The sequence below is a fragment of the Dipodomys merriami genome, unplaced genomic scaffold (assembly GCF_024711535.1).
Source record: "Dipodomys merriami isolate MVZ:Mamm:240054 unplaced genomic scaffold, mDipMer1.0.p SCAF_14, whole genome shotgun sequence".
NCBI classification, from domain to species: domain Eukaryota; kingdom Metazoa; phylum Chordata; class Mammalia; order Rodentia; family Heteromyidae; genus Dipodomys; species Dipodomys merriami.
The window spans coordinates 13,856,150-13,997,054 of NW_027202715.1; the positions used below are offsets into that span (position 1 = coordinate 13,856,150).

The 140,905-nt window shown below is 48.3% G+C and overlaps 7 protein-coding genes across 9 annotated transcripts in view; 1 reads left to right on the forward strand and 6 right to left on the reverse strand.

The window, feature by feature from the left end:
• Window positions 1–480: 480 nt before the first annotated feature.
• On the reverse strand, window positions 481–23,196 carry Antxrl (ANTXR like). Its single transcript, XM_070020384.1, has 17 exons — window positions 22,748–23,196; window positions 20,926–20,997; window positions 19,917–19,988; window positions 17,818–17,899; window positions 17,684–17,717; window positions 16,825–16,901; window positions 16,679–16,747; window positions 16,248–16,328; window positions 16,084–16,144; window positions 12,696–12,791; window positions 10,756–10,825; window positions 10,183–10,261; window positions 8,643–8,741; window positions 7,456–7,503; window positions 6,362–6,469; window positions 3,712–3,786; window positions 481–1,153 (listed from the first exon to the last, which is right to left on the reverse strand). Exons 1-17 carry the CDS (start codon window positions 22,960–22,962, stop codon window positions 743–745), a joined length of 1,749 nt encoding a protein of 582 aa, XP_069876485.1. The 5' UTR covers window positions 22,963–23,196; the 3' UTR covers window positions 481–742.
• A 5,864-nt stretch (window positions 23,197–29,060) lies between these two features.
• On the reverse strand, window positions 29,061–56,820 carry LOC138825712 (anthrax toxin receptor-like). 3 transcript variants are annotated; one of them, XM_070020386.1, is made up of 17 exons: window positions 56,354–56,820; window positions 49,239–49,307; window positions 48,437–48,508; window positions 46,477–46,558; window positions 46,355–46,388; window positions 45,343–45,422; window positions 45,188–45,256; window positions 44,833–44,874; window positions 44,687–44,738; window positions 41,930–42,025; window positions 37,494–37,563; window positions 36,889–36,967; window positions 35,254–35,712; window positions 34,162–34,197; window positions 32,827–32,943; window positions 31,328–31,405; window positions 29,061–29,345 (listed from the first exon to the last, which is right to left on the reverse strand). In XM_070020386.1, the coding sequence occupies exons 1-17, from the start codon at window positions 56,629–56,631 to the stop codon at window positions 29,121–29,123; spliced, it is 1,938 nt and encodes a 645-aa protein (XP_069876487.1). In that variant the 5' UTR covers window positions 56,632–56,820; the 3' UTR covers window positions 29,061–29,120. The 3 variants fall into 3 exon arrangements, with proteins under 3 accessions (XP_069876487.1, XP_069876486.1, XP_069876488.1); XM_070020385.1 differs by having other exon boundaries at window positions 44,833–44,913; XM_070020387.1 differs by lacking the exon at window positions 48,437–48,508 and having other exon boundaries at window positions 44,833–44,913.
• Window positions 56,821–61,706: 4,886 nt separating this feature from the next.
• LOC138825713 (anthrax toxin receptor-like) lies at window positions 61,707–81,526 on the reverse strand. Its single transcript, XM_070020388.1, has 17 exons — window positions 81,065–81,526; window positions 78,902–78,976; window positions 77,362–77,433; window positions 75,163–75,244; window positions 75,046–75,079; window positions 74,192–74,271; window positions 74,044–74,112; window positions 73,706–73,786; window positions 73,556–73,616; window positions 71,866–71,964; window positions 69,579–69,648; window positions 68,984–69,062; window positions 67,063–67,449; window positions 65,937–65,978; window positions 64,600–64,716; window positions 63,127–63,204; window positions 61,707–61,990 (listed from the first exon to the last, which is right to left on the reverse strand). Exons 1-17 carry the CDS (start codon window positions 81,367–81,369, stop codon window positions 61,766–61,768), a joined length of 1,956 nt encoding a protein of 651 aa, XP_069876489.1. The 5' UTR covers window positions 81,370–81,526; the 3' UTR covers window positions 61,707–61,765.
• A 12,531-nt stretch (window positions 81,527–94,057) lies between these two features.
• Znf488 (zinc finger protein 488) lies at window positions 94,058–95,691 on the forward strand. Its single transcript, XM_070020488.1, has 3 exons — window positions 94,058–94,071; window positions 94,202–94,253; window positions 94,454–95,691. The coding sequence occupies exons 1-3, from the start codon at window positions 94,058–94,060 to the stop codon at window positions 95,471–95,473; spliced, it is 1,086 nt and encodes a 361-aa protein (XP_069876589.1). The 3' UTR covers window positions 95,474–95,691.
• Window positions 95,692–102,343: 6,652 nt separating this feature from the next.
• Rbp3 (retinol binding protein 3) lies at window positions 102,344–111,659 on the reverse strand. Its single transcript, XM_070020389.1, has 4 exons — window positions 108,612–111,659; window positions 106,256–106,446; window positions 104,299–104,441; window positions 102,344–102,666 (listed from the first exon to the last, which is right to left on the reverse strand). Exons 1-4 carry the CDS (start codon window positions 111,657–111,659, stop codon window positions 102,344–102,346), a joined length of 3,705 nt encoding a protein of 1,234 aa, XP_069876490.1.
• Window positions 111,660–120,175: 8,516 nt separating this feature from the next.
• Gdf2 (growth differentiation factor 2) lies at window positions 120,176–127,244 on the reverse strand. Its single transcript, XM_070020390.1, has 2 exons — window positions 126,827–127,244; window positions 120,176–123,052 (listed from the first exon to the last, which is right to left on the reverse strand). The coding sequence occupies exons 1-2, from the start codon at window positions 127,167–127,169 to the stop codon at window positions 122,103–122,105; spliced, it is 1,293 nt and encodes a 430-aa protein (XP_069876491.1). The 5' UTR covers window positions 127,170–127,244; the 3' UTR covers window positions 120,176–122,102.
• Window positions 127,245–133,616: 6,372 nt separating this feature from the next.
• Gdf10 (growth differentiation factor 10) overlaps window positions 133,617–140,905 on the reverse strand; it is a 13,403-nt gene continuing 6,114 nt past the window's right edge. Inside the window, exons 2-3 of the mRNA XM_070020391.1 lie at window positions 136,922–137,850; window positions 133,617–134,534 (exon numbers count right to left, since the gene is read on the reverse strand). Coding sequence (XP_069876492.1) covers window positions 134,343–134,534; window positions 136,922–137,850 — 1,121 coding nt within the window. The 3' untranslated portion in view covers window positions 133,617–134,342. The remainder of the gene's footprint in view (window positions 134,535–136,921; window positions 137,851–140,905) is intronic.

Here is a 140,905-nt window from a genome sequence, read left to right on the forward strand (position 1 = left end):
GTGTGTGCTGTTCCTGTTACCTCTGACCGTGGAGCAGGAAGAGAGTTGTGATACACTTCAGCCTCTCATCTTTTCCTTGGTCCCCCTGGGGCACCCACAATGGCTTTCCCCATTCATCCTGTTTTGATCTGTGCAGGACATTACCTGGACATGACAGATGTGCCTTTCCCAGCATTCTATTTTTCTCATTAACTAGTCATGTTACATGTGTAATTGAATGCACTTTTTTCTAACTGCCTTTTCCATGATTAACTGCTCTTGTATTACCTCATGCCCCTTCTCTCCTTTTGCTTGGCTTTATTTATCTGTTCAAGTCTGATGGTCTACCAATTAGGTCACTTCCATTTCTGCCTTTTTGGAAATTGGAGATAAAAGTCTCATAGACTTTTCTGCACAGGCTGACTTTGAATCATGATCTTTAGATTGCAGATGCCTGAGTAGTGAAGATTATAGGTATGAGCCACCTGTATCTGGCCTGTATCATTTTTAAAAAATTATTTTATTGTTATTATCAAGGTGATGTACAGAGGGATTACAATTACACGAGTCATGTAATGAGTACATTTCCTTTCATACAGTGCCTTCCCTTCCCTCACTCTGTATCATTTTTTTTTGGAACATTCTACACATACTTATTTCAATGGCCCTTGTAGATCTTTCTATTCTCTCTACTTTGGGGGCTCTGAAACCCTTCAGATTCAGTACATATGTCCAATTTAGCAAACAAAAAAATCTGTTAATTTTAGGTTTTTGATCCGTCAGAAGTTGAACGATAAGGGTAGGGGCAATAAGGAAACTCTCCAGATTTACGGGCCTGGGGAGAGAGCAGTGGCAGCATCTTGGAGGGAGTTCTGGTATACTTGGCTTGGTAGTTTCTTAAGGGAGGGCATTGCCGGGGTTGTGCGCACACCCTTGGGGGGCAAACTGTCTGTGCTACAGGAAAACACTCCCTGCTTAATTGACAGCAGTTCCTTGCAGAGCAGACTGCCTTTGGAATGGAGACACAGTCCCTGTTTGATTGAAGACAGATCCTTGGGGCGCAGGTCGCCTGTGGGATGGTGCAGCATTCCTGACTGGGTCGGAGGCAGATCCGTGTAGGGCAGGGGACCTGTGTGCAGCTGGGGTTCATGACAGCAAAGCTGGTGCCTCTGCCCTGTGGAGTGAAGAGAGAGAAGTTCACTGAGATACCATGGAATTGAGGCAGAGGCTGCCATTGCCTGGCTGAGGGTCATCAGGACCCAGCGAGGCTGACAAAGGTGGCTTTGCTGAGGCTGCATGTGAATCAAATCAAATCATAATCAAAACAGAATCACTGGAGTCAAGTGCAAATAAAAATACAAATGAAAACATATGAAGGTGAGAGTTTATGAGGGAAGTGGTCTTATACATGTGCACCTCAAAAAAACTCTCAAAAAGCCCAATGACGTCCAACTTTGGACACTACAAAGGTTTCCAAAACAAATATAGACACTTCAGAACACTGACTCAGACTCCAAAAGATATATCCATGTTCTAGTCTCTTACATTAAAAACACTTCTGTAAGAACTCCAATCCTTTAATTAGTTAATTTGGGAATGATTTTACCTGTATTTTATCACTGATCCTTGGATACCTTTTTATGAATCTTTGTGCTCAAGGGTCATTATTTCAAAAATAAATTATGTGATTCTTTGTGTGTGTGTGTGTGTGTGTGTGTGTGTGTGTGTGTGTGCGACCACGCGCGCGCGCGCGTGTGTGCAATGGTTGGCAGTATTTGGTTTCCTGCTTTCTGCTTCTCCACATTCACGTTGCCCCAGGACATTTTTATGAGCTATTTTCTCTGCTTAGAAAGAAGTCCTCCAATTTTCACTCCACTCCTGGGCTTGAACTCTGGGCCTTAGGTGTTCCTTAGCTTTTTTTGCTTATGACTAGTGCTCTACCACGTGAACCACAGCTCCACTTCTGGCTTTTTTGGTGCCTAATTGAAGATAAGAGTTTCACAGGCTTTCCTGCCCAGGCTGGCCTCAAATCCCAATCTTCAGATCTCAACCTCTTGAGAAGTTAAGATTACAGCCATGAGCCACTTATGCCTAGCATTCATTGACTTCTTTTTACCAATTTGTTTTCAGCTTAAATATCAGAGAGTCTTTTCTGGCCAACCAGATGTCTGCTGGTATATTAGTAACTTTATTTTCTAGGTATAGTTTGGCACTCCATGGCAGTCCTCAATGTTCTCCAGTTTCTTTTGTTTTTCAAAAAACCCTGAAATCTTAGCTACTCAAAGGCTGAGATCTGAGGATGGTGGTTCAAAGCCATTCCAGACAGGAAAGTCCATTTGACTCGTATATCCATTTAATTACTAAAAAGTCAGAAGTGGAGCTGTGGCTCAAGTGGTAGAGTGCTAGCCTTGAGCCAAAAACCTCAGGGACAGTGTTTAGGCCCTGAGTTGAAGCTCCATGACCAGTATACACACACACACACACACACACACACACACACACACGAGTTGATATTGTTATTGTGGTTGAGGCTTTTATATTTTCAAATATTTACTTAAAGCAACAAGTAAAGTTTTGTGATTTCTTTTCATGGTAGGTGAGTCTTACTTTTGTTGGCATTCAGATTTTGCTGCTGTTATGGATAGAATAGCGTGCCTTATGTTTATCTATAGCTTACCTTTCTTGACTATTTAAATTGCTTGGGAGGGTATTGGGCTTTATTGCAGGAGTGGGAGAACAGGGCTGGGGAGGGGTCTGCAGAAAGAGAGGCTTCTAGCTGGCTGCAGAGACCTGGAGTCTGAGGTCTCCAGGTAAAGAGGTGTGTATGTGGGGTGCCGGAAGGCTGCCCCTATTCACTGAAGGCAGCTATTGAAACTAGCTGACAGTTGGCTGTTTCTCACAGTGGCCCAAGCTTTCCACAATAAAGTGACAGTACCCCAGACGAGTGACAACTATTTGATCTTTAGCCTGTCCTGATAGAGCTTTGGAGTTCTGGCTCTACTTCTGGGTTTCCTGATCTCATGGAGATTTGTATGTGGCAGGGCAGGGTGGCAAAGAGTTAGAGAAAACTCTATCACCACCCCAGTCCCAAAGTTAGGATCTGAGATTTTCCCAGGCAAATCCTGTTGCCTTTCTACTTCTTGCCATACCCACAAGAGGGCCTGGCTGAGCCCTGCCTGAGAACTACTTCAGGAAAAGGGATGTGCAGTGGATGGTAGTGGAAGATGGATAGCTGACATCTGTCATGGGCAAGACAAATGACTGACAGGGAACAAGTTACTCAGCTTCTCTGGGCTTCAGCTGCCTCTGGGTAAACGAGAGGGAGGATAAGACCCACTGTACAGTTGCTGGGGGAATTAAAACAGGATATAGTTAGTGCTTGGGCTCTTAGCTGGCCCACAAGTGGCCTCACTAAATACCTGCTACCCGTATTGGCGCCCCAGCAATGACAGTCCTAAGAATGTGGTTTCTTCTCATATTCACTAAACAGTGGCACAGAGGGGACTTTCATTACCTGTTAAATTGGTGAGGGTTGTCCAACGAATACCTTCAACCATGTCCCCTCCTGGCCCCCATGATGTGCCATGGGACAAACTCCTGAGCACAGGGGTCCACGTCATGGGCATCATTTATCAGCTCACAAAGGCTATACCCTGAGCTCCAGCCCCACAGGGTTGGAGGTCAAAGCAATGGCCTTTCTGTCCATCAAGAATATCCTTGTGTCCTGCTCACCTGGATCCTGGGTGAACAACATGGAAATGTCTGGTGGCAGGCTGAAGGAATGTAGCAGCAGGGAGCCACAGTGCCCTAAAAACCAGAGAGGATATAAGGAAGCGGCCTGCCAGGGCCACAGCCTCTACAGAAGGCAAGGCCACCCAAGTCATCCACGTCTCCCCAGGGATCTGTGACCTGTGACCTCCAGAGGAGAGCCTGGTAGGCTAGTGTCCAGGACACAAAGAAATTAGGAATCTAGAATGACACAGTGTTTTGGGGAAGAGGAAAAGCTTGGAGGCCTGCTTTGGAGAATTCAAAAGGCTGAGGTCCCCTGTGGCAGCAGATGGAGGCCTGAGGTGAGCACAAGTTCTGAGTAGGGATCCAGAATTGGGGGGCTGGACTTGGAGGGAGGGGACACTAAGAGAAGGAGATGAGAGGCCTCACATCTTACTTGGACAGGTGTCTGAGACAAGGGCAGAGAGAAGAGGAAGGAGAGAGGAAGCAGAGAGGCCCTCGCCTGGTCAGGCTGTACTTTTGCTGCAGCCCTACAGCTATGGACCTGTCAGGTGTCACCCAGAAGGGATGGGAAAAGATCATAAACCAGGATATAGCAAAGCCATCAGCACAACCACATTCATTGCAGTACCTTAGCCAAGGAATGGAATCAGCTCAGGTGCCCCTCAGTGGATGAATGGATCAAGAAAATATGGTATAAATTACAGAATGGAATTGAACTCATCCATTAGAAGGAATGGAAAGCCTTGGGAAAAACTATGTTAAGTAAGTTGGGCCCAGAGAGACAAAGGATCCATGTTTTCCCTTATCTGTGGAAGCTAGATTTAGCTTACAAACTCCTAAGTAAATATGTTGGGTGGTATGCAAGTGTATATTGATTCAAGGAGCTCTTAATTAGTATAATTCTTAGAAAGCCAAAGTGAAAGCAAAATAAAACACCAGGAAGCAAGTACTTGAAAGGTGTAGAGTGGGGTCAAGGGGAAGGGAGTAGATGAAAAAGAGGGAAAGGGGGGATGCAGACAACTCAATATATATCCTACAAGGGGGGGAGGTGGTAGGTTAGGGAGGGATGGGTGATAATGTTAAAAAGGATGACATTGATCAAGATATATTGTATTTATAGACTGCTTGGTTAAATGGGAAATCCATCATAAAATGACTTAAAGATAATAATTTCAAAAAGAAACCTTAAAAAAACAAGAGGGGTGGGGTTGAAAAGAGGTAGTGAGTGGTCAGAGTAGGCCAGAAGCAATGGTCTCTTCTCTCTCTGGAGTTTGGGCTTTGGCTCACTGGCTATGGCCTACAGTGAGGGAAGGGCCAAGGCTGTGCCCCCAGAAGGACTAGACTAGAAGCTCCCAGGAGGAAGTGCTGGGTCTGCCACAGACAAAGCCATGAGCCAAAGAGGAGGACAGCACCAGGAAGGGCCTTTCTTTCTTAATCCTGGCCTCCTGGGGTCAGTCCATCGCTGATTGGCCAGCTTCTCCTTCATAAGATAGACCTAGAAGAAGGGAAGGGACCTTGGGCTGAATTTCTCTTGTGTCCCTTCCAGGATCAACTTCTGCACAGGGTCTCTCCCTTTCCATAGCTCCTTTTGTCTTATCTCCACAGGCAAACAGGACCACTGGGCCAGCCCAGTGCCTCATTGGTCATGAAGAGCCGGGGACTGGGACCTGCCATGCCACCTGATTTTTAAATTTTATTTTAATGATGCTGCCACCAATGCCTAAAGACTAGTCCTTTTTCTTTCTTTCCCTTTCTTTCTTTTTTTCTCTCTTTATTTTTTCCTGCCCTTTTCTTTTTCTTTCTTTTAATTTTTTCCTTTCTGCTTGCTTACTTGCCTGCCTACCTGCCTTCCCTCCCTCCCTCCCTCCCTCCCTCCCACCTTCCTCCCTCCCTCCCTCCCTCCCACCTTCCTTCCTTCCTTCCTTCCTTCCTTCCTTCCTTCCTTCCTTCCTTCCTTCCTTCCTTCCTTCCTTCCTTCCTCCTTTCCTTCCTTGTTGGTACTGGAACTTGAACTCAAGTTTGTACTTTCCCTTTGCTTTTTCACTCAAGACTGGTGTTCTACCACTTGAGCCATCCCACTATTTCTGGCATATTGCTGGTAGTTGGAGATAAGAGTCTCACAGAATTTCTCACTTGGGTTGGCTTCATACTCAAATCTCAGCCTCCCGAGTGGCTAGGATTATAGGTATGAACCATCAGCACCTGGCTAGTCATTTTTTATTACTCCTAAACTTGTTTTTTAAAAATTATTTTTGCCAGTCAATGTGTCTTGGCTCATCAACCTACAGGCTAGAGGACATCAAAGACACTGCTAGGGCTGAGGTCAGTGACTCTGTAGACTAGGGAGAGACTGGTAAGAAGTCATTCAGAAACCTTGATTCTGTCTAAACAAGGCAGGTGCTAGGACAGGTTAGGTGGGTAGTAGAAGTCCCAATTCATGCTGCCCTCCCTTGAGGGCCTAGAGAGGTGTCAGCTAGACACAGATACCATGCAGTCCATATCTGGTCCCCTAGAGACACATTATCAGAGCCCCCACATCAGGGCCGCATCAGAGGCCCCAGGCTCAGGCCTCTTGGGTGAGAACTGGTTTATGCTTTTCTTCCTCTGCCCAGCAGAGGTCACAGCATGCACACCACAGGGCCCTTGTCACCTGCATTGGTCTGCTTGCGCATCCACAGCAAGAAATGACCAGGGTTGGGTAGGCATTCACAGACTGACATGGCGCTGCAGGTGGCGTAGGGCACTCATCTTCTATCTCCTAGAAGGAAAGAACACCAGTTGCCTTGTCTGAAGCACATGGGAGGATGCATGCTGTGTCCACTTGCAGCCCTGCATGCAGTTAATGCTGCAGGGTAAATGGAGTAAGGAATGAGTAGCAACCCTCTCTCATGGGTGAGGGTCTTCCTTGAGAAGAACAGCCACTTCTTCTGGCTTACAGATGATGTGCAACCTCCCGAACTGTCCCCAGTGTATTTCTGTGCCCTTGGCTTTTCTGGACAGCCTGAGCTGGCAGAAGCTAGCCTGGAGGCTAGGCAGTGATCTGGGATTGGCAGGTGATTTCCCCTTCTATCTGGCTTTGGCCTCATAGGCATAGTCTTCCCAGGATATTTCACAGCCTGTACTGGTCCCAGCCTGGGTAAGGAGCCAAGGTCTTCTTACTCCCCAAGCCCAGACACTCCCTCTTACAGCCATTCACTGTCTCTTCTGGTTTACCCTGGGTGAACCATAGCTGCTCACATAACTTGGTTCCTGAGCTCACCCTGGAAGACAGACATCACAGTTCAAGCCAGCCAAGATGCCTACCTCTCCTCAGACCTGTGGTCCCTACGGCTGACCTCAGCTGTGCTCTGGGCCTAACTAGAACCAAGGGATCAAGACAAATCAAAGAAACAAACTAGACAGATACCCAGAGATGGAGCTGGAGGTGGAGACTTAGACCAGAAATAGGAGGCTCCTTTTTCAGGAACCTGGCTTCATCCTAGGCATCCCCTAAGAGGCTTACTGAACCAGAAAGAGTCCACTGGTACAGTAATGATGGCTCTACATGGGGAAGTGGGTCCCATGGCATCATGCCTCTAGTCATGGGGAGCTGCTGGGAGGCTGGACAGGGGCACTGGGTAGACAAAATCACTGCTAGGGTTTCTCCTTCCAGTCCTAAGCTGACCCTCCAACCTCTTTTCATCTGTCCCTTTTCATGGTTACTCCTCAGACTAGGATGATGTCAAAACTCATAGCAGGACTCACTTCCTTTGCTGCTTCTGGTGGTGGTGGAGGAGGAGGCTTCTTGACTCGCTAGAATGAGAAATAGACACAAGACAGGTTTGGGATGATGGGGTGCGCTGTGCCTCAGCCCCAAAGGAGGCAGCCCTGTTCTGACCATGGGGACAGAACACAGCCTGGGCCTGTCTGTATGGACACACTGCACTTGTAGAGATGGTTCCAGGAAGCTCTATCTGACTGGAGGGAGCCCTGAGCTGGGAGATGAGCCCCACATTGAAGGCCCAGTGACTGCAGGGCTGTTCTTCTGCCCACCCCACCCACAGCAGGGTCCTCTCCTGCCTCCCTTTCTGTGTGAGCTCCGGGGCCCTTCCTCCCTACCCTTACAATGTCCTCCTCAGCTTCTCTGTTATCTATTCCTCTGGGCAGAAATGGGCCCTGCCTGCTTGATGCTGGTTGTTCTGTCTTTCCCACATCTGCCCTTTCTTTTTCCTTCCTACAATTCTCTGGAATGTTCCTTCCAACTTCAGTTCACCAGCACCCTACTGTCTCTAATGCCCCAGTTGCCAATCTCATTCTTTGTCCCTGCCCTATTTACCCAGGGCCCTGACTGTGTATCATGCGAGTCAGCACTTCACCTCCCTGCTTCAAGCAGAGGGTGCCTGACGATGAGCTCCCTGGGGGAAAGAACTTGCCACTTCTGGGTGTGTGCCTCTCAAGTCCAAGTCTGTGTTCACAGTGAGGCTCAGTAGTGAAAGGTGAAGGAATGATAGAAGGTGCTAGAATCATGCAGAGACCTGGGTTGATGTGAATGTCATGGCTGCCCCAGAGGGCATTCAGCCTCCCTGGCTGGTGCCATTGCATGTGGGGCCACTGGCCTTTATGGGGAAATCCTGTCCTCTTCTTGCCCCTACAGTTGCTGCACCTGGATTCTTGTCCATCTGAGGTTTGCAGAGGACTAGCCCCAGTGTCTGGATTCTACTCTCTACAGTGGCCTTTTACCTGCTTAAGCTAGCCTTGGCCTTATCTGGTCATGCTCTGGGGGCCCAGGCTGGGTCTATGGTGTGGCTCTGTGATGGTAGAGGTTATGGGTTGACTGGGTCAGACTTGATGGGCAACTGCCCCCAGGTGGGATCCTGGGCTGCCCTCTGTGTCTCTGGGCAGGAGGTCATGTGCCTAAACCCTGGGTGTGGGCAGGTCGTGGGGGCTCTCACCTTCTTGCAGCACAACTTCCAGCAACACCACAGCAGCAGGGGAAGTAGTAGAAGGGCCGGCAGGAAAGCAAGTAATTTCAGGTTTGAGTCATCGTTTCCCTGTGACAGAGAGTATGTGGCAGATAGTACAGTGGCAGAGGCCTGGGGAGAGGTGTGGGGACTCCAATCCGAGTGACCAGCCCTTTCTTTCCATCATTTTATCCTCCTCCAGAGGTTTCCCAGATAGAGGGATTGTCTTGGGAGGTAGGGGGATTAAGGAGTAGGGCTGGTTCCCAGACAGCTCAGATCCCACCTCTAGCCCTTCTCTGCCCAGGAAGGCCCAGAATGGCTCAGAATGCTCAGGGATCTGAGGAACCTAGCTCCCTTGCCCAATTGGCCTCTATTAATAGTACAGTGTTTTTTGTTTTTTGTTTTGGTTGTTGTTGTTATTGTTGTTGTTCTGGTACTACAGCTTAAACTCAGGGCCTAGGTCCTGCCCCTTAGCTTTTTACTCAAGGCTGATGCTCTACCACCTGAGCCACAGCTCTACTGCCAGCATTTTGCTAGTTAACTGGAAATAAGTGTTTCATGGACTGTCTTTCCCAAGCTGGCTTTGAACCATGCCCCCCCCCCCCCATTCCGGTCCCCAGATATCAGCTTTCTGAGTAGCTAGGATTACAGGTGTAAACCACCAGCTCCTGGCTTGATACAGGGTTTTGTGAAGACAACCAAAAAGATACGGTGCCTAGATTGGGGAGGGGGAGGCTTGGGGTCCCAGAAACCTGCAGGCCCAAGAAAGAGTCAGACCAGGTGACAGGGTCAGCCTCCCTGACTTTATTCCTACTTTGGCTCTGTATCCTTGGCCTCCCCCCTCCCCCACTCACTTCACTGAACCTGAGCTACACATGTCCCCAAGGGCAGGGGTAGCCATCCCACATTTGCATATGGGCGTTCAGAATTTAGAGGAATGGGGACAGCTCTCTTGTTCTCACTACCAGTCTGAAAGCTCAGGTGCCATGTGGCAGGCAGCCTGCCCAGCCTTCCTCAGTCAGTCCTGGGTGCAGAGATGGCCTGAAGCTGGTCCCTGGGGACCAGCATCCTCCTCCCCAGGGAGCAGAGCCAGCCACACACCTGACAGCTGCAGGTGTAAGGGGCCTAGGAGCACTAGGGAGGGAGAGAAGAAGGAGGGGAAAGAGGGGGGCCTGAGGACCATGCCAATGGCAGGCTTGGGGATGGGTCCAGAGTGAAGATTGAGACCGCTTGTCTCACGTGTGGCTGGGGCATTGAGTCACTGGCACACACCCTGACTGCCGTTGGGGGAGCCCTCTTATCTCTGTGCCTGACACACCCGTGTGGAGGAGCTGGTGTCCAGGACATCCTGGACTGTCCCCTGCCACACAGCCCCACTGTGCCACATGGACCCAGAAGGGATTGGGATGGGTTTTCCAGATCCCAGCTACACTTGGGCCTGGGACCCTTCACCTTTTTGGTCTTTCCCGGAAAAGTTTATCAGTACAGGTGTTCCAACAGCCAGGGGCCACACCCCCAAATGGATACTCACACATCTGATGTTGGAATAGCTGATCTGGTTCCCAAGGAAGGTAATGCCATTGTTCAGGCTGATTTGGACAATGACCGTCCTAATGTACAGAGGGGGAACATGGTGAGAAAAGCTGAAGAAAACATGGGGTAGGCCTTTGGCAAAATGGAGAATAAATTGGAAATGGCACTTGGTACTCCCAGAGAGTGAACAGCAGGTCGTGAGACCTCATCCCCAAACAGTAGGGGGTGAGCTTCTGCAATAATGGTCAATGGTCTGACTGTGAGGAAGCTCCTAGTTTACTATGTCATGGGGGCCAATCAGGGGATCTGCATGATGGCTCCATTATAACATTTATTATAGAGTTTTAGCTCTTAAAGGCAACCTCGAGCAAAGGGACCCACCATTGGGCTCATAGAGCCTGGACATTGTGCATCCCTGGATGCTATGGTGAGGGCAGGTGGAACAGTGTTCTCTTCCCTCCTCTGCAGATACGTACTGCCTGACAGAGGGCCATCCTGTATTCTGCACATATACTACCTGCAAACACTGACCCCTGCTCTCCTCCCTCCCACCTCCAAAATGGGCACTTACTGTCCAGCTTTATCCAATACTGGTCCAGGACAAACTATGGTCTTCTCTGTCATACTGATGGCTTTTTCATCTAATAAAAGTGACAGGATATTGTTCATGGTCACAACCATCCACCCCTGTCACTCTCTGTGCTAGCAGAGTAGACACTGTCAGAGAACCAGCTTCTCCTGAGTTTCTACTTAAGAACACCTATTCAGACTCAACTTTCAGCTTTGCCAGCCCAAGCAAAGTCCTGGTGTCAACAGGTTGGGAAAGCAAGAGCCCTGGACTCAGATGCTCACCTGCCAGGGACTGACAGGGGTAGAGGACAGAGTAGAACACAGAGGGAAGCCCAAATAGTAACATACAAGTTATCAGGATGGCTACCTAGTTGTGAGTGTGTGGTTCTTTGGAGAGATACAAGTTCTTATGGACTCTACACATGTGGAAGCTGATGGAAAGGCTCTGTGGTGGGTATCAGACAACCACACAGTGTGGGTTGGGTATGCAAGTGGGTAACAGGTATGATTATAGCATGTAGTATGATGTGCACGATGTCATTAGAAGCTAAACAAAAGGGAATAATAAATCTCCAACGTCCAAAAGTGACTCAGAGCAGGCTCTCATCTCAGGGAGGTTGGCTTGGTGTTGGCTTGTCCTCACAGCAGCTTTTACCCTACTCCATCCTCCCTCCTTCCCTGACAGCTGAGGCTGAGGAGCTGAGATTTGAACTGAGACCAAGGCAATGACCAGCCAGGGAGTGATCTGAGGGAAGCGTGTTCTGGGCAGTGGGAATTGTATGTGCTCAGGTCCTAAAGCAGGAACTATTCAGCTTATTGAGGAGGTGAAGAAGCAAGCCAAGAGAAGAAAAACCGAGAAAACTTTTGAGTTAGTCCAAGTGAGATTGATCCATTGTGGATGGCACATACCCCAGATACACACACTTTGGACCTAGAGTCCACAGGTACATTGTGAAGAATCATGGATAACATCAGGATTTTTGACTAGATGATCTGGGTGAATGGTGGTGCTGTTTACTAAGAAAAGCCTCCCTCCCTCTCCTTCCTCTTTCCTTTCCTCTCTCATTTTCTCTTCTCCTCCCTCCTGATTCTCCTTCCTTCCTTCCTTCTTCTCCTTCTCCCTCCCTCCCTCCTTCCTTCCCTCCCTCCTTCCTTCCCTCCCTCCTTCCTTCCTTCCCTCCCTCCTTCCTTCCCTCCCTCCTTCCTTCCCTCCCTCCCTCCGCCCCTCCCTCCCTCCCTCCGTCCCTTCCTTCCTTCCTTCCTTCCTTCCTTCCTTCCTTCCTTCCTTCCTTCCTTCCTTCCTTCCTTCCTTCCCTTGGAAGGCTCAAATCATCATCATTCTTGATATTGAATTCTTTCCATCTTGCCTATCACATAAAGAAAAGAGTCGAGAGCCAAGCTGAATCATTGCTGGTTGAGCTGCTTGCTCTCTATAGCTGGCTTCAACTTCCCAGGTCCCTGGCTTCCCTTCTATAGCCTGAAATCAATCTCTTTCTGGGAAGGTTCTCTGTGCACAAGACCAACTCAATGCCCCGAGACAGGCATCCTCAAAGACAACTATGACTCACATGACCCCAGCAGTGAAGTTGCCTCCTTCTTTTCCTGAGAGCTACTCCCCTGACCCACCAGCAGACTGGAGGTCTGCAGCCTCAGCTGTCAGGGAGGAAGGGAGGACGGAATAGGGTAAAAGCCGCTGTGAGGACAAGCCAACATCAAGCCAGCCTCACTGAGATGAAAGACTGCTCTGAGTTACTTTTGGATGTTGGAGATTTATTGTTCCCTTCTGTTTAGCTGAGGGGCAGCCTAGCCCAGTCTCTCTTTCCACAGATCCAAGTTCCTGCCAACCCAAAGTGCTACAAATTGTTGGCAAGGTCTGGAGGGCTTGGCTGGTGGAGGAGAAGGAAAATGCATGACTTGGAGGCACAGAGGTGGACAACTTACCCAAGATGTTGTTGTTGAACTTGAATCGACAAACAATCAGGGATGGGTGTTTTGCGTTCTGAAAACCATGTCCAGAAACGATCACTTCATAGGGTTCTGCAAGGACAGCTCTGAGTGAGAAAGGGCTGTGTTCCATCTGGTCTCATTGTTCACGGCAGCCAGTGACCCAGATGGAGTTCCCAAGGGACCCACATGAATCAGGCCGCTGTGAGCCAACACCTGTGAGTTCTGCAGGCTATATCCTCATACGAAGTTACTAGGTATCCATGCTAATACACTGCCTCGAGGACATCTGGACATTTCTCTACTGTCCCTGATACAATATGTCCATGAAAAGCATCAAGCTTGCAGGAAACAGCACAGCCAGGGTTGATGTTGATGTCACAGGTCTGAGAAGGGGAAAGATGAAGGGGAGAGGAGGTCCCTGCCCACAGGGGCGCCTCACAGGAGACATCCCAACTCAACTGTGGGTCCAGAGACCAACTCACCTTCTTCACCCCATCTATTCCTCAGCCACCAATGACCTCACACCAGTGTGACACCTCCAAGCCTCCTGAGGCCAGCAATGTACAAGGGGCCAGAGAGAGAGAGCAGTTGGTGTCAGTACCACAGGTCTTCTGGCTTCAAATCCAAGCTCATTTGCCTGTACATTTGCCCCTAGTCCAGGCCTGGCTCTTTCCCATCCCACATGGCACTTGAGAAGCCCAGGTCAGTTGATGGATGAGTGTCTCCTGTGCACCTGGCTTTTATCATTGGTTCTCTGTCATCCTGGTTGATGCAGTGCCTTAGGCTTCCCACTAATGACTGTCACCCTGTGTGTGGCAGCTTTGTATAAGATGGGCAATGGTTTAACAGGTCACTGGCTGAGCTGTGTGGAGGCACCTGTCACCTTGGTTCAGCACCAGTGAGGAAAAGGTGACAAATCACATCTTCACCTGGGGTTTGTCACAGCTACCCAGATACTAAGGCCTATGTGTGCAGGATCATAATCCCAGAGGCAGAAGAGATCTTCTGTGGGAAGTGGTCCTCCAGCCCCCTTGACTTCTGGCACAGCAGTCTCTGATTCTTGTGCAGCCTGGGAGGGGGTGGGACAATCCAGAGCCAAAGATTAGGGTGGGCATATCAGGACCAGCTTCCAGAGGTTCTGCTGGGGACCGCAGCACATTGATATCTATGTCTCCCAGTAATCCTGATCTGCTATTTCTGTCCATTGGAGGCCACACTACAGGACCCAGATCTGTGGTCCTGACCCCAGACTAGATACAATGCAGAACAGAACATATTTCTCTCTGCCAGTGGGACCACCCATGGAGGATGCAAGGCCAGGACCCACCTACCCAGGCTGGTGTTGTCTGAAGCATCAGGAAAAGGGAAGTTGATGGCTCTCTGACTGTCTTCCCCAGGGTACAGGTAGCAGCCATGTGAGGTCATACCTGCATGGGCACTACTACTGACAGGGAGGTGGCCATCCCTGACCACTATGGTATGTCCTTACCACACTGATGGAGGACCCCTGGGATGGAAAGAGGACACCTTTTTTCAATTCCAGACCATGGGGACAGGTGTGTCCTTTTCCCTAATGGAGGAATGTCAGTTGTAGCTGTGTTTATGTCTGCCTTTCTCAGGAGGGGTTTCTTCCATCCCTAGTAGGATGGTGGATGTTGGACTGTGCCTCATTTTTCTTCATTGATGAGCATATTTGCCCAGTTTCTCGTCCCACTTGGTGGCTGTGTTAAGTTCCAGTGATTGGCATCTACAGTCCTGTTCCGCTTGGCCCTGTGGCTGCGCTCCTACTGCACCATGTGTTTGTCTGTTTGCATACTGCTCCATTCCATTTGCTGGGGCTTCCTTGATTTTTAAATATATTTTCTCCCTCACATTACCACTGCATGTTTAATTGTGATAAATGAGCAGTATTTAAATCCAAGCTGTCCTCACAGAATAAACGCTCATGTACATTACCTGATACCTGGTGGATGGTCATGGAGACTCCATGCCCACATTCACTACCTCACACACTCATCCACACATGCACTACACATTTCAGATCCACACAACACCCACAATGGCACACAGAGTCCTCCTCAGACCTGGTACATCATATGCACACCCACTACACTGTAGGCAAATACTCTACAACCAACTTTCATTCACATGCCACCACATACTTGGCATCTAAATACTATACCCCTAACACACATACCACAAGCCACATACCCCATAGAAATACAACACACACGTCACAAACACTCCATAATTTACTACCTTAACTATGCCATAAGAATGCATGCCATTCATGTACTATGTACACACAGCCACACTCCAACACACTCTGACACACACCACACATACCAAGAATAGCACATCAGCTGGATGCTGGTGGCTTATGCCCGTAATCCTAACTACGAAGAAAGCTAAGATCTGAGGATCGTGGTTCAAAGCCAGCCTGGGCAGGAAAATCTATGAGACTCTAATCTCTAACTAACCACCAGAAAATCAGAAGTGGTATTGTAGCTCAAAGTGGTAGAGTGCTAGCCTTGAGTGAAAAAAGCTCAGGAATAGTGCCCAGGCCCTGAGTTCAAGTCTCATGATTGACAAAAAATGACTAATGTATCACATGCCTCAAAACACTACATGTTAAGGCATACTGTTATGCACACAAATGCCATATTCCCTGTAACACACAAGTCACACATCAAAACCACACAGATCATATAAGCCATATATACATTCCAAATCTTGTACTGCATGCACACCTCACCAAAGCAGCAGTACCCACCTGAACACCACACACATAATCCACATGTAGACATCGACTACACAACACCTCTCCCACATGCAAAGACATCCTTGAACCCCACCCACACATCCCACCACACACAAACTCAGAGACACGTCATATAAAGATATCACACCCACTTACTTCTCCCACAATGCCTCACAACACAGAAACACACCCACATGCTCACCCCACCAGCACACACCACACAACATACATGTACACCATATATGACACACATGTTACAAGCAACATAAACATCATAGCTTCTATACAACAGACGCAGGTAAGTGACATTCCCCACACTACACATCACTTCCATACTTCACATGCATTTACTTAAGCCACATAACAAAGACTACCATCCATACCCCCCCTGTAACATGCATTACACATTACACGGACAGTACATTACCTATTTTTGTCACACAAACGTGCTCACCTCATACACACCCACATGCATACTGCATACCCATGCCATGAGTATGTCACGTGTACACACACCACACACAATGGCATGTACAATACAACAAAATGACATCTGTTCCCACACATACAAATACCCACAGGTGAGTTAAGCTATGGGTGCACATCAGTGCTGGCCCTTACCTCCTGCACAAAGGGTTGTCAGCTCCACTGACCGAGCTTCAACACAGGCCCTAGCAGAGAGCTGAAAGAGAGAGCAGCAAGGGTCGGGGCAGATGGGATGAGCCTTAGGGTCCAGAGACATGCCCGCTGCCTCTGCTCACCTCCTCTCTGTATGCCCTACTTACGGAGTCAACGATGCTTTGCAAACCTTTGAACCCATTTTGCACCCCAAACATGTGCTCTGGCGTATCGGCAATTGCAAGCAGCTAGAAGGGAAAAGAGGTGACTTGAGCCCCTTGTCCCCAAACTAGAAGATGCAATAGGGACCCAAACCTGGGAGATGGTGTCTTTCCCTCAGACTATGGGATCCCATGGAATAGCAGGTGCTGAGTGCCAGGCACTGGCTCCTACCTCAGTTCAAGCCTAGAGAATGGGAGCTGTCCCACCCTGTGTGTGAATGTGTGTGTGTGTGGGGCGGGCTACTTAAGACACCTTTGTCACCTTCTGTAAATCTCCAGTGACAGATGAGATTACCCCCTGGTTGGTGTGGGGATCTCTCTTTGAGATCTGTCCCATAGAGTCTGCAAAGAGCATTGGGTCCCCCGATGGAAAGTACCTGGTCTCTGTTGTACTCCAGCACACCCACAGTATAAATGATAGACCCCAGTTTCCGAGCCTTGTGAGCCTAAGAGAAAGGAAATGCTAAGAAGAAATCCCCAAATATCTTGGGCTAAACTACTGCTATACATTGAAGGCCCTCACCTCCTCTTTGGTCGCCTCAAATGCATCTGGCAACAGTGTTCCATCCGTTAGAGCTATGATCACACTGGAAACATTGCCTGCAGAAGAGATAAGAGGGTGAGCCCAGTGGTCAAGGCTCCAAAAGGGGCCTGCAGAGGCTTCAGGATGAATTCAGGCTGTTAGAGCCAGGCATTGCGCAAACTTCAAAGACAGGCACCCACCAACATATGACTTCTACAACAGGGCCCCACCTAAAAGGCAGACTGTCCCACAAGCCTATCCTGGCCACAGGGCAGAGAGGAGCAGCCAGAACCACTGCAGAGGAGGCTGAGTGAAGCTGGTGGAAGCTGGACCCTGCTCAGATTATAGCCACCAGGTGGTCCTGCTTGCTACTGGGAGTCTAGCAGCTCAGGGCTGCTGGTCAGAGGGCACTAGGCAAGGGGACCCTGTGCACCCTCAGCATCGATCCTCACTAGGCCCCCAGCTACTACTCAGACAGGCATTCGGGACCCAAAGTCCAGAAGAACATGGGTTCTGGGTATGCACAGCTGTTTGAACTACCTGACCAGGGGCCCAGGAGGCAGGTGAGGTGAAAGGCAGCCAGGGGGAAGTGAGTCTTTGATCAGTTCAGCCCACTGCCATTTCCTCCTTTATGTACATGAGGCCCATCTGTAGGTCAAGGACCCACACATGTGTCTACCCAGGGCCTCCTGTCCTCAGAACCATCCTGGGGGCGGGGTGCTTTGCTCACAGCAATGAGGTCAGCACCTGGCTCCAAGAGCAGAGTAAGAAAGGGACTTAGGGATACCAGTGCCCAGCCCTTTCCAGGGAGCCATGGCTCTGGGTCTGCTCCAACTCAATTCAAGCACAGGTCACTTACCTAACGATTTGGCGTTTTCTATCTGATGAATTGCCTGCAAAGATATGAATCAATATTGGGGGAGATGGTGAGATGACCCCAGTGACACTCTAAACCGTGAGCCAGCTCCCATACGAAGCCCTCCTCATCTCCACCTTTTTAAATCCTTCTTGCATATATGTGTGTCCCACGGGCACCACTTGCTGAAGTTTGTTAAGACCTTGACGAATTTCTTGTCTGCAAAAGAAGAGAAGGCAAGTTGAGATGAAGAAGGTTGATTGTGACAAACAGCACCCAAGCTGCACAGTCCTGTCCACTGTGCAGATGGCCTGGGCGGGAAGGAGCACCAGGCAGGTAGCTCTGTCACTCCCATCCTGCACTGGGTCTAATACACAGGGTTTGGCATCCTTCTATGTCCCTGACCCACTCCATGAGCACTGTGGCAAGTCAGGAGGGGAAGGGGAACTGCTGAGCAAGTCCCTTGGGAAGATCTGGTTTCGTCTCAGTCTAGTCCTGTCTCAGGGCACTCAGGCCTCCCTTGAAAACCCTTCCCCATGCCCTGCCTGGACCCTCTCTGGTGAGTGTGATGGCATCTTAAGATGGACATCTGTGAGTCAAGGACTCTCAGTGATGCTGGCATTCCTAATCCTAACCCTACTACAGAAGCCACCCTTGTTTGAAGCCCTTCAATGGATAGAGCTGAGTTTGGACAATGTCATCCTTCAAAAAGTCCCTGCCCAATTCCCACCCCTCCCCTACTACCACTGTCCCCTGGGGGCCTGACTCCCTTCCTGCTAAACAGAGCTCTGTTTAAACAGAGCCAGTCTCCAGGCCTTTGTGTGTTTCTGCTCCAAAGTTCCCGAGCTGGGACAAATGCCCGCCATGAGGCAGGGCCATGGCCTGTCAGGTGCTGTTAAAGCCCACAGGATGGATTGGAAAAGACAGAGCCCGCTCTAGTGGCAGTGCTATGACAGGACGGGGGGGAGGGCCAGTGGCTAGGTTCTGGCTAATCCAAACTGACAAGCCTGAAGTAGCCCAGCGTCATGCCCTAGAGTGAACCCCGAGGTGGCCTCCTGGTGGGGGCAGAGAGAGATCCCGCCATGGGCTGAGCTCTGAGGGCTGCAAACCAGCCCTGCCTGAGTCTGCCTAGTGGTGCCCAGCACCCCAGTGGTGGGGGCCAGACCAGAGTCTGCTCAGCTGGGCTCCTCCATCTCTGAGCAGCCCAGCTCCCTTCTCACTTCCCAGCCTTGCTCCTTTCTCTCTGCCCAAACCAGACCAATCCAACTCTTTCTCTCGGCCCAGCCCCTTCTGTGTCTCTGGGCCTTGCCACAGTTCCTCTTGGATGGACTTCCACTTTTCCCCTCATACCCATTCAATCCTCTCTCAAACCCAGGCCAAAGGACACAACCTACAGGGTTGTTTCCGGACCACAGAGGCAGTCCCACGCCACTGCTTAAAGCTGGACCTGAGGCACCTTCTTTACAGGCCCCAAGTCCTCTGCTCTGTGCCCTGAGGAGGACTGGCTTCCTCTGCTTCATTCCCTGCTCCTGGCTTCTCTCTAGGGCCAGGACAGAGGCTGAGGAAATCTGGCAGACACCTCTGAGCCCCAATGTCCCCATCTTTCTTGATGTGCCTTCTTTACTCTGTAGGAACCCAAGCATTGTAGGCAAAGTCACCCCTTCCCAGCCAGTGGAAGCTGCCCAGATCCTGGCCTGGGGACTCTGGTCACACAGTTGGGTCACCTCTGCTTCATGATTGCTGCTAGTTAAGCCTCCCCACAACATGCAGCCCAGCCAGCGACTCAACACTACCCGAGTCTCCTCTGCCTGGCTGCTATTGGGAAAGCCAGCTGTCTCCATAAAGCATGCAGCAGTTCTGGTTCCCAGCTATCTCTGTCCTGCTCTCCCAGGGGAGACAGTGACATGCTCACAGCAGGCCCAACATAGGCACATAGCTGCTCCCTTTGCTCCCCTCAATCTGTGATGCTGTCACAGTCTGCTTCCCAGAGGGAATTCAGGAGTGAGGAATGACAGGATAGAGTGTGGAGAACTTCTGGAGATGCTGGCTCTGTGGGTTCCCAGGAAGCAGCTATCCAGAGTGGGTGGAGCTTGGGCTGGAGGTCAGTATAGTTACTGCAGAGTGTCACAAAGCCACTATGTGCAATGATAGGAAGTCTCCCAACTGTTTTCACAAAGCCTGCAGCTTTCTGGAGCTCCTATGGCCTGGGCCATGCTGGGTTCAAAGTGACCCCTACCTGTCCGAGGTGAGTGGCATGAGTACGTTGGCATCTGTTGAGTACACAATGAAGGATATCCGAACCCTTGAGCTGGGAAGGAAGCACAGCTGGTGAGAAGTGGATGCAATTGGTCAGTGGGACTCAGGAGCAGCCATGGGCCTCAGTCTGGCTCCCCTTCTCTTCCCTCCCTTCTGGCTCTGGCCTCCTGGTCTGTTCCTGGCTTTGACACCACACACACACACACACACACACACACACACACACACACACACACACCCCTGACATGCTCACACATGTGTACACTCACACATGTGCATACCATCCACCTACACTAACATGCATGCACACACACTCTCACTCAACCCATACATACATACTCGCACTCATACACACAGATCCACACTCCTGCTCCATGTCAAACAGGCAAAGTGTCTTTCCTGCTTCTCCATGAAGACTTCTAGCTTTTCCTTGCTGCCATGTTCTTGAAATCTCCAGCTGTCTTTACTCATTCACTTCCCTTCTTCTCTCTTCCTCACTCTTGCTCTTCATAGCCACTCACAGGGAAGCTCTTACCCTGCCTTCTGGCTCAGGACCTTCAGACCCATTAGGACATTGCTGTCTACTGCCTTAGCTGAACTTCCCGTTGTCCTTGCCTTTGATCTTGACTCAGTTCACCTACAGTTATCAGGCTTTTCTTCTTGGAGAATAACCTGGATCTTGTCTGCTCACCCCTAGTCCAAGAACCTTCTATGGCTTCCAACAGGAAATCTAACCCCCTCGGCCTGATATAATAAATCCCTATAACCCTGATCTCTAGCTGACCTGATGTTCCCAGCCCTCACCTGAATCATACTCACTCTACAGCCTGATCAGACCACCCTAGAGGCCCTGGGCCTCTAGGCCAGCCATGGGCTGGTGCCACCAGGATCTGTGTACCCATGCCCACAAATCTAATGGGTGTGCCCTCTGCCTCCCAGGGGGACTGTTCCTCGAAGCACATTGCCTGTGTGGCAGGGAGAAGCCGTACTTTTGGAATTTCTTCACTAAATTTTCCACGAATGAATAAATTTCAAACCAGTTGTTGTCTACGCTGCCCGACCTGAAAACAAAGGAGACAGGAGTCAGGGTTTGGTGATCTTAGCTACTCAAGAGGCTGAGATCTGAGGATTGTGGTTCAAAACCAGCCCAGAAAGCAAAGTCTATGAGACTTATCTCCACTTAATCACCAAAAGGCTGGAAGTGGTATAAGACTGGCCTTGAACAACAAAGCTCAGGGGCAGTTCCCAGGCCCTGAGTTCAAATCCTAGGACTGGCACTCTCTCTCCCCCCCCACCCCAACACACATCAAAGAAATAGTTGCTGGGGACAAGGAGTAAGGATGCCAAGTTTGTGGATCCAGCAGACATTTCTCTGGGCCTTTATAATCCCATCATTTCACTCACACCACGGGAAGAAGTAATTCTTTCATCCATATAACATTTTACTGCAAACTAACTTTGACTGACCACATATAAAAGCCTCAGTCACTTGGAGACTCACTGTCAAACTGAAGTGGGGAGCTAGCTCCTACCCCCTCAAGCTGTTGGGAAGCCTGCAGCATTCACATTAATGACAAGCACACATTAATAATATTTCACCTTAGTAATACCCTTCTATTCTAGGGCTTGGCTTGGCTCCTACTGGGCTTTGTAGCAAGACTTTAGAGTGAGAAGGACATGTGCACCAGAGCAGAAGTAGATAGATGCTTATGGACCACAGACACATTCTGTAAGACTATCCATTCCTATGGGCCATACATCCTCATCTGAATGCCTGTACACCCAGACTCTGCCAGGATCAAAGGGCCAAGACCTGCTCAGAGTATCTCAGAAGTCAGACTGAAGAGAGAAGAAGGACTTACTTAGTTTTGTTTTGGATCTGGGAACTAATGAACTGAAGCCCATGTTCCTCCAACAGTAAATGTTCAAATAGAAAGAGATGGTGGACAGAGCCCAGCCAAAGGACAGGACTATTCATCATCAGCTGTTAGGAAACCTTGCCAACTTTGGAGTCCACTGCCCTCTGGGACACCAGACAGAAACCTCTTTGATTCTCTGCAACCCAGGATGTTTGGAAGTCTCCCTCCATGCTGTGCAAAGAAGGAAAGGGGAACTAGCAGGGGAGCTCCCAACTTCTGAGCACTGCACTCTAGCTCTGTGTGAATGAGTATTATGTCATCCCCAGCCTAACTGAGAGATGAGAAAGGAGCCCAAGCCATTGCTCCAGACCCAAGTTTACCCCATCTTCCCTTTCTTCCCAGCCAGGAGGTGCCTAATGGACAGCTCAGCTTACCAAGGACCACATGGATGCTCCTAGAGTTCAGAGACTATCCTGTGTCCCTCTACATCAATACCCCTTAGGTATTGGTTCTTAGCAAAGCAAAGGACACTTGGAGCAGTGATGCTGGAAGAGTGGTCAGCAGAAGTAACCAGGCCTCCTCCCCAGGGCTCCTGCAATAAGCGTCTCATCTGGCTGAGAAGGCAGCTCCTAGTGTTCAGTTGGCCGAGGGCCACCAGGGACCAGACCCAGAGCAAGGTATCAGAGAGGCAGAACCTCTTTCAGGAAACAAGTCAAACAAGGCCTGGGCACATTGGGTCATCTCTCAAACCTGGTTCTGCCGGCAGGACTGGGAAACCAATCACTGTTCCCCCAGGGTATTGGGGATATGAATACAACAGGGGGAAACTCACTTGTCTAGGATAAGGTAGAGATCGAAGACGCCCCCACATGAATGAACATTAGATTCCTGGGAAACCAACCACTGTTTCCCCAGGGTATTGGGGATACAGATACAACAAGGGGCAACTCACTTGTCTAAGATAAAGTAGAGGTCGAAGATGCCCCGACATGAATGCACATTAGATTGCAGGCTGGTGTTGGAGCTTCTGCCTAGACCCAGGCGATGGAGTATTTTCCAGCCAGGTCCTTTGTACTTGAGGCCATCTGCTCTACCACGCGGTAGAAGTTGCAGGATTAGCAACAGGAAGAGTGCAGAGCAGGGAACCTGGAGATTGTGGCTCCCCATTTTCCTGGCTGTCCCTGTGACTTTGCCAGCACTTAAGAGTGCTGTGCAGTCACAGGTAGACTGAATACTGGCCTCTAGCCTCTGGCCTTGTTACCTTTGCTTAACCCACAAGGGGTTAAGGCCCTTTGTGCCCTATGGCCAAATGTGGCCCTCCATCACACTCCTGCTCAGAGCACAGGGACTGGGGGAAGCAGTTGACTCTGGGGTATCCTGCCTCCCCCCTACTTGAGTAACCCTTCCCCCACTCCAGGGCAAAATACACTGGAGTTATGATGGACAGGAGGGTTGACATGGTGACTTTGTGACCTGCAGCCCTGCTCAATGCCCTGTGTATTAACAGTGCTAAGTGGCCATCATAGAATCTTTAGAAGTGTCATGAGGCTGCCTTGTCCCTTATCACAGCCCCTCAGAGTATTCTGCAGTGGGTTTTGAGGGGTCAGCCCAAAGAAGCTAGGCATTTTGTTAATTGAGAGAGGGCGGTGAAGGGGGCTGAGGATCCAGGAGATGGAGGCCATTCATGGCCCCAAAGTCCTCTGTGATGAGGCATAGTGAAGTTTTCTATGTCTGGGTTACAAGCCAGCCATCCTTCTTTGGTGACATGAAACAAAGACTATTTTATTGTACTAATGGGTATGTGGTGAGGGAGGGTGTATGTGGGGGGGAGGGATGCCATGTTGGGGAGAAACCTGAGCAGTGGAGTGGGACCTGTGTGAGGGGGACTGGAAGTCTCTGGAGGCTTCCTTCCTAGGGCCTAGGGTGGGGGAGGAAGGGGCCTCTGCTGGACTCTTCATAGAAACCCTGCATGTGGTCTGTCTATGAGTCTCTGCATGTAGTTTCTTCACAGTCTGGTGGCCTTGGGTTGAGTGGATTTTTTCATGGTGGCTCAGAGCTCCAGGGGGGAGGATCTGCACTGGGCCAGGCAGCAGCTCTGTGGCCCTTTATGACATCACCTCCCAAGTCACATAGTGTCCCTTCTGTCTCCAACCCATCGGGGCTCCAGAGGAAGGGATGAAGACCCTGGCTACCATAGTGAGAGGTAGGAATGGGCTCTCTCTGGAGCCTGACTACCGCAGAACATAGGAAAGGGATGTGATGAAGATGCTAAAATGTGGAGGATCAAATTCAAAGGAGATTTAGAAATGTAAGACTCTGAGGGGACATCATGGTGACAATACTTGGATCAATGTGACTTGTCTTTTGTTTTATGTGAATACAATTAATTTTTGTCTGGAAATGGCTAACATAAAAATTATAACTGATACACGACACTGAATGTGTGGGAATTTTTTGAACTATGCTTAAATTAAGGTACTGTCTTGAATAATGGTATTTAAACATTTATTAAATCTAGTATATTTTCCCCAGCAACACAGTGGCTCCCTTTGGTCACACCCTTCATGCATTTCTTCTTGTCATAGTTTTATAGCTTTCTTATTGGTTAGATGTTGAGCTGCAGCCTTAATTTGCCCTTTAGTAATTCCTTATGGGATTGGTTATCTGTTCTCATGACTTAACCTCTGTGTTCCTTCCTTTGTGAAGGGGATGTTCATATGTACATGCTATTTCTTTCATGTGGTGTTCCTTTTTCTCATATTGGTCTCATATTGGTCTACTAATATTATGTATTATCAATTATCCTTTAGCAATTATTGCAGCTTTTCCAGTATACAGCTTATTTTTACACTGTAATTCATTAGCTATTTATGTGCCAGCCCTGAAATTTGAACTCAGGACCTAGGCCTGAGCTTCTTTTGCTCAAGGCTAGTGTTCTATCACTTGAGCCACACTCCATTTCTGGTTTCTTTTTGGGAGGGGGCGTAGTTTATTAGAGATGAGTGTGTCTCATGGACTTTCCTGCCTACCAGGCTGGCTTTGAACCTCGATCCTCAGATCTCAGCCTGAATAGCTGAATAGCTGGGATTACAAGCATGAGCCACTGGCACCTAGTTATATTTTATATTCTAAAAACAAAATGTGCATCCTTAATTTTGATGCACACCATTGCTGTGGTTAGTTGAGTCACCACGTGGCCCTTTTGAAAGTTGGTGGGACTTAAGAAGGAGGGTCCTAATAGAAAGTCTTCCGGTCTAACACTGTGTGTTAGGCCCTGCCAGAAAACCACACATACATCCAGGCACAAAGAACAAAGAAAGGTTTATTGCCAGCAAAGGACCAGCAAGGCCCCTTCTCATAAATGAGAAGTGATGATCAGTGTCTGAGGTGACTCTTATAAGGGCTGGGAGGTGGGGACTTTGGTGTGGATTTGTGAGCCAGGGACTTCAACATGGCAGGCTAGGTTTTATGTCAGCTGCCCACCTAGTAGACAAGGGACTGCATCTGCCCAGACTGAAGTCACCTCATATGGTTGTAACTGCCCCAATGGAGTGCCATCTCAAGGTAAAGTGGAGAGGAGGCCTGTTATTTGCTGCCTGTACCAAAGGAGCCCTCTGGGAAAGTGCCTGCTAGATCCTGGAAAAGGAGAATAAGCTATGGGAATGAAACCTATTGAACTAACCCTTTTCCACTTTTCTTGAATGTGGATAGAAGTCACCCTTCTAGATACTGGCATGATATACTGCTCTTTCCAGAGTTCCAAAGATATGGGGGGGCCACATGATTTTGGGTGGGAACTTGCAAATTGTGAATCAAAATAGATCTTTTCTCCTTTAAGTTAGTTCATGTTTGGTGATAGAATGAGGAACCTTTATTTTTCCTGTCAAAGGACATTTGGACATTTATGACATTGGCTGGCCATACAGAATTATCAATACAGGCAGATGGCCAAGGGCAACTGACAAGAAGCATATGTGTCTGTCCTGTCATGTACAAAATGATTTCGAGGGCCTTATACAGCCTGCAGGCCAGACATTCCCCAACCAAGGAGAAACTGACAGACGCACAGCTGAATTGTCATTTCCCACAGGCAGCCTATCCCGTCCTATGTGGACAGTTCTGCTCTGACACCCTTTGGATCTCAGTGGTCGCAGAACTTACTTTAATCTGGCACAATGCTGCAGTCCCACAGTTGGCTGTTGGCAGGAGTGAGGGGGGTGTCTGGAAAGGTGGAAAGGCAGCTGGATCACTCCAGAAAAAACTCACAGACTTTCTGTGCCCTGCAAAGACAGCTCCACTGCTGATTGGTTAAATCTGCCCAAGCAGACTCTACAGCTGCTCTTGTCCTAGGGCTTGCAGACAGGCAGAAGCTAGAGGCACAGAATGGACCACTAAAGCCTGCTTTGCCCTTCTTGCCTCTAATAGCCAAGAACTAAAAAGAAGGCCTGTAGTAGCTGCATTTTTCAAGATGCTAATTACTAGCCAGTTGACTTTGTAGACACAAGTTAAGCTGATTTTGCAGTTTATTGTGATCTTTCAGGCAATTTGTCTGAGACATCATGTCTTGCTTCAGCCTGAGCTGGCTGGATGGCAGAAGCCCCAAAGTTACCCCCTAAATCACAGAGATCAGACTTGACATTGAAAGTCTGGTTGCTTGGCTTCCAGCTGTCTCTGCCTGGCTTCACCCGACTCTCAGTTCCAGTAAAGGCAGCAAATCCTCTGCAGAGGCTCCACCTCTGGAAGTAGGAGGAGCCTCCCAGAGAGCTCCTGGGTCAAGATCAGGGCCGGGAGCTTCCCATTGCCCACTGCACTGTTCTCTCCTACACAAGAGGCCTACTAGAATCCAAGTAAGATGTCCCCTGCTGTTGTGTTACAACTCAGAATGTGAGTGGATCAATCCATCTCACTTCTTCCACTTTGTTTTCTCTTTTCCCTTTTCCTTCTTTTTCTGCACACATAATTCTATTTTTGTTTTCTTTCCGCCCAAGTTGGATTTATGAACTACCATCCATCCATCCAATCCCATCTACCCACCAGTCTGTCTGTCTATCCATCATCCATGCATCTTTCTATTCATGATGAACACTCCCATATTCATAGGCATTTACTGATTGGGTTATAGAGACCCCTGATGCAACCACAGTGAGAGGTTTCTGATGTTTTTCCTCACTGTCATTCCAAGGTTCAGATTTAGTGTGGTAGCCTTGAGCGTTTGCCTGGTCCACCTATGCCTCAGTTTCCTCATCAGTGGAAACACTACTGGAATCTGCCTTATAGATTTCTTAGGAGAGATGAGTGAGGGAGATATTAAATGAGTTGTACTCAGAGGACTGTCTCCCACAGTAAGGTCATGTGAGTGCCATCATTATGCAGCCAGTTTAACCAGGTGCATGCAAGGATGGCTGATCACACCTGCTTTTCCCAGGGCCATCTGTCCTCTGAGTCAGTTTTCCTCCTGAGATGCCCCTGCCCACCTACATGGACTAGAGAACTTGGGAAGGAAGGTTCAAGTTCAAGTTCATTCTGACTCAGCAGGGGCTACCTCTCATGATCCTGTGTCCTGTTTAGTAAATGGGTGTCTCTGTGATTTTGAAAGAATTGCCTTGTCTACTTTGGTTTGGGGGAGCTCTGATGCAAAATTGTTTTCTGAAAAATCCTGTCTGTCCCAAGTCCTCAGGGGATTCAGGTGGTGGAACAAATTGCTGGTATGTTTGAGGGCTCCTCCCATTTTTCTTTTCCTTAGGGCAATTTCCCCCCAATGAATGTCAAACCTAAGTTACCATTAAGCTATAATAGAAGAGGCTGGGGGTGTCTTTTTTCCTGCCATCCCTGTTATAAATGCTTACTATAGATAGCCTGGTGAGGAGCTCTGTGAGTGGCCAAGGTAGGGAGAGGGGTCCTTCCCTCACACCACCATGTCCTCCTCCATTAGAACCCTAACTAAAATGCAAAGGCAGTCATATTCATAACCAGATGTGTGGACTTGCTAAGTGCCAGCAAGTTCTTTATTAAAGCACATGTATCGCTTCCTACAGAGTCCCAAGGTCTCAAGAGAGAGGTAAGTACCATCTAACATTCATCTCTGCCTATAAATGACAGACATTTAGGGCCAACTTCAGAGGAAGTAGGCTAAGGGTTCCAGGAGCAGAGTTGTCATCTGTTAGAACCATTCCTGAATACTTCTAAGAGAGAGAGATGCAGTGTCTCTTACACTAGCAGATGTGTGTGTGTGTGTATGTGTGTGTGTGTGTGTGTGTGTGTGTGTGTGTGTGTGTGTGTGTATGCACTAGTACTGAGGTTTGAACTCTGGGTGTCTTGCTCTCTCTGGCTTTTTCCACTGAAGGCTGGTACTCTATCACTGGAGCCACACCTCCACTTTTTCTAATTAATGGGAGGTAAGAGTCTCATGGACTTTTTTACTTGGGTTGTCTTTGAGCCACAATCCTCAGACCGCAGCCTCCTGAGTAGCTAAAATTACAGATGTGAGTCAATAATGCTCAGCTACTAGCTAACTTGCTGTTTGCCTACCCCTTTCCTAGCATCATGAGTGCCATGATTAAAATGAGAAGGAGGTCATCATAGTTATAATCAAGTACATTGATTTCCATTTTTCGGTCTTCAGAAATTCAAGATCAAGGTCCCACCCCTCAAAAGGACAAATGCTAGGAAGTGATAGGGGATGTTTTTCTCTGAAACACTCCCATTTGTTCAGGGGAATAAGTCTGAAAATGAGGCCAAAGAGAACCATGGAGTTCCTTCTCCTGGCTTGTAAGAACCCAGGTACAGGGCTCATAGTATGGCTACCCAGGTGAGTGCCATGTCAAGATAGACAAGAAATAGCACTTTCTGGAATGAATTCTTTGAGGGTCAAAATGATATGCCTAACCGATATATGTAGTACAAACTATTCTAGCAAACTATTTTCCCTGTGGACATCTGGGGGATAATATGGTTATCACTATAGATTCTATTCAATCAATACTGATCTGGAACCAAAATCTGGTCTAACCTGTACATGCTTTAGAGAAATTCAGCATCAATGTAGCTGTTTCAGATGGATTAAGGGATCTTGGTGTAGGATTATGTGTCACAGCCCTTACTGACAGTGATAAGGGCATGGGACGTGGGCCTTCACATCTAGCACTCATATAGCACCAGGAGATTTGTCTTGGCAGGGATAAAAAGAGTGGATCATCCTCCTGGGTGACAAACTCTTACCAATCAGCAATAGATTCTCTCTTTATTATAATCTAAGACTTGGCACATGTGTTCAATTGGGTGGCACAACTGTCTAAGTCATGGCTTCGTGTGGTCTGAGAGGCCTGTTACATGGGTGGGAGGGACAGCTGAGGTCTGTGGGCCCACCAGTCAGAGTGAGAGATCAAGGACAGCACCCTAGATGGAGGCCAAGAGCACTGGCCTGGGAAGTGGTGGCACTGAGGGCAGTAGGTGACAGGGACGCACTCCTGGCTGGGCGGAAGATGGAGCTGTGAGGTGTAGGGCAGCTGCCCACAGATGGCCGGCATGAGGCTGAAGTTGGAGCACCTCCCCTGTGGGGAGGAGAAGACACAAGGTCACAGAGATGCTACTGAAATTGGGATCAAAGGGCTGCAGTTGTCTGGCTCAGGGAGTGAGGCTGGGAGTATCTGAGCCATGGGACAGGCTTGGGTGAAGAATCTTCTCTGCCTTGGGTGCTCTACTACACCATTCAGATCTGGTGTGGTATGCTGGACATATCTACCTGGTCTGGGGAGGAGGGTAGAGCAATGTCTCTGAAAGCCTTTTGGGTCCTTATTCTTGGAATCTTAGCTGCCAGAAAGGATTTCCAGTTATGATTAAGGGTTTGGGCCTGGGGAGCTGAGCTGGAAGCTGGGTGGACCACATCATGTGGTACGGAGGGTCCACATAAGAGTGGTACAGGGAGATGAGGCCAGGAGGCAGGCAGGGGCCACTGGAAGGCTCTGTGCTGCCAGCTGTGCAGATGCAGGAGGGGAAGGCTGCAGCTGCAGCTCTAGTAGACCCTAAGGACAAGGACATGCAGCTCCCAGAGCCAGGGATGCAACCTGAGGGACATCTTGATTTCTTCCCAGTGGATACATTCCCATTCCAGATTTCTAGATGCTGAGGCCCATAATGGGACAGGATGAGGAACTGTGTGTATTCTGGATCAGGAACTGGGAATGTGGAGCTGTGTGCTAGCTAGGTTGAAAATGGAAGCACAGCCAAACTAAGGGAAAGGGGAGTTGGAGTTGCTCCAAATCTTGAAGGGCTCATAGCACTGAGGCAAAGCTTGGTGGCTGGAATCATTGGGGGTACTACAAGTCTTGGCAATAATCATTTCATTTCTTCGATTTCATGATTCTCTGAATGGCTCAGATCTAAAAGTGGACAGCACTCTCTTTCCTTCCATGTCATTTCTGTCTCTAGTCTACAGCATTAAGTGCCTCTTGTCCATGTCCTGTACTTGCATCGTTCCTCAGTCTAGCAGAACTTTCTGATCTCTGATTTTTGCAAGGCCAAGTTTACTCACATTCCTGAACCTCAACTACTATTTCTAACTTTCTGTCCTCAAGCCAGGATTGGAGGGAGACTCTGATTCCAAAGCTTAGAGCATTTGGGTAGAACTTCTTTGTGCAATGTTCTCTCTCTCTCTCTCTCTCTCTCTCTCTCTCTCTGTGCCTCACACATATATTTATATAACACACACACATACACTCAGCACATGGGCCCAATTTACCTTCAACACTCTGCCTTCCCTGTTATAGATCTTATATCCAGTTCAGATCTTTTGTCCCGGTCTCTTAACAGACACCAAAATGCCCATGGCCTTGACCCAAAGTAAGCAATGACAGCCTTCTCTCTACTTCTTCTCCAGATTCAGGACAGCTTGAGCAGGTGCTATACCTAGCCATGGCATGCTATCACAAGCTGACTAACACATTACAGGACACAGCATTAAGCAAGGCCCAGGGCATAGACCCATCCTCACTGGAGCCATTAGTCAGGGTTTCCCAAACTTCCTCTTTCTACCTTATGAACAGTACTCAACCCATTCCTGAGGACCTGGGCATGAAGGATCTTCCCTGCTAGCCAGTGCTCTCTTCTGTGCTACACTGGCCTGGTTCAGAGAATGTGGTCAGTGTCGTCCTTACACAGACCTGGAGACCTTGCACTATGACTGATCATGTCTATTCAGAGCTTAGAGCATGAGTTGTCCAGGTAGATGAACCCAGGCCAGCCAGGAGGGAGACCTTAGGAGCCCTGAGGGCTTGAGCAAGGCTGTCTTCCAGTGTGATCACAGGTTGAAGCTATAAAGAGGAAGGCAATGGGAAAGGGGAGAGCTAGGCTTTCTTTGAATTCCAGGCTTTGTGACATGGGACAAATGATTCAGTCTCTCTGGGCTTGAGCCACTCTGGGTAAAGGGGAGCATTCTCCCTTGGTTCATGTCAAGATGCATCAGCAAACCATATCTTTGCGGGCACCCAGCATGGACAAAAGGAATGATTATTCTGTTAGGGGTGTCCCTACTCACCCCGATCCTGGACGAATACCACGTCAATGGCAGTGGTTGACAGAGTGGGGCCTCTAGGCCATATATAGTCCTGTTGCCCTGAAAAGCAGAAGAGGCCATGAGGAAGCAGTTCCGCATGGCCGGGTGAGACCAGAGCTGAGAAAAGATTAGGAGAGAGGAGGCCGAAGAGTCCCTGACCTAGGGAGGTTGTATCATGGCTACAGCCTGTCAGTTCAGATGCCTCACGGGCCCTGTCCAATGCCACACATTGGATATAGATCAGAAGAGATTGTGAGTGTCCAGAACAGGACACCCTCTCTGGAGGCGGGAATTGGGCTCTCTGTGGCCTACAATGATGGGAGAGACAAGACTGATTAGAGGTTCCCAGAAGAGTTGGGTCCCCCACAGACAAATCCATGACCAAGGAGAGGGATGACAGCACCAGGCAAGAACTGGAAGTACTTCCTTTCCTTCTTTCCTCCTTTTCACTGGCTGCGTGGGGCAGGGGGTCCATCCCTGCGACAGGACCATGGCTGCTGCTTGGTCAGCTTGACTTTCACCAAGATGGAGTTTCTATTTGTGTGTGTGTGTGTGTGTGTGTGTGTGTGTGTGTGTGTGTGTGTGTATGTGTTTAAGAGAAAGAGAGGCAGACAGACACAGAAACAGAGACATACAGAGAGAGTGTGTGTTTGTGTACTGGGCTTGATCTCAGGGACTTATGCTTTCTTTTGGCTTTTGTGCTTAAGTCTTGTCCTGTTTTGGCGTTCTGCTGGTAAATCAAAGATAAGAGCCTCATGGACTTTTCTGCCTAGGCTAGCTTCAAACTGTGATCCTCAAATCTCCTCAAAGCCTCCTGAGTAGCTAGGATTATAGTCATAAGCCATTAGTACTCAGCTACGATAGACCTTCTTATGAAGGAAGGACAGGGTCCTTGGGCTCAATTGCTTTATCTCTTCCAGGCCTAACCTGAGACTGTTATACCCTATATGAGTCTCCATCTTGGTCTCTTTGTGTAGCTTTTTTCACCTCATCTCCACAGGAAGCAGGCCCTTTGCTTTCACTCTGGATGAAGAGCTAGCCTACTGGAGCTTCTTATTTTCATGGTTGCAGAGACTGGTCCTTATTGCTTTTATAGTCTCTGACCTCACAAACAAATTTGTGGTCTAGCATGATTTCCCTCATTCACATTCAGGTGTAGTTTGACATCTAAACCTCTCCATGGGCTGAGGAGAATGAGTCTGAGGACTTGAGATTGGCTGGACAGGGCAGCTAGCAGCTACATACAGGATACTGGGAAGTAAAAAAGGTGTCCACAGTGCTAAGACTGGCTAGCCAAGATGGGGTGACTCCTTATGCTTGCTGTTGTCTGTTGACCTTCACGAAAGGATGGATATATGATTGCCTCACAAAACAAGTGGTCCAGGTCAGTCAGAGCCACATCTCCTCCCATTCCCAGGCCTCTGTGTTTGGATCCAACTCCCCTGTCCTCCTGAGCCCAACCAGGGGTCACAGCTCCTCACCGGTAGGCATCTGTTCACACACATGCCACGGCATGAACAGCAGCAGACGATCATAGTGGGACACACATTCAAGGTCGGTGGTGGGGGTGGGGGTGGAGGACGTTTTTTCTTTTTGATCTAGGAGAAAACAAAGCACCAGGCTGGGTCCTGGATGCAGTCTAGCACCCAGGAGCAGGGGCATGAGGTCCCTTCATTTCTCTGGCACTTGTTCACAATATTAATTGTGAAAGGAAGCGCTGTGAACAGCTCTCTTACACTCCTCCAAAAGAAGACTAGCCAAATCTCCAGTGACAGAGATGTGGTGCATTGCCAAACTGACTCCAACATGTTGTTGTACCCTAGCTTTTCCCAGGCAGCTCGTGCTGGCAGAGGCTGGGCTACTGGGCAGGTGAGTGTCCTCTCCACTTGGCTGTGACCTCTCAGGCACAATCTCACCAGGCTATTCTGTAGCCTGTACAGAGGCTGTTTACTACCCCCTTCCTGGCTAGGTTCTGTATGCCTTCCTCTTCATGTCTCCACCCTAGGTGAGTCATGGTTGCACCTGCATCTTGGTCCCTGTGTTCACCTGGTACAGCTCTTAGGAGCTCAGGGCCAGCTGTGACTCTGACCCATTCCTCAGGCTTGTGGTCCCTAAGGCTGACCTTTGGCAAATATCTCAGCATTGCTAGAACCCAAGGGTCAAGATCAAAGAAACCAGACAGACCTACCAGAATCTGGAGATGAGGACCAGGACTTAGAGTTCCATTTTCAGAAACCAATGAAAACCTAGATCATTGGTTCTATAGGGAAGGCCACAATTACAGAAACAGATCTTGGAGGTGGTAGGTGGGAGACAGCCAGGATGAAATCACTGCATGATGCCTATCCTTTGCACACATTCTCTCTCTCTCTCCTCCCTTCCTCCTTCTTTCCTTCTCTCCCTCCTTCTGTCTCTGTCTCTGTCTCTCTTCAGTTGTAGGGTTTAAACTCAGGGCCTAGGCACTGTTCCTGAGCTCTTTCACTCAAGACTTCAAAGCTAGTGCTCCACCACATTGAGCCACAACTCTGTTCCAGTTTTTGTTTTTGTTTTTGTTTTTGTGGTTAATCGGAGATAAAGAGTCTCAGGGACTTTTCCTGCTCCAGGCTGGCTTTGAACCAATATCCTCAGATCTCATCCTCCTGAATACCTAGGATTTACAGGCAGGAGCCACTGGTGCCAGGTTCCACACCCATCCATAATCCTCTTTCTCCCTCCTTTTTCCTCCAGATAGGTGGGAACTTTTGGACATGGGATGTGAGAGTCAGGGCCCTCCTGAGACCTATGGTGGTAACTTCAGCATGCACGGTAGGACTTACCTTCACCGGGGGTGGTGGTGGAGGAGGCTTTTTGACCTAGAATGAGATATAAGCACAAGATGAGTTGAGGCTGTGGGGTGGACTGTTCCTCAGCCTTGCCAAAGGTGGCCCTGGTCTGGCCATGGGGACAGGATGCAGCCCAGCACTGTCTGGACACCCTGTGCTATGGGACTGGCCGTCCACCTGGCTCTGGGGAGCCCTGTGCCTCTCAGTGGGGGCTGGGTGATGGGAGGGCCCTGGGGAGGCCCTGCTGTGGCAGTACCCTCTCCTGCCTCCCCTCCTCTGTGAGAACCTGCAGTCTCTTCCTCCTCATCCCTTGCTTTCTCTGCTTTCTAGTCCCCCAGGCAGAGATCAGCCCTACCTACTCTGTGCTAGGTGTTTTCGTCTTTCCCACACCTGCTCTTTCTTCCTCTTGCAAGCTCTCTGGAATGTTCCTTTCAATCCCACTCACCAGCACTTCTGCCTTCCCTCCTACTCCAGGTGCCAATCTCATCCTTTACCCCTGCCCCATTTAGGTGACCATCTCATTCTTTCTTCTTGCCCTGTTTACCCAGGAGCATGAATGTTCAGAGGGTTGGCATTTCACCCTTTTGCTGATGAGTTCCCTGGGAGCAGAAATGTGCTTCTTCCTCTGTGCACTTCCCAAGCCCAGTCTTCACAAGTAAAGCAACAGTGGGAGGAGCTAGAAATGCGCAGATACCTCTGTGCGTCTCTGTGTGGCTGCCCCAAAGGGGCACCCAGAGGGCACCTTTCTAGTTAGCATCACTCTGCATTTGGGGGCCATGGTGTTCACAGGGAACCCTGTTCTCATGCCACACAGAGGCCCCTCTTGGTCTACCCAAGACCCAGAGAGGTCCAGCTTCAGGGTCTTGTTTCTTATCTCATGGGGCTTTGGGAATCTCCTTCTGCTGGCTTTAGTAGGATGCCCTGGGGATCCCAAGTCTAGATCTGGGATCTGGGATTATCATGGTGGGATCTGGGATTATCATGGTAGGATCTGGATGTCTCTGGGCCAGAACAGATGAGAAACTTCCCAGTGTTCTTATAGGGCTCTTATGTAGCTAGATCTCTGGGTAGGAAGAGGCTATTTACCTTCCTGCAGCACAGCCACCAAGCCCACCATAGCAGCACAGGGATCAGCATTATGCCCAGGACTATGGTGAAGAATATCTCTATATCAGTTGGCCCAAAGTAAAAGGTCGCTGTGCTCTGGGGCACAGCAGGAATCGGGGGTGGTGGAACGGGCAAGGGTGGGAATATAGGTATTTCTGGGGGTGGTACAGGCTCTGGGGGTGGAACTATCTCCGGGGTGGGGGTTGTTGTCGTCTCTGGGGTTAGAGGAGTCTCTGTAGTTTCCATAGTCTCTGGTTCTTCTGGAAGCATTATGGGTGGAACTTCGGGTAAAGGCGGAAGTGGGGGTGTCGTGGTGGTGGTTGTCGTAGTTGTTGTAGTTGTTGTAGTTGTAGGTGTAGTGGTCTGTGTCGGTGTAGTAGTTGTTACAGTTACAGTTGTCAGTGGTTGGCTGGTGGTGGTATTCAACGGGACCAAGTCCTGTGTGTGAGAGGAAGAGTGAGATTACCATATAATTTTATCTTGCAGACAGTCTTTATGGCCAATGTCTGGGAGGACAAAGGCACTGTGAGGATCACGAAAAGACAGCTGCCCAGATAAAAGAGGGTAGGAGCTGGGGCCCAAAGAAACTTGCAGGCCCAAGAGGAGCAGGGCCAGGAAACTTGGGTCCTGGCTACCTCCCTGTCTATCCACATTGGCTCTGCAAGCTTGGGCTCACCACTCACTTCTCTGAGCTTGAACTACCCATTGCCCAATCCTAGGTGCAGTCCTCCTGCATGGACACATGGAAGTTTGAAGCTTAGAGATCTTCCTAGATCAGGCTCTGACCACTTGGGGCATAAGAAATGAGGACAGCTCTCCAGTTGTCCCTTCCACTCAGGGAGCTCAGGGGTACTGTGGCAGGCAGCCTGACCAGCCCATTCTTGAGTCAGGCCTTGCTTCGAGAAGAGGCTGCAGAGGGACAGAGGGGAAGCCGCTTGGCTGAAAGGAGGGCAATATGGAGGATGCCAGTGTGGTCTCGGTCTGGGTTGGTGTCCTGCTCTGTGTGCTTTCTGGGGTGGATCCCAATGAGCACACATGTGAGTGGGACCTACTGATTGCTGCATGGCTGGGTATGAAAGGATGAGCCAGACAGACCCAGAGTGTGCTGCTGCCACTTCTGTAGAGTCCTTATGTGCTGAGAGACCCAAAGAGTGATGACAAGAGGACACAGACCTCCCTCTCCCAGGCATACCCTCCAGCCATGTTGCATTGGGCTAGGGTGCAGAGATGGCGTGAAGCTGGGGAAGTGGTCCTTGGGGACCAGCAGAGCCAGCCACAAGAGTCCCCGACAAAGTCCCCTGACAGCAGGAGGGGGGGCTGCAGGTGAGAAGGGCCTAGGGGCACTAGGGAGGGAGGGAGAAAGGAGGAGAGAGAGGAGAGACTGAGGACAAGGCAAATGGCAGAGGTGTCATCAATAGGTTAGAGGTTGAGGTCTAAAGTAGGTTTAGGGCCCTTGCAGTAGCTGGGGCACTCATGTAGGGCACATGCTCTGACTGCATCTGGGAGTGCCCTCCGATTCGTGTGCTTAGGGTCCCCATATAGTGAGGCTGGTGCCCATGTTATTCTGCACAGAGACTCTGCACTCAGAGCCATGATCCCAACCCTGGTACTCACACAGATAGTTGAATTTGCATTGACAGGTCTGACTAAGTAGATGGTTCCATTGTTCAAGCTGATTTCAATTTTGATAATTCTAATGCACACAAAGAACAGGTACATATATATATATATATGGTCTTCAGGTCTCCTTATGACACCCTGGTATTCTGGACCCTCAATACATGGGTGAGAGTTCATGCCTAAAAGCATGAGCCCCACCCTCTGAAATGATGGCCAAATGATATGGCTCAGGCAGAGTTGCTCTCATGGCATCTGATTGCCCTAGTGGCCTTGGCCCATAAGTGATTATGGGAGGGCTAATTCATGACTCATACACTTACAAAGTTTCTTGTCTCTGACCTCAAAGATGAGCTGGACCCAAGGGACAAAACCTAGATCATATTACTTTTTGTGTTATCCTCAGGGGAACTCAAGCCATTGTGAATGCCTGGACCCCATGGGGTCCATCAACAAAGGCAGGCATTGAAGAGTCCTCTGCCCTCCTTGTACTGACACATGCTCCCTGGCAGAGGGATATTCCACATCCTATATACTTAATGCTGGTAAACACTGATGGCATTGTCTCCTGACTCTTAGTACTGATAATTATGGGTACTTACAGTCCTGGATGGTCTACTTTTGGTATAGGACAAGTTACAGAATTTTTTGTCCTATTGACTGCCTCCTCTTCTAAAAGAAAACAGCACAAGAAGAGTATCAATAGAAGCTGATTGCCGGTTGCTCACACCTGTGATCCTAACTACTCAGGAGGCTAAAATCTTAGGATTGCAGTTTGAAGCTGACCCTGGGCAGGAAAGTCCCAGAGACTCTTACCTCTGATTAACCACCAGAAAACTGAAATTAGAGCTATGGCTCAAAGTAGTAGAGCACCAGCCTTGAGGGGAAAAGCTCAGGAACAACTCCCAGGCCCTGAGTTTAAGCCCCAGGACCAAAACCAACAAAGAATGGTCATATCCATACACTTCTGTCTCCCTTTGCTGTCATGGAAAAGCAAAGCTGATATCTTAGCCCTTTGATAATTTCTGAAAGTAGGTAATGGGTCCTTAAAGTTCATGTATAATGATTGTTTGTTGCACGCTTGGACTGTACCCATTGAAAATCAATTGAAGAGGAAGCAGGGAATGATCTGAGAAGAGGGGTGTGGTAGGCCTTGGGGATGAAATGTGACAAGGCCCTTGGCAGGAACTATTGTGCTTGTTGAGTCAGCCAGGAGAGGTGTATGTGTGGAGGGGCTAAGAAGGGCTCTGAATATTATTTCAAATTCAGTAGATCTTCAAGGACTATACAGACTCTAGTCATACTTTGGACATAGAGACAAGATTTGCTAGGGATGGGAAGGGGAAACAAAAGAGGAGGCTACAATGCTTGATAAGAAATGTACTCATTATCTTGCCCATGTAATTGTAACCCCTCTGTACAGTATTTTCACAATAAAAATAAAAAAAAAGATTTGCTGCTGTGAGTAAAGGGCTGAGATGATTCAAAATGGAACTGGGATTTTTTTCTCCTTCAATTAAGCACCAAAATAAGCTGGAAGTGGAGCTGTGGGTCAAGTAGTACAACGCTAGCCTTGAACAAAAAGGCTCAGGGACAGCACCCAGGACCTGAGTTTAAGACTCGAGCTCAGAACATACACATACACACAAAAATATGACTTGTTAAATTTGGACTTTATTGTCACTCTAAACTAAAACTTTAGGGTTTTTTCCCCTCAAATTTTCATAATCCAATAGTTTACCTCTTGCTAAAAAAGCCATATATGATCTGAGTTTTGTAAAGATTTTTAAAATTGCCTTTGTAAAGGTGATGTACAGAGGGCTTATAGTTACATAAGTCAAGGAAAGAGTATATTTCTTTTTGGACTATGTCACCCCTGTTAGCCCAATGAGCTCCCTTCCCATAGCTTAGCATGCTCCTCCCCCCTTCCACAGTTTGGCATGCTCCCTTCCTAGGCAACACTAGTCCTGTTTAGTAAAGGCAGTAAATAATCAGCCTCCAACCCCACCTTTACCTTGGGATGGTACTCCTCTGGGGCAGCTACCACCATATAAGGCAGCAAGAGCTCCATAGAGTGACCTTCAGGTCTGGGCAGCTACAGAGCCCCTTATCTACTACTTTGAGAGCAGCCATAAATCCTGGTCCACCACAGTGAGGTCCCTGGTCCTCAGGTCTATTCCAGAGTCTCCACCTCCTAGCCCCTTCTAGTTCCCACTAAACCTCTTAGGTTATATAGGTCACCTAGACAATAGCCAGAGCTGCTTCTCACTTCTCCCTTGTGGGAAGGGATCTTGCTGGCCCCTTTCCCAACAATAAACCTTTCTTTGTTCTCGGTACCTATATGTCTGTGTGGTTTTCTGGCAAAAGTCTAATAATCTAACACCTTTCCCTTCTCTCTCAGTTCTTCCCTCCTGTCCCCTCACCAAGTTGTATAGTTCATTTTCAGCATAGATACTGGGATTTTTGACCACAGGGTCTGAGTGGATGCTAGTGCCTTTTACTGAGATAAGGAAATTTGTGGAGAGGATACATATACCTTCCTTCCTTCCTTCTCCCTCCACATACCTTCCTCCCTCCCTTCAACTCTCCCTTATTTTCTCCAGCCTGCCTACCTGCCTGCCTGCTTGCCTTCCTCCCTGAGCTTGGGAGTCTCAGAAGAGTTCCATAGCCTGTAGTCAGGAAACTGTCTCAGTCCTAAACCCAATTCTCTTTATGCCATTTGCTCATATTGATATAGCTAGGCTGTATCCTGTCTGGTCTGGCTGTCAGCTCTCCACCTGTCTAGCTCCAGCTCCACAGTGCTAACTTCTCCTCTGCAGACTGTAATGAATGGCCTCACAGGGCCTCATTGGTCCTGCCACATTGTACTTCTGGGAGGGTTGTCCCTTTCCTATCATGACTCAGCTTCCTGAGGTCAGAGGAGCTGGGCTTTCCTTTCCCAGAGGCCTGAGACACAGCTGGGCACCTGCTGAGCCATGGGCACAGATAAGGCCAGAGCGGATACCTCCCTGACCTCTGCATGAAATGGGTGTGAGCAAAGGAGGCTGATCAGCCATCTCCAATGGGCTTCCATGTCCAGTGGAGGTACTAGTGCCACTGGGACATCTTCCTCAGAAGAACTAGGCTTTTTAGCTTATTCTTTTTGTAAAAGCAGACTTGTTGTTTATTTAGAGATATTTCTGCCACTTTTATAGTACAGGATATTATGTCTGTATGAGATCCACAGGTCAAAACTCAAAAGAGGAAAATCAGCCTCACTCCTGAACCTTTTGGGGGTTTCTCTGGGGTCTTGTTTACCTTGGGCCATTGCTGGGCACCAATGTGTCCTGTGAGGAACAATTCTGTGACTATCAACAGTTTTACATCAACATCAGCTTCGAACTTGGGGTTGGGAGAGCTGGGGGTGGGGGAATGATAAGAGGGTGACCTTAATCAAGCTGCATTGTACCCCTAAACTGACATGTTGAATTGAAACCCTTTTATACAACTATTTAAAGATAATAATAATAATATTCAAGTAAAGTGAACCTTATGGATTTGAGAGTTCTAACAGTTTATTAATCTTTGAGTTTGGAGTTAGGAGTGATATTTTAATCCTTTATGTGTTTCTATTTGTCTATTTTCTAGTGTGCATCCTTTTTATTAGAAAAAACATAATAATGTTAAAAGTCACAAACATTATAATTTAAAGCATAAAATAAAAAAAGTAACAAACTGAAAATTAAATAAATTTAAAAAATTTAAAAATCTTAAATACACAATAGTATTTCCCCCTCTTTCTCACTTCAGTCATGGCTGCTATTTCTATTGATGATTTGTTTTTTTATTGATGATTTATTAGCATGGGGACCAGCTGGTTCAGCCTACATCATAGGTTATATCATCTAGAAATTTCTGAACCTTGATACCCTCATTGTGCTAATCAGAAACCCAAGTCAGGAAATGGGCTCAAGGTAAGGACTTGCTTCTGCAGGTAGGTGGTTGGGACTAAGCTTGGGAAAGAAGTCCTCACAAAGGTGAGCACTGACCCTTCAATGGGGGTTTTGTGTAGCACAGGAAATTGGAATGGAGCAGCTAATCTTGACCCATTGAAGCATCTACTGTGAAGCACGGTGGACTGCGTGCCAAGTACAGCTTGCCCCCTGGGAATGGAGTCTTCAAGGAAGACTCCATTATTGGATGGAGATAAACACTAAACACTGGTTGTCATAGTAAGGTATCTCTCTGTGTGTGTGTGTGTGTGTGTGTGTGTGTGTGTGTGTGTGTGTGTGTGTGTGTTTGTGCCAGTCCTGGGGCTTGAACTCAGGGCCTGGGTGCTATCCCTAAACTTTTTTCACTCAAGGCTAGTGCTTTACCAACCTTGAGCCACGGCTCTACTTTCAGCTTTTTTGGTAGTTAATTAGAGATAAGAGTCTCAGGCATTATGTTGGAAATGAACTTTACAACTTTGGGGGTGAAGAGAAGCAGGGAGGTAGAGGAGGGATGGGATAGTAGGAGAAAAACAAAGGAGGGGGATAACAATGCTCAGCAAGAAATGTACTCATCACCTTACTCATGTAACTGTAATCCCTCTGTACAGCATCTTTACAATAAAATAAAATTTTAATAAAAATTCCAGGAGATCAGACTATCTCGTCTGGTGATATCTTCTTAGGAACATGACAAGAATTCTGGGCAGCTTCCAGACCTAGAGCTCCAGGCCTCCTGCCCTGTCCTATCAGCAGACCAAAGATGGTGTCTTTGGCTCTGAAGGAAGGAAAGGAGAACGGGATAGAGCAAATGCTCCAGTGAGCACAGCTCAACACCAAACCAGCCTCACTGAGTGGAGACCTGTTTTAACTTATTAGTTATTTGGGAATTGATTGTGCTGTGTTTAGATGGGGTGGATTGTTAACATCCCAGCCAGATCTATGTTCCTACAGCCCTAAGACATCCATCGAGAATGATCAGCAAGGGCTGGAATGTGGGGAGAGGTCTTGACAGGTGGAAGGGAAGGATGTGGCATGGCAAATGTGTGACTCAGACAGGGTCTACTTACCGAAGGTTTTGTCACCAATTGTTAACCTGCAGATAAGTTGGTCCCGATTTTTTCCATTATGAAAACCATATCCTTTTACAACAACTTCCTTGTCTCCTGTAAGGACAACATATAAGCATCAGGGAGACTAGAAGGATCTGGTCTTATTGTTCATAGTAACCTGTACCCCAGGGGGGCCAAACGAGTCAGGCAGCTGTGAGTGAGCCAACACCTGTGGATCCTGCAGGCTATATCCTCATACGAAGTTACTAGGTATCCATGCTAATACACTGCCTCGAGGACATCTGGACATTTCTCTACTGTCCCTGATACAATACGCCCATGAAAAGCATCAAGCTTGCAGGAAACAGCACAGCCAGGGTTGATGTTGATGTCATAGGTCTGAGAAGGGGAAAGATGAAGGGGAGAGGAGGTCCCTGCCCACAGGGGCGCCTCACAGGAGACATCCCAACTCAACTGTGGGTCCAGAGACCAACACACCTTCTTCACCCCATCTATTCCTCAGCCACCAATGACCTCACACCAGTGTGACACCTCCAAGCCTCCTGAGGCCAGCAATGTACAAGGGGCCAGAGAGAGGGCAGTTGGTGTCAGTACCACAGGTCTTCTGGCTTCAAATCCAAGCTCATTTGCCTGTACATTTGCCCCTAGTCCAGGCCTGGCTCTTTCCCATCCCACATGGCACTTGAGAAGCCCAGGTCAGTTGATGGATGAGTGTCTCCTGTGCACCTGGCTTTTATCATTGGTTCTCTGTCATCCTGGTTGATGCAGTGCCTTAGGCTTCCCACTAATGACTGTCACCCTGTGTGTGGCAGCTTTGTATAAGATGGGCAATGGTTTAACAGGTCACTGGCTGAGCTGTGTGGAGGCACCTGTCACCTTGGTTCAGCACCAGTGAGGAAAAGGTGACAAATCACATCTTTGCTGGGGCTGGAGACACCAGAGCCTGTGTATACAGACATAATGTCTTCAGCCCAGAGGCAAAAGAGATGCTCTATGGTGAAGTCTTTCACCTTCCTTGACCTCTCAGCACAGCAGTCTGTGACTCTTGTTCAGTCTGGGGAGAGGTGGGACAGCCCAGAGCCAAGGACCAGAATGGACCTATCAGGATCAACTTCCAGATGCACCATTAAATACGTTTCTACATCTCCCAACAGTCCTGCTATTTCAGTTGGAGGCAACACTGCAATCTCCATCTATGTGGTCCAGGCAGGGCACTATGGGTAGTGGAGCTGAGGTGATCTTAGTTCCATCTTCTCACCACCTCCCATGGAAGATGGAAGGCCACAGGCCCAGCCTCCCTGGCCGGTGATATCTGAAGCAGCTGAGCTATCCCCAGCAGAAAAGGGAAGCTGACAGCTTTACTTCATTCTCTCCAGGGGACAGGTGTCATTCCTGTGGGGTCAAGTTTGTATGCACAGCACACCTGACAGAGAGGTGGCCAACCCCAACCACAATAGTGTATCTATACCACACCAGAGCAGGGCCCTTGCATTTGAAAGAGGAGACCTTCTCTAGAGACAGGTGTGGTCATCCAATTGTGCCTAGGTCTTCTTCATCCATTAACGTAACTGCCTTATTTTTGTCCCCAATTTTTGGGTGTATGAAGTCCACCTACATTTCAAAGCCTGTCTCTGCCTGGCTTTTGTGTCCTACACCCCAGGTCTTCTTGCTTTACAGGTTGAACATCCTGTATTTGAACAGGGGAAATATAAATTGGTCCAAAATACTTTTTTTCCTCCAGTGCTTGAGTTTGAGCTCAGTGCCTTGAATTTCTTGTCTAACCACTTGAACCATGCTCTCAAGTCAAGCTCTCATGCTCTGTGTGTGTGTGTGTGTGTGTGTGTGTGTGTGCGCGCGCGCGCGCGCGAGCGCGCACATGCACCCGCCAGTCCTTGGATGTGAACTTTGGGCTAGGGCACTGTCCTTGAGCTTCTTTTGCTCAAGGCTAGCTCTCTACCACTTGATACAAAGATCCACTTCTGGAGTATCCAAACATTTCTACCCAAAACATTAGGGATAAGGCATTCTTAACTTCTACAGCTGCTTTGTATGTTGCTGCATCTCATTTGCTAGAGCATCTTGACATTTAAAAAATACTGTATATATATATATTTTTTTAATATATGATTTTGCTATTACATTTTCTGTTATTAGTTCTAAAACCAAGAAGCAGGAATAGCACCACACATACTCAGAGGTCCCACTCTCACACAATACCTGACACCCAGTGCAGTTATGGACACTACATCCCATATCCAACACCCAGCACATCTACCTGTGAACACATCCCCTGTGTACTCCAGATACAATGCACCAAACATGTCACCAATTGCACATTCACATTCATTAGGCCCACTGACTATATCCATCTACAAAGCCATAAATGGCACCACACCATGCTCCTCACACAGTAGAGAGATGGCGCATAGAGTTTATACACTTTGAAAACACACATCCATCATAGTTTGCTCACAAGATGACAGCACACAGCATTCACATCAATGCTTGTACACAAATACCATGGACACCCACACACACCACTTGTGACACACTGCAAGCAAGGACACCCGATCACACACATGTGGATCACAAACACACAGGTGTCACGTGCACACCACACACATCACACACCCACACTACACACACACACACATACATCTCACAGTACTGAACACACATGCCACATATCCTACACACTGGGGCACACACACACATGCGCTGTGCTGACCATGGCGGCTGTTCCTCAGCTCTCACCTACACATAGACGTTCTGCAAATTTGACCATGGGGCAGGCCATTGTTGCAATCTGAGACAGAGAAAGGGAAGGAAAGAGACAGAGTGTAACCCTTGAGGGCCCATGAGTCCCCTCCCATCCTTCCTCAATCTCTAGTCTCACTCACCATGTCCACCTCATGATGTAGAAGATTGGGTTCACCAGCTACCTGAAACACATGATCCTCATCATCTGCGATCATAACTAACTACAACAGAGAGAAAGTAGCTTGAGACCTCCCAATCAGGGCTCAGAGGATGCTACATGACCCAAATCCAGGATGTGATCTTTTTCCCTCACACGAGGGAGGGCAGTGGGATGGTATATGCTTAGGGCCAGACACTGGGAAGCTCTCTGAGAGGGCACTGACTCAAACACCTTGGCAGCAGGTGCTTCCCACATCTTCTGGTGTCAGTGAGGCCTGACCTTGAGACTTTACCTCTATAGGCTATAAAGGGCTGCAGGTCCCTTGCATTGAGTACCTGTGTCCTTATAGCACTGTTTAAACCAATGATGAAAACGTATGATCCCAGTTGCCGAGCCATGTCAGCCTAAGGAAATAAAAATGAAGTGTTAAGTTAGATCATCTAATTGCTTGAGAGGTAAATAAATGCCCGTGAGGTTGATCTGGATTTACCTCCTTCTTAGCGTCCTCCAACACTGCAGGTTCCATTACTCCAGTGATCATGATCAAGATTATATTAAACACCTTGATGCCTGTTGAAAAAGCAAAGAGAGTGCTGATTAGTAGGGCTTCAGGCCTGCCATAGGCTACCAGGGCCTGGCATTGCTCATTGCAAGTGGACTGGATTCACACCCTTCACTTTGGGCTCCTGAGAAAGATCCCCAAACCCAGCACCCAATTCTCAGGGTAAGAAGGGTACCTCACCTCTGACTTATTCAACAGATAAAAAAGAAAGGGTCCCATTTAACAAGCAGCCTAGATTCTTATAAACCTCAGACTATGCAATCTTTGACACAAGGCAGTCCAGCCACTAACCCCATAAGCCCAGCCTGGTCATAGGGTAGAGGGGAATAGCCAGAACCTCTGCCAAGGAGAACAAATGAGGTAGATTAAAACCAGGGCATGCTCAGATGATAGCTTGCAGGCACGGGGGTCCTCCTCATCTAGGATTGCTGGTTAGAGATTACTGAGCAGGAGACTCCTTGTCCCCTAAGCATCCTAGTTGGGCTCTATAGACCTACTTATTTCAGACAGGCACTGGGGACACAAAGTCTAGACGGGTATGGATTCTGGGTATGCACAGCTGTTTGTACAACCTGCCTGATGCATACGCCCACAAGGTAGGTAAGGCAAAAGTAGACAAGGAAAATCTGGCAGCCAGGGGGAAACTGAGCTGTGGTTTCCACACATTGAGTCCTTGGTCTGCTCAGTCCCCTGCCATTTCATCTTTTCTATTCACAAGGTCCATCTGTAGGTCAAGGACCCACACATATATCCACCCAGGACCTTCTGTCCTTCTCAGAATTATCCTGGGGGCAGGGGTGCTTTACCCAGTGCAACAAGATCAGCACCTGGCTCCAAAAGCATGGTGGAGAAGGAACCCAGGGGCATCTGTACCCAGCCCTCTCCAGGAAGCCAAGGCTCTGGGTCTGCCCCTAGGCTAATGAAGGCACAGGCCACTTACCTTTTGAGTTGGTCTTTATGATCTGCTCATTTGCCTGAAAGAAATGAAGACACATTGGGGAGATGATTGGTAGCACTTTGAACTAGAAAGCAGCTCTCGTGGAAGGCACTCACTATCCTTACCTTTTTAAGGGCTAGGTTCAAATTTAGTTTTCCTGTTAATGTAACAGTATTCATTTCAATAAGCTTTGCACTGATTACCTCTCTGCAAAAGAATAAAATAAAATAAAAATCAAGTTGAGGTGAGGAAGGTAGATAGTGAATAACAGCACCCAAGCTGTCCCACAGCTCTATCTACTGTGCAGAGGGCCTGGATGAGAGGGAGCACCAGGCAGGTAGCCCTGTCACCCCCATCCTGCACTGGTTATGGAAGGAGGGTTTGACTCTTTTTCTGTTCCTGATCCCATGAGCACCGTGGCAGGCCAAGAGGGGAAGGGAATTGCTTAGTTCCTCCTTGAGAAACTCCTTCCTGGATCATCCCTGGTGAGAGTGGTGGTATCCTAGGATGTCTATCCGTGAGTCAGGGATTCTCAGTGACACCGGCATTCCTACTCCTAACCCTCATTTGGAGCCCTTCAATGGGTAGAGCTGAATTTGGAGAAGATCATCCTTCTGAGCCCATACCAAGCTCCTACCCCTCTCCCACTGCCATCACTCTCTGGCCTGACTCCCTCCCACTACCCTACTAAAGGAAACAGCCAATCTGCTTAAACAGACACAAGCCCCAGGACCTTGTATATGTCTGAGCAAAAGGCCCCACGCTGGGAGAAGTGCTGGCCAAGAGGCAGGGACATGGCCTTTCAGGTGGTGTCAAAGCCCACAGGATGCATTAGGACAGCAGGGCTGGCTCTGGTGGCAGTATTAAGATAGAAGTGGCAGGGAGGGCTGGTGTCTAGGTTCTGACTAGTCTAAAGTGATGGGGCTGAAGTGCCCTAGCAAAGTGGTCCAGAGTGGACCCTGAGGTGGCTTGCTGGTGGGGGCAGAGAGATTCTGCTATGGGCTGAGATCTGAGTGCTACCTACCCAACCCTGCTTGATTCTGCCCAGCACCCCACTTCCAGCACCCCAATGGGTGCAGACCAGGGTCTTCACAGTCCAACTTAGTCTTTTCTCTTGGAGCAGCTCAGATCCTGAAGTTTCTCTGGAACCTGGGGTGTACTTCTCATGGCTTCTCCTCTTCTTCCTTTATACCTACCCAGTTCCCTATTGCACCCTAGCTACAGGACAAACCCCACCAGGTTACCTTGGGCCATAGGTCCAGCTTTTCCCAGCATCTTATCCTCAGACTCCTGAGGCTGCTCAGACTGCTGAGGCTTCACTACCACTTCTGGCTTCTCTCTAGGCCTCTGGCTGAGGCTGAGGGAAACCTGAAGATGCTCTAGTCCTCCATATCCCTGCCTCTGATCTTCTCTCATTCAGCATAGGGTCCACATTGCAGGCCAGGCTCTCCCTTCCTCTCAGACAGCCTGAAGTTCCCTTTACCCACCCCTACCCACAAAGCTCCCAGCCCTTCCCCCTGGTTCCTGGCTGCCTCTTTGTCTCACTCTTCCAGTACAGAGAGCCACCTGTCACAGCCAACTCTCTAAAATTCAGGAGTAATGCATTAGATACTGGAGGCTCATGTCTGTGACCCTAGCTACTTAGGAGGCAGAGATCTGAGGATCACAGTTTGAAGCCAGCCTGGGCAGGAAACTCTTTAAGATTCTCTAATTAATCAGCCAAAAGCATGAAATAGAGTTTTGGCTCCATTGTTACAGGTTACAGCATTAGCCTTGATCAAAGGGACAGCATCCAGGCCCCGAATACAAGCTCAAGTATTGATCCCACTTCCCCCCCCCCCCACCACCCCAAAAAGAATGATGGAATGAATGCAAGGGACAGAGTGGAGAAAGGCCTATGGGCCCAGTAAAACAGGGGTTCATGGAGACAGGACTGCAGTGATTGGAGGTCAGTGTGGTTACTGAGGGATGTCACAACAGCCACCATGAGCAACAACAGCTATTTCAGCAAAGCCTGCAAGGAAGGCCTGGAGCTTCAGTGGCCTGGGCCTTAAGGACACTTTGGGGGTTCAAAGGGACCCCTACCTGTTCCCACTGAGTGCCAAGGCCACCCGAGCATTTGTGTCATAGAAAATGAAGGACATGCGCTGGTTTGGGCTGGGGAAGAAGAAGAATTGGTGAGAAGCATTAGTTCTTCAGTGGTCAGAGGAACTCAGGAGCAGCCGAGGGAGTGGTGTGGGCCACAGCCTGGCTCCTCTCCCCTCTCACTTCCGAGATGGGCCACTGAGATGAGTTTAGTTCAGGTTGCTGAAGCCCAGGAGATTGGAGTCCTGGAGGAGAGAACCTGCCAGGACAGCTCCCGGGTCCTTTTCTGCTGCCACATACACAAAGGGACATGTATACTCACGTGTGCACACACACAGATTCACACATGCATATTTACATGGTCACACATATTCACATCGATACACAACAACACACATCTACACATCTATACATACATACCTATGGTGAAATAATCATACATATGCACAGACAGACAGACAGACACACACACACACACACACACACAAGGTATGTGACATCTAATGCTTCTCTATGAGGGCCTCCCTCCCACCTAGCTTTTCTTCTACTGTCAAATTCTTTGCATCTTCATCTCCCCTAGACACCTTCTTTTCCTCCCAGGTTTAGACAGAAGCAGCAGATGCTGTTGAGATTCCCATGATACTGGGGGTTCTGTCCTGCCTAGCATGCCACCCTGGGCTCTGTGCTCCTCATCCTGGGAACTTCTATGTCTGCCAACTGTAATGGATGTCCTCTGCCAGCCAGGTAGCCACTCCCCTCCTCCCGCATGCACAAGGGGGTCTGTAACATAAAGAGGTCATACTCCACATGCTTCTCCACAAAATCTTCAAATGACGTGTACAGAGCACCCCAGCTAGTTGTGGTTTCCGATCTGAAAAGGAAAGAGATATGAGTCAGGCAGGTAAGGTGCATTCATGGCCAGGAAGCAATAGTTCCTGCAGCCTTCCAGTGGATTCTTTACAAAGCTTCCACCCTAATCTTCTAACTACATGGGATCATCTTAGAAGTATCAGACCTGCTCCTCAGGCTGTAGATCCTTCTGAAGCCTGCTCTGTTCTGAGCTTGGCCTCATGCCCCAATCTCACTCACTCCCCCGCATTTCCCAGCATCCACAGAAGCAGATGCAAGACAGGTACTCCAGGGGCCTGGGCCTCAGCCAGGGATGACAAGGGAACATGCTATTGAGTAGATCAGATTTTCAATCAGCCTTCAGAACCCAGCCATGAAGACAAAATCAGATCCAGTCAGGACTGTGCTAGCATCATCTTCTCTAACCACTAAGATGAACAACAGACCCAACCTGTCCCACAGTCCAATTCCTTCTCATAACCTTCCTCTTTAAGGGAGATAGTCCCATCTACCTAACTTCTCTTGGGCCAAATTCTTTGGAATCTCTCCACAGCTCTGAAGGGGAGATAAGAACCATTCTAGGAATGGAGCATATATCTAGGTAAAGGTCAAGGGCTGTCATGTTTGTCCTAATCTTGAAGACGGTATGAGAAACTGAAGTGGACTTGACCCCTGGACCTGAGTCTGTTCATGTGTTTTACATGTTGTATAAATCAGATACCCAGCAGCAGGAACCACTTCTCCTTGTCATCAAGATGACTCACCTGAAGGTCATGTTTACATGTAAACATTACCAGATACCAGCAGCAACCTCCTCTCTACCACCTACTGCCCTGCGATCCTGCCTCTAAAGCTGCACAGAGATGACAAGCAAGTTCAGTAGTATGTGATGCTAACAGCATCAAGATGACGACTATTCACGGAGCAGATGGATACCAGGAGCGCTACTTGTGTGCTTTCCTTCCAGCTCAACCCCATGATACCAGCTCAGTCACATTCCTGAGGAAATCTGAGGCTCTGAAAGATTAGCCCATTGTCTAAATACAATATTCATATGCACACGGATCTGAACTCAGATCTTTCTTCAAATCCCATGCTTTTGCCACTACATTTGACATATCTATGTGTCGTGATAATATCCAATAATTGCCAGTAACTAAGCACTGGACTGGAAACTGATCCCAGAGAAGGAAATTTACCTTGGGCAGCTTCCAGACTCAAGTGCAAGACAGCTCCTTTCCTAGCTCATGGTGACATTTTCCTGTCATTATCCTTCTGCTTCCCCCTGCGTGAAAGCCGACTTCCCATGATGGCTCATGCACAAGCAGACTGTTCCATTCACTCATATGCTCTGGAGTGGGATTCAGTTTGAGAAGGGAGTGAACACTTGCAGGAAGAGGAATGGTATACTAGAAAAACCAATTTCCAGGGAGAAGATGGTATGGCTGAACTCTGAGCATGCAGCTCTATTCATGTGTCAGTGCCCACCCACAGAAAAGAACTGTGACTACCAGGCATGTGAGGCCACCTCTAGGATTAAAAGCTGAGACTCCAACATCACAGTGATGTCACCGCACCAGAGGAATGGGAGTAAAGATATGGAGTAGAAACACAGGAGTAGAAGTTTAGAAAGTAAAAAAAAAATCTCTTTGCCCTTTGATAGTGTGTAAACCCTCAAACAGAGTCAGTTCAAGCATGGTATCAAAAATAAGCATATAGCTGGGTATGGTGGCTGATGTCTATAATTCTAACTACTCAGGAGGCTGAGCTCTGAGAATCATGGTTCCCTCCAAAGCTCACTAGCTTTGAACAACAAAAGCTCAAAGATAGCATCCAAGTTCCCAGTTCAAGCCGCAGGACCAGCACATATCCATGTGTGTGTACACATGTGTGTACGCACACACACACATACACGCGACAAAGTACATGATATCAGAAGAAAGAATAAAACTAAAGGATTTGCAAGGAGCTGCTTGGAAGAGTTGGGGTGGTTGGGAAGGCAGTCTTTTTCCATGTCTGACATAATTAAGTTTAAACAGAAAATGGATAGAAGAGCTAAAGAACAAAATTATTGCTAAAATGGTCAATTTATCAAAATAAGAAAGCAATCATATGCATCAAAAATCAGAACAATCTTTTTATAACACTGAAAGAATTGATCAGAGAAATTGATCTATACTGCAAAGTCTTCTATATTTTACTTTCAGTCATGGATAAAAGCTGGGCATCAGTGTTCATGTCCATAATCCTAGCTACTCAGATCCATAATACTAGCTACTGAGATCTAAGGATTGTGATTTGAAACCAGCCTGGAAAGTCTGTGAAAATCTTATCTTCAATTAACCACCCAAAATGCTGGAAGTAGAGCTGTGGTTCACATGGTAGAGTACCAGCCTTGAGTGAAAAAGCTAAGAGAGAGTGCTGAAGCCCTAAGTTCAAGCCCCAGTAGCTGCACAAGAGAGAGAGAGAGAGAGAGAGAGAGAGAGAGAGAGAGAGAGAGAGAGAGAGAGAGAGAGAGAGAGAGAGAGAGAGAGAGAGAGAGAGAGAGAGAGGAGAGAATAGCAAACTATATATTTTTTTTCTCAAGTGCATATGGAATATCTCTCAGGATAGATTATATGTTGGTATAATGCAAACTAGAAAGTATCAATCATACCAAACATCTTGTTCAATCACAATGGATATGTCAAAATTTAAGAAAACAATCTTAAATAATAGGCTAACGAAGAAATTACAAGAAATAGTAGAAAACACCTTGAGACAAATGAAAATGAAAACACAATGGTGAGAAATATAGGGTACACAGACAGTAGTACTGAGAGAAAACCATAGATCATGGATTGAAAGAGGGGGCCCTCCAGTCTACAAGCAGTCTTCACACTGCAGGGATCCAGGAAAAAGAAGGAGAAAAACAAATGCAAGTCCACCACAAGAAGTAAATACAAATGATCATAGCAGAGATAAAGAAAGACCAGAAAACTGAGTGAGCATACACTCTATAAAACCAAATGTTATTTCTTTGAAAAGTATAGCGCAATTGACGAGGATTACCCTGAATTATCTGGAATATCTTAGAAGGAAAGAAGCATGACTCAAATCATTGTCAGGAGAAAATGAAAGTGGAAATATGACTTCAAACTCAACAGAAATGAAAGCTTAATTATGAACCTAGATAAAATGGAACAAATCCTAGGAACACCTGTAGCCTACTCAAACTGAATGATCTAGAAATCATAAACGAAAACCATTAATAAAATCTTAACCAAAATCTCCCAACAGAGTAAAGCCCAGAACTAGCTGGTGAATTCTAGCCAATATTCCACCAGGAGTTAATACCAGTGTCTTCCAAACTCTTCCAAAATTGAAGAGGAGGAAAACTCCCAAACTCATTCTATAAGACAGCATCCATTACCCTAACAATGATGCCAGACAAGGGCCCTGTCAGAAAAGAGTACTACAAACTACTGTCCATGAAAGGCACAGTATGAGGAAACAGAATTCAGCAACATTTGATGGTCTATACACTGGCCAAGTGGAACCTACTTCTACAGCACAAAGATGGTTCTGAATAGAAAACAGGCTGGAGAAAACAAAGTACATGACAGTTTTAACTGATGCAGAAAAAGCATTTGAGAGAATCCAACAACCTTTCCTGATAAAAACACTCACATTAGGACTCAAGAAAAGGTTTAGAATATAAAAGGCCATATATGAGAGGTACACAGTGAATACATCCAATGGTGAAAGATGAAAACTTTACCTTCTAAGATCTAGACGAATATCATAGTTTTTAGAACAACACTTTTAGTCAACTTAGTAATCACCAGACATATCCAAATTAGAAATGTACAAGTAAACTTATTGTTATTTGCAGATGGCTCTTGTCATGTGTGGGAAAAAAACCCTGCAAGCTATCATAGAAAATCTATTCAAGCTAACATGAATTCAGCCAAGTACCTGATTGTAAAGTTAATAGGCAAAGCCAGTTGTATTCCTGAACAATGACAATAAGCAATCTAAATTAAATTAAGAAAACAATTCTATTTATAATAGCATCAGAGTAAAATCTTTAGGAATAAGTTAAACCAAAGAATCAAAATAAAAAATTTTTTTTTGGGTCCGGTCGTGGGGCCTGAACTCTGGGCCTGGGCGCTGTCCCTCAGCTCTTCAGCTCAAGGCTAGCGCTCTACCACTTGAGCCATAGCGCCACTTCCGGCTTTTTTCATTTTGCTTATGTGGTGCTGAGGAATCGAACCCAGGGCCTCAGGCATGCAAGGCAAGCGCTCTACCACTGAGCCACCTTCCCAGCCCCTCAAAATAAAAATTCTTAAAACTAAAATATTACTAGCTGGTCACCAGTGGTTTATACCTGTAATCCTAGCTGAGGTCTAAGATCACAGTTTGAAGCCAGCCTGGGCAGGAAAATCTGTGAGACTCCAATTAACTACCTAACAGCTGTAAGTTGAGCTATGGCTCAGCGTTAGAGCAATAGCCCCGAGAAAAATGCTCAGGGATAGCTCCTCAGCCTTGAGTTGAAGCCCCAGGACCAGTACAGAAAAACATGCCCAGCACTGGCAGGTGGCTCATGCCTGTAATCCTAGCCATTCAGAAGGCTGAGATTGAGGATCAAGATTTGAAGCTAGCCTGGGCAAGAAAATCTGTGAGACAATTTTCTCCAATTAACTTCATTTTAAAAAATGCCAGAAGTGGAGCTGTGATTCAAGTGTTAGAGCACTAGCCTTGAATAGAAGAATATCTAGGGACAGCACCTATGTCCTGAGTTCAAGCACCAGGACTGGCACAAAAACAAAAACATTACTAAAGAAATTTAGACACAAATAAATACAAAGATATCTCACAGTTATGAAATTATAACTAAGCTTGTAAGCATTATGCCCACCTTTGGTCCTCAACTCTACCCAGACCTGAGCTCCTCCCAGCTCTGAAGTTCCTGCCATACAGCTGGCCCCCCTCTCTCTCTTCCCAGACTTACCTGAGCTTCTGCCTAACTCGCTTCCTGCCTCCAGTCCCTCCTGCTACCTGTGCTCCTTCTCCGGGGGGGAAATATGGCTCCTCTAATAAACCTTGTAATAATCTTTCTCCTGTGCCTGCCTGCCTCTGTGTGGTCCCTGGGGATGGATGTGATGGACACTTTCAAAGATGATAATACTTGCCAGTGTACTCAGCGATTTAATTTGGTCTGTGTCAAAATTCCTACATTTGTGTGGTGTGTGTGTGTGTGTGTGTGTGTGTGTATGTGTGTGTATGTGTGTGTGTGTGTGTGTGTATGTGTAAGCAGAACATTTTGTAGTAGTTTTGTAGTAGTTCATTTTGAAATCCATATGGAATATCAAGGGATCACAACAAAACTTGGGAAAGAAGAATATAGAAGACTTGATTTTAAAACTGATTACAAATCTGTAAATAAAACAGTGTGGTTTAGCCTGAGGACAGACGACAGACTATCTACTGCTATCCTTTGGGTCTTCAGTGTCCCTTCCGCTAAAGGCATGGCCCTCAGCATTTGGTACTGTTGAGAGGTAATGGGTATATCTCTCAAGGGTCCTAAGGAGGAGTAAGAAGAGAAATATGAACACAGGTGGATGATCTGAACTGCATGCTGGTGAGAGGTCTTTCTGGTCTAGATTCCTCTTCTTTCCCATCCCCTTCTGAAGCCCCCTCAGCAACAGAGTTGCCTGGCCCATACCAAGGCTGCCTGTAGGAACAGATATGGATCTAGCCGAAGGTGAAACAGCCCTGAGGTCTCCTTTAAGCTCCAAAGTTTCCATAGGCCTATGAGGCTGTTTGGGCCAAGGGGAAGCCCTACTTACTCCCACCCATTTCCTTATCATAGGTCTGGCAGTAAAGCACTCCTTGATGGATGTCCTGTGCACTGACTCATCCTTAGCTAACATTCAGGAATGGTCTGTTTTTTGGCTCTGCCTTAACTTCGAGCACATTCTCTAGGTAAAGTGTGCAAGGAGAGAATGTCTCCTTGGGGGACATCCAGGGAACTCCCTGCCTTTCCCAGCAATATCTCAGGAAATCAAGGACACTGAGCTAAGGACAACCCTTTCCACACAGCCTAGCGACCAGCTCTGATCAGCCTCTGTCAAAGCCTTCAAAGGCTGCTGGTTAAAGGATGCAGAATTGGGGTGGCTGGCCTGGGACCATGTGGCATGAAATGTTAAAGGCTGCAGCTTCCTTACATAAGCTGGGAAATGGTGATAAAGGGCACATCCCAGGTGCCAATTTGGAGATATAGAGGAAAGCAGATTATGCTTCCTTTCTTTCTCTCCCAGGAAGAGCTAAGACATGTTGTAGATCAGACAAGTTCTATTCTAAGGCTAAGAAAGAACACTGCTTCTGCAATACTGCAGACATCTCTCCTAACAAAAGCTTCCCTGACTCAATGCTGAGTACAGACCACACAGTAAGAGGGGAGAGCAGACAGATGGTAAACCTGAGTGATTCTGAAGCCCTACCTTTTACACTTGATCATAACACCCAAGGAACCTAGACCCTCACAGAGCCAGGCCAGTGGCTCATCTCTCCTGGGTGGCTGGCAGAGTCCACATTACAGGCCTGCCCTGTGCATGGTGCCTGACCCTGGCAGACAGCAGAGGATAGAGAACACAGACTCCAGATAAAGATCAACATGCTAACACACACTGCCCTCCAGGTTTGGGGGATCTCAGCTCTTTCTCTTCCTTTTCAAGATACAGCATGTAGCAGATGCACCTGCTTCTCATTTAGGCTCTCAGAGAATATACCCACTAGGGAGGAGAGATAAAACTTTCTCGTTTAGTTCCAGGATTCAATGAGCCTGGGTTTGCTTTTTCAAGGAGCTACTACAATCACCCTGCCTGGCGAGGGAAGCCAAGAGAAGCAGGGCGCAGAGCGGGCCCAGATCCAGCCATCATAGTGGCTAATCCCTCTCCCCAACTCCAGTGCATCAGATCTGTACTGCTTGTTGCTTGGGTTCTTGGAGTAGATGGCCATCCTGTGGGCCCGGGGGACCAACAATCCTGGGAGCCACTTGAAGCCAGGGCAAGAAGAACTACTCACTTGGCCAAAAGGTAGTAGACATCAAAGATACCATCGCAGTACTCTATAACCTTTGGTAGAACTTCTTCTGGCTCAAAAGTAAAATCTAGTTCAACCTTCTGATCATGACCATGATCCTGATCCCTCCCCTCTGGGACTTCAGGTTCTTGGAAAATATCAGGGTCCACAGGCTCAGAGTAGTCATATCTCCACTCAGAGTATGAACGCAGGATGCCCTGAGACAGCACCAGTAAAAATAAAAACCCAGAGCAAGGGACCTGGAGACAGCAACCCCCCATTTTTCTTCGCTAGCCTTGTGATCTTGGGATTCTATGGCAGAGCTGAGTTAGACAGTGTGCCGGCCATCTCTAGCTTCCTTCTCTATCGTCTCTGCCTGCGCCCAGAGGCCCAGGGCCCTTGTGCCCATCACCAGTGATCACTGCTGTCTTCGATCAGGCTCCCACTCAGAGCAAAGGGACTAGGGAAAGTTACTGGTTCTAAGCTGTCCTGCTTTCAGATACCTGAAAAGCCCTTCTCCTACTTCAGGGCAAAATATACTGGAGTTATGATGGACAGGAGGGTTGACATGGTGACTTTGTGACCTGCAGCCCTGCTCAATGCCCTGTGTATTAACAGTACCAAGTGGCTGTCACGAGGCCACCTTTCCCTCATCACAACTCCTCAGGTATTCTGCAGTGGTGAGTGAGGGACCAGCCCAAAGAACCCAGGCATTTTGTTAACTGAGCGAGGACTGTAGAGGAGGCTGAAGTCAATTATCACTGCAAGGAGATACAGGCACGGGAGGCCAACGTGTCAGAAATGGAGAAGCCATCAGCTTGGGCATTTGCAGACAGACAGGAATGGTAGGATCTAGAAGGAGATGGAGGCCATTCATGGCCCTGAAGTCCTCTGTGAATGAGGCAAATAAAGTTTTCCATGTCTGGGTTATAAGCCATCCTCCCTTGGTGACATGAATCAAGAAGTATTTTATTGTGCTCATGGATTCTGTGGGCCGGGTCCTCATGGAAGGTGTTGAGGGGGGAGGAGGGGTATACCAGGTTGGGGTGGCCCAGTGGGGTGGGACCTGTGTGAGGGGGACTGGAAGTCTCTGGAGGCTTCCTCCCTGTGGCCCAGTGGGGAGGGGAGCCTTCAAGCTGGGCTCTGCTGGGCTCTTCATGGAGACCCTGCATGTGGTCTGCCTGTGAGTCTCTGCATGTGGCTTCCTCACAGCCTGGTGGCCTTGGGGTGAGTGAACTTTCTCATGGTGGCTCAGAGCTCCAGGGTGGAGGATTTGCAGTGGGCCAGGCAACAGCTGTGTGACCCTTTATGACGTCACCTCCCAAGTCACATAGTGTCCCTTCTACTGTCTCCAGCCCATCAGAGGTCCAAAGGGAGGGATGAAGACCCTAACTGTCAGGGTCATGGTCACTGTCTGTGCTGTTGGTATGTTAGCCTTTCTGAACTGCAGCTCTTGGAATGGTAGAAGGGGACAGGATGCAGACAAGGCTGTAGTGATTCTGCTCTAACGAGAAACTTTTGTACTCTTGGAAAGTTCCACAAGACATTATACTCAGAGTCTTCTAGTCCAGGTGTCCCAGGCCAGAGTATGGTAGCTTCCAGAGATTCCCAGTCCCCTTCCTGCTGGTCTTGCTCTGAGGCTTAGATTTCTTTTGGACTTTGAGAGAGAGCAATTGTTTTTTTTTTTAATTTAATTTTATTTTATTTGAGAACATACTGTACAGAGGGGCTACAATTACATGGGCAGGATAATGCAATTGTAAAAGTACCTGTATTCATTTTGTTTTGCATGTCTAGGAGTGATAGGTGCTTAAAATTTTAATACATGTAGATATTTAAGTACATAAAACATAAAAGTGACAGCTGGCATACAGCATTAGAGTGGAGGGGATTTTGTTTTAGCTTGTTTGGGGTGGTATTTGAAATAGAACACCTTAAAAATTATTTTGATTCAACATGTCAGCTTATGAGTTCAATGGCTCTTGATCAATGTCACCCCTCCCATTGCTCTCCCACATCTTTCCCAGCTGCATCTACATCCTGCCCACATGTGGTTCCATTTTCACATATATATATATTGAATATAATGATTGTATTTGCCCACCCTTTCCTCTCTCCAGTCATCTGTCCCACCCTGAAATAGAATACCTTGATTTACAGGTGGTATTTTGGAATTGATGAAATCTAGTATACATCTTCCCATCAGTACATTAGAATTGTCCTGCTTCACAATTTTTAGTGATGAAAGGAAGCAAAGTTAAAGCATGTTGGAGACTTCAAGCTCAGAGTCCTCCAGTCCAGGTCTTCCAAGCCACAGTGATGTAGCTTCTAGAGATTTCCAGTCCCTTGCCTACTGGTACTGCCCTAATGCTAAGATTTCTATCCATCATGGTGGCCCTCTCCACCCTACTCTCCATGATGGTTTTTCTTTTTGAACTGGTAAGTACAATAAAATGATCAAGATTTTTATATTACTAAGGTTAAGTGCCTTGTAACCCAGAAATAGTTATCTGTACTATCCCTCATTCACACAGAATTTGACCAGTCTGCAGGCTCTCAGTGTTCCAGATCCTGCTATCATCTGGCTGGCTTCGATGTGCATTAGAATGTCCTCTCTGTTTACAACTGTCTGGACTTCCAGTTCATAGATGATATCATAGACAATATACACTGACATGTAACCTCAGCTACTTGCCAGCACCCTCTCTCAGTTAAAAGGAAAGCAAACAAACAAACCAGATTCCTTAGCTAGATCTGAGAGGGTCTGGGATGAGGGACAAGGAAGTCTCATGACATGTGTAAAGTTTCTCTGAGTGGCACTGGACACTGTCCATATGCAGGAAAATATACAGGGTTCTTGTTGCTCAAGTCTGGACTCTTCTGCTGTTGTCATTGCTGCCTCTGTACAGCACTGGGAGCCTCCAGCACCCAGCGCTCACAGGGGAGACTCTTCGGAACTTAGGCTAGAGCTCTAGATGTTTTTACAACATTTCAGGGCAGGGCCAAACTGACACTGGCGGAATGTGAAGTTGTTCAGTGAGTGGATAATTGAGCAGAGAGTGTTCAGAAAGCAGTGAGCCTTCATTCACTGTAGGCAGGATCAGCCCTAAGGAATTCTGCTTTGCAGATTGTGTGCAGTGTGCAGGCCAAGTGTGCTCAAGTTCCAGGCTCTGGCCTCACCCTTATTTCCTCAAGGAGGGAAAGCCGCCATAGGGATCTTGATGGCTCTATCTCTCCACTATGTTGGCTTGGGTTTGGTCTTGGGTGGCCCTCAGTCAGCTAAGGACTAGGAGCTACCTTCTCAGTCATTTGAGATGCTCACTGCAAGGAAGCCCTGGGCAGGAGGCTGGCTGCCTCTGCTGCCCACTCTCCCAGCATCACTGCTCAGAATGTCCTTTTGCTCTGCTGCCCCTAAGGGTGTTGTTTCTTCCATCATATGGATTGCCATAGATCATCCTTGTACTCTAGGAGCAGCTGACTTGTGTCAGTGTCACCCTGGGTAAACGGAACTGTCAATTAGGCTCATGCTGGCTGGGAAGGAAGAGAAGGAATGGTGACTGTGGGTCTTGGAGCAATGGCCTGGGCTACCTTCTCAGCTCTCAGCTTGGCTGGGGTGCAATGGACAGAGGGCTGGAGACAGAGGTGCAGGTCTCCCTGCCCTTCCTTCCCTGGAAGGAAGGAGTCCTCCAAATGTCCTGGGTAGCAGAGAAGCCAAAGAGTTTCTGTTTGGCAATCTGTAGGTTGTAGGCTCCTAGGTTTGAGTATGTCCAGAGAGCTGGTGGTAACACAACCTAGGCTTCCTTGCTTGGCTTCTCGGCTTTCTTCCTCTCCTTGGACATTTACTATTGTGGGAACATGAGCCCCAGCTTCATATCTCATAAGCAATTCAGCTACTGAGGAGGTCAGCTGCCCAGTGGAAATGAATTTCCCTTTTCTCCCCAGTCCAGAACTTCTGAGATGTCCTGAGCAGGTATTGGCCCTTTGTTCCTGGCACAGTCTGAGGTGTGTGACTCTACCTTAGGTATCAGGATGGGGCAGGGTAGGGGCATGAGCCCATCTGTGGCAAAACAACAATTGACCAAGATAGGCCTCACATTCCAAGCCTAATGTTAGGCAATGGAGTGGGACCACATGATCTAAAATATTGGCCAGCTCAAGCCAGGTGCTGGTGGCTCACAACTGTAATCCTAGCTACTCAGGAAGCTGAGATCTGAGGATCATGGTCGCCAGCCCGGGCAGCAAAGTCGGTGAGACTTTTTGTTGTTGTTGTTGGTCATAGGGCTTGAACTCTGGGCTTGGGCGCTGTCCCTGCACTCTTCAGCTCAAGGCGAGCACTCTGCTGCTTAAGCTACAGCGCCGCTTCCGGTTTTCTAGTGGTTTTTTGGAGATAAGAATCTCACGGACTTTCCTGCCTAGGCAGGCTTTGAACCGTGATCCTCAGATCTCAGCCTCCTGAGTAGCTAGGATTACAGGCATGAGCCACCGGCTCCCGGCTTCGATGAGACTCTTATCTCCAATAAAGCACCAGAAAACTGCAAGTGGCACTGTGGCTCAAGTAGTAGCACACTAGCCTTGAGCTGAAGAGATGAGGGACAGTGCCCAGACCCAGAGTTCAAACCCTACGACCGATTAAAAAAAATTTTTTTTGGTCTGCTCCTCTGGAAATGCTGAGACTCCAAAGAAGGTCAAATCAAACCATTGTGTCCATCACCAAGGAATGAAACACCAGGTGAAGGACCCACAGAGCAGCAGCTGAAACTGGGATCAGCATCTCATGCCAGTGTATCTAACATGGAGTGGCCATATGGACACATAGGCCCTGTCGTGGGGTTAGACTATGCAAATCTCAGCTCTGCAGAGCCATGGTTTTTCTCAGGTGACAAAGAACACAGAAGGAAGGAACCATTGGCCTCCTCCAGCTAAGTACTGAAGATTCAGTTCCCTGGGTATGGGGAGGGCTAGAGAAAAAGGGAAAGGACACATTCAGGAATGGAATATCCCATACAATGGAGACCAAGGATAGGCCATCCAATAGACAAGAAAATACAGAACTTTTCTTGACAAACATTAAGGGACAAAGACTAGGATGTTACAATTTCAAACACTAGGACAGTTCCATCTCTCCCCACAAAACATTGCACAAGACCCATCTGGCCCAGCTTCTGGGTGACAGATGGAGTCAGAGTTGGTAGGAGGAGGCCAGATCCACACTTAGCACCCATGTGATGCCAGGAGTTCCATCCTGGAAGTGGCAGCATTAATACCAAGAGACAGCAGAGTATCTTCCCAGGTGACAAACTCCCCAACTGGCAACAGGTTCTAAATCTTTTTATTAGAAACAAAAACTTGGCACATGCATTCAACTGTGTGGCACAGCTGTCCAATCTCCTGGATTTGTGTGGTCTGAGAGACCTGTTACATGGGTGGGAGGGACAGCAGAGGCCTGCGGGCTCCGAATTCCGAGGGAGGGATCAAGGACAGCACCCTGGAGGGAGGCCAGGAACACCGGCCTGGGAAGTTGTAGCACTGAGGGCAGTAGGTGACAGGGACGCACTCCTGGCTGGGCGGAAGACTGATCGGTGCGTTGTAGGGCAGCTGCCCACAGATGGCCGGCATGAGGCTGAAGTTGGAGCAGGTCCCCTGTGGGGAGAAGACACAAGGTCACAAATGCCACTGAAATTGGGCTCAGAGGGCTGCAGCTGTATGGCTCAGAGAGTCAGGTTGGAAACATCTGTGCCACAGGACAGGCCTGGGTATAGAACCCCCTCCGCCCTGGGTGCCACCCACACTGCTTCCTCGTTCCTTCCAGCTCCTAGTCCTCATCTTTGGAATCTGTGGGTGTGCCTTACCCAGAAGAAAGAATTTGCATTTATGATGAAGGATTTGGGTCTGAGGAAACGAGCTGGGAAGTTAGGTGGACAGCATCTGGTTCTGAGTGATGCATGGAAGAGGTCAAGAGGCAGGCGGAGGTCCCTGGAAGGCCTTTTGCTGCTAGCTGGGCAGATGCAGGAGGGGAAGGCTATGGCTGCAGCTCTAGGAGCCACAAGGAAAAGGACATGCAGCTCCCAGAGCCTGGGCAGGATTGTGGCCCTCGGAACACACATTCACAGGAGGTTCAATCTATGCTCAGGATGTTGATCTCTCTGACCTGGGCCACAGAGTGGTAAAAACACCAGATCAGTAAGGAAGTAGGCCAGATCTCATATTAGAAAGGAAGGGACTGGTTTCTCTCTACCTTTTCTCCTGACTCCAGACAGGTTGGGCAGCCCTTACACTCAGCAAAGCCATGCTGATAACAAGCTGATTCAGACACAGCCCCAGACCCATCAGAAGATGGACCAAGCCACAGCCCAGGTCTTACAGGAGAATCCAGTGTAGCCAAAACACAAACCCTAAGGTCTAACCATGCTCCAAAGCCAGAGTCTATGTTTAGAGCATGAGTAGCTAGGCACACGGGCCACTGACCACCCAGCAGTGAGCTCTCAGGGGATCTAGGACCTGAGTAGGGCAGCCTTTTGTGATTTGGTGGTAACCATGCTGTGGTCAATTGGATGATCCAGTGGAAGCCAAGCAGTGGGAAGACTGGCATGATTCAAGCTCAGTTCTATGAGTCCCAACCTCTATGACATGGGACAAATCACTCAGACGCTTTAGGCTTCAGCCACCTTCACTATAAGGGTACATTCCTGCTTAGCTTTGAACCATAGCTCCTGAAGATTCCCAACAAGGACAAAGGCAGTGGCATTTCTGCCCATAAGGAGGGGCACCGTCCTCACCTGGGTCCTGGATGGGTACCAGGTCAACGGCAGTGGCGGGCAGCTTGGAGCATCCAGACAGCACATGGGCATGTTGCTCTGCAAGGCAGACAAAGTCACATGGAATCAGCTCAGCATGGCTGCTGACTGCACAAGTGGAAGAAGACTGCACCTCCACAGGAGGAGCCAGCTGGCCCTGGAGAACTCAAAGGCTGAAGCCTTGTGTAACATGAGGCAGAGGCCTCCAGGAGGGACCTGAGGTGGGGCACAGGGCCTAGGCAGAGATCCTGGATTGGGAGTATGTGGGCTAAGGGCAGACACATAAGGAAAGGTAGGTAGAGGCACTCTGTCCTAATTAGAAGTAGGAGCCTGAGACCAGAGCAGAGAGAGGAGGAAGGCAGAGTGGAGGCAGAAGAGGCCCTGACTTAGTGGTGTGTCTTCCTGGCATGAGTGCTGCCGTTCAGGACCTACGTGGGGCCTGTCAAGTGTCACATACTGGCTGGGGAACAGAAGAGGTAGTGAGTGTCCACAACATGCTCTAGGCAGCCGTCTCTTCTTTTTCTGGAGGCTGAGCTTTTTTTGCTCCGATGTTGTCAGTAAGGAAAGGGGAAGGACAATGTTCCTAGAAGAACCAGCAGCTGCCATCAGGAAGCCATGGTACCTCCACAGACCTAGCCATGACTGAGGAAGAAGACAGCACCAGGAGGGCCCTCCACATCGGCAGCCTCCTAGGGCTGGTCCACCCCTGTCCAGGGTCTGTGGCTTGCTGCTTGGCCAGCTTCTCCTTCACCAAGATGGACCTAAAACCTCTTAGGAAGGAGGAGCAGGGTCCTCAGACTAAATTGCTTTGTGGACCTTCCAAGCTCAGCTCCTGCACAGGGAAGTTGTAATAACCTTAGGCTCTCCTCTCGCCTGTAGCTCTTTTTGTCTCATCTCCACAGGTAAACAGCATATTGGGCCAGTGCTTTTCCTCAATGGATGAAGATGCTGTGGCTAGCATTGGCCAGGCCACTGGAATGTCCTGTTTTTATGGTAGGCCTAGATGGCTAAGGACTGGTCCTCCTCCTCTTTCTCCTTCTCCTCCTCCTCCTCCTCCTCCTCCTCCTCCTCCTCATTATTACTTTACAATCCCTGACCTCACAAGCCAATGTGTGGCCTGATGTGATTTCCCTCATCTGCCTTTAGGCCTAGTTTGACATCAAAACCTCTCTTTGGACTGATGACAGTGAGTCTGAAGATCTTGGATTGGCTAGATGGGGCTACCAGCAGCCATATCCAGAATACTGGGTACTGAAAAGGTATCTGTGGTACAGAGACAGGCTAGGTGAGATGGGCTGACACCTTATGCTTGCTGCTTGGCCATCACAGTAGGACAGGCTTGTGATTGTCCTCCAGCATGGATTCCCCTGCTCTGGCTTCCTCCTGGGCTTGGGGCTGTCTCCTGACTGGGTTCCACTATCTTCCTGAGCCCCTACAGGAGGCACAGCACCTTACCTCCAGGGCTGCGCTATCACATATGCCACGGCACGCACAGCAGCAGACAATCACAGTTGGACACACGTTCACAGTGGGTGGTGGTGGAGGAGGCGGTGGAGGATGCTTCTTCTTTAGCTAGGAAGAGACAAAAGTACCAGGCTAGATCCTTAACTGCAGCACAGGGTAGAAAGGATGGCTGTCCCTTCATTTCTCTGGCACTAAGTTAATGTTCTAAATGGAACAAGCTTTGAGCAGTTCTCCACAGTCCTCCGTGAAGAATAGCCGATTACTCTGGTAGGGTTTTGTTTTGTTTTGTTTTTGTTTTGTGCTGATACTGGGGCTTGAACTCATGGCTGGCCTGGCCTTTTTCCCCTTCACTCTACTTAAGTGATAACTCCACTTCCAGATTTTTGCTGGTTAATTGGATATAAGAGTCTATGAACATCTTTGCTTGGGCTGGCTTTGAATCACAATCTTCATATACCAACTTCTTGAGTAGCTAGGATCACAGGCTTAAGCTATTCCTTTGTTTGATAATGTAGCATTCTCAACCTGCCTCCAACACATTTCTGTGCCACCAGCTTTTCCAGGCAGCCTGTGTTGGCAGGGTATTGGCTTGGAGGCCAGGCAATGAGCTAGCACTGATGATGACTAGCCTCTTCACCCGATTCTGCCTCCCAGGATCAGCCTCTAAGGTGACTCTGCAGCTGGCACAGGTCTTCCTTGAATGGGGTGCTGGTTTCCCTCTTTCCCCAATCTGGGTCCTCACTGACCAAAACACTTACTACCTCTTCCGGTCCCCAACCCAGGTGAGTCATGGTTGCTCATGTACGTTGGCTCCTGTGTTCACCTGGGGCCAGCCTTCAATCTACTGAATATGCCTACCTCTCCTCAGGCCTGTAGTATTTAAGACCCACCCAAGCCAAGCACTTGGCCCTTCCAGGATCCCAGGGATCATGACAAACTAATAGAGAAAGATAGACACCCAGAGCCCAGAGATGGAGGACCCCAGACATGAGGCTCTGTTTCAGGAACCTGGCCATGTCCTGTGCATCTCCTAGAGTTCTATGTATCCAGTGAAAGGCCACTGATTCAGTGGAGATGTGTGGAAATGGAGCCCACAGCACCAAGGCTGTCACCAGGCCCCAGTGGGGAGCTGCAGGAAGCCTAGGTAGAGGACGGCTTTGTTGAGTGATAGCACTGTGAGAGGCTAGCCCCCATACACATCCTTAACCCTCTGTCCCTTCTTCTTTTCCCAGGCAGGCGGAACATGCTGAGCATTGGGTTTACAATGCCTGTTTCACCATCATTGGCCTCCACAAACCTGTGATGTCAGGGCCCCCAGCAGGACTCACCTTCGTGGGTGGCGGTATTGGTACTGGAGGCTCCTTGACAGGCTGGAATGAGAAACACACAGGATGGGCTGGGTAATGGGGTGAGCTGTGCCTCAGCCCTACACAAGGAGGTCCTGTCTGACCCTATGCCTACAGTGATGGGACCAGCAGGCTGCACCCAACTCCAGGAAGCGCTGAGCTTCCCTGTAGGGGCTGGAGTATGAGGATCACAGTGAGGGCCCTTAAGAGGTCCAGCTACCTCGGTGCTGCTGCCTTGCCCACCCGGATTGCAGCACACCTCTCCCTTCTCTCCCCTCCCCCCTGCCTGCCTCTCTTCCTCTGGGAAAACCTTGCTGTCCTGGGCCCTGGGGATGGTTCCCTAGCTTTCTCTGCTGTCTACTCTTCCGGGCAGAGATAAGCTCTGTCTATGCTGGCTGCTGTTCAATCTTTCCCCCTACTTGTTCATTCTTCTCTCTTCCTGCAACCCTCTGGTTGCAGGAAGCTCATCAGCATCTCTGCCTTCTCTCAGGGTTCAGTTCTGCCCCAGGTTCTCAGCCCTGCTTTATTTACCCAGGGCCCTGGATGCATGCTAGAAGGGGGTTGGCATTTCACCCCTATGCACTGAACAGGTGGCTGAATGTGAGCTTCCTGGAAGCAGGAATGCACAACTTCCCAAGTGCCCTCCTAGGTCCAGTGCATGAATGTTCACAGTGGTGTTCAGTAGTGTCTGGGAGCATCTGGCAGAGATACGTGCTGGTGGTAACAGAGTGGTTGTCACAGAAGTCACTCATATGGCTGGTACCATAGCATTTGGGGAAATCTGTCTTGTTGGGGAGCTCTGTCCTCTTACCCTTGGGTTCTTGTCCATCTGAGGCCTACAAAGGTCCAGCTATTGTGTCCCAGTCTACTCTCAGGATGCTGTGGCGGCCTGGATCCTGAGCCCACTCATCCAAGGCCAACATCCTGTACAACCTGGGCAGAGCCCTGGTATCAGGGAATGTAAAGGGCAGATTCCATACCCTTGCTGGTCATTTGCTGACCTTGGAGGTGATGGGAACCGGCCACAGACTGGGTCAGGAGGAGCCCCATGCTGTGTCCCTGGTACCGAGGGCTAGATTCTGGGGTTGTTCAGGTGGAGAGCACTCACCGGTGGGCAACACAGTTGTCGGAGACAGCCAAGTAATAATACAGCCAACAGCAGCGCCATGCCAATGGGGATGAAAACAAAATTGCTGATCATGGGCGTTTGTGGTGTGACCTGTGGAATGGTGGTGATGGTGGGTTCTACAGCCTCAGGAAGTGGAATTAAAATTGGTGTTGTAGTCGTCGTAGGAGTTATAGTTGTGGTAGTTGTCATTAGCTCTGTCGTTGTAGTTGTAGCTGTAGTAGTTGTTGTTGTGGTCGTCGGCGTGGTTGTAGTTGTAGTTGTTGTAGTTGTAGTTGTAGTAGTTGTAGTAGTAGTTGTAGTAGTTGTTTTAGTTTTTGGTCTTGGCCTGGTAGGTTTTGTTCTGATGGTAGTTGTGAGAGTTCTATCCTGGAAGAGCAAGAAGCTACCATTCTATCCCTCCCCTGAGGCAACAGCATCAGAAGAGGCCTGGGAGACACTAGAAGTTCTGTTCCCAGGTGTCCATCACCTTCCATCCCATGTCTCCTCCCTTTCCTCCACGGGGGATGTGGGGATTCTGATCTGCATGCACACAGCACACACCTTAATGGTGGGAAGGCCCAGAATGCTCTGTGTTCTGGCAACACCAGTCCATCAGCCTTACTGACAATGCAGAGTTGTGTGGGAAGCATAAAAAGATTTGAGTGACCAGTAGTAGAAAGTAGGAACTGGGGCCCACAGAATTCCAAAAGCTCCAAAAGATTTCAGGTGGAGAAATCTAGGCCCATCTCTTTCATTCTCTTTCTGTTTGTGATTGTAGCCTTGGGCCCACCACTCGCCTCCCTGAGCCTCAGCTGCACACCTGCCTAAAATCATGGGGAGCCCTTCCCTGTGGGCACACGGGAGCTCAGAGTTAAGAGACAGTTCTAGCACTGGTTGGGTCATGTGGGACTTAAAAAGTGGGACAGCTCTCCTGCTGTCATCTTCAGTTACGGGCTCAGGTGCCCTGTGGCAGGCAGCTGGCCCAGCCCTCCTCAGTGAAGCCTTACTGAAGAGGAGGCCACAGAGGGACAGAGGAGAAGCAGCTTGGCTGAAAGGAGGGCAATATGGAGGATGCTAGTGTAATCACAGGCTGAGCTGCCATCCTGCTCTGCTCTGTGTGCTTTCCTAACAGCCCCAGGACAGCTCCTGGGGTAGATCCTAATGAGCACCCATGTGAGTGGGACCTACTGATTGCTGCATGGCTGGGTGTGAAGGGATGAGCCAGACAGCCAGCCAGACCCAGAGTGTACCGCCACCTCTGTGGGGTCCTCATGTGCTGAGAGAACCAAACGGTGATGCAAAGAGGACACAGACCTCCTCTCTCCCAGGCACACCCTCCAGCCATGTTGCATTGGGCTAGGGTACAGAGATGGCGTGAAGCTGGGGAAGTGGTCCCTGGGGACCAGGCATCCTCCTCCCCAGGGAGCAGAGCCAGCCACAAGAGTCCCTGACAGATTCCCCTGACAGCAGGAAGGGAGGGCTGCAGGTGAGAAGGGCCTAGGGGCACTAGGGAGGGAGGGAAGGGGGAAGGAGGGAAGGAGAAAGGGATGTCTGAGGACAAGGCAAATGGCAGAGGTTTCACCAATACTAGGCTAGGGGATGGGTCCAAAGTAAAGATTGAGACCACTTGTTTCACTTGTGGCTGGGGCACTGAGTCACTGGCACACACTCTGACTGCAGCTGGGGGAGCCCTCTTATTCCTGTTCCTGGCATGCTCATATGGAGGAGCCAGTGTCAGGACATCCTGGACTGTTCCCTGCTACACAGCCTCGCTGTGCCCCATTGACCCAGTGGGAATTGGGATGAGCCATTCCGGTGCTCTATGTCCCTGCTGTACATGGGACAGGCCTGGAATCCTCTGCCTTTTGATCCTCCCTGGCTCAGTCCAGCCAGGGGACCACAGCCCCAAACCCTTACTCACACAGCTTCTAGTGGCCACATACACGTTTTGACCCACGTAGCTACGCCCCTTGTTCAAGCTGACTTGAATAAAGACTGCTCTAAGAAAAACAAACACAGACGTTGAGGAGAGGTCTAAAGAAACAGGTCTTTTGTCAAGGTTCAAAGCCTAGCCTTTAGCTTTCCTCATGGTATCAAGAAAATCTACATTCCAAGGCAGTAGAAAGCTAACACTTCATCCCCATGCAGAGGGAAGTCAGCCTCTGCAAGGATGCAATGGGCTGACCATGAGCAACCTTGTAGGAGAGAATGCCATGATGGCCAAGGGTCAGCCATCAGGAGATCTGCACAATATCCCATTCATGATGGCTATTACAGAGTTTGCTGTCTTAGCTCTGAAAGGGGACCTGGAGCAATATGACCCCTGTTGGGCCCATCATCTCCTTTGTCCCCCCTGGACACCATGGAGATGGTCCACAAGGACAGAGGGCAAATATCCTCTCCTCTGCCCCCCACAACATGTACTGCCTGGCAGAGGGACACACAATACTCTGTATACATACTACTGGACATTGACCCTTGATATCCTCCCTTCAGCCTCCAATACAAGCACTTACCTTCCAACATCCTCTGAGTATGGGGTAGGACAAAAGATCATGGTAGGAGTGTAGTTGACAGCCTTCTCAGCTAAAAGAAAGACGGGGATTGTACTTGTGATCATGCATGTCCACTTGTATCACCCTTTATGCTAGCAGGGCTGACACTGTCCAATAACCAGCCCCTCCTCCTTGCCTTCTGGTACTGATACCTGATAAGGCTCATCTTTTGGCCTTACCAGCCCAAGACAGAGTCATGGTATTCAAAAGGATGGGCAGTAAGTATTCTGGGCTCATAAGCTTTTAACTTGTCAGGAGCTAACAGGAACAGAGGATAAAACAGAACACAAAGACCAGCACAAAGAATAACATGCAAGATATTAGCAGAGTAATGAGATGAAGGGACAAGAAACGCATGGATCTGGATGGCTGCCTACGTGTGGGTGATTTTGTGGCTCTTTGGAGAGATACAAGTTCTCGTGGAAAGAACCTGGAATCTTCACACATTCAATGATGCCATGCCTGGAAGCTGCTGGAAAAGCTCTGTGGTGAGGGTCTCAGGCAACCACACAGTGTGGGTTGGGCAACACTGCAAGTGGATAATGAGTATGATTCTTAGTATGTAGTATCTATTAGGAGCAGTTCTCTCTGAGATTTGAACTGAGACCAACTGAGTGATCTAAGGGAAGAGTGTTCTGGGCTATGGGAATTGTATGTCCTAAGTTCCCAAGACAGAAACTGTTAAGCTTGTTAATAAAGGGAGTAATGTGGTCAATCAGTAACTGGTAGGAGGGTATGGGCCTTGGATAAGGTTTGAGTTTTGTTTTAAGTCAGGTAGAATTCTGGGAGGTTACAAAGACTCTGGACTAGTTTTGACAAAAAGACAATAGGACTTGTTGGAGGGGGGTGGTAGGGTGGGGATAAGGTTGAAAAAAACCAAGAGTAACATTTAGGATTTATCCAATAGAACTGAATAGATGGTGGTGGAGCTGTTAATGGAGATGAGAAGCCTCAACAGGAAATAGAGATATTTGGTAACATGTCTTCTTCCACCTCCCCCCTTACTCCTTTCTTCCCCTCTGCAGGCCTCACAGAGCTCATAGCTCCTGTGAGAGCAGCTAGATTCACAGACACTCCAAGGGTCCACCTCCCTTGGAGAAGAACTCAGTTTTTGGCTTGCTTTTTAGTTTTTATAAAAGCAGGCTTACTATCTTATTTTGAAATATTCTACAATTTTTTACAGCACAGGATTCTATGCGTGTGAGAGCCATAGGTCAAAATTCAAGGAGGGAAATTAGCCTCACTCCCTAACCTTTCTGGGTCTCTCTGAGGTCTTGTCTGTCTTGGGCTATTGCTAGGCCCTGGTGTGTACCATGAGGAATAAATCTGGGATTGCCATCAGTGTCTACATCAAACCCAACTTCTTATAAAAATAGTATTCAAGTAAAATTAGCCTTATTATATGATAATTTTGAGAGTGTTAACAATTGGTTTGGGGACTACAGGAAAAGTTATGAGTCTTTATTTTTGTCTGTGTATTTCACTGCCTTTTCTCATGTCCATCACTGTATAATTAACATTAATTGCTAATTTTGTATAATTTATAACATTAATTCATGGTGAAATTTATTCTAAAAACATAATTCAAAATTTAAAAGTATTATTTTAGAATGACAACTATGTGTTCTCTATAAAGTAATTTCTATAGCTTTTCCTTTTTCTATCCTATCTCAGGACTGGTAGTAACAATGCATTTCATCACTACATAGACTGATTTAATGGAAATACCATCCAGTGATTTCTAAAGCTTATTATTCTGATGATGGGCACAACATGGCTTGGCTGGTCTTTATGAAAATTTAAACAGGACAAGCACTGGGATTTCTGCTTCCAAGGTTAGGTGTGAAGTAGCCTGAATTCCAAGGCCCAAGCCTGGCATTTGGCACCCTTTGTCAGCCCATGGTAAATATAGTATTCACCCTCCTTTCAAAGTAGAGTCCTTGTGGCCCTAGCCTGACTCAAAGTACTTGGGGGTGTGGCCTGTCCCACAAGGAGACCTATGAGTTGGGCCTTCACCTTAGAAAGGCAGGAAACTGAAGATAGGGTAAGTCAGGGGCTACTTCAGGGACAAGCCAGCACCAAACTTAGTCCAATGAGGAGCAATACTTGCTCCAAGATGCTCTTGGGTGGGGGTGGGAGGCTGGAGTTTTCCTTCCCACTTTGCTAGAGAAGGAGGTGGCCAGGCATTACAACCAGGTTCCTCTTTTCATTGGGGCACACCTCAAAGGCACCAAAGGGGTTTACTTACTTTTGAAAACATATCCCGGGAAATTGTATCTGCAAATAATATTTTCCAAACTCCCAGCAAACTCAAAGCCACGTCCCTGAAGAGTCATGATGTCACCTCCTATGAGGATGATATTCAGATCAGGGAAGGAGCAGCAGGTGTTTGTTCTCTGTGATCTCATCATTCATGGCTGTCTAGTCCCAAATTGAACCACTAGGAGGCCCTACAAGGTATTAGCCATGTCTGAGCCTTCTGTGTACCCTGCTCCGAGCCCCCCAAGTCCTGGTCAAAGCCTCATCAGATGTCGACTCATACCGAGGGTACCCTCCACCACGGAGTTTCTCATAGTGAAAACACTGTGCATGGGTGCTGGGGTCACTGAGCATGCGCAGCATCACCTTCATGGTTGCCATGCCTGTGGCAGTGAAGGCCCAAGAAGCAAGGCTTGACACCAAAAGCTGGGAGGTACCTGGCCCTGGCCAGTCAAGGTCCCCAAAGGAGAAGTCCTGTTTTACTAAACAAGGACAACTTCTAATCCACCCAAGGGGCCAGCAATGTCTTCCTTCCACCCAAATGACACATCATGGTCCCCAAGGCCAACAGCATACAAGGCGAGTCATGTACTTGTACAGCCTGGGAGCCCCAAGCCAAGGACCAGGATAAACATATCAGGACCAGCTTCCAGATGCAAGGCCGGGCACTACACCCACCAATCTCTACGTATCCCTACAATCCTGATCTGCAATCTACCAATCAGAGGCTACAATGAAATTTCCAGGGAGCGGTCCCAGTTCTCAGGCTGGCAGCAGAGATGATGTGAGCTTAGGTCTGTATCTCCACAATCATGACCATGGGACATCCCACAGAAGATACAAGGTCAGTACCCAGTTGCAGCATCAGCTGGGCTGTCCCCAGCAGGTAAAGGAAGCTGTGTGCTCCCTGATGCCCTCTTCCTCGTGGTGCAGCCTGTGAGCCAAATGGGACCCATTTGCAAGGACTTACTTCAGAGGTTTTAAACATACCATATTCTCACATTTCTACTGCATCACAATTCTTGTTGCAGTAAATAAGCAATAATTGTACTTCCACTGTTCTCGTATTACCTGAGACCCAGTGGTGGACATGGAGCGTTCACAAGCACATCCATCACCTCACATATGCGCATCCCTAGACAACTCTTCTGAAATACATACATGGCACACTTATCTGTGCTCTGACACTCATGCATTCAACACTACTTATACACATTGGAACATCTACCCAATTGACACATACTGCCTTCACACCACCCACACACCACCCACACACAATGGACACAAGACAACATCACCTGTACGTAGCACTCACACCCAATATATACTATATGTACTGTAACCCTATGCACAAGAAAATCCTGGCTCAAAGCAGATTCTGGTAGCTTAGCTAGTCTAAGACCCTATGTGAACAACAAACTAAAAATAAGAGACCTGGGACACAAAATCAGTGGTAGAGTGCTTGCCTCGCAAGTGTTAGAACCTGTGTGCAAACCACAGTACGAAAAAAATTAAAGAAACACAATAAAATGACTCAGAACATATTTTCATAACAACCATCCCAGCACCACACCCCACACCACCAACACACACACACACACACACACACACACACACACACACACACAGAGGCCTACATTTGTTTCTTTGTTTGCCTACAACAGACCTCCAGCTCTCACCTCCAATACACATTGTACGGTTCTGCACAGATATGAGTCGAGGACACAGCTTTGCTTGCATCTGGAAGGAAGAGAACAGTGGAGCCGGAAATGGCAGCATGCAGTTTCAGTGAGAAGCTGCCCAGACCAGCACAGGGCATCAACACTCACTATATTCACAGCTTCCTGCAGGTAACCCTCTGTATCCTTGGACCAAAATGTATTCTGTGGTACATCTGTAATTTGCACTAACTAAAGAAAGAGAAGGTAGCATGAGTTCCCCAGCCAATCGTCTAAAAGTGCAGCACACTTGCAGGGATGTGGAGCCGTTGGAGTGCTGTGCACCCTTCAGGCTTAGGGTCCAGGAAGTTCTCTCACTCCTTATATAGAAACGACCTATAGCCCAAGTTTCCAGAGCTGATGAAAAGACCACCCACTGGCAAGCCTGGGAAGTTTTTCTTGCAGAACTTTTGCATGGGGCCCCCCAGAGATCCTATCTCCCAAGTTACCTGATCTCTGCTAGAGAAGCCTATACCCACAGCGTAAATGACTGCCCCCAATTTCCGTGAATATTTAGCCTAGAAGAGCAGGAATGAAACAGAGATTATCCAAATATACAACCAAAGAAAAACGCTGCTGAGGACAGTTTGAACTTACTTCCCGCAGAGTAACCTTGAACTCAGGTTCTTGCATTTCATTCTGGATTACAATGACGATCGCGCTGTATGTGTGGAGACCTGCCGGATAGCAAAGAGTGCACTGGTCAGTGGTGCTGCAGGTGTGTGGCCTGCACAGGCTTGGGGTATGCCAGATCACAGCCCTGTCCACTGCAGGGGGAGGCAGTAGATGCTCTTCACACCTTGTGATCCTGGCTTAGGTACTCCAACACCACAGCATGATCAAGCAGAACCTCACAGTCATAAGATGACCTAGCTTAAGACCCTGATAATAGATGAAGAGACTGGGTGAACAGGCTCCTTCCCAATAGGTGGGATCAGTAAACGCAGACAGTAGAGTCTTTGACATGAGATAGCCCAGCCATTGGATACCAGTCCAGTCTAGCCAAGGGCAGAGGGTAACAACCTGAGTCTCTGCAGAGGGGACCAAATGAGGCAGATGGAGGGCAGGGCCTGCTCCAGCCACAGTATGCATGGCTATCCGCATGCCTGACCAGGGGCCCAGGAGGCAGGTGAGATGCAGGAAGATGAGGAAGGTCTAGCAGCCAGGGGGAAACTGAGCTGTGGTTTCCACACACTGGGTATTTGATCTGCTCAGGCCCGGCCACTTCCTCTTTTCTGTTCATCACATATCTGTAGGCTCTGGGCAGCCAGGGCCTCCTGTCCTTCTGAGAACCATCTTGGGGGCAGGGGTGCTTTGCCCACTGTAACAAAGTCAGCACCTGGCTCCAAGAGCAGAGTGGAAAAGGAAGCCAGGGGCACTTGTGCCCAGCCCTCTGCAGGGAGCCTTGGCTCTGAATCTTCCCCAGTCCCAGACCCTCAAAGGACACTTACCTAACCTTTTCAATCTTTCAATCTGTGTATTTGCCTGAAAGAAATGAAGAAATGTTGGGGAGACAGTGTCAAGAACCGTGTCACACTCTACCTTGTGAAGGAGATCACTGGTCTCACCTTGTAGAGTGCATGAAATGGGAGCAGGTACCCTGCAGGGATAGTGTACCTCAGTCTAGAAAGCCCATTTTGAATTTTTACTCTGAAAAACAAAACAAAAACAAGAAGGTTAAAGTGAGGGAGTCTGACAGTGTAGCATCCCAATGCACTGTGTGCAGATGTCTTTGACAAGAGAAGATGCCAGACAAGCAGTCCTGTCACCCCCATCTTGCATGGGGTCTTGGAAATGGGGCTTGTATCCTTCCATGAATCCCCTTATCACTGCATCAAGTCAGGAGAGGCAGGGGTAAACTTAGCAAGTCTCTCAGGATGTATGGCTTTCTCGGAAGCTAGTCTTATTTCAGGGCATTCAAGCCGCCCTAGGGGACCTCTTCAAAGTTCTTGCCTGGACCATCTCTTGGGAGAGCAGCGGCATCCTAGGATGTCCATCCATGAGTCAGGGACTCTCAGTGATGCTGGCATTCCTACTCCTAACCCTAATGCTGGGGCCACCCTCATTTAGAACCCTTCCATGGGTAGAGCTGAATTTGAAGAATGTCATCCTTCTGAGCCCATGCCAAGCTCCTACCCCTCCCCCACTGCCACCACCCCCCTGGCCTAACCCCCTCCCTCCCTCTACCTTACTATAGGAAACAGCCAATCTGCTTAAACAGACACAAGCCCCAGGACCTTGTGTGCCTCTGATCCAAAGGTGCCAAGAAGTGCTGGCCCATGAGGCAGGGACATGGCCTTTCAGGTGGTGTCAAAGCCCACAGGATGCATTGGGACAGCAGGGCTGGCTCTGGTGGCAGTATTAAGACAGAAGTGGCAGGGAGGGCTGGTGTCTAGGTTCTGACTAGTCTAAAGTGATGGGGTTGAAGTGGCCCAGCAAAGTGCTCCAGAGTGGACCCTGAAATGGCATATGCTGATGGGGGCAGAGAGATTCTACTATAAGCTGAGCTCTGATGGCTTCCACCAGAACCCATGTAGGACCTTCTATGAGCAGGTTGTTCAAGTCATGACTGGGAAGAGGCTAGGAAGCAGGGGCAGTACTGAGGGCTTTGTGGAGAGGCAGGGGACCCTGGCAGATGCTTCCTGATAATGATTAAGAGCAATTGAAAAGCCACTTCCAGAAACCCACTGGGGGCCAAAGCAGGGCCTGCCCAGCTCAATAAAACCCCTCTCAGAACAGCCAATGCCTCCCCTCTGACTAGCCTAGCCCTGGGTCTCTGCCAACATAGCCCATCCCCCATCCTCTCTGCCCATAGCAGCAAAGGTCTGACAAACCCAGCCGTCTCCTTTCACCAGTGAAGCCAGCACAGCCTCTTCCTCTCTGACCAGCTCAGACTCTCTCTGGCTGGCTTCTTCTTTTTGTTCTGATACCCATTCAGTTCTCCCAAGCCCAAGTGACAGGACATACCCACCCAGGTCATCTCTGAACCACATACCCTGCCCATCTCAACTCCTTGCTGCAGGACAGGGAACACATCCTCCATAGGCCCTCATGGTCCAGAGGGGTCTGCCTGGCTTCACTTCACTCCTTGGGCCTTACTTCTTTTGAATGCCATAATAAAGTCTCAGGGAAATATGCCCTCTCTGTCTCTCTCTGTCTCTGTCTCTTTCACACACACAGTCTTCAGTGTTCCTGCTCTGTGCTTCTCTCACTCTACATGGGGTCCAGACATTGCTTCTTCCTGAAACATGAGAAACTCTTCATCTTCTTGCCTCTGGGTCTTTAGGCCCAGATGGGACAACTCTGTCCCATGGCTTCTTCCACTTACCTTCCTACAACACCCAGCGGGCCCTAGAACTCAGGAATCCACCAGGATATCCCCTGCCTCCTGACAGAGCCTCCAGCCTTTCCACCTGCTCCCTAGCCTCTTCCCTTGTCCCAGGTCTCAGGGAAGTAAGTGACCTGCTGGTAGTGGGCCCCACACAGGTCAAGGTTCTGGTAGGATCCTGGTATTTGCTTCCCCAGGCACCTAGGACATGAAGATTGTCATATGCAGCTATCTGAATGAATTCAGAGTGAAGGAGTGGAGCATGGGGCAGAAGTGGGGGAATAGAACTACTGGAAATGCTGAGAACTTCAAGATCAACTCTGGAACTCAGTGTGGGCTCTGATGTGGTCCCTTCTAGCCCTCTCTGTGCATTTCTGGGAGCTCCATGGTCAGCAAGTTCTCAGTTGTATGGACACCTGGGATTCAAACCACTGCCTACCTGTTTGAGGTTATAGGTAAGATGATGTTGCCTTTGCAAGCAAAGGAAATGAAGGAAATGCGTAGCACAGGGCTGAGGAGGAAGCAGAAGTTGGTGAGACTAGAAGACACTGGCTCAGCATGATTTTTATCAGTAGTCACAGTGGGGAATAGACCCAAGGCCCCTACCCCAGTGTTGTACTTTGGGGGCTAATGTATGACAAGGGGTTGGATATATTTTGTAGAGAATGCCAAAGCCATGGGCAATGTGGGACTAGAGAGATTGCCAGAATGACTTGAATCCTAATGCTCCAATAACCAACAAACACACATGCACATATGTCAACACACACTCACCTATTCATAGTCACACACATACATGCATACCCCTACCAATGGACATACATGTATGCACACAGTCCCACAACTCAGAGACAAACATACATGGTATATACAGATACACAAGCTCTCTCTCTCTCTCCCCATCTCTCTCTCTCTCTCTCTCTCTCTCTCTCTCTCTCTCTCTCTCTCTCTCTCTCTCTCTCTCACACACACACACACACACACACACACACACACAGACCAACACCTAAGCTGAGCAATGAAGGGATTCCCTCTGTCTTCCACCAGAATTTCCTTCCCACCCAGCATCTTACTACTGATAGGCTCTCTGCTTTTCTAAGCTCTTTTCCTCTTCCCATCCCCTCCTCCCCATTCCATCTCAGAGAAATGACTCCTTCTTGGCAATCCCAGACAAATGCCTCATCTACTCTCTGCTTCCTACTCTTGCCCATGATCCTCAGACCTCTAGGTGAATTGTTACCCACTATCTTGGCAGAACTCCCCACTGCCCCCCCCCACCCTTGTTCTTGACTTAAGTTGCCCATACTTATCAGAGTTTTCTTCTGGGAGAATAATCTTGATCTTGTCCTTGTTGCCCAAGAAACCTCTATGGCTTTCAGTGGGCAGTCCAAACTCCTTGGCCTGGCATGATGAGTTCCTATGATTATAGGCCCCAGTGGACCTGTGGCCTCTCTTCCCATCCCTTACCTGAGTTACCTTCACTCCACAGCCTGAACAGACACACACTCATTAGAGGTCACCCTGGAGGTTGATGTGATCTTGTGTCTACTTCATTTTGAAGACCAAGTTCACATTCCCCTGTTGTCTTGGATGTGAACCTGTCATCTACAGTTTCTTCCATTTCCCTGTCCTTTCTTTTAGTCCTTAGCAGGCCCTGACAAGCTATGAGTTGCTTACTGATTAGTGGTGTCCCTGTCTTGGTATAAATCCTAGTCAGGCAGGTCCTGTACTTCAGTACAGGATGATTCCCTGGTCAATGCCCCTGCTCCCAGGCAGAGCAGCCAAGGTGTGGAGACTGCATGGGAGCGGTGTTCACTACCTCCTTTCCTACCCTGCCCTGCCCTGTCCTGCATGCCTCCTGGGCTCTGTTCTCCCATGCAGGGGATCCCATGCCCACTTATCTAGTGGAAGCTGCCCTTTCCTGGCTAAGGGGACCATTCCTACAGCAGAGAGGGGTGTGCAGCGTGTTGAAGCCATACTTTTTTCTAAACCTTGCCACTATGTCCACCGCAAACTTGTACACAAACTTCCATTGTTTTTGCACGTGGATTCCCCTGAAGAAAAGAAAACACAAGGACTCAGAGGGAGGTAGACTCTTAAAAAGGAGCCTCCAGGAGGCTTACCACCTTTGCTCCCCTGCCGACTCTCTGAGCATAATACATGACCCTGGGAGCCAATTTCATCAAGTCTGCTATGGGTACAGGAAGACAAAGAGCCACTCTGCTAAGATGGAGGACTTCCTATGATTAGGGACATCATGGCTAACCATGATGTGGCTGGTTGGGCTAACAAGGGCTCCATCAAATTGAAAATTTGGAGGATGGGGTTGGAATGACCCCTGGTCTACCCACCCCCAGCCCTGTTTGTGTGTGTGTGTGTGTGTGTGTGTGTGTGTGTGTGTGTGTGTGTGTGTGCGTGTGCGTGCACGCAGAATCTCAGTCCTTTGCCACTTGAATGCTACTGAAAAATTCCAAAGAGGGACCCCAGCTAGGCCTGGCATTCCTCTGCTTGACTATTGGGTTCTTGGAGCATCTGACCTCCCCATCAGGTGAGAAGCCTTTTGCAAGCCTATGCCCTGCACCTGTGCCCATGACACCTAGTTTGCTCTTTCCATATTTCCCAGTTATCACATGGGCAGATATAGTCAGTCATTCCACATACTTCCCTGCCTGGTCTGGCTTCAAACTGTGATCCTTCGATCTCAGACTCTTGAAGCTAAGATTACAAGTGTTGAGCCACTGGCACTGAGCTAAGAATCCTCACATTTTCCTATATCCCAGGGACAAATGGATCTGTAGATCATTTGGAGACAAGAAATATTAAAGGTAGGGAGCAGAGGTGAGGATCAAGGGCTCCCTTGTTCAATCCACACCTGGGGATGGTAAGAGTGAATCTGAGGTGAAGTTATGACATTGGGTCCATCACTGGACCTGTGCTCTTAATGTGTTTCATAGGTTGTATGATCCAGACACATAGCTTGCAGCCTCTACCCCTCCCCTCTAATTGTGACTAGGAGTTCTACATATGGGCCCAAATTCTCCCCTCAAATCTTCACTGTGCTCATGAATGTGACTCTCTGATAGACACGCTTACGTGTGGTGATTGGCACATGAGAACACACACACTTCTCCATTCTACTCTACTGCCTTGCTAAGATGTTTCTAAAGCTGCACAGAGACAAGGCACAAGGTCAGTACTACATTACACTTCAAGTGTCAAAAAGAATATTCATGGAGACATGGGTCTCAGGTGTTCTACATGTGTGTTTTCCACTCAGATCCACCCCATGATAGAAGCTCATTCATATTCCTCAGAATACCAAGGCTCTGAAATCAGTTTTGAGAATATTCATATCCAGCCAGGTTGTACGTGGCACTTTGCATACCAGTTGTCCAACATTCACTGGATGAGTAAGCTTATACTCTGAAGACCAATAAAGAGCCAAAAGATGTATCCTGGGCAGCTCTCAGACTCATGTGCAAGATATGTCCTTTCCTAGCTCATGGTGAAGTTTTCCTCTCATTTACCTTCAGCTTTGTCCCCTGGTGAAGACTTCCCCAGTACAAGCTGGGGGGTCCCTTCTACTCAGATGCTAGACTGGGGTTCGGTTTGATATGGGAGTGAGTGTGTCTGGGTCTAGAACACAGAACGTGAGCAGTGCCCACTATCAGACAAGAACAGTAGTCACCAGACTCGTGAGAACACCTCAAGGATTAAAGGCTGACACAAATATCCCAGTGATGTCACCACACTGGTGACCAAACCTCAGGAAGACTCAAACTATGCTCTTTCCTTTTCGTGATCAGGTCACAGAAAATGGGGGAGCTGCCAGCAGAGGCCGCCAGGCTACCAGCCCAGGGCTCCCTGGGGTGAGTGTCTCACATGGCTCAGATGGCAGCTGCTAGTGCTCAGCTGGCTGAAGGCCACCCCGGACCAGTCCCAGGTCAGTGTGCCGGAGAGGCAGAGCCATCCACAGCCAAAGTTGGCTTCTTTGCCTTTAGAAAATAAGTCAGGGCAAAGGCCTGGACCTGGAGCCTGAGCACGTTGGGCCCTGCTAATCTACAATGTGGAGGCCCTTGGACCTGGTCCTGCAAGCAACGAATGGGTTCCACCTAGAGGGAAAGAATTGCTGGGCCACTCACTTGTCCAGAGCAAGGTAGATGTCAGGGTTGGTATTACATTCTTCAAAGCGTTGCCTTCGTTGCCTCTGATGTATTGGTCTCTGGTCTTCGATGCCGTAAAAACTTTTAGAGTCCAGGTCTAGATGCCTGAAGTCTTCCCAATAAGCATCTGAGTACTGCAGGCTCCATGTGCTGTCCAGGGATATGGATATCAGTAGCAACAGCATGAACAGCACAGACTTATGCACACAGGGGCAGGAACCCTGCATTTTACTCACAGTCCCTGGGATGGCTTTATTCTTGCATGCTAGCAAGAGACCATGCATCAACCACCTTTGAACCTTCTTCTCCTCGGCTCCCACCTATCCCCAGGGGACATAGACCTCTGTGGCCTATCACCAGGATTCCAGAAGCCTTCCACTAAATTCCTGCTCAGAGAAAAGCCAGTGGAGGAAGAAGTTAGCTCTAGGAAGTCCTGCTTCCTAGAGCATCTAAATAGCCCTTGCCCCCACACCAAGCCAAATGACCTTGGGATTATGATAGACATGGTTGCCATGGTGACTTTGTGACCTGCAGCCTTGCTCAATAAACCGCATATTGATAGTGTCCAGTGGCAGTCATAGAAGCTTTAGAAGTGTCATGAGACCTCCTTGATCCTCATCACAACCAATCACAGGTGGTCCTTAGAGGCTAGTTCAAGGACACTGGATACTGTAAGCCAAGGGAGGGTGCTTGACATGACCAAGGTTATGTGTCACTGTGGGTGCTGACATGTTTTCTAGATTCTCCTGTGCACAAATGAATATTCCAGAGTCTCACTTCTCTTCTCCTTTGCGTTTTTGATGTATGTATATGTTGTATGTATCCACTCTGTAGCCCAGGAAAATACAGGTTTACCTTCTGTGAGTTTTCCAAGCAGTACCAGCCCCCTTTGCCACCTGTGTCCTTGGTTATGCAAAATATAGTTGAAGAAGACAGGTGTGTTTTCATTCCCTAGAATTGATTTTGATAAATATTATTTCATATGATCAGAGGAACAGAGGCATTGTGACTTTGGTTCCTTTCCTAAGAGTATCTTCCTTTGGTCTCACTGTGTGTGAATGCCTAGAGTCCTGTTTAATTTATCATATCCCAGTGAATTTAGATCTAGCTTCCACATCTGAGAGAAAACATGAGCCATTGGTGTCTCTGAGCTTGGCTTACCTCACTTAACCTGGAGGAAGCCAGTTCTTAACCTCAATTCAATCCATATATATACAATTCAAAGGAAAGTCATCTATCTTGCTTCATTTTATACCAGGAGAAGAATTTGGAACTGGGAAACTAATTGAGACCCAAATTGTGAACTGGCAAGTAAGATGGGAAAGCAAGCATGGAGTCATGACTAAAAATATCACAAAAGTCTCCATTCACTTTGTGTAGGGATGTTGATGACCTAATGAAGTTTTGGCTAGTTGTCCTCCAGAGCTCCTATGAAGCAGGTACATACAGATACAGGTTCAGGGTTTCCATGGGGAGCCAAGTGTAGTTCCTCTGAATCTGACATTTAGGATATCCATACTTGCCACACATTTCTATTGGTAATTCCATTTTGATATTACTCTACCAGGTGATGGAGGATAAACTTAACTGTCAAACACTACAATGAGGACCAAAATCCAAACTCATGCCTTCCCAGAATTCCCATTCTACTATGGCAGCCACATGCATGTCTACTGGATTTTTCTTTTGATAGGAAGTACTTGTTCCTAATAATAGGCTTATATGGAAAACATATCCAATCAATGTCTTCAGTGTGGTGACATCACTGTGATGTAAGGGTGTCAGCTTTTAGCCCTAGAGATGTCTTCACATGTCTTGACTGTTGGTGGGCACTGTGTACTGGGAGTTCAGGCAGTATGTGCTACCATGCTATCATCTCACGGGAAACCTGTCTGTCCAGTGCACTGTTCTTCCTCCTGCAAGTGTTCAAGTTTCCAGTAATGTTACCACATTGGAGGGATGGGAGGAGAAAGGGAAGAACCTCCAAAGAGTCAAGCTATGATACTGTACATGTTCTTTCACTCTTGTAATCAATTCATAGAGAATGGAGAACTGTCAGACAACAATACAAGGCACACTGTAGTGGTCAGTGTTGGCCAATAGTACATGTACAGAATATTGGCTATCCTCTGCCAGGCAGTATATGTCTTTGGGTGGCAGAGGAGAGGACACTTGCCCTCCTGCCCTTGTGGACCATCCCCATGGTGTCTAGGAATGCACAGTGGTCAGGCTCTGTGAGGAGAGACACAGGAGACAATGGGCTCAATCGGGGTACTGTTGCTTCAGGTCCCCTTTCAGAGCTAAGATAGAAAACTCTGCAATAACCATATGAAGAGGACACTGTGCAATACCTTGAAGGCTGACCCTTGGCCACCATGGCATTTCCTCCCACGAGGTTCCTCATGGTCAGCCCATCCTTCTTCATGGGGATGAAGCCTCAGCTCTCTACTGGTTTGGAATGTAGATTTTCATGATACCATGAGGAAAGCTAAAGGCTAGGCTTTGAACCTTGACAAAAGACTTATTTTTCTAGGCCTCTCCTCAATGTCTGTGTTTGTTTTGATTAGAGCAGTCTTTATTCAAGTCAGCTTGAACAAGGGACGTAGCTACATGGGCCAAAAACATGTATGTGGCCACTACAAGATGTGTAAGGGTTTGGGGTTAGGGTCCCCTGGCTGGACTGCGACACTGAGTCACAACTCCACTTCCAGCTATTTGCTGGGTAATTGGAGGAAATAAGAGTGGACCTTTCTGCCTGGGCTTATTTCAAACTACAGTCCTCAGATCTTAGTAGCTAGGTTTGCAAGTGTGAGCCACCAGCATCTGGCTGACCTTGGTGACTTGAAATTCCTTTGTCCTTGTCATTTGTGGTTTCACTAAGGTCTGGGTGATGGCTCATAACTAGGATTAGATGTCTCATTTCTATATCAGTGGGGCTCCTACCATAAAAGAAAACTTTGGCTGGTGGGACCATCACCCACAGTTCTTTGTTTTTTTTGGTCCGATCATGGGGCCTGAACTCTGGGCCTGGGCTCTGTCCCTCAGCTCTTCAGCTCAAGGCTAGCGCTCTACCACTTGAGCCACAGCGCCACTTCCGGCTTTTTTCTTTTTGCTTATGTGGTGCTGAGGAATCGAACCCAGGGCCTCTGGCATGCAAGGCAAGCTCTCTACCACTGAGCCACCTTCCCAGCCCCCATCACCCACAGTTCTGATGCTTGTTCCCAAACCACAGTTTTGATGGTCGGTCCCTGTCTTTTCTTTGTAATAGATTCTCCAAATCTTTGTAGGAACTGTGTGCCCCCCGAGCCCCCACACTGGCCTCAGAGAACTTATGTGAATAAATGAAAGAATGGATACAAGAATGAATGCAGCAAACAGGCTGAGGTCACAGGGCCTACAAGGCTGGTAGGTGGAGGGAGCAGCACCACCGTTGTCGCAGAGTCCAGGAGCTCCCAAGAGATCAAAGCGCACTGGGCGTCGCCTCCCAAGGCCACAGGGCTGCACCAAGGCGCCCCAACTGTCCCGCAGGCCCCAGCTGTCCCGCAGGCGCCCGAGCCCAACGCCCATCCGAGCCTGCAGCAGCCAGGACTGGCCAGGGTCGCGCCGCTCTGCCGCGGTTGGGCGGGGATCAGCCAGTGAGCTCTGACCAATAGGATTGCCAGGCTGGAGGGCCCCACCCTCCCGGAGGCTGGCCCCCGGAGTGGGGCGGGGCCTAGGCTCCCCAGGGCTCCCCAGGCAAGTTCAGAACCGCGCGCCCGCGTTGGCACCCGGTGCTCGGCACCCGCGCCGCTCGCTGTCGCTGCGGGAGAGTCCAGGTGAGACGCGCCCTTCTGTCCTACCCGGACGGACCCGCGAGCGGGCGTGGGCGGCGGGAATTTCTCACTTTTCCCGGGGCAGAAGTCTGTCTTGGAGCTGGTGTAGGCTTTCCTCCGTGGCCACCTGCCCCCAGCTCTCCCCAGTTCTGCTCCCAGCCCCTTCTCCCCCTCCTCGGCTCTTCCACTTTCGTCTTGTCTGTCTCTTCTTTGGGGGCTATTTCCCTCTTTTTCCTATTCTTTTCTCTCTCTCCTTTCCTCCCTCTTCTCCCAGCCCCCTCTTCTGTCCACAATTCCGTCTGATTCCCACTTCCTCACCGAGGTTGAGTGCTTGCTGTTTGAGCTTCAGCTCCTCCATCTATCTATCCATCCATCCATCCATCCATCCATCCATCCATCCATCCACCCACTCACCCATTCCTCCTCCCTTCTTCCCTCCCTCCCTCCCTCCTCCTCCCTCCCTCTCTCACTTCGTTTATCCAGTATCTCTGTTATCCTTGACAAGGTTTGTAGTGAACTCTAGCTAGCATTAAGAACCCTTTATCAGTCCTAGATTCTTTTTTCCAACGGATTATTTCCAAAGATTTGAGCATGTGCCCTGTTCAGTGCTTCTGGTGGGGGAAAATGCATCAATGATCAAGTTATAAATCTCCGAGTTATCAGGGTGAGTGGAAAAGAAATACCTGGTTTTGGAGACAAGACGTTTGTTAAATTCTCTTCCTGACATTTCCCCCCCTCTACTAGGCATAGGCAGCGCACCAGAGAGCCAATCCTTTCAGCAGTATTTAGAGCTCAGTGCCACCCAAGCCTGCCTCAGGGCAGGTTGTACAGAGTCATGCTGGGGAGGCAGAGCCGCGTGGGGCGAGGGGAGACAATGGAAGGCAAGAGTGGTCTACTTGAAACCTTTCCATGGGAGAGAGTGTAAGAAATAGGAACTAAACTGAAACCCCTTTGTGCAACTGCTAAAGATAATAAAATAAAAATAATAAGAAATGGCAAAACACATGCTAGCAATGGCTCTAATATACAAACATTAAGTTACATAGTAACTGCTGCCTGAGACATTAGACATTTTATCACCAAAATTATGGCAGGGGAAATGAATGGTTTGTTTGTTTAGGTAGGAGGAAAATATTCCCCATTAATATTAATGATTGTCTTATACATATATCAAGGGAAGAAATCTAGGGAATCAAATCAAATTAATGTTTGAGGTGTAAGTATAAACAATATATATTGACACTAATATTTTAATTAAAATTTAATCTTGTCAAAGAGACCTGCTTTTATTTGGGTGATTTTTGAATATATAAATAGAGATTTTAATATGTATGTATAATGTATACATAACATGTATATTCAAAAGCATGTGTAGACATATATGCTAAGGTACTTTGTTTTTAAGGATATTAATTACTAACTGTGGAAAGAATTGGCTTCATAGAAATAATTTTAACTGTTTTTCAAGTTTATTGTGTTCTTTAATGATAATTCACCCATTTTAACTTTGTACTTGATACAGAAAAGGAAATTTGGCATTAGGTAATTCACACAGAAATAAAAAGAAATTAAACAGGATGGAGAAGGACTGTGGTATGTTTAGAGAAAAATTTACCATGTCAGGTAAAAGGATGTCCAACACATTTATAGGTATGCATGGGGCTATTTTTTTTAGCATACTGTTTGATGAATTGAAGCATTTAGTCTCTTTTTAAAAAAAGATCATATTAGCTGGTCACCAATGGCTCCTGTAATCTTAGCTACTCAGGAGGCTGAGATCTAAAGATCTCAGTTCAAAGCCAGCCCCAGCAGGAAACTGTAAGGCTCTATCTCCAATAAATTACTCAAAAAGTGGGAAATGGTGCTGTGGCTCAAGTGGTAGAGTGCATCTTGAGTAAAAGATGCTCAGAGACAGCACCCAGACCCAGAGTTCAAGCCCCAGGTCCAGCAGTACACACACACACACACACACACACACACACACACACACACACACACGTCTTTGTTAGCATAAATTAATTGGACAAGATAATGGGCTTCATTTGATACTTTTATACAAGTACATAACATGCTTTGATCATGTTTAGCCCCTCCTCCCTTTAGCTCTCTCTTGTCCTCTCTGCCCTTCTGCTTATTCTGTTGGCTTGTTTTATTTTGAATTACTGGGGTTTGAACTCAGGGCCTTGAAAAGTTTCTTTAGTTTGCTTGCTCATGGCTGATGCTCTACCACTTGAGGCATGCTTTCAGCTTGGCTTTTTGCTTGTTATTTAATTTAAGTCTTGAAGGCTTTTCTGCTAGGGCTGGCATCAGACCTCAGTCATCCAGATCTCAGCCTTCTGAGTAGCTAAAATGACAGGTGTGAAGCACTACTCTTTGGCTCAGATTTTTTTTTCTTTAGGAATCCAAGAGGTAGCAATTTACATTTAAAATAAGCAATCACATCATTTAAAAAATAATAATAAGCTATGTCTTGAGCTTCAGTGCTTTAAAATTTATTTTCTTCTGCATTTCTATGTCATTGAGACGATTCATACTTCTGAATAAAGTCACTGTCCTTCTGTCTTTAGATGGCACTTTAGATGGCAAGCAATGAGTAAGGGCAAGCAGTTAAATCTATAACCTACAGACTTTCTCCCATGAAATTTGTCACTGGGGCTGTGATCATGGCTAGGGACTTACTTGTATTCTTTATCAATCAGAGCTGCTATTGATTGAGTTCTTGGTTGCTAACACTCACAGAACACTGTTTCACTCAATCCCAAATACTGTGAAATGAAGATGGCCATCTCCATTTTACTTAACGGGATACCAAAGCCTGAAGTGGTTTTCCAAGAGCATACAGCTACTGAGTGGTTGGGCTGAGGCTACCACCCAAGTCCCCTGGAGCCTGAGGGATCTGGGTTAATTCAGGCCTGGTATACAACTAGCCATGATGTTGAAGCATCAGCTCCAGATGGCACACCTGTTGGCTGAGTGACTACATGTATTGGAATGCTGCTTCTGGGTTCAGTGTCTGGGCCATGCTCGGTCAAGGCTGACTCTATATCCCCACATCCTCAGGGCCCCTGGGATGCGCTGGTTTTACCCTCTGCTTTCCTTGTTCCTGATTCTGCAGGCTTGGGCAGCTGAGGGGACAATGAGATTGAATCTCTCCTTCCATGGGGTCTATATGGCCAAGTAGTGTTGAAACTAAGTCTAGCCTTACCATGAACCTAGAAAGGTTCTGAGAACCTTGCACTTGGCTTTGCAAGCAAAGAATTGCTACTTGATGGGTACAGCCATAGCTAGATGGGGAGCCTATGATTGCTGGGTGGGAAGTGGTACCACCAGATAGCCTCCAAATTTCAGTTTTAATTTTTTTAGTGTTCTAAAGAGTATGCCTAGACACATTGCTATTCCTCTTACACAAACACAGGATTTCTGGTCACTATGCAGAGGAAGTTAATCAAGACCTGGTTTATAAGCTGCAGCTCAAAGCACCTGCAGATTGCCAGGTGATGGGATGTGAATGCCTTCAGACATATCAGGAAAATGTTAGGCCATTTTGTCTTTATTTCATTTTATTTTTCTGATCCTGGGGCTTGAATTTAGAGCCTGGGTGCTGTCGCTAAACTTTTTGGCTCAAGGCTACTGCTCTACCACTTGAATCCTGACTTCACTTTTGGAGTGTGAGTGTTTGTGTGTGTGTGTGTGTGTGTGTGTGTGTGTGTGTGTGTGTGTGTGTGTGTGTGTGTGTGTGTGTGTGTGTGGTGTGTGTGTGTGTGTGTGTGTTTAATTGGAGGTAAGAGTCTCACAGACTTTACTGCCCAGGCTGGCTTCAGCCTCAATACTCAGATCTCAGCCTCCTGAGTAATTAAGATTATAGGAGTGTGCCACTGGGGCCTGGCATTTTGTCATTCTAAAAAATACTATTACCAACTGATTTCTGAGAGTCACAAGTAGTAGGAATGTGGCCATGAAGTGACTATATCTCTTTGTACTAAATGTAATAATTTATCTTCATGAAGATTAAGCCAGGCTTCTTGGTAGTTTAGATAAATTAATCTATCTAGTCTAATCTATCCTTAGATATATTAACCTAACTAATCCAGTGAGATAGACATCCAAGCGTTCCTTTTTATAGATGTAAAAATAGGGGAATTAGCCAGGTACCATTGGCTCACACCTGTAATCTTCTGTCCCTGGAGCTCACACACTTGACTTCCGTGTGTGGGGAGAGCTCTATGCCTAGAGCAAAGCCAGCCAGGTATCATAGTAGGGTATAACCAGAGTGTCTCAGGCACTGGAATGTCAGCCTTCAGTTAAGCCCAAGGGTGGGTAATAAAGAAATACATGCTCATCATCTCTCAGCATGCAATTCTTGCTATGCTGGTCAATGGGACCATCCTAGTATGACCGGGGAGTGTTGGGAACATTAGAAAGTGCCTCTCTTATGGCAGGAAAGTTTGTTATGCTGCCACCCACCTTATAGCCTTGGAGAGCTCAGGGTCAGAAAGTGAACGGAATGCCCTGACAGTGGCTGGTTTTGAATTCAGTCAGGCTAGTTCATATATATAGAAACACCCAGGGTGCTTTGGAGCGATGTCTCTGCAATTCAAAAGGATGGCTTACTGAGGCTAGAATGAAAAGACCAAGAAGAAGAAGAGCTCCTTCTTGGGACACACACAATGATGGTGTGATGATGAGCATGCTAGGAGTGTCAGAGCAGAGAGCCCTGATGAACTGATCCTATTGAGGACAGCTGAGGACAACAGAAGGTCTTTTCATATTAAGTTTGGAGCGAAGAGAATAAAGACTGCATAGATCCATTGCGGCCTAGGGCAGCTGGAGTCTGTGTGGCAAAAGAGGAAGGGGCAACTCTACTCTGCCTGCAGAACATCTGGACAGAGACCAACCTGCAGGTGCGCAGAGTATTGGCAAGCCCCCATAGGAAAGGAGGATCCTAGCAGCTCTGAGCGCTGTGGGCGTGGTCAGCATCCTGAATCAGATGACTCTCTAGCCAAGACATGGAATGACTGGGAGATGAGGTTCTGCCTTTGCGGGGGTTATTTGAGAGGCGCTGGTGGTCAAGAGAGATGTGGATGATGACTAGAGGTGGGTGAGACTTGAGAACCTAACTTTGATAATGGGGAGGGTCTTGGGATAAAGAAAGAGCTTGAACTGCAAACCAAGGATAAGCTAGCAGGGAAAACCACAGCAGCTCACATCATTTTCCATTATCTGGACTGGAGCTCAGAAGAACATACTTGTGTGTGTGTGTGTGTGTGTGTGTGTGTGTGTGTGTGTGTGTGTGTGTGTGTGTGCGCGCGTGCATGCTAATATGGGCTCTTGAGCTCAGGACCTCATGTTCTCACTTTTTCCACAAGGCTGGTACTCTACCACTTGAGCTACACCTTCACGTCTTTCATGTCTGCCTTTTGGCTGGTGTACTAGAGACCAGAATGTTTCGTATTTGTTTGCCCCAGCTGGCTTTGAACCTTCATCCTACAAGGACAAGCACTTGCTTAAGTGGTCTGCTCCAAGCAATGATGATTCACACGGCAGAGGTGGTCTTTGGGGCCTCAGGTGGCAGCAGAGGTCCCCAGACACTTTGTAATCTTCTTATCCTGCCCCTATTAACACGTGGCCTCTGACTTCTCCTTTTTCTTTCTCCTTCTCCTTATTTATTTTGCATTCATTTTCTTTCTTCTCCTTGTTCTCTTCTCCCTTAAGATTGGCTGCTGGCATGATGGGGCATGAAGTTGGACAAGAAGCCCACCACACCAGAGGGCAGTGTACAGACCCATAGTAGTCCCAGAAACTGGAATACTGTGCTGAGTTTATCAAGATGGTGGGTGTCAGGTTGGGTTGACACACAACTTCCTTCTTATGGTGGTTGCAAAAATTCAGCGAAATCAAGTGTACTAAGCCTCTGGCATGTAGGCACACAGTTGAAATGAGTGGCCGTTCTATTTCTATCCTGAATATTTTAGTGCACACACATCAGTCTTACTGTAAGACCAAGTGTCCCCATTTCAATTCTGAGACAAGGGGTTACACCTCCTTTTCAGGGCTCCTTGAATAGTCTGGTGTCAGGGACTCAATGTCCATGGTGGGCAAGGCTGCGTGAACTGTGAAAAGGCGGCTCAATGGGCCCGGCAGAAGGGGGCCAAGTGCAGTAGGGTGGTTTGTTTGCAGCCTGGAAATGATTTAGTGTGGACCTCCTCATTCTCCAGAGGTCTGTGTGTGGTCAGGGAAAGGAGAGAGAAAACTTGTTTGAGTATGTGAGTGTGTATATGCTTGAGTGTGAATATGTCAGAGTACATGTGTGTGTTTCATATATGAGAGTGAATGTATGAGTGTGCATGTGAGTGTAAGTGTATATCTATGTGTTCACACATGTGTGAGTGTGTGTGTGTTTGTGTGTATGCTAGTCCTGGGGCTTAAAGTCAGGGCCTGTGCACTGACCCTAATTTTTTGTGCTCAAGGCTAGTGCTCTCCCATTTGAGCCCCAACTGTACTTCTGACTTTTTGCTGGTTAATTGGAAATAAGAGTCTCATGGACTTTCCTGCCTTAGCTATTTTTGAACTGTGATTCTCAAATCTCAACCTTCTGAGTAGCTAAGATTACAGGTGTGAGCCACTGGTGCATGACTTGGGCTGGTGTTTGGTTATTATTGTTGTTTTTAAACACAGGAGCTATTTTAGGACAAGTTGAAGTCTCCTTTTTCTGCTGGTTGGGCAGCTTCTTTAAAAAATTTTTTGTTTTTCTTTTTCCAAAATCTCATTTTTTTAACCAGGCATTGGTGGCTTACATATGTAATCCTAGCTACTTATGGGGCTGAAATGTAAAAATCATGATTCAACACCAGCCTGGGCAGAAAAGACTGACTGACTCTTTTTTTTTTTTTTTTTTTTTTTGCCAGTCTTGGGGCCTGAACTCTGGGCCTAGGCGCTGTCCCTCAGCTCTTCAGCTCAAGGCTAGCACTGTACCACTTAAGCCACAGTACCACTTCCAGCTTTTTCTGCTTATGTGGTTCTGAGGAATCAAACCCAGGGCCTCATGCATGCAAGGCAAGCACTCTACCACTGAGCCACCTTCCCAGCCCTGACTGACTCCCAACTTCAATTAACCACCAAAACACTGAGCATGGCACTGTGTTAGACCACCAGCCTTGAGCAGAAAAAGGTAAGCAACAGCCTCATACACATACACAAAAGGGCAAATTTTGTTTTATTTCGCTGGAGGCCTCTGAATGAAAAGGGCTAGATGTGGGTGCTGAGTGCTTCCTTCATAGTGTGATTGTGCTAGGAGGAGACAGCCAGAAGACAGAATTGCCTAGAGCCTGAGTGACATTTCTGTATAACCAGCCCCTGGAGTCCCAAGGATTTAGGAGCTCAGTCACTCACTTCTACAATCACCCTGGCTCTGGGGAAATATTTTTTCAATGATGAAAATTCTGAAATGTTAGGTGGCGCCTGGTTCTGCAGTACCCATCACCGACTGAAGGGGTGCTAGAGGATCGATGGCCTACTTTCAGAAACTTGAGGGAGGGCCCTGTGGCCCGGCAAGGCAGGGATGTGATGGAGACTAGGCACAGCACAGACCCACCCTGCCTGGCCTGGGTGTTGTTCCTCCAGCTCTCAGCCCTCTTAGCCACTTGTGCTTGCACATGTTCCTGGCTCCAAGTGCCAGAACCAGTCCAGCACTCTGGAGGATCAGGCAGCAAAATCCAGGATGGCAACTGGCAAGCTGGGGGGAAAAAAGCTGTCTTCAGGCAAGCTGCAAACAAGTTAGAAATGCCGTGGAAGTCAAGCTGGTGGCTGGGAGTCATGTGCTTTTTAATAAGGCAACTGCTGCCCAGATGCTGACTCTTGCAAGGGTGGTGGGAGCCACAGGCATATCTGGGTAGCAGCAGCCTGTGTGTGTGTGTGTGTGTGTGTGTGTGTGTGTGTGTGTGTGTGTGTGTGTGTGTGTGTGTGTGTGTGTGTGTGTGTGTGTGTGTGTGTGTGTGTGTGTATGTTGCAGTCATTCCTCCCAGATGAGAGTCCTGGAGGCACAGCCCTCTGAGCTGGGTGGAGATGACACATCGAGGGCAATCAGGAATCTTTGGATGCAAGTAATAGAGACAGGCTCCAGGCAACGCCAGTGAGAAGGAATTAATTACGTTATGCTGTGGGGGTGGAGTGAGATGGAGGTGGACCCCAGGATTGGAAGGACCAGTGGACAGCTGAGCTGTAAAAAGTCAAAGCGGCCTGGCAAAGTCCCCATGGCAGGAACGTGTAGGTAATTTCCCAAACGGAAATTGGGAAGGATGCTGAGTGATATAAAACTGAACCTACCCATCAGATGTCTGCTCTAGTGTCAGAGAACAATGATTTGTCTTCCTTGGGCTGGATACCAGTGGTTCATACCTATAATCCTAAACAATGATTTGTCCTTCCTTGGGCTGGATACCAGTGGTTCATACCTATCATCCTAGCTACTCAGGAAGTTGAGATCTAGGGATCACAGTTCGAAGCCAACCTTTGCAGGAAAGCCTGTGAAACACTTTATCTTCAGTTAAACAGCAAAAAAAAAGTCTGAAGTGGATCTATGGCTCAAGCAGTAGAGTATTGGCCTTGAGTGAAAAACCTAAGTGAGAACATGAGGCACTGAGTTCAAGCCCCAGTATTGGCGTGCGTGTGCATGTACACACACACACACACACACACACACACACACACACACACACACACACACACACACACACACACACACACACACAGAGCTCTCCCAGAAAAAAAAACAGAAGCAAGCAAGCAGAAGCAAGAAGGGTGTGGGGCATGGTATGAACCAAGGAGCTGCCCGCCTAGGAGACAGAAAGAGCAGGATGGAGTGAGGAGCAAGGATCGTGCAATCCTCCAATGCTGTGACCTCTTCAGGCTGAGAACTCCTCTGGGCACTGGACATTGAGCCAGGGCCTCATGAAGCAGAGTTTGGAGCAGGAGCTAACAGTATGGGGCTTCTCACAACAGAGTTTGCCTGTTGGTAGATGAGCCCAAACCCCAGGAATTTTCTACTCTGGGAGCAGAAACTTTTCTTTCCTGCTTCTCCAGCATCTTTAATTCCCAGCCCTGCTCTGATTGATTCCCAGGAAGCATTTCTGCCAATTGTCTCTGCTCTTTCCTGTATTGGGCCATGGATCTTCTGGGGTGAGGGGCTGCTACTCTGGGGCTCTTTCTAGTAGATGTCTTAGTCCCTACATCCCTTAGCTGCTGCTAAGAAGATCTGGTGTCCAAATGACACAATCTCCTCCTTTGCTCTTCCCCTTTCTCCTTGAAGGCAGTGTGACACTACCCTTATTCCACAGTCAGGAAGGGAGACCAAGAATCAGGTGACTCATCTGATGTTAGCACTTGTGGTGTGCTGAATGACTGATGACTGTCTCACTGTCCCATTGCTTCTCCCTGCAGAGCCCCGTGGTCAAATGTGTCTGGGCCAGCTACCCTGGGCAATCTCCAATCTCAGGACTCCCCTCAGGGGGCCAAGCTTGCCCTGAAGATGAATGGCTACTGAAGCATTTGTCCTACTAAGCCTACTAGGCCCTGCTCGACCATCCGGGTCCTGCTGATCACCATGGCTGCTGGGGAGGGGGCTCCACTGAGCCCTTTGTCTGAGATCAGGCAGCAACTTAGTGAGCCTGAGCAGAGCCAGGACTGCAAGCCAGTACTGCTTGAGAAAACAAACCACCTGCATTGTGAGGCTGCCACGGAGCCCAGTGGCCAAGATGTGGCCCATGCTGAGCCAGCTGAATCATTGGTACCTAGAAAACCTGTACCAGGCAAGCTGCATCTGTCCGGGAAGGCATCTATGAGCCAAAGGCAGAGTGCCTTCACGAAGCTTCCACAGCTCCAGGTGAAGCTGGGGGATTGCCAGGCGTGGGAAGGAGACCACAAAGACCAGTCAGGTCAGCTTCATCCCCAGCAACTGGCCCTGGACATTCCCAGGGCCATGGCAGGCAGCAACATAGACTGCTCTGGGGGGCCTAAAACAACCAGAAGTGAGCAGAGAAGTGCATTCAGCAAACCTACTAAGAGACCAACAGAGCGATCAAGGTGCTTTCCTGTCATCCCAGTAGGGGCGCCTGGCGATTCCTTAGGGGTGCTCTCAGGACTCCTCACGTCTTCAGACATCCCTGGCTGGGGTGGACTGTCCACTTGCACACTCCTGGGTGATTACTGGAATTTGAGAATGCTGTCACAGAACTCTGTGCTCTGCAGTACCTTTCAAGGGACCCCTATGCTGTGGCTGGAACACACCCAGGTCCGGGTACCCACACCTTTGGCGCCCCCTGCCACCGCCTCAAGGGCCCTCCTGCCATCCCCACTCTCCTCCCCAGGCTTGTCCACCCAGAACTGGTGCGTCAAGTGCAGCCTTGCCTTCCGCCTGACGGCTGACCTCGTCTTCCACATGCGGTCTCATCATAAACGGGAGCACACGGGCTCTGACTCACTTCCCAAGAAGCGCCGGGAGGGGGCGCTCACTTGCCACGTCTGCCACGAGTACTTCCGGGAGCGCCACCATCTCTCCAGGCACATGACTTCTCACAGTTAGCAGGTGGCCTGGGGTCCAGTGTCCAGCAGTGAGGAAGATGTGGACAAAGAGGGGCTGGACCCTCTCCAGAGATGAACATTTCCAGACGAGGCAACCTGTATGATGTGTTCTGCAGGAAGTGAAGTTGTGGCTTGTAGGGGTGTACTTTTCTTTTTTTCTCTAGGTCTTGAACTCAGGGTGTGGGCGCTGTCCCTAAGCTTCTTTGCTGAAGGCTAACACTCTACCATTTGAGCTGCAGCTTCATGTCAGGCTTTTTGGTGGTGACTTGCAGAGAAGAGTCTCACAAACTTTCTTGTCCAGGCTGGCTTTGAACCTTGGTCCTCAGATCTCAGCCTCCTGAGTTGCTAGGATTACAGGCATGAGCCACTGGGGCCCAGCTCAAAGTGTGCTTTGCTTATTGAGGCTCTTGAGACCCAAGGGGCATGGGGGGGGCAAGCTGTTCTGGGCACCATTCCCATTGTTATGCACAGAGGCACCTCTGATACACACATTTTTGGCTTTGCCTATTCTAATCTGAACTCTTCCACCTGTAAGCTGTGACCTTGGACATGTTTCTTCTGCCTAATGCTCCTCATTTTTTTTCTCTTCTGTAAAATGGTGTGGTGATATTTATGTCTTGTATTTATTTATTTATTTATTTTTGGGTCCGGTCATGGGGCCTGAACTCTGGGCCTGGGCGCTGTCCCTCAGCTCTTCAGCTCAAGGCTAGCACTCTACCACTTGAGCCACAGCGCCACTTCCGGCTTTTCTCTGTTTGCTTATGTGGTGCTGAGGAATCGAACCCAGGGCCTTGAGCATGCAAGGCAAGCGCTCTACCACTGAGCCACCTTCCCAGCCCTCTTGTATTTATTTTTATTTTCATTTATTTTTTGTAAATGTTGGTACTGGGGCCTGGGTATTCTCTCTTAACCTTTTCACTCAAGGGTCTCGCTCTACCACTTGAGCCACTCCTCTACTTTTTGCTAGTTAATTGGAGATAAAACCCTCACAGTTTGTTCTTCCCTGGCTGGCTTTGAACCATGATCCTCAGATCTCAGCTTCCTAAGTAGCTAGGATTGCAGCAATGAGTCCCCAGCACCTTCTCTTTAGACACAGGTTTTACACTCTTTGTCATTTGTGGTAGGTCTAAAAATCATATCACATATGTAATATCAATCTCTGAAGCAAGTCTTTAAAAAAATAAGTCATTCTTTGCTAAGCTTTGCTTTTTGTTGTGGCCCTGAGAGACAAATCATCAGCATCAATTTTGAATAGGGAATGGGAAATGGGTTCAAGTAATAGGAGAGGGAGGGAGAAGAATGAAAAATTTGGTGTTTTCTCCCTCTGAATCTTGGGTTTTCCCAGGGCTGGGGGCAGAAGGCTCTACCGTCTGATCCCTTTGCTGCTCTAAGCTGCATGGATTAGGCTATTTTTGGTCCCAGCCACTCTGGTCCTTAGGCCAGGTGGCAGCTAAGTCCCATAGGAAGTGGGAGGGTGGCCAGTGGAGGGACTTGAAGGCAGTTCCTCCTTGTTCAGGAGTGTTTGGGCTGCATAGTTTCTCTTTCATTCCATTCCAGCTATGTGGGCACCCAGGGCCTTGCTGACACTCAGGACTTGCGCAGGGGAAGTAGATGTGGGGACACGGGTATAGGAGGCTGAGTGAGACAGAAAATGTGCTTAGATTCTGCTCTCTGGTGCTTCAGACTAGCCTGAAGTTGGGGCTCTGTAAGGACATTCAGGCGTACCTTCCACATTCCTTCCTGGTAGAATATACACTATTGTCTTTGTTATGGAAGTGACCATAACATCTCCTAGCAAACATTTCCAGGCCAGGTTCATCTTTTCCTTCCTAATAGGGGCGTGGCTAGTTCTTGACTGACAGCACTTGGATATGGGCCTCCAGCCCCCGACCACCACCCTCTCCCCACTTGCTCTAGACCTTCATGGTCAGTCAGTCTCTGATGAGGAGGCTGATGTGCCCTTGAGAGGCCTGTGCCCCTTCCCAATCATGTGCGCATGCCTAGTCCCTGCCCGGGGCCTTCTTTGGAGCTCCTTGCTTTATTCTATTACTTGTGCCTGGCTGGCCTGGCACCCTCAGAATCTGCCTGGGGAGAAGGCAAAGGGTCAGGAGGAGATGGGCCTGGCCCACCCTATATTCCTTTCTTCACCTAACAGTCGAAGGTTTGGCTGTCCAGAATGTACTATGAATTTTGGTGAACAGTAACAGAAACTTGCAGGTCTGACTAGCCCAGATTGCCACCTTTGAGTCCCCTCAGGGCCCAGATGGTCCACTGGTCATTCACAAAGTCAGCCCACTCTTCCCAGCCATGACTGACAACCCTTCAGGTGCTGACCAGCCATGCCTTCCCAGAGGTAGAGCAGGGGGCTGTGATGGAGGTTAGACACCAATCTGAGACAAGAGGTTGGGGAGTCAGGGAGGGGAGAGAGGGGATGGCAGGCTGGGCCTTGAGCAAAGCCATATCAAACACAAGACCCTCTTGGTCCTCATGAAAGACTGGGAGGATGGGGTGAGGGTGGGAAATGGGGTATCTGGGTGTCTGGGGGCAGGTGTGGGTGTGTGGATGATGGTGCACTGAGGATAGGAAATGGCTTGGGGCAGGCAGGGCTAGGCAGGGTGGGAGCAATGAGCTCAGATAGGGGTGCTGAGAGTTTAAGGGGCCCAGGGGCTGTGTGAGCCTTGGTCACTGGGTGGCTACTGGCCAGTTGGGTCCGACACCCATAGAGAAGATGGGTGGGACTTGGTTTTCCTCTTCCTTTTGCTGTGTCTGAGCATGTAGCTACATGAGAAGGCACGCATGCACGAAGCCTGACCTTTCAGTTGGCAGGGCGGACTATTTTTATTTTCTTTCTACCTTAATTGTTCTTCTCCAACTGGGCTCACCATGCAATCAAAACAGCAGTATCTTTGCAGTCAGATAGATGTGAGATCAGGTCCCATTCATCTCATTTATTGGAAGAAAACAAAGTCTTTAGTCGACAAGGGTTGGAAGGGATTTCCAGCAAAGGCTGTGCCCAGTCTTAGAAAGGAAACCAGAGACACCTCGCTGGGCAGCAGCTGGAGAAAGCAGCCAGGACCCCAGCCAAAGTCACTTCCGCGAGCTGCCACTGGAGGGCGCAACTGCCACCTCTATTCATAACAGGGACAGGCATATCACTGCTCCCCTCCCCCACAAAGGACATCCATCTGGCCCATCATGTCTGGTTCCCTGGTTGCTTCTTCCTGATTAACCCTCTTTTCCAGGCACCTTGCACTAACAAAGACAAGCCAATATATTCACATCCCACTAGGCTCCTAGGCTTCTAGGCCTTCCAGCTTCAGAGAGGAAAGATGGCAGCTAATGTTGGCTGGATGCTAGATTGACTCATAATTTTCACAGCCTCAAATGTAGTTTGTGAGTGTGTATGTGTGGCGTGTATGTGTGTGTGTGTGTGTGTGTGTGTGTGTGTGTGTGTGTGCGTGTGCCAGTACTAAGGTTTGAATTCAGCACCTGGCTCTTTTTGCTCAAAGCTAGCACTCTACTACTTGAGCCACTGTTCATTCCAGCTTTTTGGTGGTTAGTTGGAGATAAGAGTCTCCTGTACTTTTTTTGCCTGGGCTGGCTTCAAACTGTGATCCTCAGATCTCAGCCTCCTGAGTAGTTCAGATTATAGGAGTGAGCCAGAAGTGCTTGGCTCAAATGTAGTTTCATCTCTCCCATTGAAGGGATGAGAAAACTGAGACTCAGAGAGGTGAAGTAAGTTGCTCCGTATTGCACAGCTGGGAAGCAGCTGGGCTGGCCTTCTCTCCCTGGCAGGCTGACTCTGAACCCTGGTCTCCTAACCACCTCATTGCTGCTTCGTGACTGTTTCCCCCACAGGCACTGAGGGGGAGAAATTTTCTGCAAGTCCATGGAGTGTGTGTGTGTGTGTGTGTGTGTGTGTGTGTGTGTATGTGTGTGTGTGTGTGTGTATGTATGTCTAAGTGTGCAAGTGCTGAGTGGCATAAAGAAGGACAATTGTCCACCAAGCTGGCTGAGTGGCCTGGGGCAGGTTGTTGAACTTGCTGTATCTCAGTGCCCTCCTGTGGTGAAGGAATCCATGCAGCCTGGGTCTCAGAAGACAGAGAATCGCAAATATTTCATCTCTCTGTCCCTTCCCCTGTGGAAGATCTCTGGGACCTGTGCCATTTGCTGAAGCCCACAGCCCTGGCACCACGCATTAAACCCAATCAGCTGCCTATGAGTCTTGGCAATGGGAGCCAAAGAAACCCAGTGAGATAAAAAGAAAATCTAGAGAAAGAACCAAGGTAACAATGGCCGGTGATGGTGACAGGGTTAGGTGCTCAGTGACATCATTTATTTTATCTTTTGGAATACTGACTATTGCATTGGAAAGTGATGACATGTGATCACTAGGAAGGGGTAGAAAACAGCCAAGTATTTACAAAGGTAAAATTAATATCCAGAATTCTGTCACTTAGAAGAGACCATGGTAAAAATTTACATGATCTTCAGAGAGATACATGTATCTATGTACATACATAAATACATATCTGTATCTATCATCAGTATATCTATTTATTCATCTATGTATCTATTATCTAGCTATCATCCATCTTTCACTATCTATTATCTACCATGTGTGTATTTATCATCTACCGATTGCTATAATGTATCTATTATCTATTTATCTATGGAGAAATGGGGAAGGAAGATAGAGAATTCATCACACTGAAAAGTAGTCACACATTTGCCTGAAGATTCAAAGTATAAGATCACATTGTACACATGTATACCACAAATTTTATACCCACTTGACCTTACTTGAATATGGCAGAAAAACAAGGGACTTCAGTGAGATTTTAGCCTGGATCAGGCAGACTTTGGATAGGGTTAGCTCAAGGGTTGCCCCGTGGACACCCCCTGAGCTACATAGCTCCCCCAAGGCTGGACAGGCCAGGGCTGTTCCCCAGGCCCAGCAGAAGTTGTCTTTGGGGAGTTTACTGATCCGGCAGGGCTGGCAGCTCCAGTGTGACCTTGGCACCTTCCAAGGCTAGATGACACTGGTCACTGCACTTGAAGGCCCTGGGCTCCTGGGCCCCAACTAGGGGTGAGAATGCCCTCTTTTCATGACCAGCTTCCCCTCCATCAGGACTGTGGACAGAACCTCACAGGCTGTTGTTTTTGAGTTCTTGATCTCTCTAGCATGACAGGGCACTCGGAATCCCAGAGCACCAGCTAGGGGCCTTATTTCCAGCCTCTGGTCTCCTCAGACCCTCCCTGGGCTGGCTGAGTGTGAGCATCTGAGGACCACAGATGGCACTAACATAGACTTCCTTCCTGTGCATATAGAAATGTTTGTGTCACGATGTATCTAAACTCAGAGCCAGGTGTCCTGCCAGTGTCAGGCAGGATGAGGCTAGGGTAAGTAGACAGTGCTATACAGCATGTCAGGAGAGAGACACTCACATGTCAGCATAGGTAGAGTCTTAGCAGGGACAGATGCTCAAAGATTTGAAGCCTCTGGCCTCTTGGGAGCCACAGCTTCAGGTGGCCACCAAACACTGGAAATGTGCAGATCTAGCTTATCACCTGAGCTACATAGCCCTTTCCAAAGACTTTGTACAAAAACATGCTCGACTGGGTGCTAATTAGGTCCACGCCTGTGATCTGAGCTCCTCAGGAGGCGGAGAGCTAGACGATTGAGGTTTGAGGCCAGCTGGGCAGAAGACTGTTAAACTCCATCTCCAAAATAACTAGCTAAAGGCTGATCTGGAGGTGTGGTTCAATTAGTAGAACACCAGCCAAACAAGCAAGGTGAGCAAGCATGAGGTCTTGAGTTCAAACTTTGGTAGCAGCAAAACAAAAACAAAAACATGCCATTCATTGTAATTGCTATATTGATTATTGGTAAAATAACACTACTGTGGATATAAGTTAATATAGCTCACACTGGGTTAAATACATTATATATGGATAGTCTCCAATTTATGATGCCTTGACTTGTAAATTTTTAACTTCACAGTAAGTTTGTCCATGTCTTAAATGCAGTGTGTGTGTGTGTGTGTGTGTGTGTGTGTGTGTGTGTGTGTGTGTGTGTGTGTGTGTGTGTGTGTGTGTGTGTGTGTGTGTGTGTGTGTGTGTGTGTGTGTGTGTGTGTGCTGGACCTGGGGCTTGAACTCAGAGTCTAGGCACTGTCCCTGAGCATCTTCCTCAAGGCTGGCACTCTACAACTTGAGCCACAGCTCCACTTCTGGCTTAATTGGAGATTAATTGGTGATTCACTGGAGATAAGAGTCTCATGAACTTTCCTGCCCAGGTTGGCTTCCATTCACGATCCTCAGATCTTAGCCTCCTGAGTGGCTAGGATTGTAGATGTGAGCCACCAGAGCTGGCTTAAATGCATTTTTAACTTAGCAATATTTTTCAGTCAGGTTAAGTGTATAGGAATATAACTCCATTGTAAACCAAGGTGCTCCTTGGCTTACCATTAAATGAGTCGTTTGTTTCATTTGCTTTTGATAGAAGTACCTACTAGAAAATGCCAGTGGGGTTGTTTTCTTCTCCCATCATTCTATCCACAGAGCTGCTGTTGGTGGAAATCTGAGGACCAGACTGGGTGAGGGTTGAGCTGGATTTTACCTCCCCCAAATAACTACTCAGGGAGATTGTTTCTGGGGGTGGGGGGGTGTTCTTGTCTGTGAGGCTCCAGGCAAGGAGGAACAGGGCAGTAGTGAGTAGTGGGAGGATGAATTCCAAGGGCTCCCTCGGTGCTCAACCTTATTGAGGGTGAGCAGGCTTCTGGGCTGCATCTCAGCCTCAGGGGGGATTTTCTGGTATAGCATGATACCCCAGCCCTGTCCATACAAGCCCTCCTGGTACCCCACAGACCTCAGCCTCGAAGGGCATGCTGGAGTGTCTCCTTAGCTTTGGCGAGGGCCACTTCCGCAGGAATTAGCACATGGGGGGTCACACCCACCCCCTCCCAAGAGCTGCCATCCGCGGATCCCACGGAGCGGGCTGTGGGGATGGTAATGTACAGGTGGGTGTCATCCACATGGTAGGTCTGTGGTGGCTGGCAGCCCCCACTGGTCACCTCCCCAATGACCAGGGCCCGACCCAGCCTCTTCATGATGTAGGTAAACTCTTCAGCTGCTCCGGAAGTCATGCCACTGGTCAGAATGACCACACTCTTCTTGGAGCCATAGCGTTCACCTAGAAGACAGAGACCCTTCAGCATGAGGTCAAGTCATGATCCACAGGCCTGCCTTCTCTGGGCTGGCCCAACTGTGGGAGGGTGGGGGGGGGTAGCTGGGGTGGAGTCTGAGTGCCAGCATCCACCTGTGGGCCCTTGGTTTCTCTCTGAGCCCTCTATGAAATGGAAACAGGGGTGTGTGCTGAATTATAAGCATTTAGTGTTCGAGCCCCTCTCCCCGGCCAGGCAGATTCCTTCATCATTGGAGGAAGAGAAGAAGAGAAAGTCCTGGCATTTCTTAAGGGCCAATGTGTATTTTGTCGTCTTAACAAATGGGAACCCTGGATCTGACCTTTCGATTTGGACCCTCAGAATGGCAACATTTGGGACTTAGCATCAGCAGCCCAGCCCTGCAGGACAGCACAACCTAACAGCTGTCAACACCATTTGAAGGTTTTCCATAGTATATCAAACAAGTACAAAGAAAGCAGATTAGCCAGGTGCCAGTGTCTTGAATCCCAGCTACTCAGGAGGCTGAGATTTGAGGATTGCTGTTCAAAGCCAGCCCAAGCAGGGAAATCCATGAGGCTCTTATCTTCAATTAACCACCCAGAAGCCGGACGTGAAGCTGTGGCTCAAGTGGTAGAGCACTAGCCTTAAGTCAAAAAGCTAAGGGGCAGTGCTCAGGCTCTGAGTTCAAACCCCACTACAGGCACAAAAAGAAAAGAAAACATATTAAGTCAATTTTGATTGTGAACTATTTAACCCAAGATATTCAATATATGATTTTTTGACTGTAACCAAATGAAAAGCATTAATGAAGTATTTTGCTTAGTTTCTTGTCCCCAATAGTAGATTTTCCAAGTCTTTTGAGCACAAGATGGCCTTTGGCTCCCATTGTGGACACCAAGTTCCAGTATCTTACCACCTTTAAATCTGAGTTAATTTCAATTTCTAGCCACAGATGCTGGCTTGGATGTAACATTCACAGGACTCTGATCTGTGCTTACATTTTGCAGTATTATTGGGTATGTAGCTTAGAAGCTACGATACAATACTGTGTAAGGAGGAAGTGCAGGAATTAAGGCAACCGAGTCCCCAGGTCATAAGCACCCCGTATTGGCCTCTCCAGTGCCCTCTTGTGGTCAGATCTGAGAATCACTGGTTTTGCATGCTGAGCTAGAGAAGGACGGAGGTCATTACCCAGGAAGGGGTTTTGTGAATTCTGGGACTATAAAGCTCAGAGGCTGTCTCTGTTTCTTCAGACATTTCTCTAGGATGAGGCAGGAAAGGGAAGGCTGGAAAATTGGTGGATTTAGTGATTGGTTGGAGAGATGCTTCTATTTCTGTGGTTATAGTATCCAAAGTGGGTGGTCATGCTGGTATTAGAGAGAAACGTTCACATGTTGGCTCTTTTACTTATGACCTGAGTGACCTAAACAAGATATTTAATCTAGTCAACTGACATTTTTCTACTCCAGAAAATGAGTAAGACAGACAGTGGGCAGAGATTAAATGTCATTATACCAAATGCATGGGCCAGGCTAGGAGATTTATGTTCTTTTGGTCACTGTTACCTAATCTCAAGCTATCTTTCTCCAATTTTCCAGAAGCATCTAGAATGATAACCAAAAGGGGAAATCTTCATGTACCTGCGAGCTGGGTATGAGTCCAGAGTTCGCTGACAGAATCATTGGGCCGGCTGTAGATCCTGTCCAGTAGAATGGGAGGGCCCTCATCAAAGAAGTAGGAGCACAGGGCAGAGATGGAGGAGGTAGGGCCACCAATGTTGAACCTGAAGAAAAGGAAGTGGGGTCCACCATGGTAGAGGGGAGCTCACAGGGAAACTTCAATACCCCTCTGCAATATCCTGCTACAGCAAGAACCCTTGCTCTGTGGAGAGTTTAAATTCTAGACAGCCTGAATATGGTATCCCTTCTTCCCCCTTCAGAATTTCATAGAGTGGGACATGGCCTGAAGTGATTCCCAGAACACTAGTCGCTTGACACTAAGAGACTCTGTGGTCAAATACATTGAGAGACTACTGAATAGTGTGCCCTTTCCTCTGATCACGTGTTAATACTTGGTGTGTGTATGCCCACATGCATGTACACACTTATGTGCTGGTCCTGAACTCAGACCCTGGACATTGTCCCTGAGCTTTTGTGCTCAAAGCTAGTACTCTATCACTTGAGCCACAGCTCAACTTTCTCACTTTTGGGTGGTTAATTGGAGAAAAGAGTCCCACGGACTTTCCTACCTGGGATGGCTTTGAACCATGATGCTCAAGATCTCAGTTTCCTGAGTAGATAGAATTACAGACATGAGCCACTGTCATCTGTTGGCCTTCTTGTCTTTAAAAACATGCGTGATAGCCAGGTGCTGGTGGCTCTCACTTGTAATCCTAGCTACTCAAGGGGCTGGGATTTGAGGATCATAGTTCAAAGCCAACTGGGGTAGGGAAGTCCATGGGACACTAAGCTCCAATTAACTGACAAAAAGCTGAAATTTGGATTGTGGCTGAAGTGGTAGAGCATTTAAAAAAAAAAAAAGCTAAGAGTATAGTGCCTATGCCCTTATGTCAAGTCCCAGTACCAGCACCTAGAATTTAATCAGAAAAGAACTTGACATAAGAGTGGCTTAAATGTTCCCTAACAGGTCTGTGGCACAAAATACTCAGAGACCCACAAGATCCACCCACCTTGTTTCTAGGCATACATTAAACCATCTGTTGGGAAATGATTTACCTTCCAGGAGGAAAAAACCTGCCTCACAGATTTCATTGCCACCTAGTGGTGACTGAGACCTATGCACCTGGTCTGGATGCTCCCAAATCACTTACCCTGCTGCCTCTCTGACAGGCAGCAGGGGAAGGGGAAGGGTCCCCATAGAGAGGAACAGCCTGCTCCTCCCCAAGCCTATGGAAGGTGTCCAGCCTATGTCCAAGATGGACTTGGGAGTCACAGGAGACTTGAGTCTGCGGGCTGCTCTACATGGGGTCCATTGGAAACATGGAGAGCTGCTCTGTGATGGAAGTTTGGTATAGTATGCATGTTCTTACGGAAACTAAGGGACATCACTAGACGTCCTTCTGGGGACCATGTGGGGCTACAAAGAAGATTTCTTTTAGCAGAAAAATGGTTTATGTTCCATTTCTCTTGCAATTGTCATGAAGAAGGTGGTAATAGGTTGCTTTTGTATGATCTGGGTTCAGCTACAGGTGGAGGGTTGGCTGCCCTAAACATGACTAGTCATTGGAATCACATGGGAAGCTTGTCAACTATACTACTTCTGCTCCTAGGTTGCTGATAAAGGGGGCTGGGTGGGGCCTGGGTATCAGCATTTTTGATATTTTCCCTCCCATCGAATTGCTAGGACCAGAACCAGAAATACACATGGAGATCATTAGAAGAGCTTAAACAAAGTACCAGTGTGGGGGCCAATTACACCTGAACCCCTGGTCTGCTGTCTGGAGCCCTGGTCGGCAGGTGTCCTGGTCCCTCTCAGCTCCTTGGACTAAGTCTCAGGGTACTTTTTCTTCCCCACTGAGGCCCACATTTCTGGATGTCTCCCAGGAGGGCTAGGCATGGCTGGAACCACTTCACTGACCTCATGTCAATGATCAGGGCATCCGTGTGCACGATCTTCTTCCAGATGTGCTCCACCAGCAGCTCCGAGACCTGGGTGAGCAGCTCACAGTCCCCAAACATGTCAAACCTCAGGTAGCCAATGTTGTCCTCCAGCACATTAGTGTGGAAAGAGAATTTGATCAGGTCTTCAAAGACTTCAGGGGAAGGGATCTGAAGGAATGAGAGGCCAAGCTCAGCAACAGGAGAGCTAATTGCAGAACCCAGAAAGGGAAGCCATTGGTCCATCTTTTGTATGTGCGAGTGTGTGCTTGAACTCAGGGCCTGGGCACTGTCCCTTAGCTTTCTGACTCGAGACTAGCACTCTATCACCTGAGCCATACCTCTATGTCTGGCTTCTTGGCGATCAATTGGAGATAAGAGTCTCACAAACTTTCCTGGGTTGGCTTCAGATTGTGATCCTCAGATCTCAGCCTTTTGAGTATCTAGAATTACAGGCATGAGCTACTGGTACCCAGCCATGGGTCCACTTTATATCCTGAGAAACACAAGAGGAATGGTTAGGAAACTAACATCCTTGAAGGAGTCAATGGGCCAGGGACTTTTCCAATAGCATATCTTGTGGGTTACTATGGGCCTGGGTCTATTAGCAGTCTTCTTGCTCAGATCTGCCAACCCCACATCATGGTGTTCAGAACTGAAAGTATTACATACAATCTCCTCTCTGGTTCCACCAAACCCACTAGACACTTTCCAATATGCCCAGGCTCATCTTCCTCTCCAACACTGGGACTCGAAGGGAAGGCAAAGTTACCTTTTCTAGGGGACAGACCCTGGGCTAGACACTTTGCAGTTCTTAATTTTCACACTCACAATCACTGTGTAGAAGCAATGCCATTATTCTACTCTCTTTGTGAGGACTATGAAGCACAGCTATATTAAGTAACTTGCCTGAGGTCACACAACGATTAAGGGATGACTACTGATCCAAATTGTGAAACTTGGCTGTGATGGAAAGGAACAAGCAGGAAATGTGGAAATTGGGGGTTCTGTAAGTCCAATGTAGGATCCTCCTTCATGGGTGGAGACTCTGCCCCCAGTCCCTAACAGCAGCAGGTTGTCCAGCCCCATGGGCAGGCCGCCTAGCAGCAGCCCTGCCTGCCCACACTCTGCTCCAGGCCATTACCTTGTGAGTGAGCACACAAGACCCATGTCTCCAAGGTGACCTTTGGCCACTGGGCCCTGCTGGATTTCTTTTACTGGCAGAGGCACAGCTCCAGGATGTGTTCCTCAGACCTGTGTGGGTCCTGGTGAGTTCATCGTGCTATGTTCAGCAAAGTAGCTTCAGTAATACATTCCCATGTCTGCCTCCCCTGCCTACCCATCTGGCTTCCTGCTCAGTGAGCACCTCCCTGTCAGCTGTGAACTGTCAAGGCCCCACCCCCCTCAGGTCTCCTTTCAAGAAAGCCAGGGCTGTGCTGCCCTGTCCACTCACTGGCAACACACACACACACACACACACACACACACACACACACACACACACACACACACACACACACACACACACACACACACACACACACACACACAGCATCACTCATGAGAAAACTGTGGAGAGATGTCAACAGTGCTGCTTTTGACAGTGCTTACCGAGTGTGGAGACCCTGAATCTCGCAGCTCCCTTGGCTACTGGTGCAAAGAACTTTCCCTTACCCACCCTCAGTGGCCGCACTCTACCTTACTTTGACTATAGCAACCTTCTTCTGAAATTCTCATCCTTGAATTCTTGTCCTGTGCCTACCTCAGTGCCACTTTGCATTGTGGGAGAGAGGGGGTGGGCAGTGGGCTCAGGCCACATCCTGTGCACTGTGGAAGGGAGGAGGTGGGCAGTGGGCTTCTAGCCAAGATAGGCCTGTGTCTAGGCTCCATATTTTAGTTCTGAAGCCATGAGGCTGGGGATCTGCCTCCTTCTCAGCCCCTGCCTTCACTTTCCAGCTTTGCCCTGACTCATACAAACCCTTGAAGCCGATAGCATGAGCACAAACCCTATATTTGCAGTGGAGGAAACCATAGCTCAGGACCTCAGGAAACTTACTGATTTCCCTTTTCCCCAACACTGATGCTGAAAACCCTCACAAACTCTTGCCTTCCAACCAGAACTGGGAAGTCCTCCTTTACCCTAGCAGTTCACACTGGGTTCTCTTGAACGCAGATGCTCTACAGAGGTGTTCAAAAAGTAGATGGGACATAGTGCCAGACAGGAAACAAGACATGACTGGCAGATGACATAGAAACAAGCCTGGAAGCCCTGGTCTTTCACTAGGCACACTTCACTCCCAGAATCGGGTGAGGGCCTGGCCTCCCTTGTATCTCACCTGCATGGGTACAATGCCGGGAATGCGGTCCTTGGCATCCTCAGGGATGTGGGCAGTCTTCAGGTGTGGGTCTCCGGACAACATCTGCAAGTCAGCTCCCAGCATCTCTGCCAGGGCCCCTTCGGAAGTCACCAGTGCATAGCGACTCTGCAGACCGCTCAGCTTGGCAGCCATCTTGGCCCCCAGCTCGGGGGATGCATAATTATCAGCCACCAGCTTCCCAGCCGTCTGCAGCACGGTGGGCACCTTGGCACGCAGGGCCACTATGTCCTGGGCGGTGGAGAGGGCCTCGCTCATGGGTACTGTGATGTCAGGCTCTACACCAGCCAGATCCCAGGCCTCACCAGTGGTGGCACTGAGGGCCATCTGGGTGGGCATGGAGGCATACAAGGGGCTGGTGCCCACTTGGTAGATGCCCACGGAGAGGGCGCCTCCAGCTGTGGGCTCGCCGATGACCGTGGCCCTCTGCAGGTCCTGCATGGTGTGAGCGAACGCCTCTGCGGCCGAGCCGCTGGTGTGGCTCATCAGGATGTAGAGGTCCTTGTGGGGCCCGTAGCGCTGCCCGGCAGCCTGGGGCAGGGTCCACACCTTTGTGACTCTCGAGGTGGCTCTGTCGAAGATGGAGTAGAGGTGCTGAGGGGGCTCTGCCTCGAAGAAGTAGGAACAGAGCAGGGGGACGGCCGAAGAGTAGCTGCCCGGGTTGTAACGCAGGTCCACAACCAGGGCGGCCGTGTCTACCAGCTTCTGCCACACCAGCTTCACCAGCTGTGGCCCGATGGCCTTCACTGTCTCCAGTTCTGCCATGGCGTCGAATCTCAGGTAGCCAAGCTGGCCGGGTAGCACGTCGGTCTTGAAGAGAGCCTCGATCAGGTAGGAGAGCTCTTCTGGAGAGGGGACCGCGGGGGGCGGCAGGGGCACCTCCTCTGCCACCAGCTCCCCGGGGCTGTGGAACACGAGCAGGCGGTGATCCTCAGACACCTCCTGCAGGTCAGCCGTGAGCTGCGAGGCCAGGGACTCCAAGTCCACCGCCGTGCGGTAGGCTCCCCGGGCTAGTTTAGCCCGAAGCAGGGCGCTGGTTTGTTCCACCACTTCCGGACGGGCATAATGGGCCTCCAGCAGGCGCCCCGTGCCCTCCACCAGGGCCCCCAGGCTGCGGTGGAAATCTAACACTTCCTGGGCCCTGTCCAGGGCCTCCTCGGCCAGCACGATGGCGTCGGGCACCACGCCTCCGCCCAGCCAGCCCTCCCCGTGGTTGTCGATGAAGGTGAGGACGGGCACGATGAGCACCAAGCCGCCCTCGGGCGCCTCCAGCAAGGGCACCACGCACGTGTGGAGCAGGCTGCCCGCCGTGATCTCCCCCACCAGGGTGGCCCAGCCCAGCGACTGCATGAGGAAGGCGAACTCCTCGGCGGCCGTGGCCGTGCGGTGGCTGGTGAGCAGGTACACGCCGCGCTGGTTGCCGTAGCGCCGGCCCAGCAGCTCCCGGTGGCTGAAATGCTCCTGCGTGACGTTGGTCCGACGGTCGTAGGTGGTGAACAGGCGCACGGGGCCATCCTCGGGGCCCTGGAAATAAGACAGCAGCAGGGGCACGGCCGACGAGGGCCCCCCCGGGTTGTGGCGCAGGTCCATGATGAGGTGCTCCGTGTCCTGCAGGGGGGCCCACACCTGGCGCAGCACGTGCGGCCCCAGCGCGCCCAGCACCGAGGCGTCCGCGAACTTGTCAAAGCGCAGGTAGCCCACGTTGCCCGGCAACACCGACACCTGGAACACAGAGTCGATCAGGGCGCTCCGGGCCGCCTCATCCTGCGGCACTTCAGAGCCTGTCACCGGGGGATCTTCAGCTCCAGCCTCCGGCCCTGAAGATGTCTCTCGGGGCCCGACGGCCCGCACCAGGAGACGGGGATCTTCAGACACAGCTTGCAAGCCGGCATTGAGCTTCGTGACCAGATCCTCCTCAGAGACCACTGCTGAGTAGTCCATGTTGGCCAGGTGATGCAACAGGGCTGGCACACGGTCCACCAGCGTGTAATAGTCCTGCAGGGCCTCCTGCAGGCGCTGGATGACCCCTGGCAGGGAGCGGCGCAAGGTGAGGATGGCCAGGGCCTTCTCCAGTGCCTGCTCGGCCGGTGTCCCCACGCAGGGCAACACCCCGCTGCCCTCCCAGGTCTGGCTACCTCCGCCCAGGGGGCCCAGAGATCTGGATACAGGGACGGTGAGGAAGAAGTCCGATTGGCCTATCCTGAGCTTCTGGAGATCCAGGGCTCCTCCCTCGGTCCGCTCCCCCACCACGATGGCCCTGCGCATCTGCTTGAGGATGTAGGCGATGTCCTCGGCCACTCCTCCGGTGCGGCCGCTGGTGAGGACCACCACATCCTTCTCAGCGCTGTATCTTTCTCCCAGGACCTTGGGTAGGGTCCAGATCTCCGTGGTGGTGTTGGAGGGGCGATCGTAGATGGTATCCACGTGCAAGACCGTGTTCCCAGGGTGCAGGTAGGAAATGACATAGGGGATTCCTGAGACGTGGCCGCTGGTGCAATGTCGGAGATCCAGCACCAAGGCAGAGGTGCCCATGAGTTGGCTCCACACGTGGGCCACCAAGAAATCTCCGAGCTTGCTCAGCACCTCCTGGCCTGGGAGGTCATCCACCCTCAGGTAGCCCACGTTACCCTCCAGGACCTCATGGTGTATCTTCTCCTGCAGCCAGGTTAGCAGCTCCTCTTGGGTGTAGTTGCTGGGAGCTGTGGTTTGCCGGGGAGCCTCCAGGGTGCTGGGTTCGTAGGAGATAACCAGGCGGGGGTCATTCAGAGAGCTCTGCACCCCAGCTGTCAGCACATGAGCCAGTGTCTGAGGGTCTGAGATGCCCAGAATCTCCTGACTCTTCATGGCTTGCTGGATGGCCGCCTGCATTCCCATCAGGTTCTCTGGGAAGCAGTAGTTATCCAGGAGGACCTTGGCCATATCCAGGACCAGGCTGGGCTGGAACAGGTGTGTTGGGCCAGCCAGGCCACAGAGCAGCATGGACAAGATCAGGACCCATTCTTTCATCATTGGGTCCCCAGGAAACTTGCTCCAGGAAACTTGCTTGTTTTACAGAGTACAAGATTTGTGCTCTGCTCTGAGCTGCCTTCCTTCCTTGTCCTTCTCAGTGGGCAGACAGAAGGTTTAGGGCTCAACTCAGGAGTGGAGACGAGGCTTCTAGCTCCAGTAAGCCTTTAATCCTGTCTAATTCAAGTGCATCAGCCTGGGGCAGACTGGAGAGAAGGGGCCGGGGTAATTTGATTGGAAGGATCAGTGGATCTCATCTTGTTGAGCTGTCCCTGTGTAAAATAATGGGAATGACTTGTTTGAGTTTCTATGCTGTGTTTTACAAACTGATAGTTTGCACCAGAGCTTTCTAAAGTAATGTTATTAACTGGCAAATAAGTAGCATTTCCCCACCCTCCTGGATGACCTCTTATGAGCCTCTGGAGGTCCGGGATCTGCTCTCTTCTATACTGTAGGACTAGGAAAGAAGCTTATATATTGAGGAGATTAAATGAGAAAATTTGTTACATTTGTATGAAGTTCTTTTCAACACCCAGTAAGTTACTGGCTCCTTTGTTTTACAAAGAATTCAGTAACTAAATGAACCCACACTTTCAGGTGAGCTATAGGTGGGGGGGGGCAGTGGGAAGAAGTCTGCGGAGCCACAGTTTTCTCAGACAGTGCAGAGGTTGATTAGGGGCCATTGCTCACCTCAGGATCTGCTAACACCTCTGAGATCCAGATATACCCCTCAAAGCATCTCACCACAGGGTACTGTAGGTGCGACCAGTGTGACTCCTGATGAAGTAATGTTTGCTTTGAGGTCTTAGGAGTAACTGCACAGGTCACTCTGCAGTTGGAGAAAGAATTGAGACTTTGCATTACTAGGCCTTACATCAAATCCAGGACTTGGCCCCAACCTGCTCAGAGCACATCTGTTTCTTTCCTCCTCGTCCTCGTCCTCCTCGTCCTCGTCCTCGTCCTCCTCCACCTCCTCCTCCTCCTCCTCCTCCTCCTTTTTTGGTGCCAGTACTGGAGCTTGAATGCAGGACCTGGCCACTGTTTCTTAGCTTTTTCACTTAAGGCTGGTGCTCCACTACTTGAGCAAAAGCTCCACTTCTGGCTTTTTGGCAGTTACTTAGAGATAAGAGTCTCACAGACTTTCCTACCCCAGCTTGCTTGGAGGAATCACAATTCTCAGATCTCAGCCTCCTGAATAGCTAGAATTATAGATGTGAGCCACCAGCACCTGGCAGACTGTGGACCCACGTACCCCACAGACTCTCTAGCTCCCAGCTTCTGATTCTTCTCAAGGAAGTGATGTGAGTATTGCTTGGAACTGACTTGCTACTGATGGATACTCCAGAATGTTCTACCCTGGAGCCATGACTTGGAACCCCTGCTTTGCCCATGCAACCCTCTGGGTGGGGCTAAAGTTTCTCTCTTGCAGCAGATGAGGCCACCCTGGTTAGACTTGGACTAGATGGCCAGTGGCAGGGAACAGCAGTTCAGAGCTGCCTGTGCAGAGTGGGCAGCAGGTGGCGTCCCGTGCGCTTCAGCAGACAGCTGGGGATGTTGGGCTTGGAGACAGGGGAGCTTGCTCTGCACAATCTGCTCTCTGGAAATCATTATCTGAGGATGTTTACCAAGTGGTTTATGAAGGCCAAAGAGGTCAATTAGCTAAAACAAACATATTTTTAGCTCATTAGGATTTGTTTAATGCCCAAGTGACATCTGGTCACTTCTCTTCACTGTTTGCAGCCAATGGGAAAGAGTGTGATTTATTGTCAGAATGAGGCTGGGGTGGGATGCTGTTTATGTGCTGTACTGCTCAGGCCCCCTGGGAAGACGCTGCCTCCTGTTCTACCTCCATCTAAGGAAATCCAACTCTGAATTTGTAATCTGAGATCTTCTGAGGGTGTTTCTCTGTTGTTGCTGGAGCCCAGACCATGCTCTGAACAGGAAGGGCTGTGGGCAAAGATGATCGGGAATAGGCTTTCTTGGGGAACAATTTAGTACAAAGATGTAGTGTCATAGCAGGAGGCCTGGAGCTGAGGCTGGGCTTTCTTGTGTGGATGATCCATAGTTTGTGGTAGTATGAGAAAAATACCAAAGTCTGTTGTAGGTTCCTGGGGTGTCTGAGGCAGACAGCAACTAGGCCAGGATGTGGAGTGTTTAGAGGCGCCTACGGGCACAGCCCAAGGCAGGTAGGAGGGTCCCTTCTGTGCCAAGACTTCTTCAAACTTCAGTTGTCCCAGTGAGAGGGGACATGAATGGAAGGCAGAAGTCTCCTTAACTCACCTCAGAACATAAAATTCAGGAACAGTAATAACCACTAGCTATGCATTATCCTTTCCTATTTTAGAGTCATAGGGAGAAACACACTTGTAAGAGAGATATCTATTCAGACCCTTGTGGGTGCAACACACCCACCCACCCATCCATCTTTCAGTGCCATCCCAGAATAGTATACACAATAAGTTTCATTAGATTTTACTCATTTCAACACTTGCAGTAAACATCTCTCCTGGTTCAAATGTATACATTAAACTCATCCTTTTAATCAGTACATAATAATTCTTGGTGATGCAGTCATTGCTTCTCTAGCGCCATGGCTTGGGTGTGGATTCTGGAATTCGTGAGCTAGAAACATAATTCAAAGCTATGTGTTAAGTGGCATTTAAATGTGAGCCTTTGGGAGATGTCTAGGTCATGAGTGTGCCCCCCGCCCACCCCCAGAGGCATTTGAGGCATATGAGAGGAGATAGGGGAGCTCATTTGCTCTGTCTCTATGTGATACCTTCCACCATGTTAAAATGAAGGAAGAAGACCAATACCAGAAGCCAGAGCATGCTCTCAGGATTCCCAGCCTCCTTAGCGGTAAGCTAGATGAACTCCCATTTTTTATAAATTATCTAGTCTGAGGCACTCAGTGATAGCAGCAGAAAAGAGACCAAGATACTTAGTGAAATATACCTTAACCACTTTCATTGTTTTCTTCTATAAGCAATGTTGTGATAAAAATTCTTATACACAATGTCTTTGTGAACCTTTTGGATTCAGGCCATATACACTTTTATTCTTTTTCTTTTTCTTCTTTTTCTTTGTGCCAGTCCTGGGGGTTGCACTTAGGGCCTGGGCCCTGTTCATGCCCCCCACCCCCGCTTTTTTTCTCAAGACTAGTGCTCTACCACTTGAGCCACAGCTCCATTTCTGGCTCTCTTTGGTGGTTAATTGGAGATAAAATTCTCACAGGCATTCTATCACAATTCTCAGATCTCAGCCTCCTGAGTGGTTAGGATTATAGGTGTGAGCTACCAGCACTTGGCTTACATGTTTGTTTTCTTGATTACATTTTCAGTAACCTATAAATTATATAATAAAGGTATACTTTTAAAATTTTTTCACCTATATTGATGCATAATTGACATCAAGTAAGCTGTCCTGAGATAAAGCGGATGATTTCATGCATTTTGACACATATAGACACCCATGAAACCATCACCCTCTAATCCTTCACATGTTTCTTTTGTGTTGGATCTCTGCCCCTTCCACATCTCCATCCCCATCTCTAGAACACACAGATCTACCTTCTGTACTCAGGCTGGAGTAGTTTTCGGTGTCTAGAATTTTATACAAATGAAATCATACCACGTGTACTGTTTTGTGGCGCTTGTTTCACTCAGCATACCTTCAAGATGCATGTAGATTGCTAAGTATCCCTCTAGCTTGTTTATTTTCCCACTATGGAGAATTCCATTGCATAGATCACTACTATTTTTTTCTGTACTGGCACTGACCTTGTAGTTAGGGCTTGGGCCCTGTCCCTTAGCATTTTTACACGATGCTAGCACTCTACCACTTGAACCATACCCTTACTGCTGGTTTTTGCTAGTTAATTGGAGATTAAGAGTCTCAGATCTCAGCTTCCTAAGTAGCTAGGATTACAGGCAAGACTTCCTTCCAAATTCTTACCTCTACCTAGTACCCAGATTCATACACAGTAAACCAGACAAGCCTTGAAGTCATGTCTTTTTTTTCAAAAGTGAGGAAGGAAGAAGGTAGCAAGAGTAACACATGCGATTGCCAGTCATTTTGATATCAAAGTTGACTTAGGCCCTTCTTTAAGGAATGCCAGAGGGCTTTCAGTCTTGATTTCTCTCCAGCACATTTGCACCTGTTCTATCTTAATGGTGGCATTTTGGATATAGCAGACCCCGTGGCTCCCAGCAGGGAGTCAGGTAGACAGATGGTAAGACCCACAACATCTCTGTCAGTAGATATAAGTCTTTCCCATGGGATGGGAAGGTGGCTCAGTGATAGAGCGCTTGCCTTGCATGCCTGAGGCCCTGGGTTTGATTCCTTAGCACCACATAAGCAAAAAGAAAAAAGCTGGAAGTGGCACTGTGGCTCAAGTGGTAGAGTGCTAGCCTTGAACTGAAGAGCTGAGGGACAGCACCCAGGCCCAGAGTTCAGGCCCCACGACCAGACCCCCCACCCCAAAGAAAAAGTCTTTCCTAAAGTTTTATTTGAGATGGAGAGTCAAGGCGAAAGTCAGCAAGGATGAGCAAATGGGCTTTGCATGCACGGCTGTGGTGGGTGGCCAGCATTAGAAGCCAAGGGTCTGAGAACAGGGTGGGGAAGGAGCAGGAAGAACAGACACAAAGGAAGCTAAGAGGGGCAGATCTGACCAGACCCTTAGGATCAGGGTTGACAGTCCCTAAGGATGGTGGGCAAGACTGTCCCTTTCAGTATGCCGTGGTACCCACTGTCACACCCAACCAAGTGCTACCATAGAGAGCTCCTAGAGCAGCAGGTGGAAGCCAAAGGTAAGAAGAGACACAGTTATAGTAGTCCAAAAGCCCACTTAAAGGCCAGATGCTGGCTTCTTACTCCTATAACCCTAGCTGCTCAGGATGCTGAGATTCAGAGGACTGCTATGAAATCCAAGCCTGGGCAGAAAAGTCCACAAAGCTCTATCTCCAAGAGATCCCAGCACAAAGCCAGGCTGGAGTCATAGCTCAAGTGGTAGAATGCTAGCCAAACCCCAGAAAAGAAAAGTTTACCTAAAAATCAGGGGAAAGTGGTTAGTATTTTATTATAAACATAAACCAAAAACCTGTTATCTATAGTGGCTATCATTGTATACAAAAGGAAAGAGATATATGCCCCAAAGGCATGCAGCTTTTATAAAGGAAATCTATCTATCTATCTATCTATCTATCTATCTATCTATCTATCTATCTATCTATCTATCTATCTGTGCTGGTTGTGGGGTTTGAACTCAGGACGTGAATTTTCTCACTCAACAATGGTGCTCTACCACTTGAGCCACAGTTTCATTTCTTGTTTTTTTTGCTAGTTAATTGGAAATAAGAGTACCACAGACTTTCCTTACCTGAATAGGTTTGAACCACAATCCTCAGATCTCAGCCTCCTGAGTACCTAGGATTACAGATATGAGCCACTGGTGCCCAGCTTAATTTCCTTGTTCACTCTTCCTCCCTCCCTTCCTTCCTCCCTTCCTTCCTCCCTTCCTCCCTCCCTTCCTTCCTCCCTTCCTCCCTCCCTCCCTTCCTTCCTTCCTTCCTTCCTTCCTTCCTTTCTTTCTTTCTTTCTTTCTTTCTTTCTTTCTTTCTTTCTTTCTTTCTTTCTTTCTTTCTTTCTTTCTTTCTTTCTTTCTTTCTTTCTTTCTTTTTTACAAATGCTATAGAACACTAAACTTAGCTTAGGGCCTGTAAAGCTGGCTAGGTATCCAGATGGCAGATACATGCTCCGTAACCAAAGCCCATATTGCTCAGGCCTCTCATAAAAAAGAAAAGGTCAGCATAACCCTGCTTATTTCTTCTGTTTATGCATGTATGTATATGTATGTACGTATGTACGTACATATGTATGTATGTATGTATGCATGTATGTATGCATGTATGCATGTATGCATGCATGTATGTATGTATGTATGTATGTATGTATGTATGTATGTATCTATCTATCTATCTATCTATCTATCTATCTATCTATCTATCTATCTATCTATCTATCTATCTATCTATCTATCTTGCCAGCACAGCAAGCAGCTCCACCTATTGCAGGAGCTGCTGGGAAGAGAGGGCAGCCAGAAATGGGTTTGCCCCAGCCTCTGCTGCTGCCTGGCCTGGGAAGTGGTCACTTGTTCTGTGTTGAGCTTGGCAATCTTATCAGTAGAACATCAAATATCATCACACTGTGGCAGCTTGGAGGAGCAGCTAAGAGGATGGTATTGGAACCTATGTGTCCAAGGAAGTCACCCTTGGGCGCACATGTGAAAAGCCTATGGGCAGGAGTCTAAGGAAGAATCTAATGTATAGGAAAAATATACCTGGTTGGGTAACTTGGGCATGGAGCCACTCTATGGTGCTCACTCAGGGTAAAAGAACTTCCAAGATAAGGAGAACAGGCCCTCCCCAACTTACATGTGTAAGCCAGCTTTGGAAAGCAAAGAACACAAGCCATCTTCAGGGGAATTAAGCCTGCAGCCAGGTCTGGGAGAATACTGGGAGCAGTACGGCCATCATGTTAAGTGACCTTGTTCACAGAACTTCTCTCAAATGAGTGATGCCCTACAAGTGCCTTGCTGACCATAGGATGTCCCATTGCAGCTTAAAATGGCAATGCCCAGGGATGGCAGAGCCAAGGGAAAGCAGAGTCTGGGGAGGAGAGTGCCCAGAGGAGGGCGGCATTTGCCTGGGAATGATGAGTTCTTATTTTTCTGATATGTTTGATTCTGTCTGCTAGTGTGACACACACACACAGGTGCATGTGTGTATGTGTGTGTGTGTGTGTGTGTGTGTGTGTGTGTGTGTGTGTGTGCGTGGGATGGAGTCCCTTAGCTTTTTCACTCATGCCTGGTGCTCTACCACCTGAGCTACAGCTTCAATTCTGGCTTTTTGCTGGCTAGTTGGAAATATAAATCTCACAGATTTTCCTACATGGCCTGGCTTGGAACTGCAATCCTCAGATCTCAGCCTCCTAAATACCTAGGCTGCCATTGTGACTTTGACCTTAACCTTGAAAAAGCCATCTGGCTGGCAGAAGAGCCGTAGGAAGAATATAGGCTTGGTCTCACAAACAGGGCTTCCAATCCTAGCTCCCTCAGGAGCATGGGGCTAGTGGATTCTAGCAAAGTGTGATGCCTCCAGATACCCCCCATAGTCTGTGCTCACAAAACACCACATAAAAATGTTCTGTTGTTGTGCTGACTATTGTCCAGAGCCACAAGATGTATGTGCTGGCACTCAGGGCACATCTAGTTGCCTTTGCTTTCCACATTTCTATGTCCCTTTGTCTCCATGTGTCTACCTGGCTCATTTTTTTCAGCACCTGTTTGCCTTCTCCTCTCACTCCTGGCAAAGAGGACACATCACAGTGAAGACAGAAGACAGCCTGTTAGCCTTTTCATCTCAATGTGTGGATTCATAGAGGGCCCTCGCTTCCCTGTGTTTCAGCTTCTTCATATATGTGACAATACAAGATTACCACCCTCATGTAAGAAAGAGGAACATGTTTAAGAATGTTTCTGATGCAGTATTGATAGAACTCGTCAGTAGAGAGGGGATTCATTGGTTATATGAATGAATGGTGATAATTTGGTTCTCTGGCTATGGATGAATAAACTTTGGTGATTCTTATGTAAAGAATAACCCAGTGAGATAGAAGCCAGAGAACATACAGATCCTGGTTTTCCTCTGGCATGCTCTGGCCTTGCACATTTGACTACCATCACTTAGTTCTGAGCCTGAGGCCAGGATTCCCGCTGGGGTTAACCAAGGTGAAAGGCTCCAGAGGACTCACAGCCATAAGCAGCCTGGGATAGGAGGGTTGTGGCTTCCAAATCAAGCCTGTGACAACTGTGTAACAGCACCTGGGCCCTCCCCTGAGCCAGAAAGAGAGAGCTGAGCATCTGGAGCGAGCCATGAAGTAAGTGGGTGGTATTGGAGCTGAGGCCTTCCTCACAGAAAGTGGGTTGTACAGCTGGGAGTTTAGGGAGGAGGGGGGGAATGACTGACAGGACAATGAGCCAATGGGTGGAGAACAGGGAATGGCCTTATGGGTGGGGCTTGGCTGGAGCTGGGTGCCTGAGCAGGAGTGTGGTAGACAGATGCTGGTGGAATAGTTCAGGCCGTAGAACAAGGGGCAAATGACATAGGGCTGTTTGTGTGTCTTAGTGAGAGCCTGGCAAGCCTTCTCTGAAATGCATGGAGGTAGAGGAAGGTGGAACCACTAACTGCTGTCATCCACTTAACTGCTGCTCACAAGCCCATCTGTATACACAGCCCATATATACAGACATGTCCCCTGACCCCAATGTGCACTCACGGCCCACCTGTGCCTTTCCATCTCTGTGGACACGCCACGTCCTTCCTTTCTGCTTTCTGCCCCAGGTAAAGTGATAGCACCTGGAAGAGGGGGCTTATACACGGGGGGAAGCAGAGAGTGGGGCAAGAGGAGTCACAAGCTCCTGTCTCATATTCAGAAAAGGCCAGGAGACAGACATTTGACTTTATTTCCATGTGAAACTTTCCCATGGGTGCAGAAACACAGGCAGGCCTGGAAGATGTCATTATCCGGCTGTGAACACTATGATTCCACACTACCTCATTGGTACCAAAAATTCATATTTTCTTCAACTCCAGTAGTTAAACAACAGTGCTTCCTTGTGGTTTTGTGTTGTGTGGTGGGGAGTGGTGGGGGTAGCGTGTGTTAAAGTTGGTCATTGGTTTCGTGTCAACATTTGACACACAAAAAAATTCAAAACATTTTAAATATGGGGGAGTGGCCAATTAGAGTAAACCAATAGGAATAACCCAGGCTTCTCCTAAGCCGCCCTGCTCTGGCCAGACAGAGGTCAGCAGACCATGGGGTGAAATCTTCACCAGTTTCCATGGAGTCCCACATGTGGCCAGGAGAATGGGCAAGAGAATGAAACACAGGAAATGAAAACTGTCCTCTCTCGGCACGGGTCAGTGGGGGATGGCGCGAGTTACTCAAGGAATCAAGCAAGTGCAGGCTGAGCCTATGACAGTGATAAGCACAGAGTTCTCCAGGCCAGAAGCCCTCACCCGGGAAGGCTGGCTGTCTTATCTTTTGAGTGTAGGTCACCAAGGAGTAAAAATAGGAACCTTTCAAATACCAAACCAAGAGCACATTTAATTCCAACCAACTCAAATCCCCAGTCCTGTACTTACTTTCATGAAGTCCTTGGCTGGGAACACCTCTGACTGCCTTTTGCTATGGAGATGGCCATTCTGTATGAGTAATTAAGAGAGGCCCAGAGCATAGGCTGTCACTCAGACCAACAATGAGCTTGATTCCAAGATTGCAAATGGTCCTGTGTGAACCCTTGCCCACTGCACAAGCAGGCAAAGCCACTCAGGCTAGAGCACCATGCACTAGAGGGCTGCTGTTCTAAGCCATCAGTCTCTCCATCCTGAAGCTGAACTCAGGATGATATAATAAAGCATTTGGTCATGGCATGAGCACAGATCTGGCAGGTTCTGCCCTGGATATAATAAGCACTCCACCCAAACCCAGCCCTGGTCAGACTCCCAGGTCCAGTTGTACCCTAGTACCAGGTGGCCTGTTAAGATACATGGGTACCCAGAAAGGTCCCAGGGTTTGGTGTCCCACAGATTTGGGGTGGGATCCAACCACTGACCAGGACAAACGAACCTGCCTGAGTTTTGGTTTCTGAATCTATAAATTGGAGGTTATAATGCCCAGCACATAGGGGTGTAATATGCTATGCCAGGATGAAATTTCCTTTGTCTTTTCACTCTTCTGTGGTGGTGATGGTGGTGGTGGTGTGTGTGTATGTGTGTACTGGGACTTGAACTCAGGACCTGGGTGCAGTCCCTCAGCTTTTTCACTCAAGGCTGGTGCTCTACCTTGCAGGCCACACCTCCACTTCTGGAGTTTTGGGGTGGTTAGTGGGGATAAGGGTCCCAGGGATTTCCTGCCCCAGCTGGCTTTGAACTTTGATAACCAGATCTCTTCTTCCTGAATAGCTAGGATTACAGGTGTGAATAATCAGTGCGCAGCTACACCCACACTCTTTTACTGGAGTAAACTCCTTGAACTCTATGAATTCATTCCATGAATGTCTCCTCATCATCGGTCTATCAATTCTCCTCTGGCTAATTTCTCAGTTTTCAGCTAACTCTTGTTCCCGGTTCATCACTTCCCTTTCATTCCACCGCCCTTCCAGCTCTCCTGTTCTATCCCCACCTCCACGTGTCCACTTCCTCATCTTTCCCAAAGTACAATGCAAGGGCACGTGCTTTGTGTAGGGCATCAGAAGGGCAGAAAGCTCCTTTCCATCTCTAGGCTGGCGTGCAGATCGACTTAACCCTTGTGGTTCCCAAGGGGACACAGAGCTTCGCATTAAGACCCCCTTCCCTCCCTGCCTCCCCCAGTTCCAAGGGGTGGGTACTACCTGCACCCACACTCTGCCACACTCATCCCCTCATAGTGGTACTTGAGGGTGGGCACCCCCATGTCATCCTTGTAGAGGATGGAGATGGGACTCAGTTTGGTGGGCACACAGCAGGCTTTGCCCACTTTGGTGGGGAACTTCAGATGCACCAGGGTCTGCACGATGGCGTGTTTTGTTGGTGTCACGTCATCAGCCAGAGGGAAGAAGCAGCCACCTTTGCATTCATAGGCGTCATACTCCTTGGGGGCGATGATCCAACTGTCCCAGCCGATGTCCTCAAAGTTCACCCGCAAGGAGGTCTTCTGACAGTGGCTGCCTGCCCCAGTGCTCCTCTTCCGCCTGGCTAAAGACGATACTATGGTGGGGTGCCCATCCACATCTTCCTCTTCTTCCTGCTCGTGGCTCTCACCTGCTTCGCCAAAGCTGTTCTTGGATGTCTTCTTCATCACCGTTTCTTGCTCATGGCTGATCATCTCCCTGAGCTCCAGCCGGGTCTCCCTTGTCCCATTGCTCCGGTCATTGGAGAAGACGACAAAAAAGGGTAGATTTTTTGAACCTGGGGGCACACTGATGTCTAGTGTATCACAGGCTTTTCGGTGGCTCTGCACTGTCACTTCGAGCTTATTTTTGCTTGTGGTGGAATCTGCTCGGACCCAACGCTTTACGGCACTGGAAACTTCCAAGGTCTCCCAGCCCTCATCCCGAATGTCCTGGGCCACAAGGAAGGTCTTGGTCTCCGCCTCCTCCCAGGAACCTTCTCCATCCAGGACATCGTAAATGACCATATTTCCTTCCAGCCCATGAGAGGGGTCCACGTGATTCTGACAGGAGACGTAGAGACGGAGCTCAGCCCTGGTGATCTGCTCATGCCTGGGGATGGAGATGTTGAAGAGCAGGATGTGTTTCTGGAAGGGAAAGTCCTCTGTAGCAGCTGTAGAAACAGCATCTGAAATGCAAAAACACGGGATAAGCAACTGCTGGAGCCTGTTTGCATGATGCTAAAGTGGTCTTATGGTTTGGTTGCAGCGGTAGGCAGGAAGACAATTTTTGTCTTTATTATCTCTACCATGTTTCACATAAGACCTGAGCACAAGAGTGTTTCGCAAGTTTTGTAGAGGATTTCCCAAGGAAAAACACATGTATGTGCCAGCAATTGGGGCTGCTGGCTGCTGTTGTGCACTGTGGATTGTGCATCTGCTATGTGCCTGTCACTATACTAAGAGCTTTGCATAATGTTTTTATTTTTAAGTTGTTATTACAAAGGTGATGGACAAAGGGCTTACAGTCACATAATGAGTACATTTCTTTTTGGACAATGTCACCCCTACTCTCACTCCAAGTTGCAATGTGTATAATATATAATATATAATATTATATATGACTAAGTCTTATACTTGCTCTTGAAGACTCTTTTATTCTACTTTTACATAGAGAGGTTGTGACTCAAGGTATTTAATTGCTCAAGTGTACACAGCTAGTAAAGAGTATCTTCACAGAAAGCAAAACATAAAACACATAATTACAGAGAAGACTGGTGGCTCATGCCTATAATTCTATCTGCTCAGGAGGCTGAGGTCCAAGGATCATGATTCAAAGTTAGTGTGGGAAGGAAAGTCCATGAGACTCTTATCTTCAATTAACCACCCCAAAAAGCCAGAAGTGGACATGCGGCTCAAGTGACAAGGTGTCAGCTTTTTTTAAAATTTTATTTTTTACTTTATTAGTTTTTTATTGTGAAAATACTGTACAGAGGGGTTACAATTACATGGGCAAGATCATGAGTACATTTCTTATCAAGTATTGTAGCCTTCTCCTTTGTTTCCCCTTCCCATCCCTTCCCATCCTCCCCCTCCCCACCCAATCCTCCTCCGCCCCCCCTCACCAAAGTTGTAAAGTTTGTTTTGGACATAACGACTTGAACATTTCATTGTTGCAATGCGCCCACCTGTATCCCTAGTTAAATGATTTGTTTTTTCCCTTTGCCTCCACAAATTATACTGACATCAAGCAAAGTGAAAGCAGGGTTATACTGTGGGGGAGGGACATACAAAGCAACAAAGAAATAATCTTACAAATATGTTAGAAACAATTGCATAAAAGAAAAAAAATATTTGAATGCATATCTTAGGGTTCATTTCCCTAACATCACCTTATCTGACCTTTTCTGCTTGACTCAGACATATACTAGTTATTGCAAATAAGGAAAACCATGGGGCCTATGTTGCTTTGGGCCTGGCTTACTTCACTTAATATAATTATATATTTTTCCAAGTCTTTCCATTTCCTAACAAATGGGGCAATGTCATTCTTTCTGATGGAGGCATAGAATTCCATTGTGTATATATACCACATTTTCTTGATCCATTCACCTACTGAGGGCATTTGGGTTGGTTCCATATCTTAGCTATGGTAAACAATGCTGCACTAAACATAATAGGGTGTCAGCTTTGAGTGAAAAAGCTAAAGGACAGCATATAGGCAGGCCCTGTGTTCAAATATTGGCACAAAGCAAGCAAACAACAAACTAACAAGACCACTGTCAACCTGAGAGTGAAGTTTTTCAGTGCCTGTACATGAAGGAGAAACCCTGGTTGATAATCATGCAAGTCCAACAGTAAGCTGAGGTAAGAAATCTCAACATCTAAGCAGGGTACAGAGAAATCAGTTGGATTTGTCACTCCAAAGCAAAGTGAAAGCAGTGAGTATTTTTTTTTTTTTTTGGGTCCGGTCGTGGGGCCTGAACTCTGGGCCTGGGCGCTGTCCCTCAGCTCTTCAGCTCAAGGCTAGCGCTCTACCACTTGAGCCATAGCGCCACTTTCCGGCTTTTTTCTTTTTGCTTATGTGGTGCTGAGGAATCGAACCCAGGGCCTCGAGCATGCAAGGCAAGCGCTCTACCACTGAGCCACCTTCCCAGCCAGTGAGTATTTTTTGTTAGAGGAAAGCATACGTATTTTCCCTGATGACTTTGTCAGATCAGCAAAAACTCGGGCTTGTATTTTAGCCATAAAATCGTCTCTATTTCCCATTTCTCTTGGAGTATTGCTTGGCCATTACACTAACCTATAGATCAACTTCAAAGAGAGAAGAGAATTGTAGTTTCTGAATATCTCCTATAGCTATGCGCAGGGACTGTGTACTAAGACCCCCAGAGGATGCTTGAGGGTATAATACTGACCTCCATACATACTGGGCTCCTTTCTTACGTATACATGCTCACATATAACATTTAATTTGTAAACTAAGCACAGTAAGAGACTAAGAGCAGTGCTTAATAGTAAAATTGAACAAATGGAATGAATCTACCAGAATATAAGTAGTTTAAAACTGGCAAATTGTTTGTCTTCAGAAGTTTCCACTTATATTTTTATTATTATAACTATCTTTTTTTGCTGCCAGTACTGGGTCTTGAATTCAGGGCCTCTTGCTCTTGCTTAGCTTTTTCTGCTCAAGGTTGGTCCTCCTCCACTTGAGTTACAGCTCCACATTAGGCTTTTTTCTAGTTAATTGGGGATAAGAGTCTCTCAGATTTGTCTGCCCAGGCTGACTTTGAACCAGGATCATGAGTAGTTAGGATTACAGGTGTGAGCCATAGGTTCAGGCCTCCTGGTTTTTCAGCAGTGCTGTAGTAGCAGGATAGGGCAGCTATCTGTGCAGGTTTGGGGGCCTGGGCAGAATCCATCAGCCTGATTTTTCACTTGGGTTAGCACACTTAGCTCTGATTGCTCAGACTTCACGATTTGGGAACTCTCCTAGTCTATGCCAGGTCAAGTTGAAAAATTAGGGGACACAATCCTTAGTGATGTTTACCTTCTAGCATTCCTAAGTCAGGGAAGTGAATATTTAAAAAATAATGACTCTTTCTATCCAAATATTTTACCTGGGTTTTGAAAACCCTTTTATAAGAGAGAAAATTTCATGAGTTCAAAGTTGAGAAATATACCAATTTCCTGGGGGTTAAATAACTTGTCTTTTTTAAATAGGAAGGGCACAGAAAGAGAGCAGAAGAATGGGAAGTAAGGAGAAGTTAAGAAGAGAAAGAAGAGGAGAAAAGAGGAGGAAGAAGAGGAGGAGAGAGGAGAGGAGGGAGAAAGGGAGGGGAGAGGAAAGGAGAGGGAAGGAGGAGGAAGAGAGAGGAGAGGAGGGGGAAAAGGAGGAAGAAGAGAAGAGGGGAAGAGGAGGGGAAAGGAGAGGAGGGAGAGAAGATGAGGGAGGAGAGGAGGGAGAGAAGATGGGAAAGGGGTAATAAAGAATGGGGGAGGAAAAGGATGGGTGGAGGGGAGAGACATGGAGGAGGGATGGGAAAGGGGTGAGAAGGGAGAGGAGAGGATGGGGGAGGGGAGAGGAAAAGAGGGGAAGGGAAGGGAGAGGAGGGGAGGGGGAAGGGCGCCTACATAGCTGAGCACCTACTCCATTGAATACAGCATATAGCCCAAGAAGGAGGATCCACCCAGGCAGAGATGGCCACTAGAACCGTTCACGATGATGGACAGGCCCGGTGATCTCCACTGCCCTGTAAGGTAGCCATTAACTACATATAATGTTGAGCACTGGAGATGTAGCTGGTGAGTTAAAGAACTCCATTTTTATCCTATTTTATTGCAGTTCATCTCAAGGACAACCTGAAGAGCAGTATGCGGCCAGTAGCAAGCCCCCCTTGGCAGTGAGTTTGTGGGGCCAGTGAGTTCTACCCCCAAATACCCACAAAACAAGTCAACTCTACCTTCCACACTGAAGCTCCTGACGATGTTGGAGGCCGGGGTGGATGACTTGTCGCTGGTATACCTGTTGTACAGATCAATCATGTACTGGGGTGGTTCCACTCGGGTTTTGTCCTGGGAGGGAACCCCACTTAGGTTTAAGCTGCGCAGAAAATCCACCTTCATATTCTCTAGAAACATCTTCAGGTTAAAGATGCCTTCCTGTTGCCCGTCTCTGGATTCCCCCTGCAAGCTATGGGGGAATGTGGAAGATGGCGGCTCCCAGCTCTGCAGCGGCTTGCCCTGCATGGGCCAGGCCAGCAGGAGCAGCATGGGCAGGGCCACCCACAGTGCCCTAAGGGACATCTTGGGTCCTGGAGAGAAGACCGCAGTGGATTACCGGTAGCAGGAGCGAGCCAGGGAAGAGCGGGCCTCCTGCATTGTCCGTCCTGCTGACCACTCTGTGAAGAGCGTGGGCTCTCCCCCGCTGTCCCCGGACGGTCCTCCACTTGTTCTTATCTAGCTGTCAATGTTGTGCTCCGACCTCTTATCTAAGGGAGCTCTGTTAATGAAGACTCTATAAACATCTGACAGGGTTTGTGGGAAGGACATGGCCTACTGTAGAGGCGCTGCATTTCTCTAAGGGGGTCATCGCCCCTCATTAGGATCTGTTCTCATTTCCTTGCCAGCTCTGTTCAGAAGAATCTCCAGACAAGAATGATACATGCCCCATCTCCTGGGCCACAAGAACAAAGCATCCAGGAAACATGACTGAAAATTTCTCCAAATATAGAAGCAACAATACAAAACACACCGAAGATGAAAGAGCAGGGGACAGGAGCAATAGGTGTGGAGTGGGGCTAGCCCCAGGGTGAGGCCCCGGCCTGCTCCTGTCGATCACGATCCGCCACTGTGCTTCATAGCTCCCTTTGCCGAAGGAGTCACTGAGTGTGGACATGTGTGTGCTTACCAGTGCTGGGGCTTGAACTTGGGGCCTGTGTGCTACTGCCTCTTCGCTTCTTTGCTTAAGCTGTGCTTTGCTACCTCAGCCACAACTTCACATCCAGCATTTTTTGCTGGTTAATTGGAGATAAGAGGTCATGGGCTTTTCTGCCCAGATTGGCTTTGAACTGAAATCCTCAGATCTCAGCCTCATGAATAGCTAGCATGAGCCATCAACGCCTGGCAAGGGATGGTGCTATTTAAAGAGCAGTTTGCTTGCACCTTAGCTCCTGTCCATTTCCATCACAAGTGGCATTAACTAAAGCAAAGAATGAAGACTGTGAAAATGACATACTGCTCTATGCTGGCAGGGCTCCTGGGGAATGTATGCTGAGAGCTGAGAAGGTTCAGGGAGATGCAGGAGGACCTGTGGAAGACTGTGGTCCGAAATCCCAGAGTTGGAAGGATAAAACGAGGATCTACCAAGTAGCTGACTCTGAGAGAACTGCTTGTCCTTATCCTTTGAGGACACAATGTGGGGAGGAAGAAAAGGGCACAGCTTCAGAAATGCTGCTTGGGAAAGGGCCAGGAAGTGTGCTGGGCAGGGATCTAGCTCAGTGCAGGAACTCCATGGGGCAGGGAGAAGATGAATGAATGCTGAGCCCAGGACACAAAAGCAATAGGTAAAATTACCATGAGGGTCTGGAGAGCTAGAGAACAGGACAGGTAGCCCCACCAAGAGGTGTTCTAGCCTGGAGGTCCATCCAGGATCCTTCTACATTCAAGGGGCTGAGCAGAAAGACCTCAACGATGCTTTACACATGGTGAGTGAGATACCAAAGGCTGCTACCTAGTATTAGTTTTTTTTAATATGTTGAGATATTTTCCCCAAATTATGACAGTAATATATAGGACAGAGAATTTAAGAGATACAAAACAACAGGCGCTGATGGCAATGGTCTGTATTCCTTTCACAAGAGGGTAAGAGGAGAGAAATAGAAGCCTCCTGGCCAGAAAGTTCCAGTAAGCTTTATAGTGTCTGTCTGGCCCTGATTGGATCATGGAGCCAAGCTTCAGCCAATCATTGCTGCCAGTGAATTCAACATCCTGATTGGCAGAAGCCTCTAAAATTGGGGCATATGATATTTGTGTAGGGAGAGTCAGGATTAGAGGGTCCCCACAGAGATTCAAGTCTGGGCACTAGAAGAAGGACTGTATAAATATTTTCCTGTATCAGGCAAAACTTTTCGTGAACTTCACTTTTTTCACATCTAATCATGGGAGCCACCTAATTAATGTCGACATTCTCCAGCCATAGGACAGTTAAGACACTTTGTTAAGATAATGTTACAAGCTAAATTATTCCATGTTACCGTGGTTCATATTCTGTGTTATTTTCTTAGGATAAATCATCAGAAGTGGGATGTCTAGCTCCAAGTATGTATACATGAGTATAAAGCTCTTGGTAAACATTGCTAAGCTGGTTTCTAGAAAGATTCTCTTAAAATTCACTTCCATGAGCCAAGCCACACAGCCACCAGCAGATGTTTCTAGTCTGATTCTGTTAAATAAAATTCATAGGAGCCCATTGCTTTGGTCCAGACTCTGCTCTGGGCTCTGTCAGGCCAGTCCAAACCACAGTGGTGTCATTCACGTTAAGTGCCACATAATCAAACTGAACTCTAAAAACAGGCCAGTTTCCAAGAAGAACAGGGCTTCTTATAGTCATCAATGAAAAGGGTTTCAGGTGAACTAGCCAGCCAGGTTAAGAGGCTGCCTTTGTCTTAAATATGTAAGGAAAGCAGCTCTGAAATGACTGGTTTCTTTTTGTTCTCTATTTCTACTTCCCTGAGTCACTTTCTATCTGTAAATAGACTTCTGCTATTTTGTTTATTGGAACACTTGTTGTATTACAGAATTATATTATTATACTTATCAACAATTATGTTCTCTTAATATATTAATTATATTATTGTGTTATAAATGTTGTTATATATAAGGAATTATGTATAAATCATATGCAAATATATATAGGATACATGCCTACACATAAACAATTTTATAATAAAATTATAAAATAATTACATTTCTATATAGTTATAAAATAGAGAAATAGAAATAAGTTGGATTTTGTATAGGTCTATAACTAATTGAGATATAAGGACAACATAATTATACGTTATATATGTAAATATAAAAATAATATATAAATGGTTAAATAAAATAATAATAATAATGATACACAAGTATATGGGATGTAAGTATAAAATATATAAATAAGCATGAATGGGCATCCTAAGGCATAAAGTATTAGGGGTTTGAGGCATGACTCAGTTGGTAGAGTTCTAGCCAATGAGCAAAAGTTGAAGGTACTGAGTTCTAGTCCCAGTCTCAGACCTAAAAAGAAAAGAAAAAAAAGAAGAGAAAAGGAATCAAGTGTTAATATACAATTGTGTTTTAAAATGTTATTGTAGAGGTGATGTAAATAGGAGTTACAGTTACATAAGTATGACAATTAATACATTTCTTTATACAATTATATCTCAGTATCAACAAGAGATTTGTTCCAGAACCCTCACAGAAAGCAAAACCTGTGGGTGCCTCTATCTCTTTTATAAGATAATGTAGCAGATGATCAGTGGGTAAAAGGTGTGGTTGGAGAGAATAGCTTGTAATAACATATAGCACAATAGTAACTCTTGTCAACATTGATGAATTGTGTCCATCTAGTGTGGACTCATTACCTGACTTATATAATTATAACCCCTCTGTACATTACCTCTACAATAACAATAAATATATTTTTTGAAAAGGAATGTTTCTAAATACTAGAGGGATGCTTGTCTGAGATGAGAAATTATCCTGGTATGATCAACACATGGCCCACATGAGTTAAGATGGTCCATTGCACCCCACAAATATACCACTACAATTAAAAACAAGATATTTGCCAGGAGCCAGTGGCTCATGCCTGTAATCCTAGCTACTCAGGAGGCTGAGATCTGAGGATCATGGTTCAAAGTCACCCTGGGCAGGGAAGTCTGTATGACTCTTGCCTCTAACAAACAACTAGGAAAAAGCTGCAAGTAGCACTGTGGCTCAAGTGGTAGAGCACTAGTCTTGAGAACAAAGAAGCTTAGGGACAAAGCCTAGGCCTGAGTTCAAGTGTCAGGACTGACAAAACAAACAAACATAAAAACATAGGGTACTTGCCAGGCATTGGTGACTCATGCCTATAATTCTAGCTACTTAGGAGGTTGAGACCTAATGATTGTGATTTGAAGCCAGCCTGGGCAGGAAAGTCTGTGAGACTCTTCATTTCCAATTAACCACCAGAAAAGTAGAAGTGATTCTGTGGCTCAAAGTGGTAGAGTGCTAGCCTTGAGGGGCAAAGCTCAGGGACAGTGCCCAGGCTGTGTGTCCCTTCCCCTTCCCCGTCCCTTCCCCTTGCCTTCCTCTTTCTTCCCTTCCCTTCCTCTCCCTTCCCATGCTCCTTCCGTGTCTCCTGCAGCCCAGCAGTATGCTCTCCCCAAATAAACTCTTTTCTGCCTGAACCTTGTGTCTATTTCCTTTTGGCTAAACCTTGCAAATGGTTGCTATCCTGTATCGTTTTGTTTATGCCTGTTCAGTTCAGGTGTAATTCATTTGCAACTCAAGGTTGGTTGCATCCGAGGAGGTGGAATCTCATATGGAAGGTGATGTTGGAACCCTCTTGTACCACCACCTTATATACATAAGACTGCTGAGAGACTGTAGGAAGAAGTTAGATTGGATTCAACCTGAATCATAAACTCCAGAGGCAGAATAAGGGAACCACAGCTTGAATGAGCACCACCATCTTGGAAGTGCAAGAGGGAAGGGGAAACCTGTCTATTTCCAGGTTTTGGTAAAGGGTGCACAACTCAACTTGAGTGGCAAACCAGTCTGTGTCCTAGGCTCCTACCTAGCCCTCTTTAATGTATGGCCATCCAACACTCCTTGCAGTCTACTGTATCCATACTGCACCAGGCAAATCTGTCCCTCCCCTTCAGCTTTTCTGTAGTGTCATTTCCATTCCTCCTGTTCTGAAGGCGCTCTTCAACCCACCCCATCCCAGATACCTGTAAGTTCCTCTTTCACAGCTTCTTCTCCATCCTGTCACAACACAATGTTACCCATTGACATGTGCTGGAATTTTGTGAGTGACAAGTGTAGAGAGGTGCCTGTTGGGATGCTTCTGGCAAGACTCAAGGCAAGGCTGAGTGTCTGTGGCTTCATGTCTGTAATCCTAGCTACTCAGGAGGCTGAGATCTGAGGATCATGACTTGAAATCAACTCAGGCAGGAATGTCTCAAACGTATCTGCAATTAGCCAGCAAAAAGCCAGAAGTGGAGGTGTGGCTCAAGTGTTCGAATGCTGGGCTTGAGTGAAAAAGCTAAAGGACAATGCTTAGGCCCAGAGTTCAAATCTGAGTCCTGGTACAAAAATAAAAGATTCAAATCTACCTGCCTGGATGTTGTCTTCCTGGATTTGGTCCCTCAGCCTCCAGTTCCTATCACTGCTCACATCTTCAGGGTTTCCTGAGTTCCTCAAGCCACTGTGGCTGTTGGGACAGAGGGCTAGAGAATCGGGGACTAGCAGTTTCCCATCCAGTGGCAGCCTAAAGCTAGGAGGTACATCCACACACCCACCTCCCTGTTCTCTGAAGTATGACTTGAGCTGCAGACCTCCCACAGGCCCCGATGTGGTGATTTATGGCTCCTTGCCTCCTCCCTGCCTGCTCCAGCCTCACCTGTGTATCTGGAGTGTACTAATACCTGACCTTCACATAGGAACCCCAAGCTCAGGAGTCCCACCAAAGCTAGATACCCTAGGCTGCTTCTCTGTAGCCTCCCCCTGCAGAGGAGCCCTGCAGAGACACAGGGCTGTCATTCCTTCAGGTCCTGCTGATGGGATCAGAGGTTCACCTGCCTCAAATCGGACTCAGGTTCTCCTTTAGAAATGCCATCCTAGCTGAGAGTAGGTGGTTCAAGCTTATAGTCCCAGTCCATCTCAGGAGGCTGCGATGGGAGGATCTTGGTTCTAAGTCAACCCTGGCAAACAAATCTAAGAGGCTCTTATCTCCAGTTAACTGCCAAAAAGGCGGGGAGAGTAGAGGTGTGGCTCAAGTGGTCGAGTGCCAGCCTTGAGTGAAAAAGCCAAGTGAGAAGCACAAGGCTTTCAGTTCAAGCCCCACTCTCAACACCAAAAACAACAACAACAACAACAGCAAAAATTCATCCATAAACTTCAGGCACAACAGACATGTGAAGGCACAAGCAATGCAGCAATGCCAATGCCAGACATGCAGGAGTCATTTGAGAGTGACTACTTTTCCACAGGGCTGCTGTTCATGTACACCAACATGTACAAGGCCTTTCTAGGCCCTTCTGAACCCATGAGTCTCTGGAGAGATCCTATGACTGCACCTCCTGTTTGAAGTGCCTTAGGAAAAGACCTCTGTTCTCTTACAGAAGGAGCAACTCCAGATGTTTCTTGCAATCCCCCAGAAACCCCCTTGAGCTAGGGGAAGTTCCAGAGGGCCTGTGTACCTGTCTGGCTCACATCTTGTCCTGCTGCCATCTCAGAGTGGGGATCTGAGGTCAGAGAGGATAGAATAGGATCCTGAAAGGCGTAGGAACAATTCAGTTTCTGGAGTTAGAGACAGACTGAGAGAGAATAGTAGTGGCAGGAGACTGGGGGGGGGGGGCGGTAGGGAGGGAGGAATCTCTGCTATGTTCCCAGCTGTCAATCAAATGTTACAGTTACGGATTGATGGGGATCAATTGATATTATAGAATGGACGACATTCCATATTTTTCCAGATACCATAGTATCTTTAATTTATTAGCTTTCCATAAAACACAGACCACACACAATCTACAGTATACAAAGTATAACTTACAAAAATATAAAAAAAATCTTGGGTTATTTTTTAGTATTCCAACATATTATACTGTGTTATTTCCAGATGCATATTTAAACAATCCACACCTACCTATCATGATTATCTGTGTGAAGGATGATGTCAAGTCCTTTTTTGTTTTAAAGTAACAAATATATATATAATATATATAATCAAGAGAAAGAAATGCACACTGGTTATGTGTGCTCTTATGTATGGATAAGAGCAGTGGAATGTGAACGAAAATACTCATTTATGCCAAAATTTAGGTGCTGCTTCCAGTAGGTGGCCCACAGGCTTTGAAACTGGGCAATTACATGGCATTTTTTTGCATGGAAAGGGAGTGAGTCTGAGGCTTGCAAAGGCCGCTCAGGTTTCAAGTTGGTGAACACACATGCCAATATGGTAGACACCTGCATCCCAATGAGCAAACTTCAGGTCAGGACCAACTGCATATCCCTTCAGAGGACCAAGGGGGCGAAGTCACTAACAAGGAAAGATTCTAGATCTTTCCAATTGATGGCCCAATAGTCAGATGTTGCTGGGTACCGGCAGGATTGCCTGTACTCTCTGCCTTGTGCTTGAAGTTCCCCTAGGCCAAATCCTGGCTACACAAGGCCAAGAGAATGTTGCTGTGCTGGACAGAGATGGGCAGTCCTGTCTTCCAACCTGTCTTACCGACAGGCACAGGTTTCCACAGACATGTTGGGGTACACCTTCAGAACGACATTCCGGTTCTCATCTAGGAAAAGGACTCCAAGCGAGTTCATCTTGTCTGGGACACAGCAAGGCTCTGGGACTCCGGGAACAATGCCCACAGCTCTGACGATGCTCTGGATGGTGGCATGGTTGGATGGGCGGACAATCTGCAGGAAGAGAAGGGAGCAGGGTTACTTCGCAAGCAGGTTATGCTCTGCTGTCATTCCTTGAGTTCCTTGACTGAGAAGATAGTGGCCAAGAGGAAACGATGGGCTCCCAAGGCTGAGCACTCACACATGCTCTTAAATCAACTGTACACTGAGTCACAATTGGGTGCTGGTGGCTCATGTGTGTAATATTAGCTAGTCAGGAGACTGAGATCTGAGGATCACAGTTTTAAGCTAGTCTGGGCAGACAAACCTAAGGGACTCTTATCTCCAATTAACCAATATAAAGCCTGCAGTGGATGTGTAGCTCAATTAGCAGAATGCCAGCCTTGTGTAAAAAAAATACAAGTGATTGCACAAGTCCCTGAGTACAAGCCTCCAGTATCAGCACAACAAAACAAAACTTGAGTTGCAGTCTAAGCCCTCAAGAGCCCACTTCTGCCTTCTTAAGGGATAATGCATCCACTACATAGCATTTGCCACTTGGGGGTGCCAGTGCGTCACAGATCCCCAGGAGCAAGTGGAGCTGGGCAACCACTGAGGAGCTAAGGAGAATGCCCCAGCCAGCAGACCTGCCTCCCTCCAGTGATCCTGGGATTGAGTGGGAAGGGAAACTGCCCACAATTCCCATGTGTACCTGAACTTGGGGAGTAGGTGCAGTTTTATTGGCATCCTTCCATATTGTCATCTTATCAATTCTATAGAGAGGATGTAAGTTTCTTTTTACCAGTGAAGAGACCAAAGCTTAAAACGACAAGTAACTCAACCAAGATTCCCCAGTCAGAAATTTGCTTGGCTTGGAAATGATGCCTAACTCAAATATATCCAAAGTCACTGCTCCGCGTCGCCCCCGCCCCCCGCCCCATACCTTCTCTCTCTTTCACTGTGCTAGGACTAGTGTTTGAACTCAGGGCCTAGGTACTACCCAAGGCTAACAGCACTTTAGCACTTGAACCACACACACCTGTGCTTCTGTGTTTTGTTTCTTTGTTTGTTAGTTAATTGGACAAAAAGAGTCTCTTACTTTCCTGCCCAGGCTGGCTTCAAACCAAGATCCTCAGATCTTAACCTCTTGAGTAGGTAAGATTAGAGGTGTGAGCCACCAGCACCCAGCCAAGAAAGCCTTCTCTTTTTGGGGGAGAGGAAGGTAGATCTAACTGAACATGTGCAGCTCTGGCTAGGGTCCTGGCTGGTGTCCTGGAAGGTAGGAAGACAGCAAACTGGGCTGGTGAGTAAGTTAAATGTCAGGTCAGCTGTGAGCCTGCAGTGGTTACATCTGCCTTGGCTCTGAGCACATGCAAACCCCTCTGATAAAGTGTGTCTCTCTGGTATATCCCTTCCTCTCTCTTGAATATGCACAGCTTTGAGAAGAAGCCTCTTCATTCCCACACAAATTAGTATGGTCTACATCTGGGGCTGGGTTTCACTAGAGGTTCATGTTGAACTTATGCACTGACTTCCTTTCTTTGAGGGTAGACCACGGGAACTTTGTAGAGTGATTGGGAGGAAACAGTACTGGGTGCTAAGCACAGAGATCACCAGCCCAACTTTGGCTGCAGGGACATGGATGGACAGAGCCACACCCCCGCTTGTGCAGAAGGTGAGAGTCTGAAGGTTAGGGCCAGCACAATGAAACAGCCCAGTGCTATGTGACAGGCTGAACAATGGCACGGGAGGGCTCGCTGCCCAGGGAGTAACTACCCTGATCTGGAGCTCTACTGTATTGGGAGAGTCACTGAGACCAATACTTGGCTGGCCGTAGACACTAAGGCCATGAGATCTAGACCAGGAACAAAAGAAAGCCTGGTCCATGAGGGAATTTCTAGGACCACAGGACTTTGTACGTGGCCACTATATTAGGAATGTACTTTCAAAGACACAGGTCCTTGTGTATTTTAGAAGAGATGTTCTTATTAAAAAAATTCCAATTCAGCCCAGCATTGGTGGCTCATGCCTGTAATCCTAGCTACTCAAGAGGGTGCAATCTGAGGATCATGTTCGAAGACAGCCTGGGAAGGAAAATCTGTGACATTCTTGTCTTTACTTAACCACACAAAATCCAGAAGTGGAGCGTTGCTCAAGTGGTAGACTGCTACATTTGAGCAAAAAAAAAAAAACCTCAGGGACAGTACCCAGGACCTGAGTTTAAGCCATGGGACTGCTCCTTCCACTCCTCCCCCCCAAAAAAAAATCCACTTCAAAAGCTCAGCCAAACCAAATGCTTCCTGCCACTTTGGGACCTCCATCTACCTACCTTTTACCTCTGTAGGTGGGAAGTCTCTCTATTCTGATTTGCAGAGGATGCGACAGAGGTGAGGCAGGCACAAAGATGGGCCAAAAGGGGCAGACCTGAGAGTAAGGTGTAGATGCACAGGTAGAGCGCCTACCTTGGGCATGGGGAACTCACAGGCTCCGGCACAGTAGTAGGCGTCAAAGGATTTGGGCGAGATGATCCATTCGTTCCATCCGATGTCTGCAAAGTCAACCCTCAGGTACCTCCGGGAACAGACCCGAGGTTCATCCCACTGTCGTCTCCGGGCTTTCTGCATGGTCTTCTCGTCAAAGTCCAACACCTGTGAGGAGGCGGAGAAGGAGTCCTGACCCTTCTTCCTGCGATCCTTTCGCCCTGGCCGGGGCTTCAGTGCCCGAAAAGGGTTGGGCCATAACTCGTGCTTGTGGTAGTGCTGGCCGTGGGTGGCATGCACTGGCCGCTCATCCAGCCCAGGCAGCTCATTGTCCTGGAGGGGCCCAGAGGCCTGAGCTGCCCTGCGCACTCTGGGATCTGAAGAGCTGTTGGGGGCTGTGCGGGGCTCAGATTCTCCAGATGGGAAAGGGTCATATCTCTGCAGGGTCACTGCCACGCTGTTGGGCTCGGCGATGGCCAGATCGTTGGCGTAGACAAGGATATAGGGCGCGTGGGGGCTGGGCTTCAGCACCCCAGGGTCCTTCTCCCCAGATTCTAGCTGGACGGTGAGGAACAGCTCCCCATCCCGGCGGGCTGCCTTGATGATGGAAGAGATGTCCTTGGCCTGCCACAGTCCCCGTGGTGGGGTAGCCAGGGTCATGGCCCCTCGGAGCAGCCCCTGCGTGGCTGTGTTCTGTGAGAGGCTTCGGAAGATCAAGTGCAGGCGGGCTGGTGGGCCCGGGGGGAGCAGGCGACAGGAGGAATTCTTGGCCCGTGGCTTGCATAACATCCCACGGGGTTGGGGCCACCGTGGTGGCTCCGAGTAGAAGTGGAAGGTGGCGGTGAGGATCATTTCTGAGTCCTGCATGGAGGTCAAGTTGAAGAAATACACGGCTTTCTGGTCGACCACTTCTGCAAGGGGAAGGCAGACCGCAGGCAGTTGAGTTTATTCTAGGAATCACACCTCCCTCAGGGGTTGCTTGCCCAGGGGCTGGGGGGGAGGGGGGCAGAGTGCATTTAACCCAACACTTCTAGGTAGGGTAAGCACTTGTTCATCTCTTGTAAACCTACTTACATTGAACCAATGGGGGCGCCCTTTACTGCTCTTGTTTCCTCCTCTGCTCCCTTCACTGCCTCTCAAAGAACAAATCAGCAGGCAAAACTGATGCCTTCATTAAGTGCTCAATATGACTTGAGTCCACGGTAGCCCCCCTCAGGATTTGCAGAGTCTTCTATTCTAAGCAGCCAGTTTTTGTTTGTTGTTTTTCTGCCGGTACTAGGGCTTAAACTCAGGGCCTGGGCACTGTCCCTTAGCTAGCTTTTTTGCTCAAGAATGGTGCTCTATCACTTGAGCCACAGCTCCACCTACAGTTTTTGGTGGTTAATTGGAGATAAGAGTCACACAGACTTTCTTGCCTAACTGGTTTGAAACCCTAATCATCAGATCTTAACCTCCTAGGTTAAGATGGCTAGGACTATAGGCAACTGGTGACTAGCTAGGAGCCAGTGTTTAAGTGCAGTCATTAAACACTATTTCTGTTAAAAATGAGGTGAGGGCTGGGAAGGTGGCTCAGTGATAGTGTTTGCCTCCCATGCATGAGGTCCTGGGTTCAATTCCTCAGCACTGCATAAGCAGAAAAAGCCAGAAATGTGCTGTGGATCAAGTGGTAGAGCACTAGGCTTGAACTGAAGAGCTGAGGGACAGCACCCAGACCCAGAGTTCAGGCCCCACAATGGACAAAAAGAATGAGGTGAAATAAGGAGACTTTCATATTTTTTTCATTGCATTCTGAGCAGCTCATAAGAGAATCTGGGGCTAAAAGTTCAGTTGCAAGTTGAACATTTTGCTATTTGTCCTACCCTGGAATTTTTTTTTTGTCAGTTGTGGGGCCTGAACTCTGGGCCTAGACACTGTCCCTCAGCTCTTCAGCTCAAGGCTAGCACTCTACCACTTAAGCCAACAGTACCGCTTCCAGCTTTTTCTGTTTTATGTGGTGCTGAGGAATCGAACCCAGGTCCCTCATGCATGTGAAGCAAGCACTCTACCACTGTGCCACCTTCCCAGCCCCTACCTTGGAAATTTTAAGATGAGAGGGGGGAAGAAAGAGGGAGAAATAAGAGGAGGAGGGAAAGGGAAAAGGGGGGAAGGGGAGGAGGGAAGGGGAAAAGGAGAGAAGTGGGAGAGAGGAAAAGAGAAACAGAACACACACACACACACACACACACACACACACACACACACACACACAATGTCAGGATTGCACAAGGTCACTGCACAAAACCTTCAAAGCCCAGGTTGCCCCCTGAAGGCATAAGCCCATAAGGATCAGGACCACTCAGCAACCATCTGCATCATGGCTGGAGCGGGCTGGGCCTCTGCTTCCCCAGGGTAGCTGCCAAGCCAAGCCCTTTCCCTCTTGCCTGGTTCCACTATGTGTTTCTCAGCATGAGCCAGGAAGCAGTCCCAGCCGTGGAGGTGATGTGAGCTCTTAAGATGACAAAATCCTCTCTTGGATTCAGAGGGGAGAAAGGGGCCTTCCTGGTGCCTCCTGATAATGCTGCAGACCAATGGGAGACCAAAATGGCCAGCACAGGTTTTCTCTCTTCTGCTACTGCTAAAGGTTTGTTTGCTGGATAAAGCCAAGAGAGAAGCAAGGCCCCTAAGCCCAAAAGGCATGTATGGGTGGACACTGGGCCTCGCAATGGACATGGATCTGGGTTCTACTTCTGACACCTGCAGACCGAGGACCGGCCGGGGTTTTCAATCATAATCTGCAGTTTAATCTTCATTGCATTTAATCTTTCAATCATTTAATCTTTATTGCATTTTTAAAACTTTATGGGGGAGGTACACATTCTCTTAAGGAGCCATAAGAGGGAACAAAGAACAAAAGGGAGAACGTTTTTGAAGGGTCTTCTAAGTACCAGTGATGGCTAAAGGCATTCCCTTAGCTAATGCTCATGATCCATCCTTAACATGGGTGTCACAGCCCTTCCAATGCATCATGCAGATAAAGCTGTGTTTGCCAGCTGTGGTGGTTCATGCCTATAATCCTAACTACTCAGGAGGCCGAGATCTGAGGATCATGGTTTGAAGTCATCCTGGTCAGGAAAGTCCATGAGACTCTTGTCTCCAATAGACTACCAAAAAAGCCAGAAATAGAGTTGTGGCTCAAGCGGTAAAGCCTTGAGCAAAAGAAGCTCAGGGACATACCCAGGCCTTAAGTTCAAGCACCAGAACTGGCACACACACAAAAAACTAAACAACGACATAAAAAACCCTGAACAAACAAAAAAGCAGTGCTTCCCAAGTTCAAGCCCCACAACCAAAAAAGGAAAAGCAGCACTGTGGTTTCCTGTGTATTTAATTCAACTTCCCAGGAACACAGTGGCCTTGAAAGTCATAATCTAGCAACCAGCACCCAACTTTACTTCCAACCAGCACCCAGCCCTATTTCCACCACTAGGAAGATCAGGGAGCATCTCCAGTGGTAGGGGCTATGTATATGTGGCAGCTCTTTCCTGTTGTCAATCACTTGCTGGAGCCCTGTGTTATGTGCACACAAGCAGATGAGGGAAGAAAGGGGACCAGAGGAGGCTCCTCCCACCTCCTGTCCTCTGCCCTGGGCAACACACTGGCTAGCAGTAGCCCTCCAGGCTGGCACATGCTCTAGCAACCATACTCACGGGCTCCATGCAGCTCCACACTCAGAGCTTTAACTTTCCTCCTCAGCTTCCTAGGATCCTCTACCTTCTGTGCTTACTGGAGGCTGAAAGAACCAGCCTAAGGCGGGCACCAGTGTGTGTCTCCACTGTACCTGGGACATGCAACATGAAGTTAGGTGTGCGACATGTCAACATGTAGCATCATGGCAGTGGCTCAAGTGGTAGAGCACTAGCCTTGCGCAAATAAAGCTCAGGGACAGAGCTCAGGCCCTGATTTCAAGCCTCAGGACCAAGAATAACA

Excerpts from the sequence above, each read along its gene's own strand:
- Antxrl (XM_070020384.1), bottom strand. The coding sequence starts at position 22,962 with ATGGGGAGCCACAATCTCCAGGTTCCCTGCTCTGCACTCTTCCTGTTG. Across the intron at positions 16,748-16,824 it reads TTGAGGCGACCAAAGAGGAG|GCTCACAAGGCTCGGAAACT; the intron begins GTGAGGGCCTTC and ends CCTTTCTCTTAG. Across the intron at positions 3,787-6,361 it reads GCGCAAGCAGACCAATGCAG|GGCACTGTGGCTCCCTGCTG; the intron begins GTGACAAGGGCC and ends TCTGGTTTTTAG.
- LOC138825712 (XM_070020385.1), bottom strand. The coding sequence starts at position 56,631 with ATGGGGGGTTGCTGTCTCCAGGTCCCTTGCTCTGGGTTTTTATTTTTA. Across the intron at positions 45,423-46,354 it reads CATAAAGACCAACTCAAAAG|GCATCAAGGTGTTTAATATA; the intron begins GTAAGTGGCCTG and ends CTTTTTCAACAG. Across the intron at positions 42,026-44,686 it reads TGCAGAACGTCTATGTGTAG|GAGACAAGGAAGTTGTTGTA; the intron begins GTGAGAGCTGAG and ends TTGTCCTTACAG.
- LOC138825713 (XM_070020388.1), bottom strand. The coding sequence starts at position 81,369 with ATGCATGGTCTCTTGCTAGCATGCAAGAATAAAGCCATCCCAGGGACT. Across the intron at positions 74,272-75,045 it reads TGAAAGATTGAAAAGGTTAG|GTCTCCACACATACAGCGCG; the intron begins GTAAGTGTCCTT and ends GCTATCCGGCAG. Across the intron at positions 67,450-68,983 it reads ATGTGGCCACTAGAAGCTGT|GATAGAACTCTCACAACTAC; the intron begins GTGAGTAAGGGT and ends TTGCTCTTCCAG.
- Znf488 (XM_070020488.1), top strand. Across the intron at positions 94,254-94,453 it reads GAAGGGAGACCAAGAATCAG|CCTACTAGGCCCTGCTCGAC; the intron begins GTGACTCATCTG and ends TGTCCTACTAAG.
- Rbp3 (XM_070020389.1), bottom strand. The coding sequence starts at position 111,659 with ATGATGAAAGAATGGGTCCTGATCTTGTCCATGCTGCTCTGTGGCCTG. Across the intron at positions 106,447-108,611 it reads CCGGCATTGTACCCATGCAG|ATCCCTTCCCCTGAAGTCTT; the intron begins GTGAGATACAAG and ends TCATTCCTTCAG. Across the intron at positions 104,442-106,255 it reads GCCCTGATCATTGACATGAG|GTTCAACATTGGTGGCCCTA; the intron begins GTCAGTGAAGTG and ends CCTTTTCTTCAG.
- Gdf2 (XM_070020390.1), bottom strand. The coding sequence starts at position 127,169 with ATGTCCCTTAGGGCACTGTGGGTGGCCCTGCCCATGCTGCTCCTGCTG. Across the intron at positions 123,053-126,826 it reads CAGGAGCTTCAGTGTGGAAG|ATGCTGTTTCTACAGCTGCT; the intron begins GTAGAGTTGACT and ends TTTGCATTTCAG.